This window comes from Mesocricetus auratus, unplaced genomic scaffold (assembly GCF_017639785.1).
Source record: "Mesocricetus auratus isolate SY011 unplaced genomic scaffold, BCM_Maur_2.0 Super-Scaffold_100053, whole genome shotgun sequence".
NCBI lineage: Eukaryota > Metazoa > Chordata > Mammalia > Rodentia > Cricetidae > Mesocricetus > Mesocricetus auratus.
In genome coordinates, this window is record NW_024429230.1 from 386,118 (window position 1) to 529,563 (window position 143,446).

The 143,446-nt window shown below is 49.8% G+C and overlaps 1 protein-coding gene, 2 long non-coding RNA genes and 1 pseudogene across 3 annotated transcripts; 1 reads left to right on the forward strand and 3 right to left on the reverse strand.

Moving 5' to 3' along the window:
• The first annotated feature begins 8,129 nt into the window (after nt 1-8,129).
• On the forward strand, nt 8,130-18,526 carry LOC110343439. Its single transcript, XR_005873291.1, has 4 exons — nt 8,130-8,179; nt 16,542-16,673; nt 18,005-18,132; nt 18,288-18,526. It is a non-coding gene; the product is annotated as an uncharacterized LOC110343439 (long non-coding RNA).
• Kcnk5 (potassium two pore domain channel subfamily K member 5) lies at nt 17,944-61,497 on the reverse strand. Its single transcript, XM_005083569.4, has 5 exons — nt 60,966-61,497; nt 24,979-25,090; nt 23,576-23,742; nt 23,247-23,415; nt 17,944-20,454 (listed from the first exon to the last, which is right to left on the reverse strand). The coding sequence occupies exons 1-5, from the start codon at nt 61,149-61,151 to the stop codon at nt 19,583-19,585; spliced, it is 1,506 nt and encodes a 501-aa protein (XP_005083626.1). The 5' UTR covers nt 61,152-61,497; the 3' UTR covers nt 17,944-19,582.
• Nucleotides 61,498-108,224: 46,727 nt separating this feature from the next.
• LOC121136165 lies at nt 108,225-110,353 on the reverse strand (annotated as a pseudogene).
• A 7,527-nt stretch (nt 110,354-117,880) lies between these two features.
• Nucleotides 117,881-122,397, reverse strand: LOC121136164. The gene is made up of 3 exons (XR_005873285.1): nt 122,311-122,397; nt 118,456-118,691; nt 117,881-118,016 (listed from the first exon to the last, which is right to left on the reverse strand). It is a non-coding gene; the product is annotated as an uncharacterized LOC121136164 (long non-coding RNA).
• Nucleotides 122,398-143,446: the final 21,049 nt, after the last annotated feature.

Sequence of the window (143,446 nt, forward strand, 5' to 3'; positions counted from 1 at the left end):
ACCTGGAGAGTATTTTACCAGCCAAGCGTATCCCCAGACCTTCAAGGTGACTTTCACCGTTTCCATTTATCTTCCTAATGTGGCACTAGTTTTTTCGTTTTGTAACTAAGGACCAGTGTATAGCTGATTGGTAGTTCTTGCCTAGCATGCACAAGCCCTGACCTCAATTCCCAGCTCCATCAAAACATAACAGTAAGTTACATAAATGGCTCATATATTGCCACAAAAAGCACTGACATACAGGAGGGGAAAGGATAATAAGTGTGCTACCTTTAAAAAACTTTTATGCAGCCAGCAATGATGGTGCACGCCTTTAATCCCAGCACTCGGGAGGCAGAGGCAGGCAGATCTCTGTGAGTTCGAGGCCAGCCTGGTCTACAGAGTGAGTTCCAGGACAGCCAGGGATACACAGAGAAACCCTGTTTTGAAAAAAAAACCTTTTATGCATAATTATGATTCTTTTAATTAAATAAGAAAATCATAGAATGAAAAGATGGAAAATTCTATTTTCAATCATGAAGACTGAGAAACAAAGTTTAAACTGGAGGAACCATCCAAGTGGCCCACTCAAAACACAGAGTTTAATAAACACAGAAAGGAGTGACAGGTGTATGATCTGAATGGAAAAATACGTTAATTGAAGCATGGCGAATAGAGAGACTTGGAAGTGCAGCACTATGAGGAACAAGACTCAGTGTCTCTGAACTTCACAGCTACGTCAGAGGCTGCAAAACAAAGGGAAAAGGTCTCAGAACTCTGAAAGAAAAAAAGTTTCCAATATAAGTAGATACCCAGCCAAACTAGCACAAAGATTTAGGGTAGAGAATTGGAGAGATGGATCAGTGGTTTAAAGGCCCTTGCTACTCTTTAAGAAAATCCAGATTCAGTTTCTAGCAACTACATCACCAGCAAAAGGGAATAAGATACTCTTTTCTGAATTTCAAGTCACACATACACAGACCTAGGAACACACACACACACACACACACACACACACACACACGAAAAATAAATCAGCTGGGGTGATGACACACACCTTTAATCTCAGCACTTGGGAGGCAGAAACAGGCAGATCTCTGTGAGTCTGAGGGCAGCCTGGTCTATGGAGTGTGTTCCAAGACAGTCAGGGCTACACAGAGAAACCCTGCCTTGAAAACTGAAAAAAAAATAAAACAGACAACAATAAAAAATAAGGGAAATAAATCTTGAGACTAGAGAGATGGATCAGTAGTTAAGAGCACATTACTGCTCTTCCAGAGCATCTGAGTTCCTTTGGCTCTCAGCACCTACCCACACCTGGTGGCTCACAACCACCTGTAACGCCCACACACACACACACACACACACACACTCACACTCACACACACTCACACACACTCATACACACACTCATACACACTCACACACACTCATACACACACTCACACACCACACACACACACACACACACACACACACACACAGTAATTAAAAGTTAATTTTACTCCCTACCTCATTGTTCAGAAAACTGTTTCAGGGAGTGCTCCATCAAACTAGGAAGAAAGAAAGACAGAAAGACAGAAAGACAGAAAGACAGAAAGAAAGGAAGGAAGGAAGGAAGGAAGAGAGAAAGGAAGGAAGGAAGGAAGGAAGACAAAAATATTGAGCTCTGAAAACAGGCTATAATGGAAGAAAGACAAAGGGAATTCCCGGTGAATGGTGAAGGGATGTTCTGGAGTGCTTTGGAACAAAACAGACACAGAGACCAACCATCCAGCTAAGAGCAGAAAGATCATAGAGGCTAGAAGAGATGTTTACATGGAAAAAATGAACAGGACTGATAGATAACCATTCTGAGAGCTTTACAACCAATTCCAGCAGGACTTGGGGAGTGAATGAGTAGTAGGAACATACAGATCCAAGCAGCTAGAAAAAACAGGGAGAAGAAAATGTCCTGGAAGAAGGAAGAGAGTGTAACTCCATGCTTTTTTATAATATGCATATTCATAATAATGTAAACACTGAATTATGATCTAACTATAAATCAACATCTGACTAAAGTTATGAGTGTATATATTGGGTATAGAATTGGGCTACTTCTTGGTTTTGTTCTGCTTTATTTTGTTTGTATTTTTTATTATACTGTAATTTATTTTATGTGCTGTGTGCTAGAGTAAGAGTGTATGCACACCAGTGTGTGTGTGTGTGTGTGTGTGTGTGTGTGTGTGTGTGTGTGCTTGTATAGATCACATGGCAGCTTGTAGCAGTCAGGTCTCTACTCCCTTCCTGTGGGTCCTGGCAATTGAATGAGCTTAGGTCATCAGACTTGTCAACAGAACCTTTACTTAGCCATGTCGCCAGCCCTCCTTGTGTTTCCTTCTGTTTAAACGTTTTAATTGCTCTTAAGAGTTGTGTACAATAAGCTTTGTTCATATTTACTCTCCTTCTGCCACCCCTTCCCAGATCCACCCCTTGACTTCTCACCTCACCCGTTTGTGTCTTTTCCTCCCATCAGTGTCAATATGTGCTAACCCAAATATCCTCGTACGTATGGAGCATGTACCAGTATGGTACTGGAGCATGGCCAGCTTACCAGGGGCTACACTCTTGGGAGAAAACTGATCCTTCCTTTCCCAGAAACTAAGCATTGCCAACAACTCCTTGTCGAAGGGTGAGATTTTGTGGCCAGTTCCCTTCTCCATGCTGGGGTCAGTCTTGAACTTGCACTGGCTTTGAGCACGCCATCACAACTGCTGTGCTTCCGGGTGCCTCTGTGCTATTGTCTCCAGAACAGTTTTCTTGTTGTCCACCGCCTCTGGCTCTTGCACCCCCCCCCCTTCTGCAGTGATCTCTGCGTCTGGAGGAGGGGATGCACACACGTTTTATTGGGGGCTGAGCATCCTGCAGGCTTTATGCTCTGCTCCTAGGGCCGTTGTGGCTCATTGTGTCAGTCACCATCTACTGCAAAGAGAAGCTTCTCAGATGAGAACTGAGAAATGCCTTAATCTATGGCTATAATGATGGGGCATTAGGAGTTGGCGTAGTATTATATTCATTTAGCAGAATGACCACAGTATGTTCAGGGTTAGCATTCAGACATTTACACCAACCTGCTCTAGGGGACCTAGCAGGCCATGTCAGCAGCAACAGCCAATCGCTCCCTTTCCTTCTGCCCTCAGAAGCTGCCTCCCAATACACCTCCTCCCCACAATAAACCTCCCATGTGAGCTCTTTTGCATGGTGTGGTTTTGTGATGCCCCTTAGCTCCAACCTGCCAAGGTTGCCTGCCAATGCCAAACTACTATTTGTCAGCTCTAGAATGGTGCTAGGTTGAATCTCATCTTGTTGAGTGGGCCTTAAATCCAGTTGGAAAGTGGTTGTGTTTCTAGTGTCGGGAAATGAACCCAGAGCTTCACAAACACTAGGTAAGCAGGTGCTCTACCACTGAGCTACAGCGGGTCTTGTTACAGGAAGAGAATCTACCAACTAGAGTAACAAGAGAAAACGGCAGGAAAGGCTGGAGAGAGGGCTCAGTCATCAAGAGCACTCACTGCTCTTGCAAAAGTCTGGGGTTCAGTTCCAAACACCCACATCACAACTGCCTGCAACTACAGTTCCAGGTGGACCTGATGTCCTCTTTGGGGCTCTATGGGTACCTGAAAGCACATAATGTACATACCTGCATTCGGGCACCCGTGTACACATTAAATAAATATTTTAGAAATGATCGTGGGAAATTGTTACAGAAGCTAGATGCTGCTTAGAAAAGGAAGAAGGGGGAACGAGGAAGAAGAAAGAAACCTTGAAAGCATAAAGGGGGGGCCCCTGGGACTGGCGTTTGGGAAAGGTGAGAAAAGCAATTGCTATTTCCCTTTGTGTCGAATAAATTGACTTTTTGAAAATGCTTATGTCTATCACTTTGCTAAAAATAAAAGTTGATTTAAAAAGATAAAAAAGAAAGTCCAGGCCACACAGGACAAGACTGGGAACCAGTGGTTATTCCAGTGACCACCCGTCAGCGGCCTGCGTCAGCTCCTCCGGCGGCGGCTAGAGGGAGCCTTGCTGGAGAAACGCCATCCGGCCTTCCCTCATGACTCACGGCTTCCATTGTTCGGCAGCCCTGCCACTCTCCCTCTGTGGGATGTGCGTGTGCCCAGGTGGAAAGGGGGCAGCAGGAACTGTCTGGTACCTTTGTTTGCTGTGCTGCTCCACAGCTGTCCCTAGGGGTACAGGCTTCCTTGCCAAGTGTCAGGCTTGGGGCACTGAGTGCCAAGAAGGAGCAAAACAATCTTAAAATACCCCCCTCCCCTCCCACTGTGGAAACTCGAGATCACGTGGTTGAGTGAGACCTTTGAGACCAACTTGTCAACATCTGCAATAGGTAAACATCCACTCTTAAGCTGAGCAATTTCAATGACAGAAGACTGAAACCTGCACCAGGGTTCTTTACGATGACAAATTTGCGGTATTCCCTGCCGGGCAAGACCTTTGGGTACATTAGGTCCTCTTGTGTGCGTGGCAAACACTTTACTGAACCACCTCCCTAAGCCCTTCCATGCTTTCTGCTCCCCTATAACTCAGTGGGTATTAAAACACTCCCCGGAGGTCTCCAGCTACTGGTCAGAGTCCCTCAAACCCACCCCCAAGCTTGTGCCCAGGCCATTGGTGACTGTCAGCAAGGGACTGAATGCACCAAGGGAGGGAGAAAAGCCCAGGCTTGGGACCCCCTTGGCGTCCTGCGCCTGGAAGACAGCACAGCAGCCAGGGCTATTTGCCTTCCTTCGTCTGCGCAGCATTCTAGGATGCTCCCGCGGGCTTGTGAGTTCAGCCTGCAATGCCTGCTATCAAACAGCGACATACCAGAGTCACTTCTGATTCATTCTGGTGTAGCCCCACCATGGCATCTGCTTCTTGGGAAATCAAAACTAAAACGGAGCCGGGTGTTGGTGGTGCACGCCTTTAATCCCAGCACTGGGGAGGCAGAGGCAGGAAGATCTCTGTAAGTTCGAGACCAGCCTGGACTACCAAGCGAGTTCCAGGACAGCCTCCAAAGCCACAGAGAAACCCTGTCTCAAAAAAAACAAAAACAAAAACAAAAACAAAAAAAACTACAACAGAGCACTTCCAATGAGTTATTAAAAACCCAAGAGTCTGCGGGCTGTCAGAAGGGCTTAGCAGATCCAGGCAACTTGCCGCCAAGCCTGATGACTTGAGTCATCCCGCTGTCCTCTGACCGCCATTCATCTGTGTGGCATTTGTGTTGCCTCCCACATACGCAAATAAACAAATGTAAAGACCTGGGGTGTCTAATGCTGTGAAGAGTCACCGTGACCACGGCAACTCTAAAAAGGAAAACAGTTAATTGGGTGACTTACACTTTCAGAGAATTATCATCATGGCAAAACAAGGCAGTGTGAAGGCAGACTTGGTGATGGCTACATCTTGATCAGAAGGCAACAGGGAGTGATCCGAGATTCTCGGTGTGGCTCAGGCTACCTGAGGCATTAAAGCCTGCCTCCACAGTGACATGCTTCTTCCAACAAGGCCACACCTCCTAAGAATGCCACTCCCTTTGGGGGCCACTTCCTCTCAACCCACCCCAGTCTGTAATTCCAATTTCTCTCCACCCCCACCTCCCACTATAGACACCGACAGGCAGACAGACAGATGTACACAGGTGTATTTGCATGCTCTGGTAAAGAAAGTAAAAGAGACCTTTTCCCCAGGCCTCTGGTTGTACTATGCCACTCTAGATTTATTTACGCATCCTCAATGGTTTTTGCACAAGAAAATTCTCTAAGAACCCAGTCTGGGCAGAGCTTTGCGTGTGACTCCGGATTCACAGGCATGGCAGGAGGGCGCGCACAGAATGCCGCTGCCACAGCTGGAGGTACTATCCTGGGTCAGGTGGGACGGACCTGGAGCGTTCAGGGTGGGGCTGACGAGCCTGGCCTTCTGCTGTAACCGTGTCTGCCTAGGGCCGTCAACACGTGTGGGATCCCCTGTCATACCACAGCCACGGGTACCAAGTGCTCCAAACAATGAAATCCTTTGTGATCCAGCTGTTGGATGCTAACCACAGCATCCTCCCTGGACTCATCAGGGAGCACAGGGATGTGGCCTGCCTTTTGTCTATCACAGCAGTAATTGAGCCTGATGAAGGAGAGGCAGCTGGGGCAGCTTAATTACATATTTGTATAATTCGACTTAGTTTTTTTTTTTTTTTGGTTTTACGAGACAGGGTTTCTCTGTATTGTTTTGGCTTGACTTAGTTTTTTGAGACAGGATCTTGATACATATAGACTAGGATGGTCTTGATTTTATCACACACACACACATAAACACACACACAAATATACACATACACACATATATTCACACACATATATACATACACAATATATACATACATACATATGTACACACATACATATATATTACATATATATATACATACACACATATACACACACACACACATGGGATATAACTTTCTCCCTCAGCTTCCCAATGCTGAGATGACTCCCCATGCTCATTTCTGGTAGTATTTTTTGTAATATGTTTCTGTGTGTGTGTAATGTGTGTTACACGCACGCACATGCAAGCACTAAGGTGTCATCCTTCACAGGCTAGCTACCTTGATATTTGAGACATGGTCTCTCACTGGCATGGAACTCATCCATTAGGCCGGGCTGAGTGGCCAGAGATCTCAGGAGTTTCCATTTTCCTGTCCTGGAACTATAAGAATGAGCCACCACACCTGGTTTTCTTTTCATGGGGATGCTAGGGATCAAGCTCTGATCCTACCGTCTGAGCTTCCTCTCAATCCTGCGGTGTAATTTTGTTTTGTTCCGCTGTCATTGTTTTCTTTAAGTGGTTAGTTTGACCGCTGGCTTGTAAAAGTCTGAAAAGCAAGCCACTTGGCTCCCATGAGCCAGCACAAGTTGACCCCAGCCCCCCATGCCCCCACGCCCCTCCCGCCCCGGAGCTAGAACCTTTCCCCAGAGTGAACTGTTGAGCACAGAGAACTGAGTGGCTAGAGAGACAGGCACTGTCCTTCCTCCTCAGTCACCAGCATCAGGTGTCCTAGGCAACCTCCCTGAGACCCAACAAACACAGTCATCTGCGATGCGGTGCGTGATGTCAACAATCCTGATGGAGCAGCTCAGCTGACCAGAGCTGCAGGTGAAGGAATCAGAGACTGGAGAGGTAAACACCATGTCAGTGCAGACCGGAAACAGGCAGGAGGGCTTGGCAGGGGTGTGGGAAACACCACAGCCCTGACCTCTGAGCTCTCCAGGCCCGTGTTCTCAGGCCTTGGGTATTTCTGAGCTTTTACTCATTGCTCCTGATCAAGACCTTTCTAAGTCAGAGCCCAGAAAACCCCTACGGTGATTGTGTGAGTGTGTGTGTGTGTGTGTGAGAGTGTGTGTATGTGAGAGTGTGTGAGTGAGTGTGTATGTGTGAGTGTGTGAGTGTGTGCACACGAGTTTGTGCACCCACTTGCCCACAGAGACCAGAAGTGTCAGATCCCCTTAGGGTTGGAGTTACAGCCAGGCAATCCTGAACCACTAAACATGGGTTCTGGGAACTGAACTTGGGTCCTCTGGAAGATCGGGAAGTGCTCTTAACAGCTGAGTCAAGTCTCCATTTTTTGAGAGGGGATCTCCTACTGAGCCTGGAGCTCATGAATTACAAAATTCCACCACAGGATTGAGGGGTGGCTGGCCATCAAGCCTGAGGGATCTTACCTGACTCTACCTGCCCAGTGCTGGGACAGACAGTGCACATTGCTGAGTCCAATGTCCCCGCCCCCTTTTTTGTTTTGTTTTTGAGACAGGGTTTTTCTGTATTGTTTTGGAGGCTGTTCTGGAACTTGCTCTGTAGACCAGGCTGGTCTTGAACTCACAGAGATCTGCCCGCCTCCGTCTCCTGAGTGCTGGGATTAAAGCACTGCCCCTCTTGAGCTGATGTTCTTACAAGTAAGGTTAAGGTCCTCGCTCCTACAGCCACCCATGATGCTTGAGCAGCCAGGGCTGTGCTGGGCTGGGTTGGGGAAGTCTTATGCTAATAAAGCACTGTCTGGCCAATAGGAATCTAGATAGGTGGGGCTAGGAATCCAGGAGGATTCTGGGTAGGAGAAACACAGGAGAGTCAACATGTGACGCCATGGGAGTAGGACACCGGGAACTATTCTCCGGTAAGAGACATACTTAGATTAACAATTATGGGGTAATTACTTAAGGCAGAGCTAGCCAGTAAGAGACGAACAAGGCCAACAGCTTCATAATTAATATAACCTCCTGTGTGTTTATTTGGGACTCATGCGGATCTAGAACCAGGCAGAGCCCAGGCGACTGGCGGGGGATATACCAAAGCAGCTAGCAAAGAAAAAGCTTCCTTTAACAGGGCTGGGCTGCCGGTTCCACGCCAGTGGTCTTGCGCACTATCTGGGGTGTGGTGACAGTCTCCGGCCACCCTTCTCGGGGTGGTGAGATGTGCCCCCAGCAGGCTTGGAGAGTAGCCCATACTACAAACTTGGCGTCCTCAAGTGCCTATCCCTTTGTGGCTTTCTGAGTCTCAGTTCTCAATTGAGGGTGGCAATGCCAGCCTTATACAGTGTGCTGGGTGATTAAAGGAGATCAGGTTCATAAACAGTCGTCAGTGCCTGGATGTAGTTGTTCCTACAGTTGTTGGAGTCAGAGCCTGGGCCTCGGCAGCTCTAACAACCGAGGCACAGCCTCTTACCCCCATTAGACCAGCTAAACAAAATAATAGTGAAAAGTAGAAGAAAAGAAAGGCAGTTTTATTCATTGGGAAGAAAAACAAGAAGATCTGGTGATGCCCATCTGCCCACCAAGCCTTTTTTTCCCATCCTGTCATGAAGTTTGGGTTTAAATAGGAGGCAGGAGTTAACTGCAGCATTGACTAGCTCTGACTTAGGTACAGTGCTATCCATTTTCGTTGTCCGTTCTCAGATCTCCCTGAACCATGGTTGTAAATCCCTTCCCTTGAGACAACTGTTTTGTCCAGTTAGCACCGATCTGTTCCTTCTTCTAGCATAAAATTCCCGATAAAATTTTAATTTCTTGGGGACTGTTGTTTCAATAGTCACTGGCAAGTATCACTTTGGAATGTCTTCATTGCTGCCAGCAAGGTAGCGTCACCGTGGGGTTTGAGTAAGAATGCCTCCCATAGGCTCCCATATTTGAATGGTTGATCATCAGGGAGTGACACTATTTGAAAGGGTTAGGAGGCTCATCCTTGTTGGAGGTGTGTCACTGGGGATAGGCTTAGAGGTTTCATAAGCCAAAGCCAGGTCCCACTGTTTGTCTTTTCCTGCCGCCTGAATGTAGAACTCTCAGCTACTTCTCCAGCGCCATATTTACCTGAGTGCCACCATGCTCCCTACCACGATAATATTGGACTACACCTCTGAAATTGTAAGCCAGTCCCAATGAAATGTTCTCCTAAGAGTTGCCATGGTCATGGTGTCTCTTCACAACAATAGAACACTGCCTAAGATAATTCATAAACGCAGTAGGGCATCTTTATACGTGTTAAAATGGCTATTAAGATCACCTGGCTGGCCAGGTGATGGTGGTGCAAACCTTTAATTCCAGCACTCACGAGTTTGGGAGGCAGAGGCAGGTGGATCTGAGATTGAAGCCAACCTGGTCTACAGAGCAAGTTCCAGGATAGTGGAGACAACACAGAGTCTCAAAAAGGAAGGAAGGAAGGAAGGAAGGAAGGAAGGAAGGAAGGAAGGAAGGAAAAGGATGAAAGAAAGAAAGAAAGAAAGAAAGAAAGAAAGAAAGAAAGAAAGAAAGACCACCTATCTGAATAGTCAGACTCCAGACCTTCCAACACATTTTACAGATAGCACGAGGTCTAGAGACCTGAAAACAGAGGGTCTTTAGCATCCTGAGGATAAGAAATTGGTTGCGAATGACATTTGTGTCCAAGGATAGAGTTTTCAAGTGTACCCAGAATCTGGCCCCAGAAGCTAGGTGTGTGTGTGTGTGTGTGTGTGTGTGTGTGTGTGTGTGTGTTTCCTGAGTTCATGTCACCATCTGTTTGAAGGAGCCCTTGAAGGCCAGAGAGGAAATCAGATCCCCTGGAACTGGAGTTGCAGGTGACTCTGAGCCATCCCGTGGATGCTGGGAACAGAACCTGGTCCTCTGCTACCCCCAGTATGCTCAGCCGCTGAGCCGTCCCAGCCATCTCTTCAGCCCCCAACCTCACCACTTCACATGTTCCTATAGCTGTGGGGTGTGTCTCGACATGTCTACCTCACAACTTTCCCCATAGCCCAGCAGACAGCCACTTGCTTGGGATAAGCCCAACAAGTGTTTCAGTTATTTCTTTCTGTGTAACAAGCCATCCCCCAAACTAACGACTACTCTACAGTTTGTCTGCCAAAGGTGAGCTGGAGGCTTGGTCCCTATTGTGACTATATTGACAGCGATAGATAGAACCTTTAAGAGATGGGATCTAGTGATGGTGACTAGATCTTTGGGGGCACCATCCTTGAAAGGAACGCGTGCCTATTTTGTGAGCATGGATTGGTTACCCTAAGGGCAGACTATTAAAGTCAAATTCAGGGTGTTGTAGAATATTTTTTTTTTGGTTTTTCGAGACAGGGTTTCTCTGTATTGTTTTGGGGGCTGTCCTGGAACTCACTTTGTAGACCAGGCTGGCCTCGAACTCACAGAGATCCGCCTGCCTCTGCCTCCCGAGTGCTGGGATTAAAGGTATGCACCACCAACGCCCGGCTTGTTGTAGAATATTAAACATAGGTTACATTTGTTTATTCTGTGGGACATTTATTTGTTTAATGATGCAAAGATGTGTTGCATTCTTTAATGTGGCATTTGTTTAACTCTGTGAAGCTGTGTTACTTTGGCTGTCTAAAACACCTGATTGGTCTAATAAAGGGCTGAATGGCCAATAGCTAGGCAGGAGAAAGGATAGGCGGGGCTGGCAGGCAGAGAGGATAATAGGAGGAGAGAAGGAGAAGATCAAGGAGTGAGAAGAGGAGAGGAGGACATCAGGGACCAGCCACCCAGCTACACAGCAAGCTGCAGAAGTAAAGAAGGATTTATAAAATAAAGATACAAGCCCAGAGGCAAGAGTAGACGGGGGAATTTAAGAAAAGCTGGCCAGAAGCAAGCCAAGCTAAGGCCAGCATTTGTTAGAAAGAATAAGACTCTGTGTGATTTGTTTGGGAGCTGGGTGGTGGGCCCCACAAAGGACAAAGAGTAAAAACAACTGCATCCGGATCTGGGGATGTAGTTCAGTTGGCAGAACCCACCTAACATGTGGGGTCCAATCCAGATGCCCTATAAACTGGCTGTGGTAGCTCATGGGAGGGAGGTAGAGGCAGGAGAATCAGTGGTTCAAGGTCACTCTTTGCTACATAGGGAATTCAAGGCCAGCCTTGGCTAGAGACCCTGTTCCAAAAACAATCGCCTTTCTTGCTCTCTCTCTCTCTCTCTCTCTCTCTCTCTCTCTCTCTCTCTCTCTCTCTCTCTGCTCCCTCCCTCTCTCTCACTGTCTGTCTGTCTCTCTCTCCTCTCTCTCTCCTTCCTCCCTCCCTCCCTCCCTCTCTCTCCCTCTCTCTCTCTCCCTCTCTCTCTCTGTCTCCCTCTCCCTCTCCACGCCCCCTCCTTCTAATCATGTGATGCTAGCCACCCTGAAGCCCATGTCATTACTATGCTCTGAGATTCCCAGCACTGTGGTGAATAAAGCTCTTTATTTTATAAAGTACTCTATCTCAGGTATTTTGTTATAGCAACACAAAACAAACTAAAACGCAGACCATCATTTATTGCTCATAATTCTGCAATTTATAGACTGGCTGGCTAGGTTCCTTGTGACATCACCTAGGGCTGGGATATTCAAGATGTTTTCTCAGCTTGGCCGGTCCTCTTGACACATCGTTAGAGTTGGTTTCTTCATTGCTTGGGTCTTAGGGTGCTTGGATTTCTTAAATTGTCATCACCTCCCCCTGCCCAAGCACAGATGTGTCATACCTTCCTAACATACGTCCAAAAGTGGCAGAAATCACCTGTCTTATAGACCAAAACAGCCCAGGTAGGCTGGAGATGGAGTTCAGTTTAAAGAGTTTCTCTTCCCAGAACTGCAAAAGAAACAAGCAAGTAAAAGTCAGCCACATCCAAGGGGGCTGCTTTTGTTGGGGAAGTAGCCGGTTCTTGCTGCTGAGGAGTTAGGAGGGGAAGATGCTTGTCTGAGGCTTCTGGCCAGTAAGCCTGCCCCCATCCTTCACTGAAAGTGGAAGAAAGAAGCCCTCATCCAGAGAGATCAGCCCGAGGGGTATGTCCTACTGCCCCTTCACAGAGGTGCCCCAGCAGGGTGGAGCTCTGGCCCCACCCGGTGTGACTGGTTCAAATGTGCATCTCCAGACTGGACAGGCTCAGCAGTTTAGAGCCCTTGGAGAGGTTCTGAGTTCTGTTTCTAGTACCACGCTGAGCAGTTCACAACCACCTGGGACTCCAGCTCCAGGGACTCCAACATCCTCCTCTGACCACCCACACATACCCCCCCCACACACCCACACTCCCCCCCCACACGGGGGGGGGGCACATACGTCAAACTTAAATTTTTTCTTTTGTTTCAGCTTTTTGCTGTTTGAGACACTGGAACTCACTCTTCTAGACCATGCTGACCTCGATCTCAGAGATCCACCTGCCTCTGCCTCTGCCTCCTGAGTGCTGGGATTAAAGGCATGGGCCAGCACTACTGAGCTGAAATATAATATATATTTTTAAAAGTATACCTCTATTGCCTCCATTATCACCCATCTCCATTTCTGTTACTTCTTCTTTTTTTTTTTTTCTTTTTTTTTTTGGTTTTTCGAGACAGGGTTTCTCTGTGGCTTTGGAGGCTGTCCTGGAACTTGCTCTTGTAGACCAGGCTGGTCTCACACTCACAGAGATCCACCTGCCTCTGCCTACCGAGTGCTGGGATTAAAGGCGTGCGCCACCAACACCCGGCATAATATATATTTTTAAAAGTATACCTCTGTTGCCTCCATTATCACCCCGTCTCCATTTCTGTTACTTCTGACCATCCCCCAGATCTTGCCTGAGGCCTCGCCCTCCTGGGCCCAAACCGAGGCACCAGGTTTCCTCCTGTGCAAAAGGCCCTTCAGTCAGGTGTGAAGCTATGCTCCTGTCTGCCTGGCTCCTTGAGCAATCCCACACTGGGATGGGTGTGAAAGGCTTTGTCAGCCAGGAGGCAGGACACGGTTGAGCATGGCTGGGGACACACTGGAACTGGGGGGCACGGGAACTCTGTTACCATCATCTGGAAACACCAGGAAGTGAAGATGCCAAGGGGAGGCTTGGAGCAGCCGTGCTCTCGGGTGGGGAGAAGTCAGGTATGCCCTGTCCCCGTCCCACCCTCTATTCAGGTGACTTGGCATGAGATGAGGTGACTCATCAGGCCACCTCAGCCTGCCCCGAGGTCCCTCAGGTTCATCCAGCTGGCTTTGTTGGGACTCGCCCTCGTGGAACAAGCTTTGGCCCTGCTTTGGCCTCTGCCCCATGATCAGAGCGACAGAGCTGCCGATGATAAGGGTGGAGCTTGGGGGACATTCACCCTGAATTTTCCAAACACCAGAAGGCAGTGCCCACCTCCACGTAGCCAGGCCCCGGTGGGAATGCGTACATGAGAAAACCCATTCCTTGCTGTCCAAAGTGAGTGCCTTCTGCCCGGGGAGAGGGCACGAGAGAAGGAGACCGGGAACTTGAAGAGGACTCAGCAGTTTGAGCAGAGGTGGTTCCCTGAGGGGACACAGCCGCAGCACAGGCAAAGACACCCAGCCCAGACCAGGGAGGGCTAACTAGTGGCTATGGGAAGTCTACAGTCGACAACCCCACGGAAGAAAAGGCGGGTGAAGAGGGGGGCCATGAATAACATGAACAGTCTGGAGATTCATAGACTAGCTAGACCTGGGTTTCAAAGTTGGGACTCTGGGGCCAGCAAGACAGCTCGGCACGTAAAGGCACTTGCTGTCAAGCCTGATTCCCTGAGTTTGATCCCCCAGAACACACATAATGAAAGATGTCTGTGTCCTGTACCTTGTTCTGTGACTCCTACAAGGACAATGGGGCTGCCTCCTCCCCAAATACCAAATAAATGTTTGCTATTCAAACACGGAGAGTGCTTGGGCAGGGTTGAGACCAAACCTTGGGGTCCCTCGAAGAGAGGTTGTCTTTGCCCGAGACTGGTCTTGGGGCAATCTTCCCGACTTGCCCACTGCCGCCCCAGACTCTGCCCTAGGTTTCAGAAATTCCCCCAAGCAATCCCTGCCCTTGGCAGGGTTTTTTCCAGGAGGAGGTGACACCTAAGCAGGCGTTTTCTCCTGCACCCTGGCACGATGACTCTTCTGGGGTCTCACAGGAAGGCAGAGAGACAGCTGGGACAGAGGTGCTGGTTTTGCCATTTCTGGCCTCCCCAGTCCCTCAGATTGCAGACTCCTTGAAGGTCAGAGCCAGCCACCTCCAACAGATTTTGAATGTCTGTCTTCCTTATCAGATTAGGAACTGCCAGAGGGTGGTGTAAGGGACAGGAATGCAAGCCTGGGCAGGTGTTTTCTGCCACCTCATAGCTATTTGAACTTGGGGAAAATTACTTTCTTCAGCTTCTTCATTTGTAAAATGAAGTTAATAATACGTTAGGCTTAAAAGGCGTAGATAAAAGCGGTCTTAAAGCTTTCTAACGCAGTGCGAAGACTCACAACCACTCAAGGGCAGGGAACAAGCGCCTGTGGGGTGCACAGCCACAAATGAGCATCTGTAGCTCCAACCCCACGGCTCAAGGAACATTGTGGAAGAGGGGGCAGAAAGATCTCAAGAGTCAGAGGTCAGAGAGAACTGGTTCAAACTGCTTTGTCGACACGACAGGACCACTGCATGCATGAACTCAGCAACGTGACTGCCCGCATAAGACCCACGCACGATCAACCCAGTCAACGGTCCAGCATGGGTGGGGGAGGGGCTCACCAGGCCCCACCCCTAACTGAGGAGCTATTGACAACTGCTGACTGCAGGGGAAGCAGAGTCAATGTGCTTGAGAAGTGTGGCCCTGGTAGGCCCACTGTGCTCCAGGGGGTGGCCCCCCACCCATGTGCACAGATTGCACTCAATAGGTTGTTGTTGTAAATGAGGATATGAAGTTGGGAGGGGATGAGAAATGAATCCAGACAAAGTTAGGGGTAGGAATAAGGTTATATTCCTGGAGTAAAATAGAGTAAATGTAAGCAAAATAATATGTTGGATGCATGCATGGGATTTTCAAAGTACACACACACACACACACACACACACACACACACACACACACACACGCAAGTTCAGGAGCTAGAGAGACGGCTCAGCAGTTAAGAACATGTACTGCTCTTCTGGAGGACCTGAGCTCAATTCCCAGCACCCACATCAGGCAACTCACAGCCGCATGCGACTGCAGCTCCAAGGGACATGATGCCCTCTTCTGGCCTCTTCAAAGGCTTGCACTCATATGCATATACGAACACAAGACACACACCTAATTTAAAGTTAGAAAATAAATCTAAGAGAGGGGGAAATAAAACCAACTAGGAACAACTAAAACGAACGAGTATCAATGCCTATCACACACTCTGAAAATTGGCCTGCACCACTGCCAACTCCCTGGATGCAGGGGGCCATTTGCCTGTCCACCTAGCAGCACCAGAAGTGCTTGTTCCTCACCCAGCACAGAGCAGGTGCCCAGTTAACAGTGGCTGCCGGGCACAGAGCAGGTGCCCAGTTAACAGTGGCTACCGAGCAGTAAGCGCAGCAATTCTGATGGAGAGAAGGGAGCTGTCTTACGCTAGGGCAGGAAAGCTTCTGGAGGCATCGGGGCCCTGCTGGGAGGGGCAGCCTGCTGGAGTAGGAGAGACCCCATGGATTTCCACCTCTCTGTTGATCTCACTCATCTGCAACACTGGCCCAGGCTATGGATAATCCAGTGGCTTCAAAGAGGGCAGTCCCTGCCAGAGTGTCCAGTGACTTCTGAGCCTCAGGCCAGCTCACTGTGGTGCCCCCGCCCCTAGCCCTCACCCCTGCAGTACACCCTTCCTCGGTCCATGACCACTCGGGAAGCTGGGCATCTCAGGGCTCTGTTGTAGCTGCTCTTCAGCCTTTCCTACTTGTTTAGAAAGCTCCAGGTTAAGTTTGGCCACAGTAAGACCACAGCCTGACCCTCTTCAGTTATGTTGATAACCTGCAGCGTGTCTGCTTCAGCTGTGGCCCTGAACGCCACTCCCTGAGTCCCCACTCTAGTGACTGGCGCTGCTGGGGCAGGGTGATGCTGTTTTAAGTGGCAACTGTCAGAGGAGTTTGTGAAGCAACCTTGTGCTAAATAAAGGCTGTTGGTGTTTATGATGCTGTTATCTTAAGGTCAAAGTCAAAGCAGAAAGCACTGGACCTACACATCTGAGGGCATGTGCGTGTGTGTGTGGGGATGGACAGGCAGACAGGAAGCATTCCCAATTCAACAGTACATGTTCCTTATAGAGATGGCAGTGGCTGGGAAGACGGCTCCATGGGTTAAAGTGCTGCAGTTTCTGCATCAGGGGACCACGTCCTGGTCAAAGATGTTCATTCCTGGATGCCCCTGCTTTGGCCTCAGGAGCACTGAGATTACAGGTAGGAGGCACCATACCAGGCACATTTTTTTTCTTGCTTGTTTGTTCAAGGTTTCTCTGTGAAGCCTTGGCTATTCTGCATCTCACTCTGTAGACCATGCTGGACTTGGAACTCAGAGGTCCGCCTGCCTCTGCCTCTGAGTGCTGGAGTTAAAACCTACTTCACCACTGTGCCTAGGAGCTTCTAGCCGACTCTCCATCGCACTCGAGGGATGCTGGGGCTGGGATTAGACTCGTCACCTCATTTTGCTTTTTAAGTGTACTCTGGGAATCAAAAACTGCTGTCAGGGCCACTTGGCAAGTGTTTCTACCTGTGAGTAATCTCTCCAGGTACACACACACACACACACACACACACACACACACACACACACACACAAAACCAGGGTGCCCATGCCCAGTACATGCTGTTTCCAGACTCCTCGAGTGGGGAAAAGTCCTGATTCACCCAGCTGGTGATGGAGGCTCTTCCAATGATGTCAGACCCACCACAAACCCACTAGCCATTTTCTCAACCCACCAGGATGGCTGTGGACGGCCAGGAACTGTGCTGCCTGGGTTCAAAGCCAACCTCCCCACTCTTACTAATGTTTGCACAAGTTTGTGCCTCAGACACCTGTCTGCTCCCTGCTCCACTCACTTCTAGGATAGAACCATTGCAAGGTGAGAGCTTTTCCTCTATGCTTTGCTAGGTGTAAAGTCTATAGAGAGGTATCTGGAAGCTAGTGAGGGGCAGACTTGGCCACCGCCATCCTACCTGTCCTGATTAGCCTTAAATGTCAACTTGACACTGTCTGAAAGGAGAACCTCCATTGAGGGGTTGCCTAGCTCAGGCTGTCCTGTGGGCACAGCTGTGGGAGACTGCCTTGACTATAATCCATGAAGGAGGGTTCAACCCACTGTGGGTAGAGCCATCCCTAGGTGGTCCTGGGCCGCTCAAGAAACCCAGCTAAGCATGCCTGTAATGAGGCATAAATCCCAGGCCAGCAAATGTTCTTTCATGGCTCCTGCCTCCAGGTTCTTGCCCTAGCTTCTCTTGACGGACTGCGGCCTGGAAGTGCGTAAGCCAATAACTTTTCCTCAGATTGCTCTGGGGCAGACTTTTGTGTGAGCATCAGATAAGTGAGAAGGACATCTTGTTTGCCGGCTCCTGAAGGCTCTTGTTGGAGTTCTCTTTCTTGATCTCAACAGCAATTCTGCCCCACCGACATCAGCCTGTCCCAGGTCCCCTTGCCCATCCCCGCCCCCAGCCCCACACACCACGCAGCAAGTGGGCTGGTTCTTGTGTTTTATTGTAAAAATGTTAAAATAAGTTACATCTGCTTTCACCAGCAGTACATGCACACAGTGTGGTCAGCGTAGCTCCAGGACATTCAGCTCGGGACACTTCTCACAGGAGACAGGCTGTTCCTCCACCCTGAGGCCCGCGTGGCCTCTACAACCGCTTAGAGGATGGTGAGGTATGGACACACACCTCTCACTGTCTCAATGTGTGTGTGTGTGTGTTGGGGGGGGGGGGCTCTGGCCCTATATGCCCCTTGGCAGAATGTACACAGCAAGGGAAGGAGCTGGGGAAGGTTATCAGCTGAACTGGGAACTCCCGTCTCCTACCCAGCACACCCAGTGATCTCTGCAGCGGCGTCCCCGCCCGGCTCCCCCCAGCTCTGCGTGAGGCCTCGGCTGACACTACCACAAAGGACAAGCTGAGTTGGGAGGACAGCAGAGCGCCCTCTACAGACATCCATTCCACTTGTAGAAACCCTGTTCTTTGTCGGCTCTGAAGCCAACGACAGATTCTGGGTATAAAAAGAATGATCCATTAAAAAATATTAATAATAAAAACCATTTAGGCCAGAGCGGGCTGGCTGGAGGTTGAGCATCAAGGACTTAATTGCAGCAGCTCGTTCCCAGACCTCACCAGGAACATCTGGTCCAGTAAGATTCACATTTTCTTTTCTCCCCAGCCCAAATGCACACACGCATGCCCACTGGCACCTGTACACATCACCACCAAACAGCGGCTGGCGGGGGGGGGGAGCTCAATTCACAGTTCTATAAGCCAAGAACAGCTTGGCCTCACCCCATAGGCCCTGCTAAGAGAGGCGGGAGGGGGAGGGGCAGTGAGGGATCCCCAGGGAATGAGATGGTGGGTTGCGAGTGTGGATGCCCAGGTTGGGGCTGGGACTTCCATCAGGCAGGGGCTAAGAGGCCTGTACCTCATGTTGAGCACCCTGACCATGCCAGAGTCCTGGTTCCCATAGCTACCCATCTTTCCCCTGAACTTCCAGGGAACAGAAAGCCTTGGGATACACAAAGGACTACCCCCCCACCCCCAGCTTCTCCAGCCCCTGCCCTGAGGTTTGCAGTAAAGGGCTTGCTGGGCAGAGTGATGAATGGATGGGCAGATGGGTCCTGAGGTGCCCCGAACCCCATCATACTTGTGCCTCCCCAGAACACTTGAGAACTCCTACACGACAACCCTGGGTCTCACAAGCTCCTTTTCCAAATGCCTAGCTCAGTTCCGGGCACACAGGAGGTGCCCATTAATACTGGTGAACTTGGCCGAAGCTCCTGGCCTCAGAAAACCGTGTGACAATCAACCGAACAATGGGGGAAGACTTAAGCAGCAGACACAGGCCCTCCAGGGTGAGTGGGTGCTGGGGCCTACATGCCTCGAGTCAGCAGACATACCTGCCAGGCAGGCCCAGGACAGCAGCCTCCCCATGGGGGCCTTAGCACGGAGGCCTGTCCTGGGTAGACTTCACATCCCATGGAAGCAACCGGCTGGAGAGGACAGAAGGAAAAGCAGGTCCCTGGCTCCCCATCTCACTTCCAGGGGTCTGGCCATCACAGGATAACCCCGGTGAGGGGCAGAAGCCTCTGGAGAGCAGGCGGGGAGCCAGGCCCTCCTCACGTGCCTCGGGGGCTGTTGGTCTTGTTGTACTCATTCATCAGCTGCTCATACGGCACCGAGAGCTCTGACTCGGTGCTGGTGAAGGTGGACTCATCTGAGGACGGGAATTCACCCGCGCTCAAGGGCGCCTCAGCCACAGGCCTCTGTTGAGGCTGCTCCTTGGAGGCTAAGTTGTCCTCCACGGAAGACTTGGAGGTCTCCTCATCCGAGAGGCCGGTTTCCTCATTTTCAAAGGGGATGTTGGCATTTTGCAAGATGAGCGGATGGTAGTCCAGGGCTTCCCACGGCTCGCCCTCCTCACTGATACGGTCCAGCTGGTTAACAAACACTTCGGAGGTTGGGTAGCCATCTTTGGGGGCCTGTGCCTCAGCTTCGGCACCAAGCGGCCTGGACACATGCCCCTTGCTCCTTAGAGTCTGAGATACCTCTTCCAGGCTGGGCACTCGAGTCTTGGAATAGACCACCAAAGGCACCAGGGATGCGGGGATGTTAGACAGTCCATCCCCTTGAGCACCCAGCCCATGCCCAGGTCCTGGGACCCTCTCCCCACCCCCACTTGTCTTCATTGCCTTCTTCCCAATCTGTTTGATGAGGTCATTGTAGGTCTCCTCCTTTTTGGACAGGAAGCTGAAGATGTTGACATCTTTGGAGGCTGCACCGCCAGTCATCTGCAGAGCCTTCCGGGAGTGTGGGGAGCTCTCGAAGGATTCCTTTCGCCGCCGCCGCCTCTTCTTAATGGCTTTGTGCACTTCTACAAACATGCTCACCTTCCAGTTGACAAAGAGGGACAGCCAGGCCAGCCCCAGGTAGATCCAGAGCTCCACAAAGTAGCGGTACAGGGCGTGGTAGTTGGCACTGGGGTTCACACCTGTGGAGACAGGACGCTCAGAGGTCAGCAGAGGCCGACACTGTGCTTTGCCTGAGCAAACCACGCAGAGCGCAGTGTCCAAGAAGGGACCCGGGGAGACAGCCCAGGAGGAGGCACCTCTAAGATGGAACCTGAGCTCCAGCATCGGAACCCACATAAGGGCTGCAGGGTTGGCTCCACAGCAGAGAGCGCTGGCTCTCACGCTCGATTCCCAGCATCAACAGGGCTGCTTACAACAGCTGTCACTCTAGTTTCAGGGGCTCTGTCACCCTTTCTGACCTCTGAAGGCATCAGACACACAGACATACATGCAGGCAAAAAAAAAACCCCTGCACATTAAAAACAACAACAACAACAAAAAAAAGCCGGGCGTTGGTGGCGCACACCTTTAATCCTAGCACTCGGGAGGCAGAGGCAGGCGGATCTCTGTGAGTTCAAGGCCAGCCTGGTCTACAAAGTGAGTTCTAGGACAGCCTCCAAAGCTACAAAGAAACCCTGTCTCGAAAAAACAAAACAAAACAAAACAAAACTGTTTACTTATTGTTTTAGAGAACCCACAGGCCAGGTATATGGAACACAGCTATAATCCCAGAGTTTAAGATAGCCGGGGCCCTGAGGCTTACTGGCCAATCAGCTAGTAAAATAGATGGGCTCTAGGTTAATGAGATTCTGTCTTAAAAACCCAAGGTTGGGTGGCTTCTTAGCAAATGACAGCGGAGGGTGACTCTACACATCTGTGAGACACATGAACCAAGCCCAGACCACCTCACCCATCTTCTTCCTGAAGGACTGCAGCTCCAGCCCAGCCCATCTCTGAGCCTCAGTTTCTCCAACTGCACAAAGTCAGAATCGAGGCCACTTACCGGTTGAGGGGCGTTAGTTAAAGGGGCTCCCGGAGTTAAATAACCATCCGTGAGTATGCACCCTCTGAGGGCGTTAGTTAAAGGGGCTCCCAGAGTTAAATAACCATCCGTGAGTATGCACCCTCCGAGGGGTGTTAGTTAAAGGGGCTCCCGGAGTTAAATAACCATCTCCTGAGTATGCACCCTCTGAGGGCGTTAGTTAAAGGGGCTCCCGGAGTTAAATAACCATCCGTGAGTATGCGCCCTCTGAGGGCGTTAGTTAAAGGGGCTCCCGGAGTTAAATAACCATCTCCTGAGTATGCGCCCTCCTGTTCATTCTTTGCTCCTCGAAGCCAGTGAGCGCGTCACAGCTCAGTTAAGACTGGAATGGAGACTGGACATGGGGGTGCTGCAGCCTCGGCACCGGGGAGGGACTAACTGATTTACTATGAACGATGCTGGTACTTGGGTCAGGGCGACCTAGGAAGCAGTGACCTGGCAAGAACCACTCTAAACTGTCTTTACCCTCCTCCAAGGCGGAGTCTGCCTCCCTGTCTCTGCCCTCTTCAGGGCAGCTCTTTGACTGGCCTGGATGGCTCCACCGTTCAGCACGCTCCTCTGTGACAATGGCTCTGCAAAGTCTTTCCCACCTTCAACTCACAGCTCTAGAGGTTCTCCTCCCTTCTAGAATAGTTACGATTCCCTCCATGATCAGGGACACAGCTCAGTGGGTAGCGGTGCTTGCCTAAGGACCTGAGTTTGGTCCCCAGGACACCATGGTAGAAGGGGAGAGAACCAGCCCATGGGAACTGTTCCTGACCTCCATACATACCGTACGCCTCCCTACACAGAAATAAATGAATGCAACTTTCACAGACAGGCTTCGTGACTTCGTATTCGCTACCTTGATCTTCACCCTGCCTTCCCAGCCTTCCCAGACGGGAGGTGACTCGAGGGAAGGGCCCGGAAGAGACAACCTCCATCCCTGACTAGGCCTGCTTCCCTGCCTGGGGTGGTGCCCGGCTCTGTAGTCAGGCTTGCACAGGGCTCCTGAGCACAAGCGGAGTTGGATAATGGTAACGATGAAGTCACGGCCTCACATAGGCGATTTCTACCCTGAGCACCCAGGAACTGAAGGGGATTCAACTGTGCAGCTAGCGTTACAGGCACCCAAGACGGGAGGACGGGTATGGAGTCTCATTGGACCCCAGAAGTATGGCTAAAGGGTACCCAGCAGGCTCTGGGCCTCTGGAACAAAACAATGGTAGGGTTGTGTCTCTAAATTGATGTCCAGACAGTAGGCAGGGCCCAGGAAGCCAGGTCAGGAGTGTTCACCGTAGAGAGAGCGTCCCGTTCCCTCTACCCACTCGGCTGCCCCCTCACAGCATTCCACACAAACAGGGGCAGAGGCGTGACCTCCACCTGCCCCTCTGGGCAACGCAGCTGGCGCAGTGACCTCTGGGAGCAGAGGTGGAGGTCAACAGGGAGGGCACAGACAGATACTGGTTCAAAAGGATTTCAAGAAAATTAGGAACCAGGAAACTGTGCAGGCCACAAGGCACAAGGCACTAAGCATGGGTGTCTGGGACAGGCGCAGTCCTCACACAAAGGGGACAAAGAACCTCTTCATTGCCTGTGCGGATTAAGCAGAGGAGGAGGAGTGTAGGGCTTGGGGGGAGGAAGTTGGGGGAGAAGGCCTCCCTTGTCTAGGAGCCACCCTGGCTCAGCTGTGTGTGTGTGTGTGTGTGTGTGTGTGTGTGTGTGTGTGTGTCTAGAGCTCTGGAAAATGCTCAAATTCCGCAGGTAAGAGGGTGAGTTTGGTGTGGGGTGGTGGCAGGAGAGAGATGGGGAGAATGATAAAAGACTAACAACCAAGAGGACACTCATCAGGCTCAGGTGCCCAAAGGTCAGGTGATGAGGCAGAGGTCAGGGGAAGGAGGCGGGACTCACCGGCCACAAAGTCCCCAAAGCCAATGGTGGAGATGGTGATGAAGGAATAGTAGAGGCCCTCGATGTAGTTCCATTCTTCCGTCACCATGAACACAAAGGGAGGGATCACCAGGTGGACCAGGACACCCCACACGATGAAGATGGCCGTGCATGTGATCTGAGCCTTCCGCTGGTGGAGTGGTGGGAAAGCGAGTTGGTCACCCGTGGGAAGGGACAGAGCCCCGGCAGGACAGAGCCCCAGCAGGACAAGGCACCATCAGTGCTAACATCTCTCCTCCCCTGAAGGCCCCTCCCACCCCTTATCTCTGTATCTAGGGTTTGGGACATACCAGGCTCACTCCTCTCCTGGTAAGAAACTGGCCCAGCCTCTTGGCACGTCCCCCGAAGAACTTGCCCAGGGCGCTGATCCACGTCAGGCACAGCGGTACCCCGAACAGACCATAGAAGACACAGAAGAGGCGCCCAGCTGGGGTCTTGGGGGCCACGTTGCCATAACCTGCAGGAAGACAAAGAATCAAGCAAGGGACGCCTCGTAGCCAAGATTATAGAGCCACAACACACACACACACACACACACACACACACACACACACACACACGTGTTCCCTTGGTCATGCTCTGGCCCTGCTCATTTATACAACCATTTCTACAGCAAGGGCTGACCTCTCCATTATATTGGGAGCTCCCTGTGGGCGGGCACTAGGTCCATCATGATTTGGCACTTCACTGGTCCACTTGGCATTGTTATGCAAATGAGACAGATGCCCTGCCCCCACTGAGTAGATACTCAGAAGCAGTATGAAGAATAGACTCCTACTTCCTCTGCCCCTATGCAAATGCTCGTGTCAAGGCGGGGTCTCTGAATTTGAGTGCCGGTACTTGGTTGGCCAGAGGGGCAGAAATGACACAGGCAGGTGAGGCTGGAAAAGCCCAGGGCCACTTCCTGCCTTCATGACTTGAGACTCTTCCTTCCCAGAGCCCAGCTGCAGAGCCACACGCAGAGGCCCTGTGCGGTCAGCCTCGGCCAGCTGTCAGCATCAAACCTCAAGCAGTAGGTGGGAGGAGCCGTCTGGACTCCAGGCCGGGGGGTGGGGGGTGGGGGTGGGGGGGTGTTAGGGTTAGAGGGGGCGCAGCCACTGTTTGGTTACCATGTGCTGGAGAGCCCACACGAGAACTGTCGGCTGAACCCAGCCAAGCCCCCAAAGGTAGAAGACACTAACTGCTTTAAGCCACCGACTTCCAGTAAGCAGTCTACCTAACCCGTGTGGTGCTAGCCATCAGCCCATGCCAATATTCCTGAGACCCGTTGGAATTCAGAATCTTGGAATCCGTGTAAAGGCTGGGTGGGTGTGGTGCCTGCTTCTCAAGCACAAGGATGGCAAAGACACGGGATCCCGGGAGCAAATGCACTAGCTGGACTAGCCAAAATGGTGAACTTCTGGTTTGGTAGAGACCATGCCTCGGTATATAAAGTAGAGAGCAAAGACACGGATTCAACATTGGACACCCCCCCATCCATGTGTGCCCACACAAATACAAACACCACACACACACACACACATGCAGAAATAATAAAACAGAGTCCAAATCAGGTCCTGATTGGAAGGCCATGGTAAAACTGTGTGTATGACTTGGTGGCCAACATGGATTCAGTCACCAAAGCCTGACTCCTACAGAGTTCTGAGGCATGAGGGCGTGGACGTGGGTATTCTGGAGGACTAAGGAGACTCACCGATGGTAGTGATGACCGTGGCTGCGAAAATCATCGCATTAGGCCAGTTCCAGTTGTTAAAAGTTTGGTTCCCTGTAATGGCCACACCCTGATCTGCAGCATCAGACACCACCTAGAAAGAGAAGCAGAGGGAAGGTCAGGGCTGAGACGGTCTCTGGGCAACAGAGACGTAGCTCAATGGCAATGGCCCCCTTGCATAGCATGCATGTGCAGTCTGAGCTCTGTTCCCAGCATGACATAAACCTAGCACCGTGGCACACTTTCAATGACAACACTGAAGAGGCGGCTTACGCCTCTAATCCCAGCACTCAGGAGGCAGAGGCAGGCGGGTCTCTGAGTTCAAGGCCAGCCTGGTCTACAGAGTGAGTTCCAGCACAGCCAGGGCTTCACAAAGAGACCCTGTCTTGAAAAACGAAAAGGGAATGATCAGGGTCAAGATCATCCTTTGAAGCCAGCCTGGGTATCTGAGACCCTGCCCCCAACCAACACCAACAGCAATGACACACCTCAGAGTATCTTCACTTAACCATTATAATATCAAGGTGACTAGCAGTGTCTTTATTATACAGCTGAAACATCTTAAAGAGAGAACCAGGGAAGCTGAACAAGCTATTCAGGTCCACATAGCTAGGGAGGAATAGGAACCAGGCACCTGGCTCCAAAATTTGACAGAACCGTGTTCCCAAATCACCCAGAGCTGAGAAAGCTTGCATCGCAGGTTGCTGGGGAGAAGGCTTTTCCAAAGGGTTCCCAGGTGGTGCTGGTCCAGGGACTGATTGTTCCACCTCGCTAAGGCTCAGACGCGATGCAGTTACCTCGGAAGTCCCCTACACCTAAGTCCTCTATGGCCTGGGAAGGAACCTCCAACCATATCCCCTGGTCACTGAGTTCGGCTCAGTATCTTCTTGAGGACAAGGATACGGGGGTGTCCTTGTCCTTGAGGATAGGTAAACCCCCTAAGCATCCTTTCCCACTCTGAGAACGCTCAGGTGCCCTCCTCTGGACAGACCCCCTTCTCTGGACCTTCTCCTCTCCCTGTCCTGGGCTAAGCAGCTGTTGGGGCAAGGACAGATAAGCAGGTGGTGAGTGCCCTTGAAGGTGATCAAAACTGTATAACCAGCCCCCAGTTTCCAACAGGTAGGAGGCCCCAGGGCAGGCATCATCTCCTCCAGGAAAAGCACCAGACCCTGTCCCACATACCTACCTCCCCCCAAACGTCAGCTCTGCCCACCACTCAGCTCACCAATCACCCGAGCTGTATCAGTAGCCGCATCCTGTACCAAAGAGCCCGTAAGAGGCTCTAACTCTGGGCAGGGGTGGTGGTGGTGGTTAAGTTCTGTCATTCAAGGTCAGCCCCAGGGTGACCCATCAGACTAAGAGGCCAGAAATTCAGCCAACTTTCCTATGAAATCCAAGCCAAGGACAGCGGGGAACAGAGCGAGGCATGGAAACAAAGGAGAGTTGGGGAGGCCATCATTTCTAAGCCGCCCGAAGCATGACTGAGGTTTGGAGGGAAGGAGGGAACGCATGGATGGTTCCGAAGGAATGCACAGCTTGCAGAAGCAGCAGAGGCTGTGTAAGTGGATCTGCGTGCTTGGCGAAGAATTTTCCATGATGACATGCCTGCCCGACACCCCATCCGACCACAGGCCGCTTGCTGCTCTACCTCCCACTGCCTCCCAAGACCAGGAGACGGGGAAAAACGGGGGTCTCGCCCTGACCTTCTCCAGGACACCCAGGTCTACGCAATCCACGACTCTTAGATGCTAACAGACCTGCAGGACCATCCAACAAACATCCAACAGGTTTGTTCTTCAATTCTGGGGGATCGAACCCAGGTCTCACACCTGCTAGGATAGCTCTGGTACCAAAACACGCTTCAGTACCCAATTTAGCCTTTAAAAATCTCTATCTGGAGCAAGAGAATGGATGAAGAAATTCTAGAGCCCTGTGTTGACATTAAACAGATGGGAGAAAAGGCAGAACCATCTCAGCCCCAACCTGTTATCTTAGGTGGCAATCTTAAACCGCACAGCTTGAAGTGAAGCAGACAGAGTGTGCAAGGAGCACGTGACTGACCAGAGTGCTCGCCTCGCACGTGTGAGACCCCGGGTGGCACGCTTGCCATCCGCACTCGGAGTTTAAAGTCAGCCTATGGTCGAGGCTCTGTCTCAAAAACAAATAAGCAAGGAGCAGGAGGGGTGGCTCAGGTTCGATTCCCAGCCTCCCACACCGGGCTGCTCACAACTGCCTGTGACACCACATTCAGGGAGATCAGTGTGTTTGGCTTCCATGGGCACCTTCATGCATTTCCACATACCCAAATGCACACATATACATGTAATTAAAACTCATAAAAATAAATTTAGATAAATAACAGGGGGGTGTAGTGGTCCATGGCTTCCATCCCAGCACTCAGGAGATAGAGGGAGATGGATCAGAGTTTGAGACCAGCCTGGTCTACATAGCAAGTTTCAGGCCAGTTAGAGTTATACAATGAGACCCTGTCTCAAACAAACAAAAAACCAAAACAAACAAATCAATAAATAGAGTGCCTTTGATTTGGATCTAAAATGACAATGAGTTACCACCTCTAATCATTCCCACTGAAATCCTGGGGAACAGATGTCAGAGCCAAGCTGCTGTGTGCTTACAAAAGGAAAAAGAGTAAACTCTAGACATTCTGTTTTAAAACCGTCTGTCTATGAAGCCCAGGCTGGTCTCAAACTCAATTTTCCTGCTTCAGGCTCCTGAGTTGTTGGGCTTACTGGCGTGTACCACCAACTCTTAACTCCTGAAACCTTCCGGGAGCCCCGAACATTTGGAATGAGCATTATTTCCTTCATTGAAGGGCTGCAGAGCCTCAATGTCATGTAGAAGGCACTCAACCCCAGAGCCAGCAAAGGGGGGCCTGCAGCCCCTTCAATAATGCAAACTGGAGATCGGCACAGTATCGGGTCCATTCAAGGCAGCGAGACATCCCTAAACGGCACTCTCTTTACCAGTGAGACAGAGGTCTCCACGGTCATGCCCAAGACCCCCACAATGGCTCCTTTCATTTCCTCAGTGGCACAGTTAGGTCATCAACAGCTCGCCACTCCCTTGGGCAGAAGACGCAAGAATGAGAACTGGTGCAGAAAGAGAGAACCGCGTTTGCCAAGACCTAAGTTCAGATTTCCAGCACCCGCACAAAAGCTCAGTGGGGGGGGGGGGTGTGTGCATCCATAACCACAGTGCAGGAAGCAGGACAAGGAGTCGGGTGCACCCACGGAGGTGGTAGGGAGGGCTCAATTCAGTCCAGCTGCAACAGCACCTGTCTCAAACAATGAGGCAGAGACAGAGGAGACACTCAGTGCAGGCCTCTGGCCTCTACATGTACATTCATATACCACACACACACACACACACACACACACACACACACGCACGCACGCACGCACGCACGCACTGAAAAGGAAAAAATGAAAAAGCTAGTATAGGACAAAGGGGGAGAGTCCTTGCTCTCAGCTGACCATAGATCAACAAACACAAGGGTGAAAAGTAAACCGGGTAGATTATCTACCCAGGGTTGGAGATACCAAGTCCATTGTGCCTCAGGGTCAGGACACACACACAGTTCCACTCTGTGTCAGACTATACACCACATGCTAATCAATGAGCCGAAGGCCGAGAAGAGCCACCAGGGAAGCTTCTGCAAATGACGGTCCGCAGCTCCTGGTTTGAGAAGCGGTTAGGTCATGGCGAGCATCACCCCTCAGGAGAGTATGGTACAAGTGTGTGTGTACCATATGGAGCCAGCTCTAGTTTCTGGAGGGTTGGGAGACGGTGTTCACAGGGAACACTGCATGTCAGGAGGGACACAGCTGTCAGCAGACAGAATCTGTCTTCTCACAGGAGATGCTGGCATGAAGTGGACAGCGGGCCAAAGGTGCTACATGCTGTAGAGCTCACAGGACAGCCCTACTCATGATGCCTCCCTGCTTAGCAAAGGCCAGTGATTTGGAAATCACTGAGGAAGGACTAAACGGCAACGTAAAACACAAGAGCTGTAGAATAGAGGATGGCATGGTAATGCTGGCCTTCCTGCCCTCGCCCGCTGGTGTCCACTGAGTACCAGCTCACAGCCTCAGCCGCTCCCTGGGTTAGCCGGAACCACGGCTCGCTCACCTGCTTCCCCGTGACTTGCGTGTGCTCTCCTGAGTCATCCACCAAGGACAGATAGGGAAGATAGGCCTTTCTGATTCAAAGAGCCTCTGACCCCATTAAACACCACGAAGCCCGGCAATGTTGGGGCACATCTCTCTAAAAAGGCAGCAGAGGAAGTACACGGGACATGGGGTAAACACTTGGCACATTTGTGCTTGGAGTCTGTGGCAACTCCTCGCTTCCCTTCCTCCACTGTTTTAACAACCCTGAGGCTCCCCGGTGCACCCCTCACCCCCACCCCCTGCTGTTGCTTCCCCTCCCCACCATCCCCAAATGTGGCTGGCTTTGGGATCTGCGTGGCTCCAAGTCAAAGCTGAAACAAGAATGGGGAGGGGGAGGGGAGGGCCACAGGCTGGGGCAGAGTGTTGGTGTGGAGAGACACCTCCTTGCCTGGACTCTGACACCTCCAGCACCTGCCTGACTCTCCCTGATTCTGCCAGATGTGACTTCGCACAGAGCTGAGTCTAGATGTGAACCTGATGAGGGCCAGCCATCCATCTTCTTTCTCCCTGCGTGGAGTCACGATTCTGGTGGAGATGCATGGCTGCCCATGGTTGGGATTCCACAGGGCGAGGAGGAGGCCTGAACCAGTCTCCCAGAACAGAAGGGCTGACCCGAGATGGAGGTCATCCCCGGGTCAGATGAGGGCCGTGGGGGAGTCAGGCAGACCCTATTAGACAAGGCGTCCTGTTCTCGGGGTTAGGGAAACAACTTTCTCGGGAGGAGGTGGCCCCTGCTCATTAGAAGTATTCTTTAACTTGGCTCCTAAATTCACAAGAGACAATATTTTCATTTTCCTTCTAAGCCTGGGGGGTGATGGAGAGGGAGCCGAGCGATCCAGGCCAGGCTCCTGTTTGGGGACGGGATCGAGTTCCCTGCTTGTCACCTTTATCATAAAGCCGGTGTGATTTATTGAGGTCTTACTAAGTGCCAAGCGTTGTGCTCAGCATTTCATGTGCCTTTTAGCCCATTTAATGAGGACAGAATTCTGCTGGGAAAGACACTATCATTTTTTCCACATTGCAAATGAGAATCTGAGGCTGAGACAGCAAGGAAGTAGCCAGAGGTCACGGCACGAAAAGCTACAAGGCTGGGACTAGAACCCAGGGCCATCTGGGTCCTAATCACGGTGATCCTGTCCCCTTCCCCAGCGGAGGCCACAGGAAGGAGGTCTATGCACACTTCCCACCAGCTGAAAAAACAGTGCCCTAAAACCAGTCCAACCACTCCCAGACAGCCTCCCAGTAAGCCGCCATCCATGCCCCGCTCTGAACTACAGACACCAGCCGTCCTCACCATCAGCCAGAGAGAAGAGCACGGGCCAAGGGACGCTGCAGCCAAGGCATGGGATTGCAGCTAACCAGCACCCATGCAGCTATCTGGCCTTGCCTGCAGCTCCTATGGCCACTAGTGCTGCCTCTGCAGAGCTATACAGTGTTCCAAGAGCTCAGAATCCTCGTGCTCTCGCCGGCTGCTTCTTTCTGGATCCCTTCAACACTGTGCGTTCACACAGGCCCCCGCTGGCCTGGAGAGCCACCTCACCTGCCCATAGCGCTTAAGACTGCAGACGTCTCTCAGAGGCTCTGCCAGACACCACCTCCTAACCGTGCAGTCGTTACGCTGATATTTCGGCACATATGGGGACAGATGCTGATCAAAGTACTTAAAACACGTCCCTCAGGGCATGGCTGGGCCCTGTAAAGCAGGGACCACTGCTGGTCTATTAATAAAGATGAGAGGGCAGGCTCCATCCAGTCCAAGGTCAGTGGTGGGGCTGGGGTGTGAACCCAGGCAGTGCCACAGAGCACAGAGAGAGAGGGCAGAGAGAGCATGTGTCAGACTGCTCGGTACAATGACGCCAGGCTTGTAACCCACTGCCCCAGGTAATCCCAGGAGAAATGCTGTGGCCAGCTCCAAGAAGGGAGGGATTTTGTATTCCTAGAGCTTAGGCCTCTGCCTAACATGGTATACCCTGCACAATTAATACCCGTTGAGCAAATCTGAATGAAGAATGGGGTACCCTGGCCTCCGTCCATTTGTCTTCTGATACCTACACACCACCCCAACATCTTCAAGCATAGTTCTGAAGTCGTTGTTTTTAAGACAGGGATTCATTGTGTGGCCCTGGCTGGCTTGGAACTTGCTAAATAGACCAGGCTGGCCCTAAACTTATACAGAGATCCACCTGTCCCTGCATCTCAGGGATTAAAGGCTTACACCATCATGCCTGGGTATAACTGGGTTCTAAACAAGTTTATCTGCAACAAAGGAGAGGCTTTTGTCCAGCAGAAAGGGAGGGAGGGGTGCAGACCCCAGAAACGGTGGGGTATCCAGGCTAAGGTTGAACACTGGGGTGGGAAAGACCTCCACCCAAGGGACAGCAGTCCATCCAGCTGAAGGGGAGGAAAGGAGCCAGGCTGGAGAGGGGACGAGTCAGGGGGAGACAGAAGGAGCCCAGGAAAGGCCACAAGACAGCAGAGCAAACGGTGGCTAAGCCAGGGGTAGGGGAATACCCACGGGTGACCAGATTGTCCTTCCTGTAGGAAGGACACCTGTCACCTCCGGAAACCCTCACAAAGGCAGTGGACATGGAAAGAACAGGAAAAGGGATATAGAAGTCAGTGCGGCCTGATGTATTTACTACCCGCTTGGCACCTCACTGGCTTGTCACCAACACCTCCTCTCCAAATACACTCTCCCAGTCACAGACGGTAGCGGCGACAGACTGAGTCACCTCAGGTACAGGCTGTCCTCGCCGAACCAGTTGGACCTACCCGGGACTGAGCTGGCTGGACAGGGTCTCCCAAGGCTAGCAGGTAAAGCACGTGGCTGCTCTCGGCCTGCATTTCCTGAACACACGAGGAGCATCCAGGACCCAGTGAGGACTGGCCAAGTGAGCCTGTCACGAGCTCGATAGCTCATCTGTCTGTCTCCGTCTAAATCAGGACCACAGACACTATAGGCACGTGAGATCCAAGTGAAGGCCGCTTGCCCACAAGGAGAGACGGGAGGGAGTGGGCAAATCCTCGACGGGGCTGGTTCTCTGCCTGTGCCTAGAAGGCAGGGCCAGCAAGGAGAGGTGACAACTGTCAACCCCTTTTCTTCCTGTATAAGCTCATCACTGGGCTTCCTCAGGCCACATGGAGAAATCACTGTGTCTCCTGAGTTAGGATGGGCAAGGGGAAACCGAGGCGCATATAAAGCACCCTGCCCACCCTTCAAAAGGGAACATTATGGTCTGTCTCCAGTTCTGAGCCATCCTCACCAGTTTGCCATTGAGCTAAACAAACAGCCGGGTCCCAGGAGGGATAGAAGGCAGCTTCTATGAACATTCCTAACTGGGCTCCTAACTGTCCCCAAGTCTGCCTGCCACTGGCCTCAGTCACTCACTGTCCTTGTCCACTTGGTCTCTACTATGACGCCCTCCAAGTGGGAAGCCAAGGGTAGAAGGAGGGGTTCTCTGCACAAAAGTCGACACTTAAGACACCTGTTGGGTAAATATCTGTGATTTACCGTTTGGGCCTATACTGAGTACAGCAACTGTCACTTTTGTTTTTTAAGCTACAGCCAGGCACAGGTCAAAGGCAGGAGACCCCAAGGCATCCCCTAAAGCAGTTTGGGAGTTAGGGTGAAGTGAAGGGCCAACGGGGGGGGGGGTCTCGTGCCCATCTTGACCAGCTGGCCCCACTCAATCTGATAATCCCCACTGAGACTTGGGGACATTAGCAAAAATATCTTGGAAAGGCTAGAGATACCACTGCCTTTCCTGGGATTAAAGGCATGAGCTACCACGGCCCGACCCGTTCACAGATTTTTTAAAATTTCTCCCAAAAACTGCACTTTAATCCCAGCATTTGGAGGAGGCAGAGGCAGACGGACCTCTGTGAGTTCAAGGCCAGCCTGGTTTACCGAATGAGTTCTGGGACAGCCAGGGCTACACAGCAAAACCCTGTCTTGGGGGAGGGGGTGTCCCCCGGAAATGAGGCATGGTGATGCACGCCTGAAATCGTGATACTCTAGGAGAGGCAAGAAGAGAGTCACAAGTTCAAGGTAAGCCTGAACTATCAAAAACAAAAACACACCAAACCAACAAGAAAGCAGTATCTTTCAAAGCAAAATACAATAAAAACAAAGCAAACAAAAACCAATCCAGCAGCTGCCTTTAGTGCAGGGAGTGGGAGTCCAGAACTCAGACCTTCTATCTTTCTTTCTGTCTGAGCAGACATAGGGTAGGGAGAAGGAATTCCTGGTATTTTCTTCACTGCCTTCTCCCGAGTCCCGGGGTGTGTCTCCGAAGGCAGCCATAGTTCAGAGCAAGGTATAGGCAAGAGTCCAAGGGCACCACCTCCCTCCTTGTGCCAGCAGGAGGCCCAGCTCCCAGGTCTCGCCTTGCCCACGAAAAGGCTGGTCTCCGCTGGGGCAGACGGTGGGTGGTCTGGGGAAGCTACACCACGCTGCTACACTGTTGCAGGTCACAGCATCCCTCTGCCAAGCCCTGGAGCCGTCCAGGGAACTTTAGCCTCTCCGCCTACCTCTTCTCTACAAAAGACCTGACCATAACCTGAGACCCCAGGTCTGCACAGCCCCCCCCCCATGTTCAGAGTCCACATGGCTTTCCGCATCCAATGTCGCTCCCCTGTCAGCAGCCCCACATCTGCCTGTCTTCCCCATCCCTCTCAGGCTGGAGAGGAGGACCTCCCCGTCACACTCATGTTTCATTCTTGAAGGAACATGTCCAGTGCCCATCCAGCCCGCTGTCCCTTCACCCACTGAAGAAAGCAACCAGCCAGAGAACACCTCACCGAGTGCAGGTGGACGGACGGACGGACTGACGGACGGACGGACGCACGCACGCACCATGGTGGCCTTATAGAGAAACTCAACACCCAGATTTAAAAAGTCTGAGCCCCAGAAACCAAGGCAACCCATCAGGCAGGATAGAAAATGGCGCACTCATTCTCCACATGCTGTAGGGGGTCACTATAGAATTGTCCCACTTACCCACTTTCTAAGACAACATAGTAGATGCCAGAAAACGGAGCCATGTGTTACCTGGGCCGATGGGACCACAGCACTACGGTGACGAGGTGAGTGACGGGCAGGTAGCGGACACAGCGTGGAGAAAGGGTGATTCATGTCCCAAGCATGAAGCAGCAAAGGGCATGAAATGTCACCATGTGACTCAGAACAGTGGGTTAGTGAGTTCATGAATTACTTCTGGAATTTTCTGTTGAATACTTTTGGACCGCAACTGACCATAAGTAATCATAAATTATAGAAAGTGAAACCACAGAGGAAGATTACTGCACTGTGGCTTTTTGACCTGGACAATACCTTAACAGGGGAGGGGAAGCCATTAGCTAGGTCTTACCCCAGAGAAACCGTCAGGGCTTGACTACTGGAAAATGATACTTAAGAGCTGTTCAAGTTTTCACGAGCATGTGGGGGAGGGGGAGGAGTGTGTGTGTCTTGTATGTATGTGTCTGTGTGAACATACATATGTGCAAGTGTATGTGCACACAGAGGCCACAGATCTTCCTCTGGCATCGCCCTCACCTCCTCTCCGCCTTTAGGTTTTTAGGCAAGGTCTCTCACTGAACCTGGAACTCAGATTCAGTTAGGCTGGCCGGCCAGTGAGCTCCAGGAACCCACCTGTCTCCGCCTCCCCAGGACTGGGATTACAGATACATTTCTGCACCTGGATTTTCACATGGGCATTGGCTGTGAATCCAGGTTCTCACGATTACATGGCAAGCATTTTTCTGAACGAATCATCCTCCCCATCCCCTCAACCAGTTTTCAAAAACAGATGCCCTGAACCCAAAGAGATTACGGTCTGCTCTCCACCCCCACCCCAAGAGTCAGCACTCTGGGGATGTCCTCCCATGCAACTTTGGGATTCCCCTGCCGCACCCTCACAGCACTCTCTCAGCAGCCTCTGTGGGCCGCAGGGGCACCACCCACAATGTCTCACGCTCTCTCGAACTCCTGAACTCCCGGGAACACACCAGTGCCAAAGGGAGCGGCAGGACTTCAGCAGTTACTTCTGGGTTTCCGACTTTCACAGGCCTGGGAACCCTGTCCTCACTTGGAAGGGACAAAGAAAACAAGGCAGGTGGCCTTGTCCCCATTGTTCTCAGCCTGTGAAGGTCCCCTGCCCTGGTCCTGGCAGCCAGCACAGAGTCTGGCAGGGACTGGCTGAGCCAGGAGTACCGGGAATGGCCAGAGGGGTCTGAGCTCAGGATGGAATGTCAGCAGGGACACCGAGGCACCTGGAGGTTGGAAGTGGCTGTGCATGGATGCAGTCACAGAGCACAGCTGCTTGCTCAAGAACTGGCCCTGGGGAACAGGAAGGGCCCTTCCGTCCCAAGCATGCACACCAGCTGGCCCCCTGGAGCCGGCTCTTAGGCTTTCTCTACAGCCCACAAGACAAGAGGGGCATCTTTCATGTCCCTGAAGCATCTCTGAACCCCCCATTCACCGGCACCGCCCTCCCGCAAGTGGCCCAAGTCCCTGCTCTGGGATAATGTGTGCCCTGCCTGAGACGCTGGCCTGGAACTTGTGACTTCATCCCTTTCTACCACAGAATCTGGACCCTAAGGTGTCTGGCATCTCTCTGCTCTGACCAATGCCAAGAGGGTACCCTCGTTGTGTGAGAGGGGGCAGGGAACGGCTTCACAGGTTTGCCAGGCTGAGGATGTGGCTTAGGGCTCGGAGAAGAGGCCCTGTGGTGAATTTATCCATTCCAGACAAGCAGGCAGACCTCTGCTCCCTGTCCCGGCTCAAAAGGTGGGAGCCTGCCATCCCCTTGTAGTCTACACAGCGGGCTCCAGCACCCCAAGGCCTTAAACCTCGCCTACATCCTTCTCTGACTTAGAGTTAGTCGGGATATCCCTGGATACCCCTCTTACCACTTATTTATCCATGAGGAATCTGCCAAGGGGCTCAGTGACATGGCTGGAAACACACAGCAAGCTGGTGGTAGAGCCATAAGTCACAACTCTGGGCTGAGGGTCTCTTTCCACAGAAAAACCCGACGATTCGGTGTCAGCCCTGGGACTGTGCTAGGGAATGCCACTTGGGACAGAGCCAGACGGTACAGGGACACTGAACAGCGGAACGCCAACAAGTGCCATCCCTGGGCGTGGCGTGGCGTGGCGTGGCTGTGGCACCCAGGAGCTTACAGTAGCTATGGCTGTTTGTACGAGATCAAGTCAGTCAATAATTCTAGCATGGATCAAGGAGGAACTCGTGAGGGTCCATCCGCCCCCAGCTGAGGAGCTACCAGCACCTAATGCCTTCGAGGGAAGGGGCGTTCGTTTTCTTAGGGACTGCGGTTCCTGTTAGGTTACTCATAGGCAGCACTAATTAGGAGGGCATGAGGGGCACAAGTTGGGGGTGATCATGGGAGAGCTGTGGCAGCTATGATCAAGAGCGTTGCATACACGTATGGAACTGTAAAGACTCCGGGGGACTTACTTAGCATGGTAGGAGCTATGCTCACACCCTGATCTAAGTCTGACCACATCTTTAGGGTGTGTGCACACTTAGGCTCTGTACTTCAACACTTGACCTTGAGGAGAGACGGAAGGAGTAGCCACAGGAAACCATGCTCTCAAGGTTTCTAAAAACAGTACCGTGAGTAGGCTACAAAGGAGGACACCATGGAAACCGCTGACTGGCCATGTCTCCATCCATGGCAGACAACCTGGGGAAGAGCTGGTTCGCCTGCATCGAAGCTGCCCTGTCTCGTGACTTCCTGGCCTCTGCAACAGGTCTGCACTGAACACACATGTCCAGATGGTCAAGCTCACGTCAAAGCCCCAAGTATCCAGTTTGGGATTCCCCTCCTTTGGGAGCAACTCTAGGGCAAAGATCCTGGCTTTGGAGCAGACGTACCCAGGCTCTAACCCCACAAGAGCATGCAAGCGGGTAGAGCCATACCCTGATGCCATCCAGGCTTAATTATCCCTATCTGTAAAACAGGAGGACCACGGTTCCGTTTAGGCGAGGGTGGGAACCATGGTTCTAGACACACGCCATGTTCGACAAGTGGATACTGGGAAAAGTAGATGTGGCCATGCTGCTTTACAAGGGTCTGTGACTGCTGTGTGTGACACTACCTTTAGACACCCAAAGACCAGAGACTGGCCCAGTGGCTCGGGTCAGTGTGTTTCCACTCGCTGCCCACGGCTCATGATCCTCCTTCAATCAGGCTCCGTCTCCACCGTCTCCTTCTCCAGGAGGCCCATCTTCCAGTGCATCACCACAAGTCATCGTGCTGTCAGCCATCTGTTTATCTGACTCATTACGTATACTGCCTAAATGGGTCAGAGCTCAGAAGGCAGACTGCGCTCACGCCATTAAACCCAAGGCAGAACCTCCGCCGGAGAGCACTCCACATTAACCAGTGAAATGACGGGGGTCTCTACGACAGCTACCTGCTGGGGCGCCAACTCGAGTGTCCCATGGCTGAGGTGGGTGAGGGACACCACTAGTGCTGTGGTGGTAACTGCTTCCAGGCCCCGGTGGCTTTCCCCTTCCCCAGAGGTTCTGGCCTGTTGAGTCAACTCTTGTGGACTTTGGAACCAAATTCCAGAGGAAGGAGACTGGGTGGGGAGGGGAGGGTGGAGCTGGGAGAGGGATGTCCAAGGTGGCTGAAGGTCCACGGGTCTTTCAGTGCAGGCCATTACCTCAGGCTCTCCTGGAGAGAAGGAAGCCTTTCAGATCTGTGCAGCAACCCTGTTCCGGTGGCTGCCGGTTCTGCCCCACCGAGCATAGGTGCCTAAGTGCTGCGTCTCCCAGCTCCTGCCTCCCCAGGATGTCTGCTCCTAACCCCTGTCAGGCTACTTCCAGGTTATACCTGTACCCTTAGGAGTGTGGTTGGCTCTGTCCCACTGTGTCCTTCAAGATGTCACAGACAAGGCAGCGAGCTTCCCCACCCACCTGCCCTCCCTTTCTTCTACCTGTGGCCGGCAGCCTCGACACTGTGTAACTAACTACCCATCCTTGCAGGCTGGAGTTCTGATAAGGGGTGATTATAAACCTCTTCACTAATTAAAAATTAAAAGCCTACGGGGCGGTGGGTGGTGGTATTAACTCTAGGAAACAGTATCCCGACAGCTCGTCCCCCTCTCACCCAAATCTGGCCTCCAGGACCTGTCTGAGGGGCTGTCATCCGACCACGCTCAAAAGGTGGCCTTGCCCCATCTTCTCCACAAGGCTCCCTGCCCGCCCCTTCCGAAAGTCAACCACCTGTCACGAAACCCTTTCCTTATTGCCTGACTCTAACCTAAGCCCCCACCCCCACCCCACCCCCCGGCTGCGGTCCAAGCCCATTTCCTCTACTTTAGTCACTGGCTGGAGACAGACAACAGCTGGCCTCCATCCTCTCTGGAATAAATTGTACAAGAAACTGCCAGGAACCGGGCATAGCATCTTGGCATAGACAGTTCTCTGTGGGTCAGGGGAAGGAGGGGCAGTGCAGGAACACTTTCTCTGCCTCAATGGCTTCTGAGGCCCTGCCTCGACCCACTAGGAGAAGACTGGGTCACAACTGAGACTATGACACCCCACAACCCCAAAGTCACTGGGCAACATACAAGGAGGGCTACAACCCTCCCAAATCTCACACTGGGGGTTCTGTCCATAGGATGCCCCCCCTCATTTAGTCACCCCAAGGAGGACATATAGAGGAACACCAAACAGTGAGGGAAAGTGGCCCTGACCACTCACGCACGGGAAAACACAGGGGCCACCCAGAACGGCTGGCCCAGCTTTTCTACTCTTCGTGAATGGCCGTCGTCACCGCAACCCACACTCCTATCATCATAGGCCAAACACAGTGTGGGATGTGACCAGGTTAAGAGTCACAGGCCATTTTGCACTGAGGTGATGGAAAACCACAGCTGGGGCTCTTCCAAGACAGAGGGCTGAGGTGAGGGTCGTGGTGGGAGCAGAAGAAGCCTCCCTCTCTCACTAACCTGGGGCCCGGGACCAGGGACGAGCTAGGCGACAGGAAATGGAAACTCTCCTGCTGTCACAGCACAAGAATCTTACCAGAGGCAATGGCCCACTGCCAAACCTAGGGGCCCGAAGTAAGCAGGACCCGGCCCTGCTCACACACCTGCCCACCCCCAAGGTCATGGGTAGTTTTGTTATGTTTAAACAGGGTCTCACTAGATAGCCCAGACTGGCCTCGAATTCTGTGATCTTTTGTCTCAGCCTCCGATGTGCATGCTGCCTACTTAAACAAGGCATGTGTCAACATCACAGCACTCAGGAGACTGAGGCAAGGGGACCCCAAGTTCAAGGCCAGACCAGGCTACACCCTAAGGCCTTCTTCTCCAAACAACTACCATAAGCGAAAAACCCTTACATTGTTCAAATCCCCTCCATCAGGTTTCCTACTGGGTGGTGAAGATTCAACTGACAAGTCTGCCCGGCGCCAACTTACTGCCTGGTGCCCTGAATCAGGGCCTCAGTTTCTTCACTTACAAACTACAAATACTAGCACCTCCCCACCAGCTCCCAGGACATAGCCCTCAGCATTACGGCAAAAGGGTCCACAGTAAGCATGAAGCCAGGCAGAGGCCCCCAGTCCCCAGCTTGCAGACTACAGACATGAGGGACTATGGGGAAAGGCGGGCTGGGTGTGGCCATGCGAGACTGACTGAAGGGAAGGATTAATAAATGTTGCTGTGTCCCACGTCACTGAGGCTCAAGATTTCCCCCAACAGCAGCAGGAAGGACTGTCTTGGAATTGCCAGGGGGTCATCCATCCTCACATCTGCTGAGGCACAAGTCCTTGAGCTGAGTCAGTGGTCACTTAAACACTAACCTAGAAGCTGGAGAGATGGCTCAGCAGTTAAGAGCATTTGCTGTTCTTCCAGAAGACCCGGCTTCGATTCCCAGCACCCATGTGGCAGCTCACAACCATCTGTTAACCCCCATTCCAGGAGATCGAATCCCCTCTTCTGTTTTCTGGGGGACTAAGCATACAGGTGGCACATATGCAGGCAAAACACCAAACACATAAAATAATAACATCAGACACACCCTGACCTCTTCATGACCCTGGGTCCACCCCACGCTTACATGAGGCTTCTGGTCAATCCCAAGAACAGGACGAGGCCAAAGGTCCAGATGGGAGAACAAGGAGGTTTCTTTTCACATTCAATCTCCCCAGGGGCCTCTGAGCCGTTCCTCTCTATGGGGGGGACAAACGGGCAGCTGCGTCTGGCTGTGCAGCCAAGGCCAGCACCCCACCCATGCGCAGGGCAGTCACTCAGTCCATTTAACCCAGTGGAGGTGGGACTGGAGCCTCGGGTGGACGTTCTGTGTCCCATGCAGCCTGGAACAGAGCCAACTGATTCATCTAAGTCTCAGCTGAGGCCCAGCCGTGTGCCCAGAAAGGGCACAGCAAAGGCAGAGCAAGCCACTGCCTGCCCGGAGGGCCAGTAGCCTGGGCAGAGGTCAAGCTGGTGGACGGAAGAGCTGTGCAAAAGGAGAGGACAGAGAGCAAGCGGACAGGGGGGCCGCGACAGTCCCTGGGCCCACGGTGGCCCCTTCACGAAAAAAAGAAGGCGCAAAGACAGCAAAGGCAACTAGACACGGTGATACATTCCCGTTCCCAACCCTGGAGGTTCACAAGGACGAAGCTAGCCTGAGCTACGTGGCAAAATCTTGTCTCAAAAATAAAACAAAGCAGACAGGGATAAGCTGGGACTAAAGCAATCACTTAAGGCATATAGTTCATCCGCTTTAAAAACACCCATCAAGCTGGGCGTTGGTGGCGCACGCCTTTAATCCCAGCACTCGGGAGGCAGAGGCAGGCGGATCTCTGTAAGTTCGAGACCAGCCTGGACTACCAAGTGAGCTCCAGGACAGCCTCCAAAGCCACAGAGAAACCCTGTCTCGAAAATCCAAAAAAAAAAAACAAACAAACAAAAAAAAAACACCCATCATGCCTTCCTTTCTCCCTCCCCATGTTTAGGGGCTTCCAGTCTTGGATGTGCTGCCAGTCCTCCGAGGAGCAGGAAGGCAAGATGACTAGGCAGACAGGCATGTGAGATTGCCAGCATCTTCATGCTGTACTCCTGTGACTTAGATATGATGTGAGTGCCCGCCAGGCCAAGGGTTCGTGGAATGAAATTTAATCCCCATGGTGAGACGTTAAGAGGGTGGAAATTTAATCCAATTTGGTGTTCTGAACTGCCTTAGGGAGGGGATCAGGATTGGATAAAGTCATCAGGGTGGGGCCCCTATGACCAAGTCCTAGTAGCTTTATAAAAGAGTAGGCACACACACACACACACACACCCCACAGTCTTCTACTGTAATACTTGCTTTTCAACACACACTGTGTGTATCGACGACTTCAGGATGCTGCCAGGAAGAAGCCCATGGACAGACACAGGCCCTTGATGGTGGGCCAAAATAAACCTCTTTTCTTCACGGCTTGTGAAGTCATCTGTGGTATTGCATTATCAGCAACAGAAAACAGAGCAGCCTGCAGCCCAGCAGAACTCTGCGCTATGAGATATACTCAGATGCAGTCTCGTGTGGCTATTGAGCACTTGAAACTCGGCCAATGACTGAGCAATGTGATCTGAACTCTCTTCATTTATTTATTTAAACAGCAATGAGCAATGACATATTAAGAAATAAGCACACCCCGGCATATCCCACTCGTAGACTCTCTATCGAGCATACCTGCATCTCCCCAGGGTGTGCGTCTTCTCTGGACGTCTACTTCATTTCTTGCCTGAGCTCCTGCTTTCTGTTAATCTCAAACTCAGGGTGAGATTTCCTGGGCCACTGGAAGGTGACAGGGCTGGAGACATATGGGGTCAGGACCTCACTTGTTCATAGACCCCCCAAAAAGTGCCTGGGAGTGGCCCCCATCCCCACCTATGCAAGACACCAACCAATCCTGGGAACAACAGCCAGCTGTCAGTACAATGGAACTACATGCCTTTCTTGACCCATGTCAGGCTAGGTGACCAGTCTTGCAGTGTGTGTGTGTGTGTGTGTGTGTGTGTGTGTGTGTGTGTGTGTGTGTGTGTGTGTGTGTACACATGAGTTGATTTTGGGTGTCTTCCTCAATCCCTTTCCCTTTATTTTTTTTTCCCAATAGTGTTTCTCAATAAACCTAGAGCTCACTGATTAACTAGTAGGACTGGCCAACAAGCCCTACAAATTAAATTCTCTTGACCACTTCCTTGGCCTTAGAATTAGAGGCACACACAGTTATGGCTGGCTTTTGATATGGGTGTGGAAATCTTAACTCAGGTAAGACAATGGAGCCAACTCTGCGGCCTGATCTCAAACCCCCACCCATTTCCTCCAGCCCTGGGCACTATTACTCAGCGGGGTACACAGTTCTAGAAAGTTCTTGTCACGCTGAGCACTGGCTTCCCAGCAGGTTACACTCTAGTAACTAAACTGAAAGACCATACTTTCACTGTGCAATGACTACTGAGGGGTAGGCTTTCAGAGGACATTCTGTTAAACTGAAAGACCATACTTTCACTGTGCAATGACTACTGAGGGGCACTGGCTTTCAGAGGACATTCTGTTAAAATGAGCCTTGTGTTCCCCACACATTAAGAACCACCAGTGTGCAGTGGGTGAACGGTACATGCATGCATTTCATGCCACAAAAAAAGCAAGTTCTTTGTTATAAACACAATACGACTGCATTACAGAAAATGCGCACGGCAGGAAGAAAAAATAAAGCCATCAATAATCCAGTCTCCAAAGCTTGGCCCTGCCTGGCTTCTGTTTTTAAATTGAGTTTCTGTGACTCAGTGCTAAACTTAACATCCCCTGGCTCGTGTTTGTAAATCTGAAGTGTGGCTTGAACCTCAAACCTGCTTTTAAAATCACTCAATGGAAACCACTGTGCCCCAAGCAGCTCAGGAATCAGGGTTTCCATACCATCAGGGTAGGGGCCACCCACCATAGGCCGAAGAACACCAATGTGACCACTAAAGGTGGGTGAAACAGTAAGAGCAGAGCCATGAGGCAGAGTGCCGGGCAGTTATAAGGTCAGATAAGAAACTGGCTTCAGGAAGCTTGGTGTCTGGGGAAGGCTAGGGGGCAGTGCTCGCTTTGCATATGCAGAACAAATAAACCCAAAGATACATAAGAAGCCCTCGCAGAACAAGCAGAACTGAAAACATGAAGTTCCGTGCCAGTCATTCTAAAGACAAGACTGTCAAAAACACGCCTGTCAATCTCTAAAGACAAGACTGTCAAAAACACGCCTGTCAATCTCTAAAGACAAGACTGTCAAAAACACGCCTCTGTCAATCTCTAAAGACAAGACTGTCAAAAACACGCCTCTGTCAATCTCTAAAGACAAGACTGTCAAAAACACGCCTCTGTCAATCTCCAGGCTACTGGGTAGCAAGAAGAACCTTCCAGAACAGTACCCAAAAGTGCCCTCCATGATGGGTGGGGGTGGGAGGCACTGCCAGGCAAACTCTTAGGGAGGTTCTCCTGCACTGTCACCAGCAACTATGGATGACCTCTGCAACTAAGTGCCCTGGCCAAGAGAGTGCTGCCTGTCAGCCCCCAGGGTGCTTGCTGGGTGGGGAGCGCCTGCCTAGACCATCTTCCCGATTGGGGGCGGGCACACTGAAATTTGCCGAGGGAGGCCTGGAGGCTGCTGGCAGGCAGAGGCAGAGGGGACCCAATTGGCTTGGCTCTAGCCATTCACTAAGGGTTGGTTGGTTGTTCATGAACGATCACTCTCCTTCAGGGTCCTCGGTTTTGGATGCAACAGGGCATAAGTCGAGAGTCCTGTGGAGAGCAGTGGGAAAGACGGTGGACATGACAAACCCTGGAGCAGCGTACTGAGAGGTGGTGCTCAAAGAAAGCCAACCCCCAGCCCCAGCACCAGAACACCCCAGCCTGTGCTCAGACCCAGCCCCAGGGCACAGCACCATACCACCCCAGTCAGGGCATAGCACCATGACACCCCAGCCTGCGCTCATTGTTAGCGAGAGGACCTATGGTAGCAGTGTGCTGTGCTTGTACCTACTCTGAGCACTGTACAGTACCCCAAATACACACTAAGCCCCACCTACTTCAAAGGAAGGCACACGGCATCTAGCATTTCTCCTCATTCCCATAGCCCTTAAACCAGTACCAAGCCTACGATTGGAATTCCTTGTTCAACTGGCCTTAGTGAACAAACCTTAGCATCAGAGAGGTGCAATGGCCGCTCTAAATCCTCTAAATCCTCTGAGGGTCCCCAAACATGGGTTAGCGGGTCCCAGTCATTCCAATGGATATGTGGCTGGGACCAAAGTCTAGGCAGGGGGAGGGGTGTGCGGAAAGGCTGTTAATCAGGACACTCTCCCTCTTTCGGCTACCTAACTTGGGGGTGCTGACAAGACACTCCCACAGCAGCCTGCCCCACTTAGCCTGCTCAGCACTTACGCCCTTGGCAGCTCTGGAGGGGGCAGGGATGCTGGGAGGGGAAGGGCACCCTTCCAAAGCCAACAGTGGCAGGATGCATTCCACAGCCCAGGGGACATGAGTTTTATTTGAACAGCAGTGCTAGGGAGGAATGGGCTATTCCAGGGTCATCCGTGGACAGGTACCTACCTGCATCCTGCATGGGGGTTGGGCACAAGAGCAGCAAGAACCCCACCGTAGACCAAGGCCACCCTGGCCCAGATGAATCTCCACAAAGCCTCTTCCCCCGCCTAGCCCTCAGCACACTACAGGCAACCTAGCTGTCCCTGGCAGGGATGTGTCTGGATGGCGTGTGAGCCACCGGAGGAAAGAAAGACTAAAGATTCCCTCCCAAGTGCTGAGCAGGGTCCTGTGAGGGGCGGGGATCACCAACCCTGGGGAGGCAAAGTAGAGGTGCCCGTCACAAGCGTGGCTCTAGCCTACACGTCACACCCGCGAGGCCTTACACCTCCCCTCCAGCGCCTTAACCCTGCCTTGTAGGCTCCTTTTTGAGGTCTTGCCCAAGGATAGGAGGCTGAGGCGGTGCATGGAGGCCAAGGGCTCCTTAGGGGTGTTGAAATAGGGGTGGGGGCAGGCTGGAGGCACTGCTGACAGCTCTGGCCTAACCCAGGTTTCCCTGATTTACAAGTTTTTATGCCTAAAGTGGTAAACAGATCTACATATATGGTCTGTTTGGTGATGACAAGACGGCACCTGGGATATGGAACCCCAGAGGCTACAAAGAACAATGTTCAGGGCAACTGCTGAAACTTGGAGCAACCAGGAAGTGTGGAGAAGACAAGGTCTGAAGAGGGCTGGGGGTGCGGCCCAGTAGCGTGTACGGAGTCTTGGGCTCCATGACCAGCACCAAATGAAAACGGGTGGTGCGTGTGCCCACAGTTCCAGCACTCTGCGGGCAGAGGCTCCAGGTCACCAGCAGTTAAAGCCATCCTGGGCCACCCGAGAGGGGGGAAGGGAGTGACTGTGGCCTAGCAAGTCTCTAAAATAAAGGCCCACTTTGCCGCGCTCTGGCTCCGGACTCACGCCTGTGTGCAAGTGGATGGTTAGCTGAGTGATCCTGGCTCAATTATTCAGCTTGTGTGCAAGAACCCTTACCTCAGACCATTCATTGCTGTGAGCCTCTCTCTTTGCCACCCTCCCCCAAGTCATCTGTTAGCAGTGGATCTCAAGGTCACCTAACACGGTGGCGCACGCCCTTAATTCCAGCACTCCCGAGGCAGAGGCAGAAGGATCGCAGTGAATTCCAGGCCAGCCAGGGCTACATAGTTGAGACCTTGTCTTAAAAAGAAATAACAAGATAAACCTCAAAGGTCTTGGTCAAGTTGGGAGACACATGCCACAGACATGCAGGCCTGCCTGCAGAACACCCCTTCTGGCACAGAAGGTTGACCTGAAATCCCCTATCTGCCTGAATCAACAGAAAGAATCCTGAAATCTTAAAATCAACAGTCCACCTCCCCACCCCACCCCAGGCCCAGGTTATTGTGAGGGAGGAGTGGCCCGAGGCTTTTCCAGATTGGGGGCCAAAATCCTAGGCTGCTGGGGCGGTTAGCAGGAGAGCCATTGGCAGGTGTGGTAATCACCTTTGACTGACTGACCTGCCCTCTGAGGCCACTGTTCCCAAGAAGCCCTTCCTTAATTGCCTGCCCCCCAGCTTCTAATTGCTCTTCATTGTACTTCCCCACCCCTGGTAGGTAAGCAGTTGTCTTAGACAAAGTTGTGTAACTTTCCCTAAAGGGCTGGGCCCCGGCTCCAGGAGGCTGGTTAAAGTACTACTAAGCTCCTTCCAGTCTTACATTTTCAAGCTACGCAGCCAGGAGAGGTGCCCTCCATGTCAATCACCTCCTGCAGCCTCCACGATGGGCAGGAGACGCCAGCCAACAGTCCAGTACTGGAGAGAGTCCCCAGGAGGGTGGGGTGGAGGCTGGAGTGGGTCTCAGTCAGATCCCTTCTGCCCCCGGCTCTAGACTGGCCCAGAAAAACACCCTCCCTTCTGCACCATACTGGGAGCTTCCCACACCAGCAACATTTACCATCAGTGTCCACTGGCAGGGAAGCCCCCCCAGACCTCAGGGAAGGGTGTGCTGGGCAGGTTAGGACAAGAAATGAAGCAGGCTCTGCACCCCCAAACACAATCAATACCTTTAAAAGCAATGCTACAAGGATGTATCATCCAATCATCCAGTGTAAGGACCTCAGTTCGGAGTCCCAGAAACCAAGTCACAAGTGACAATGCCACCCTCATCTCGGCACCCTCTGCAGCCAAGTGGGAGGCACAGGCAGAATTGCCACGGTCCAGCTACCCTGCTGTGCAAGCAGGGAACGGAGACTTGTGTTTCAGATAAGGGGACCCTCTACACGCAACATTGCACACGAGCGCACTCATTAACACACACCCACATACACAGGTGCGTGCGTGTGTGTGTGTGTGTGTGTGTGTGTGTGTGTGTGTGTGTGTGTGTGTGTGTGTGTGTGTGTGTAGAATTGGGCTAAGTATTACCTCTAAGAAGGCCCAAAGGCAGACCTACAATCCGTTCTGCTCCATGAACCTGATCTTGCCTCTGTACCCGAAAAGTCCAACCTGCAGCCCACAGACCCCATGCATCCCTGGATAGCTGCGAATATGGCCAATGCATTTGCAAGTCATAATGTCATGGAATGTGAACAGGTTAGGGTAGATGGTTCTGCCGCCAGCTTCGTCATTCCTTACCAGGGCCCTGGTTTCCAGTCAACAAATGGGATGATGGCACATATCTGGCTATGGGGGAGAGGTCCCCTCGCAGTGTGCGGCCCATGGAGGAAGCAGAAGTGTCAAGAGAATGGTTCTGCAGACCCTTGGAAAAGGCAAGGTGGTGGGTGGGGTGGCCAGCATCAGCAAGCTTTGTTGAAGCCTGGGTGAGGTCACCCGGGCGCTATAGGAAACACCCTGCAAACACTTCTGCTCCCTCCCTGGGTTTCCACAGCCCAATGCGGCTGTGGTCTAGCCTGGCACACCACAGACTATCAGCTAGAGAGCCGCCTCCTCTCATGCAAACAGTCCTGGCCTTCTCAGAGCTCCTCCTTGCTAGGCTCTGAAGATTAAACAAGGCAGGGGCACGCGCACACACACAGGTGGCCCACCCCAGCCCAGCCCAGCCCAGCCCACATTTCCCCACAACACAGCCTAAAGCATTCCCTAAATTGCAGGAAGGGCCAGGGCTAGGTACAACGTCCTCAGAGAGATCTAGTCACACATGCCATGTGTGCTCACACTCAGTAGGTCTGCACTCAGTACTGCTGCAGGACGGCCAACATGTGTGTATAATCTCCAGTTCCTTGAAAGTAGAAACCACAGCTTCTCCCTGCTGCCCCAGCACCCAGCAGAACACTGAAGACCAGGGCTTGGCAACCACAGCCTGGGCCTCCAGAAACCCAGGAAGAGTTTGGGGAAGGTTTATAAAACAAAGGATGGCAGGGATGGGGCAGGATGGAGCTGGGGGGTGGGGGTGTTCCTCTGCAGATAAACAGACCCAGACTGGGAAGCTCATTACTGGGACACTCCCATCAAAGGCGATGGCTGCAGCAGAAGGGCCCGCTGCTGAGTGACAGCTGAGTGACTGTTGATAGACTCCCACGGTTCTCCCCAGCCCCCAAAGACAGGGTAACTAGGTGCTTACTATCTGACTAATCTGTAGACAGAGGAGGCAGATTAAACCCATGGGGTAACGAAGTGAGGGCAGGAAGATGAGTTCAAGAACAATCTCAGACTCATAGCTAAGTTAAAGCTAGCCCGAACTATATGAAAATCCTGCTTCAAATACCAAATTCATCCATCCAAGGAAGGACTCAAATGCCAGCTTTTGACAAGCACAAACACAAGCTCTCACATGTATGGAAGACTAAAAAAAATGGCCTCTCTAAAAAGAGAGCAACTACATTTTGGTGGCATGTGCCTACAACTCCAACACTTAAGAAACTAAGGCAGGAGGGTCTGCAAGCTCAAGGCCAGATGGGACTACACAGTGACATCTTGTCTTGGGGCTGAAGAGAGGGCTCACAGGCTCAGAGCTCACACTGCTCTTGCACAGGACTTGTCTTGGGGCTGAAGAGCGGGCTTACAGGCTCAGAGCTCACACTGCTCTTGCACAGGACTTGTCTTGGGGCTGAAGAGCGGGCTCACAGGCTCAGAGCTCACACTGCTCTTGCACAGGACTTGTCTTGGGGCTGAAGAGCGGGCTCACAGGCTCAGAGCTCACACTGCTCTTGCACAGGACGCGAGTTTGGTTCCCAGCACTCCTGCTTGGCAGCTCACAACTGCCTGGAAGTCTAGCTCCAGAAGGAGCGTCTCTGCAGACACTGCACACTCTCCCATAGACCCACACTCCACACACACACAATCTAAAACAAAAACCAAATAACCAGTAGGCTAGCGGTCTAGGATGCATGGTCCATGTGTCACTAGGATTTGAGTTTATTGCCGAAGGTTCCAAACAGGAAGAAACGGTACGGGTACGGAAGCACTGTTAACCTCCTTTGGCTATCACACATCATACACACTAAGATGTCACACCTACTGTATGCACATGCATATGCAAGTTTAAAAAAATGTGAGTCTGTCCTTACCCGATACCCCCAGACGTAGTTTGAGGCGGCAGGGTGGGGTGGGGTTGGGAACTGTCTTTGTTAGGGTTTATACTGCTGTGATCAAACACCATAATCAAAAGCAATTTGGGGAGGAAAGGCTGTTTGGCTTATACTTCTGTATCACTGGCCACCATTGAAGGGGGTCAGGGCAGGAACCTGGAGGCAGGAGCTGATGCAGAGGACATGGAGAAGGGCGGCTTACTGGCCTGTTACCAGGCTTGCCCAGCCTGCTTTCTTACAGAACACAACACAGGCCCACCAGCCCAGGGGCTGGCAACACCCACAGTGAGCCTGACCCTCGCTATCAACCATCATTAAGACAATGCACACAAAAGGCTTGACGCCTGGGTCAGTCAGGGCGGACAGTTTTTCAGTTAAGGTTCCCCTCCCAAATGACTCCAGCTTACATCAAATTAACATAAAACTATCCAACACAGAAATAAACTCTTTATTGCAGTTGAAATTTTTTATTGTGTATGGGTGTGTTCAAGTTATGACACACATGCAGAGGTCAGAGGACAGCCTTTATCCGATGGGCCGGCTCAATATCCATAAACACTGATCACTTTTTTCAAAGCCTGTGAGAGACCAAGGCCAGTGAGTGCAGCTTTACCTGGCTGAAGCCACCTGCCTTTGATCTTCAAGAGGCCTGGCCTTCTTATCAGAGTTCCATGAGGTATGTGCCAATGGGCACCCGGGCATGACAAAACATGAAGCAAGACTTACCTTCATGCAGGACATCTTGAGAACTGGGTCTGGTCACGCAACTCTGGGGACAGAGAGCTGCCCCATGTTGGACCCTTATGGTCTAATTTAAGGCACTTCAATCCTTCAATAAATGGATGAATAGATATGGAGTGGTAAAATATGGCCAGGGTCACATAGCACAAACCAGTATATAGTTAAGATTGTGACTCCGGGCCGGGAGTTGGTGGTGCACGCCTTTAATCCCAGCACTCTGGAGGCAGAGGCAGGTGGCTCTCTGTGAGTTTGAGGTCAGCCTGTCTACAGAGTGAGTTCCAGGACAGCCTCCAAAGCCACAGAGAAACCCTGTCTCGGAAAAAAAAAAAGATTGGGACTCTGGTGATGACCAGCTTTTGTCTTCATAACAGCCCAAAGGTTTCCTTCCCCCAGCCCCAAGTACAGGTTGACTCAGACGAGTGGAGGAGCCTTGAGGTGTACAGTCCTCCAGAAGAAGCCGGTAAGATCCTGGTGGTCTGGCCTACAGGACCAACCTCCAAGATATGTGATGGAGGCTAGCTAGTGCTGCCGCCAGCTACCCTGCACAGGTTCTCCTAGACTTTGGACAAGAATCCCCCTTGCAGGAAGGAGTTGGTTAAACAGCTGCAGTCAGATTACAGTAGGGCATGAGGGAGCGGGTGACAACAGCCAGGGAAGTACACAGTCCTTCCTAAATATTTCAGCAGGAAGCCTAAATATTTAGATGGATGAGAGGAGCAAGAATGCATATTGCAAAGCCAATCAAAGAGCCCTGGCCACCAAGAGAGCCCCAGGATGTTGGTGCTGTCTAGCCTCTAGGGAGGGCTCAGTGTTGCCTCCAACCCTACATGGCCACCTAGGAAAAACCGTCATGAGGCCAGCTGGTCCCAGGATTCTCCAGGAGGAAAGACTTAACCAACGCTTGAGCCTGGAAGGGAGAAGTCATATTTTCAAGCGTTGATTATACCCACCGTGCAGGGAATCGTGGGTTCATTTGGAAGGAATGGAAGATTGGTGGTTGACCCAAAAAGGATGGACCTGATGGGTTTCATCACCCTCCTTGCCACCAACCTCCAGATTAATGCATGATGAGGCCTGTGGGGAAGGGGTGGGGGCAGAGAAAGGGGGCAGGGTGAGCAGCTGGCATGTAGGTCACCTGTTGTATGGTTTAAGCACCCTGACACAGCGGCTGAGCATGAGGACAATTGAGTACTACTGTCCCATCTCAAGGAGGAGACAACTTGCTCACAATCACACCCATCAATTGCCTGGATGCTTAGCCCCAAAAGTTCTGAAGACCCAGGCATATGTTGCCTTTTCCCATCTCAGCCTTCCTCCTTGTTTCTTCCACTACAGACACAACAGAATGTACAGACAAACGGTTCCACGTCTGAGGGCTGGGTGTCAGTCTTCCTCGTCCTCCCAATTGCCAGGCCTCAGACACACTACAGCCTCTGTGGTTGTCTTGGTTACTCTTCTTGTTGTTGTCATCAAATACCTGACATCTTCTTAAGGAAGAAGGTTATATTCTGGCTCTCACGGGTCAAGAGCATGTAGTTCATCATGGCAGGGGAAGGCATGGGCATTCTGGCCTGCCACACTCTACCAGGGTGGCCCATCAATGCTGCTTCAGAAAGCATGCTGTGACACCCCCATGTGCACCAGTTCCAAAGACCTTCAGATCATGTGGTCAGGCTTATCACAGAAACTACCCCAGTTCCTGTACCGATTTACCTTTCTCACTGCTTGACCAACAAAACAACTTTAAAAAAGAAGGACCAGGCCAGGGGCAATGGCTCAGTGGCTAAGAGCACCTGTTGCTTTCGCAGAGGACCTGCTTCAGTTCCAAGCACCGACGCGGTGGCTCAGTCATCCATGACTACAGTGCTAGAGGCCCTGGAAGCTGTCTTCTGACTTCTGTGGGCACCAGGCAGTCATGTGGCACACATTCTGTACACACAGAGCACGCACACATATAAAATATTGAGCCCACATACAAACAGAAGTAATTTCTAAAGGGCCCCACTTTAGCTCAGTTTGAGGGTACAGCAGGGAAGATATGGCAGCTGATTTGTCCTCTGTCGGAACCAGAGATGAACGCTGGGGTCCAGCTCACTTTTTCATCAGTCTGGGCCCCAGGGTGATGATGCTGACTTTAGGCCTTTCTAGAAACACTCTCTCAGACATACATTCCCAGAGGTACATTTCCATGGTGGTTCTAAAACCAGGCGAGGTGACAACGGAGACCATCTCAGTGATCTACTCTGCTGAAGAAAGCCACAGGCCAAAGACTCAATGAGACTCTGCCAGCCAGTGATTCTCCAGCTCAGAGCCAAGGAAATTCTTAGTAACCGTCTCCTCCCTGCCCCACCTGTGCTCCACCATGCGTGGCAAGACCAAGGCTTAGTGGACAAGAGAGAGAACCACAGCCCTTGACTGTGCTGCGTCCATTCGGGCAAAGGAAACAGCAGTGACTCCTGCCTGGCACAGACGTAGAAGCTCACAGAACACTCAAAGGCCTGTTAGCCATGCTCACTCAGCGCTCTTCCCTCCTTGAGTCGGAGAATAAAAACCCATGTGTCCATGGTGCTCTACCAGATACTCCAGGTCACTCACCAACACCAACCTCCTAGCGGTTCCTTGTTCTTCCTGCAGTCCAGGCTTTCCCTGAGGACAGAGGCTGGGGTTCCTCCACAGGCTTCTGGACATGGGAACTGGAAACTCCAAGGCCCGCAAGCCTGTCCTCCCCTCCACCCTCCACCATCTGCTACCCATCACTCAGCACTTCCGCGGCAATTCCCCTCACTTCGCCACCCCAGTCCAACCTCCTCTCCCCAGCAAGACTGAGCTCAAGGCTCAAAGACCCTCCAGTGAGGTTCCCTGCACAGAAATGCTGACCAGCAAGAGAAGGCCCCCTCTCTGTCCCATAGGGTCTCTGATGGCCTGGGCTTAAGCCTCATAAAAGCCTACAGGCTAAGAAGCCATGCAGAGCTAAGTATTCCAACCTCTTCCACCACTGAGGAACGTCAAACTGGAGTGGAGTGTCTGGGTAGACTACCCCAGACCTGGACCTCCACGGGGACAGGGCCACGGCAGGGAAAGAGGCGCCACAGTCAGAGTCTGGGGTGAAGACGGGGGCTGAAGTGTGGCCTTCTGGGAAAAGCCACACTCCATTTCACCAGAAGTGGAGAGGAAGGAGGAGGCGTCCTTATCAGAGCACTTGTGAGGTGCATGGCTCAGTCTACGGAAATTTAATTTCGGTCAGAATATTCCACTGTTTGCAAGTTGTAAATGGCTGTGAGGGAGAGAACTCTCTGTAACGTTATCCACTCCCCTCCTTGAAAACAGCAAACATTTGATGGAGTTCAAATTCCTTGGCTAAACTCACAAGGCTCTGTCATCTGACCCTCACCTCCCTGGCCTGTGGCTGCAGCCCAAGCACCGTCATGCAAAATGACACCTCTCTGGGGGCTGCGGAAGGGGAGGACCCACTGCCCCTCTCCCACTGCCTCTCATCCAGCTCTTTAAGAGACTCAGTTGAGGGGCTGGAGAGACGGCTCATCAGTTGAGAGCACTGACTGCTCTCCCCAAAGACCAGGATTCAGTTCCCAGCAGCCAGACGCATCTCACAACGATCTGTTAACTCCAGTTCCCAGGGATCCAAGGCCCTCTTCCGGCTTCCTCATTCACCATTCTCACACATGATGCGCAGATATACATGCAGTTAAAACACCTGTACACACACACACTCTCTCTCACACACGCAACAATAAAATGAGACCTTCAGTTGACAGTTGGGATGTGGCTCGGTGACGGTGCATTTGCGTAGCGTATGCCAGGGCACATTATACGGCAGGGCTATTTTTAACTGTTTAAAGAACTTCCACACTGTTTTCTAATGGCTGTGCCATGTTACACACCAAAAGACAAACACCACACACATAATTCAACCTACCCAACATCTTTGAGGGCAGCAAATTCATAGAAACAGAAAGCATAATGGTGGCTACCAGTGGCTGGTTGGAAAGGTGAAGAGATACATTTTTGATAAATAGGAAGTTTCAGTTCTACAAAAAGAAAGGCTATGAACACAGATCTGAATCGCAACAGCATGAAGCTAGTTATTATCATTGAAGGATACATAAAAAGTGGTGACAATATTATGTCTGACGTTTGGATTTTTTAAATATTTACTGTTAGTATTTTTAATGGGGGGGTTGCATGAATGTGAGTGCAGGTACCCTTGGACGCTAGAAGAAATCACCAGATTCTCTGCAACTGGAGTTACAGGTGGTTGTGAGCTCCATGCCAGTGCTGGGAACTGAACTCAGGTCCTCTAGAAGAACAGTACTTGCTCTTAACAGCTGAGTCATCTATCTCTCCAGAACCTATATTTGTTTTTTATAATTAAAAAATAAATTCAGGACTGAGAAAGCTGCTAAGTGGCATGTCGTGTGTGCCTAGTGCAAGAGGCCCTCCCTGTGTGCTAGCTAGCCCCAGCATCAAGTGTTCTAGGAAGTCTTGGGCCAGTGAGATGGATGGCATCTCCTGAGGGCCTGGCAACCTGAGTTTGACCCCTGGGACCCACAAGGTAGACAAATAGGACCAACTTGTCCTCTGACCTCAGTTACATGGCCATAGCGTGTGCGTGTGTGCGTGCATGCGTGTGTGTGTGTGTGTGCGCGCGCGCGTGTGTGTGTGTGTGTGTGTGTGTGTGTGTGTGTGTGTGTGCGTGCGTGCACAAGTCTTTTTGACGCTTTACAACACCATTTAGAAGTCACTGTGTCTGTGCATGGAACCCTCCATGGCAGAACTTCTGGGAGTTAGAGTCCTGAGTAGGCTGGCTAACCTCTCTCTGAAAATCTGAATTTAAAACTTTTTGAGTACTAGAAGTGATGTCACAAGCGGGAAATTCTATACCCGACCTCATAGGTTGAATCAAAACACAGGTGCACTACAGTCCATAAAATCACTCTCGGGCTGTGTGTACAGGTTGCACATAAAACAAAAGGGTTTTGTGTTTTGACTTGGGCCCTGTCCTCAAGCTGGTCATGTTGCTGCAGACACTTCAAATCTGTGAAAACCAAATCACTTCTGATCCCAAGCACCCCGGGTGGAGCACTGACATCTGTGATCGAGGTCAGCTCTGAGCAAAAAAGTACTATGGGCAGCTCTAACGTGGGCAGGCTCTGATGTGGGCAGGCTCTGATGTGGGCAGGCTCTGATGTGGCGTCAGAGGCCACTGGACGCCTCGGTCACACTGCTCGTGGTAATCCAGAGGGAGGCCTCTGATGGCCTACCTACCTCCTCCACCTGACTCTAGGTGCCAGGGAGCAGGCAGGGCAGGAGCAGAGATGGTCAGACGAACCCAGGGGACCGGACTCAGAACAATCACAACAATGCAAAGACAGCTCTATCTGCATGCTTCCTGGTGGTCACCTACCTCACTTCTTACACACGCCTGGCTCCTCTGCTCCCCAAAACTTTGCACGTCCCTTCATTCCTAAAACAAAACCTTACACAAAGTTCAGAGCTGAGCCCAATTTGACAGCAAACAGCCAAGTTCACTATGAAAGCCTTTGGCCCCAGGTCAGGGCTAGCCAAGCGCAGCGTTTCTCTTAAACACCAGCCTATAAATAGAGCAAAGCCCCAGGAAAATACTAAGAAGGACAATCACCGCCTCCTCCAGGCCGCGTCCCGGGACCCTCCACCACCCACTTTCAGCCCTTCAAAGCCTGTCCATCTCTACTTGGGAGTGCTTCTCCAAAGGCTCCACACAACTCAACACAGCTTAATAAAATTTATTTTAACTGCTAAAACTCTAGCCAGTACAGTTAACTCAAGCAGACTTATGGAATTGGGGTACTGGTCTTTTGTTTGTTTGCTTTTTCCAGTCTTCAACTTGTGTAACTTGAGAAAACAAGCCATTAGAAAGGGTTGCCTTGCCAGGCATGAGTTCCAGGACAACCAGGGCTACAAGAAGAAACTTGTCTCAAAGGAAGGAAGGAAGGAAGGAAGGGAGGGAGGGAGGGAGGGAGGGAGGGAGGGAGGGTTGTCTTTCTTCTTCCTCTCAAAAACTCAATTTAAACTGGGTATGCTGGCACACGCCTTTAACCCCAGCATTCAGGCACTTGGGAGGCAGAGGCAGTTGAATCTCTGTGAGTTCAAAGCCAGCCTTGTCTACAGAGTTCCAGGGCTATACAGAGAAACCCACTTTCCGCCTCTGCAGCCCTTGACTGAGAATTCACGCTGAGCTGGAGACACGGAAGTCTCCAAACTCAAGACTCAAACGCAAGGCAGGCGAAGGGAGCTGTAAGGCTCGGTGTGCCCCGTGGCTTGAGACAAAGTGGGTATTCATATATTAACCCTCTGCTCCCCTGAGCTCAGAGAACCTTTTCTCCAAGCCTTCCAATGCCTCACTGTAAACAAAAGTCATGATGACAGAGTCCAGAGGTTTTTTTTTTTATAATTTGGGGGAGGACAGGTATTAGTAATGGTTCACAATTCCGAGACTGGGATGTGTATTACTCCTGTTGAACGTGTGGAGGATTTAAGAGCTTAGAAATTAAAGGAGGTATACATGGAAACCACTAGAATATGATGAAGCTTAAAGGGACTGGAGATGTAGTTCAGCCTAGCATGAGGGAGGCCTTTTGGTCCATCTCAAATGCCATAACAAGCAAAAACCAAAAAGCAAATTTTGGAGTCCAGGTGGGAAAGTGGTCATCCGGATCCAGGACTTTTCACAGTGGGTCAGTTATGCCAGCTGCCCAGGGAAACCCAGGGCTCAGTCTGGAGTACCAGAGCAGAAAAAGGCCAACTGTCATCCTATCCCAGTCCCAGGGGACATGCGATTCCCACCAAGAAGCCTGGCGACTCTTCTGTGCTAGGAGAGGGGGACATCCCAAAGTTAGGGCTCTTTCTTCACTCCGGCCTAAGTTCACTTCCTGAGACCCCTCCCTGACCAGCCTGGATTCCATGTTAAGATGCCTTTGAGAGCTCCTCTGTAGGGATGCGGAACAGTTTGTTTCACGGGCTGTCAGTCTGCCACACTTCAACTCGGTCCTCTACTTTGGGGGAGGGAGAAGGAAGAGGGGCTTCCAAAATACAGCCGTGCGAAGGAGTGAATGGCGAACCAGAGCATAATTTCAGTGACGCAGACAGTGCCGGGTCAGCCAGGCAGCCACACCGGAGAAGCCTGCGTGCCAATGCCTGTTCCAGAGGAAACAAAAAATAGAATTTCCCAGCTGTCCAAAGTCAAGCTGAACCAATTAACTCAGCTCACTTAGAGAAAGCAACACTCCTGTGGTGGGCTGGCAAAGGTGGATACGGCCTGGAGACAGGCTGAAGTTCTTGTCCTTGTGGCCAAGGGTGTCAGCCGCCTTATCTTTCTTAATGTACCCGAAGCAAGCAGGTAAAGTCCTTGGCAGGGTGCCTTCCTCGGGGAGTGCTCCATAAAACTCAATAAATGTTAGCAGCGGTGGCAAGAGCCTGCCCGCTTCTATTGACGCCTCCTTCCCGGACTCTCACCAAACTGCTCATTTTGCACATGAGGAAATCGAGGCTCAGGTAAGTTAACTGTTTGATGAGGAATGGCCACGCCAGGAGGCAATCAATATCATCTTATGTGTTCCCGTAGAATGAGGATAACTTTAACCACAGTGTTCCACACAGTAGGATGCACTACCAATGCTAGTGTCCCTTGCTGAGTAAAAAAGAAAGAAGGGAAAAGAAATATACTTGACAACAGCGAGGAAAGCCAGCCACCAAAAATCTGGCGATGCCAAACATGAAGGCATATGCTTATAATCTCAGCCTCCGCAGGGGATCGGGCAGAATGATTATGCATTCAAGGGCAACTTGGACTACATACCATGACTATCTCAAAAACTAGCTGGGCCGCGACGGCCCATGCCTTTAGTCCCAGCACTCATAAGGCAGGTAAGGCAGAGGCGGGAGGATCTGTGAGTTCAAGGCCAGCCTTGTCTACAGAGTGACTTCAAGAACAGCCAGGGCTACACAGAGAAACCTTATCTCTAAAAACAAAAACCCAAAAGTAAAAAATAAAAAATTAAATAAAATCAGATGAGCATACTGGCACACAATAATCCTAGCACTTGTGAGGCAGAGGCAAACGGATCTCTGAGTTCAAGGCCAACCTGGTCTACATAATGAACAAGACAGAGCTACACAGTAAGACCCTGTCTCAATCAGTCAACCAATCAATCAAGCAATCAACCAATCAATAAATAAGTAAGATTTGTTTAAAAAAAAACTAAAATCAGAGCCCAAGATGTACTGGAGTGCGGCGAAGAATGCTTGTCTGGGTACAAAAACGTCCTGGGCTCTCCCCCAGCGCCTACATTCACAGCAGGAGGTATAGCACCAGTGACGGCAGGAGGCCTGGTCAAGGTCATCCTCAGCTACACAGCGAGTTCTAGGCCAGTCTGAGAGCCTGCCTTAAAAAAAACTGCAACAGTAATGAGGAGCAGTTATCACTTGAGAATTCAGAAAGGAGGAAGGTAAGGAGGGCAGTCATGGTCCCAGGCTGGTGTGCTGGCACAGTATGAGCGAGCGGGGGGCCTGACAGCGTCTCCCTAGACTTCCCCCTGTCTTTCTGTGCCTTCCCCTAGGTAGCCCAGTCTGCAGCAGTAAACCCCACCCCACCCAAGCACGGCTACCTCCCGCTCCCACCCCAGGAATTTTCAACTAAGGGGCTGCTTTGTGACGACCAGGGCAGCTCAGACCGGCTAAAACCTAGTACCTCAGGTGGAAAATACCCAAGCTGCCATAGGCGGCCAGATGGGAAGATTTTTGAGTTTTCAGTTTTTTCCTTAAACCAATTTCCTGAGGCCTGAGGCAGCGCCCCAAGTCACAGATCAGAAAGCCGAGAGAGGCAGATTTTTGCAGATTAAGCTGAGGCTGGCAAATGCTTTCATTTGTCCTTTTTCATTTCTTGGGTTTTTCCTTTGAAAGGAGGGAATTTGCCCAGCTCGGGTTGGCAAGGCTTTTTTTTGGGGGGGGGGAGGATGACAGGGCTGTCCTTGTTCATTCAAGCAAAGTATCTAGAATTTCCTCCAAATCACACTGGTCTGATGTTGCTCAAATCCTTTTTTCTGACCTTTTACCTGTCCACTTTGGGGGTGGAGGTACCACTGACAGACAAGCAACCTCAAAATAAAGGCGTTTTGTTTTCTCAAAACCCTACGGAAGCCGCCTAGCTTGTAAAGCTACCACCACCAGATGCACTCGGCTGCGTAACCCCTGCCCGCCCCCACCCCCTTTCCCTCTTGTGTTTTGAAGTTTATTTTCCCACATTTAGCCTTGAATTCTTTCCTTGCTTCCCCTGCCACGGCAGAGGAGCAGCAGGGAGAGGGACACTTAGCACCACCATCCTCCCCTGGCCCCCCCAAACGAAGCCCTGGGGCGAACCGCAAGAACTCCCCTCCAGAGATATTGTTTCCTCCAGGGAAACCATCAACTGACCACCTTCCTTCAGCACACCCAGACACAGCAGGCACCTAGCAGGGGGTACTGGGATCTTTCCAGAACCCCTTGGAAGAGGAGCTAGACCAACCGTGCACCTTTAGAAACTCCCAGAAACTGCACAGGGGACGGGTGACTCTACTCTACCCCACCTGGTAGTGTATTCCGTCTGGAAGACTTCCTGAGGACAATTCTCTACATAGCCCGTGGTCCCTTAGGCACCTAAATTACACGTCTTATCTCAGTGAATGTCCATCTGCAAACTGGAGACAACATAGGAGGTGAGTGCCACTAAGATATGTTCAGGTTTTCTCAAAAGTTTACCATTACAGCAGGAGCAGTCCAGGGTAGGTAGGACAAGATGAAGATGGTTTGTTCCCATTTGAAAAAACAGGAAAATGACCCCAGAGAGTGAGAGATTCGTGGAAAGAACGGAGGAGGCGATGTCCATTAACCGTACCAGATCAGATCTATAATAGCTCGGCCAATCTATCCCAGCTCCAATCTAATCCTGCTATTATTGATAGGAGGCCATCGGCACAGGGATAGATGGTTGGGGCTGAGCCCTCAAAGAAACAGGTACCGGGGGACCTCTCACCCCAAGTTGGCACAAGGTTCCAGTTGAGATGATCCGTCAAGTTTACCACGGTGAGGTCAATGCCGTGCAGTGGGCGTGTGCATTCTCAGATAAGAGACTCCACAAGCCAACACCGAGGAAACTTCCCTTCACCCACACTCTCCTCCCTCCCCGAAAAGGGACTACCTGGTTTGGGGTGTTCGTTTGTGCAACCTGCTACTTTGGCAAAGTCTTAACTCCGAGTCTGAGGGATGTCTCAGCCTGATAAGACTTCCCGGAAGCCCGGGAGCGTTCCCAGCATTCCAACCTCAGACCTTCCTCCGGGGGCACTCGGGACCCTTCCAAGCCCCCTGCCCCACTCTTGACAGCAGCGACCCGCGGAGCCCTGGGGGGCTCTCAAGAAAAACTACTACTATATTCAAGTTCTTAAGAAAGGTCGAGCAGGCGCGGCAACGGCCCAGAAGCAGGAGGAGGAGACGCGAGGGGTGGCACCCGGCTCCGCTCCCGTACTCCGGGAGCGTCTCCAAGGAAAGATAAACGCCTTTATCCGCCCCACAATCTCCCTCCAAAGAGGGAGGCACCCGCACACCCACACTGCGCCACCGCGGGGCCCAGTTCGCCCTGGAGTCAACCCCCAATGTTCTCGGAACGAACTGGGTTGTGACCGAGTCTGCGCGCGTGGGGAACCCCCTTGTCTTTGGACGAGAGAGAGAGATCGTTCCAACCTGACACCTGATGAGGAACTTCCTCCCCAACACCCTGGGACCTCTGGTTGGCTTGGAGGGGTGTCATCGGGCGTTGTAGGAGGGAGGGGTCTCCCCTAAAACATCGCCGTAGCCCCAACACCTCAGGTGCACGCGAGGGACTCGGGCGACCCCCGGCTCACCTGTAGGATCTTGTCCAGGCCCTCCTGGCTCAGGCACGGGAACTCCTTGAGCAGATGCAGTTTCTGTGTATAGTAGTTTTTCTTGGCCTCCTTCCAGTGCGGCTCCTCCAGCACTTCGAAGATCGCCGCCCCGATGGCCAGGTAGAAAATGATGGCCGAGGTGAGTAAGGGACCCCGGTCCACCATGGCTCTTCAGTGGCCACCTCCCGGAGAAAGCGTCCCCTAGATCCAGCGGCTCTGGGTCCACCGGTACTGCAGACCTGGGCACAGCTGTTTGAATTTGGAGCTCCGCATGCGCAGTGCCCGGTACCCCCCGCGCGCCGCTCCCGGGACAGTTGCTTGGCCAAGTTGGCTCCGGGAGCGGAGGGAACTGCGTGGGTCACGCTCACGCAGGCCAGGGTGAGCGCACACCAAAAGGGGTCCGGGGCCACCCCCAGTCTCTCGACCCTGGAGGGTAGGGTGGAACTCAGGAGCCACACCGGGAGACACGTGTGCTGCCCTGCGCGCGCGACACTACGCCGGGCGCGCCACCGCACCGCTCTTTAAGCAGCGCTCAGCCCGCCCGCGCCAGACTCTGAAGTGGGTGTGGTCCAGAGCAGGACCCGCCCCTGACCCCGCCCATCGCGCGCCTGAAGTCCCTGCCTCAGGCACCTCCAGGCTCCAGGCGCCTGCCTGTGTCCAGGGCTAGGCTGAGTAGTGGCTCGTCCAGGCCTCCGCGCCCCAGCACTGCCGCGGGATTTGCGGTCTACAGGACTCCAGTTGTGTATTAGCAATTGACGTAATTAGCTAAAACGGCCGTGCACCTTACTGCTGAGGTCAGAAACACATTGCTCCTGTTACTCTCATGTCCAGATGTTTCTTCCCAGAGAGCTTAGGTTCCTCGCCTATTCCTGGGTCTCACACAATTACCTACCAGCCCGGAGTAAGGGAATTCGATTTGAGTTAGGATTAACTCTAAACCCAACTACAAACGGGCGAAGAACCCATCCAGGTCGTCTGTGTTCTCTCGGCGTCAGACAGAGGCAGCCGGCAGCCACACCCACGCCGCAAGGTCCTCTTCCTTATTCCCAAACCTACTTAAAATTATAACACCACTTCCCGGACTCCCGACCACAGCAGGACTATCAACTGGAGAGGCTGGAAATGCTTTCTGCTCAATGATGCGTCTCTCCAAAAATCTGTCACTAGTAGGAAACACTAGGGCCAGGTGTGGAGGTGGTGCGTACCTTTTAGTCCCGACTAAAGCTACATAGTGAGACCCTGGCTCAAAAATAAACAAGGCCAGTCATGGTGGCGCTCAATTTTTTATTATTTACTTATTTATTTATTTTTGGTTTTTTGAGACAGGGTTTCTCTGTGGCTTTGGAGACTGTCCTGGAACTCGCTCTTGTAGGCCAGGCTGGTCTCGAACTCACAAAAACCCACCTGCCTCTGCCTCCTGAGTGCTGGGATTAAAGGCGTGCGCCACCAACGCCCAGCGGCTCTCAGCTTTAATTCCAGCACTCAGGAGGCAGAGCCAGGCAGATCTTTATGAGTTCTTGGCCAGCCTGGTCTACATAGAGTTCCAGACCACTCAGGGCTACACAGTGAAACCTTGTCTCAGGAATAAACACATGACTACGGAAGGTGTGAGTACATAGGTCAAAAAACGCGTCTGGCCGGGCGTTGGTGGCCCACGCCTTTAATCCCAGCACTCGGGAGGCAGAGGCAGGCGGATCTCTGTGAGTTCAAGGCCAGGCTGGACCGACAGCCTCCAAAACAATACAGAGAAACCCTGTCTCGTAAAACCAAAAAAAAAAAAAAAAAAACACGTCCGGGTTATTTGTCACTTGCTTGCTTTTCTGAGCCAGCAAACCCTGGGCAGACTGCGTGTTTTTGTATGTCATACTCAGGGTCTGCCCCTAGATTCACTTCCCGGGAAAGACGAGGAGGCCCTTGAAGAAATTTGTGAAGGCTGCACTAGGGCAAGTCACAGGTTGGAGGTACTGGAACCACAGACTGTCCCCCACCTCAGGCTCTGTGGAGGCAGGTACAACAGAGGCCAAACTCCCTAGCATCTCCCCAGGGCCTTTTCTTTCTGTGGGAGACAGGTGATTAATCTTCACAGGCAAGAATTTTAAGAAGGTTATCTGTGGATCTCCAAACCTTGCTGGAGCTGAAGGACCAGCCCTGAATCAACACTGCAGATCAATCGTTGACTTTTGTTTTCTTGAAGACAGGGTCACATTATGTAGCTCTGGCTGTCCTGGGACTCACTATGTAGACCAAGTTAGACTTGGACTCACAAAGATCCACCAGACCCTGCCTCCCAAGTGCTGGCATGAAAGATGTGGCCACCTTCCTGGCCTTGAATCATTGTTTGTAGATCTTGTTTGTAGATTCTGAGCATGCCCTGCAGGGAGAAGACTAAGCAGGAAACAGAGAAAACCCAGGTTTCCGGGGCAGGAGAGGTGAGCTAACAGTTAAGAGACTTACTTCTATTGCAGAGGATCCAGGCTCTGTTTCCAGCACATGAACTGCCACTCACAGCGCTAACAGCCCTGTCACTCCAGTTCCAAGAGATCCAATGTTTTCTTCTGACTTCTGTGGGCTCTCTCTCTCTCTCTCTCTCTCTCTCTCTCTCTCTCTCTCTCTCTCTCTCTCTCTCTCTCTCTCTCTCTCTCTCTCTCTCACACACACACACCACATCAAATAAATTAAATAAATCAATCCAAAGAAAACCCAGACTTCATAATTTTGGATCCCAGAGACCTACAGTCCTGTTCCCTCGGGGTACTTCCAGCCAAGGCTAACCCTGGACCATGTCTTAGGGTGACCCTTCTTCAGAGGACACACGCCTCAGCAGCACCCGTGCCCTGTCCTACCCTAAGCAGGTTTCTCTTCTCTATCCTTTTCTAACACTTATCCCTTCAACATGGCTGGTGTAGTCTGACCCCCAATCTCACGGGCTCACTCTCCAACCCTCAAGTGAATATGGAGATCAGATATCTGTCCCGAGTGTGCCCAGACTCCCCATGGCTGGGGCTCACCCTCTTTGTGATAAAGTCAGGGGCTGCATAGGGCGTGAGCACTTCAACCAGCTTGTGGTAAGCATAGGTGGAGAAGTCACCTGACCCTCCAGAAAATTCTCTACAATTTCTATCTGCCGAGGCAGTTGTACTCTCTTCCTGGGAAGGAAAGGGGGCCTCTCTCTCCTTATTTCCGCTTCACTGCCTCACAAAAACACTGCAGCATATACCGAGTCGATCTTTATTCAACTCTCTCTCTCTCTCTCTCTCTCTCTCTCTCTCTCTCTCTCTCTCTCTCTCTCTCTGTCCCCATCCCCCTCAGAGGGCCCATACATGCTTGGAGGTCAGAGGTCAGCCTCAAGTGTCACTCCTTAGGTACTCTCCAGCTTTTTATATTATTTACGTATATGTCATTGTGGGCTTTTGTGAATTTATGTGCACCATGTGCATGCAGGAGCCCCCAGAGACCACAAAAGGCACTGGACCCCCTGGAGCACTCCGTGTGGGTGCCAGGGACTGAGCTCGGGCCTTCTGGAAGAGCAGCAGGCACTCTGGACTCTGAGCCGCCTCTCCAACCCCCAGTTTCCCTTTTGGAGATAGTCTCCCACGGACCTGAAGCTGGCCTAGAGCCCCCGAGAGCGCCCCTCTCGACTTCCCAGCACGGGCTTTTCAAGCACACGACCACCCTCTGCTTCTCCTTTAGACACGGGTCCTGGGGGTTGAAGCTGGGGCCTCATGCTTGCCCAGCAAGCGCCTCTCCAACCCAGAACTATTTCTCCAGCTCCATTATTCAAAACGTTTTCATTTTTAGTTTCTCTTTGCCTCCTCCCTGTGTCTCCATCTCCTGTTACTTTCTTCTTTCTGTCTTTCCCTGTGTCCAGGGTGCTGTCTGTCCATCCTCCTCTGTGGCTCCGGCCCTCACCTGTCTGTGTCTCCCCACGCCCCTTTTCTTAGCTCTCTCTTCCGTGCCTCTCACACTGTCTCCTTTCCGTGTGAATGTATTCTTTCTCTCTCTCCCCTCTGTCTGGTCTCGGGTTTGGATCATGCTTTCTCCAGGAGACCAGGAGTAGACACAGCTGCATGGACACTGCTAGTATGAGCTGTGCCTATTCTCTAAACAGCGGGGCACCCAGTAGGGGCTTTTGTCAATACCAACATGTCTAAATAAAATGAGTCAAGGATGGAAAAGAGAAAAGTCTGTACTAGGAGGTAGATACATATTTTTACATGTTTATTTAAGTTTCATTACATTTTATTTACTTATATATATTTGTATGTATCCATGCAATCATGTGTATACTCCCATACTTGTTACAGAGTTCATCACCCCCAGGAAAGGACCTCCATATTCAATTAGATTATAATTAGCCAATTTTATTAAAACTGCCAGCATGAGTACAGACTCTAAGCCAGATGAGGAGTCAGGGAAGGGTTTCTGCAGGCAAAAAACACAAGGAGACCTTGATCTGCATAAGCGGGTTACAAAAGCCAAAATCAGTAGTTAGTCATATCATAACAAGCAGATGGTCACAGCTCTACATTTCTGGGTGGTTGTCAAGGAATCAGAGTTGCAGGAACTTATCTTTTAGAAACGTGACTCAGAGTTAAACAGCTATTAGGTACCAAGATGGATGACTCACACAAAATGGAGTTTCTTTCTCCATCATGAACTTATGAAGAGTTCAAAAGACAGCTTGTGGGAGTTGGTTCTGTCTTCTACCATGTGGATCCCAGAAACGGATCTCAGATGCTCAGGCTTGGCAGCAAGCACCTTTATCCACTGAGCCCTCTTGCTGGCCCTATTGTACTAATCATTAGGAGTACTACCTCCTAAAAGGCAAGTGGGGTTTGAGGATGGAGTTTGGCTGACAGCAATTCTGACCACAGGATATGCCTGAGTCCCTCTTGGAGAAATTGGCAGAGTGAACAGTTGTGCAGCCTAAGGTCATGGCAGGCTCTGGCCGCAGAAGTATTCACACCCAGTTTTTTTTTTTTTTTTTTTGGTTTTTTTTTGAGACAGGGTTTCTCTGTGGCTTTGGAGGTTGTCCTGGAACTCGCTTGGTAGTCCAGGCTGGTCTCGAACTCACAGAGATCCGCCTGCCTCTGCCTCCCGAGTGCTGGGATTAAAGGCGTGCGCCACCAACGCCCGGCACACACCCAGTTTTGTTTCTTCTTCATTGCAATTAGGCAACTAGATTATCCTCTTAATAAAACAAACACTTGATAATCTTTGTTTGTTTTTGTTGTTTTGTTTTTTGAGACAGGGTTTCTCTGTATTCTTTTGGAATCTGTCCTGGAACTCGCTCTGTAGACCAGGCTGGTCTTGAACTCACAGAGATCCGCCTGCCTCTGCCTCCCGAGTGCTGGGATTAAAGGTATGTGCCACCAAGGCCCGGCCCTTGATAATCCTTTTATTACTGTTCTTCAGATTCCCCTTCACTTACCACAGCCACTGCGGGGAGCCCACTATGGCCTGAAGACATCTAAGAGTGCATTTACAGCCCCTAGCCTGCAGAGTACCAGAATACAGTGGGATGTGTCTGTGGTTTCCCACAGGGACTCAGTGTTGATAGAGAGCCGTGCAAGTCAGGACAGGGGAAAGGACCGTAGACCTAAATTGGAAATATAGATTCTACTAAACACTTGCTGCTTCTATGCTGTCGTCAAGTGAAAGAACCAGCAGGTCTGACCACCTATTTCTATTTAAGAATATTGCTGTGTCTACTAACTTCCCTCTGAAGAGCAAGTCACCAAAAGAGATATAGAAAAAGCCCTGAAAATCATAAAGCGGTTCAGTAACACGCTTACTTTTTTTTAAGGTCACCAGAACCTCATCTCCTAAAATAACAAACAGAACACAGAAGGACGGCCCAGCAGATGAATGTAGCTGCTGCGGAGGCTGACAACTTAAATTCAATCCCCAGGCCCCACATGGTGAGAAGAGCAGACCATGGCACACAAACCCACACTCCACAACAAATAAAATGTAAGAAACAACAATTGCTCCTTCAAAAAGAAAAAAATCCACCCTGTGATGGTATAGTCTGTTCACTAGTTTATTTGTTTTTTTGTCAACTTGAAGCAAACTAGATTAATCTGGGAAGAGGAACCTCTACAGAGAAAACGCCTCCATCAGACTGGCCTGATGTAGGACCCAGACTACTAATGTATGATATCACCCCTGGGCAAGTGGTCCAGGGCTATATAAGAAAGCAGGCTGAGGCCAGGAAAGTGATGTCACACACCTTTAATCCCAGCACTCAGGAGGCAGAGGTCCGGTTTGGGGCCAGCCTGGTCTACAGATCGAGTTCCAGGACAGCCAGGGCTACACAAAGAAACCCTGTCTCGAAAAAACCAGGACAGTGAAAAATAAAAAGAAAGCAGGCTGGGCAAGCCATGAGAAGCAAACCGGTGAGCAGTGCAAACCGGTGAGCAGTGCAAACCGGTGAGCAGTGCAAACCGGTGAGCAGTGCAAACCGGTGAGCAGTGCAAACCAGTAAGCAGTGCCCCTCCACGGCTCTGCGTCAGTCCTGCCCCAGGTCCTTGCCCGGACTTCCCTTCGTGATGGACTATTCGCTTTAAGATGGAATAAACCCTTTCCTCCCCTGGGTGGTTTTGGTCAGTGGTTTATCACAGAAAGCAAAAACAGCCGCGCGGTGGTGGCAAACACCTCTAATCCCAGCACTCAGGAGGCAGAGGCAGGCGGATCTCTGTGAGTTCGAGGCCGGGCTGGACTGACAGCCTCCAAAACAATACAGAGAAACCCTGTCTCATAAAAACCAAAAAAAAAAAAAAAAAAAAGAAAAGAAAAGAAAAAGAAAGAAAAGAAAAGAAAAAGAAAGAAAGCAAAAGCAAAAGCAAACTAGAAAAGATGCTCAGCTGAAGTAGGAGAGTTGTAGAGTTTAAGCTAGCCTGGGCTACATAGAGAGTTCAGGCCAGCTGGGCCAGAAAGAGACCACACCTCAAACAGACAAGGAGAACCACAGCCCTGTTGCTCTGGATTCTACTTTCATTCTTGCTGTAGTGGGGCCATGTCAATGCCATGTGAAACCACTTACATTGTAAATTATCACTGATGAACTTGCTCTATTTCTCATGGATATTTAAAGCCCTTGGGGGGGAGGAGCTAAATATTCAAGTCCCCAAACCCTCCCCCTTTGTTGAGTAGACAGTTTTTTTTCCCGTTCAGTTTTAGTTTACCAGAAGGAAACTCACGAATAGCTATAAAGCTGTGGTGTAGCTGCTGTTGTCTGTAAAAAAAGAGAAGACGAGGACAGAGAGGCAGGCACACAAGAAGCAGACGCAGAGCACAGGCTGAGGTCACCTGCGTCTGGGGGAGGAGTTCCCACATGACCTGAGCCACCAAGACCCTGCCTCAAAGACAAACAAAGCAAAATAGCACCCGCACGAGGGATGCGCTCCTATAACGTCACCACTGGGAATGCTGAGGCAGGAGGATGGCAAGTTTGACTCCACAGGGAAATCTTGTCTCCAACAGCAACATCAACAAACAACATAAGTAGCAACAAAATGCTACGCACAAATAATGGAATATTCCGCAGCTTTTCAAGAAAAGGCGATTCTGGCATTTGAACCCTGATAGCTCTATATCAAATGAAATAAGACGGTCCAAAAACAAATCTGCACAATTCCATTCAGATCAAGTTTGTTGTTGTTGTTGTTTAGGGGTTGTTTTTTGTTTTGTTTTGTTTTGTTGTAATCGAGCTGAATAGTAGTTGCCTGGGGCTGGGAAGAAAGAAAGCAGAAACTGTCACGTGATGAATGAGTGAGAATAAAGTTCCTTTACAATATGGTAAAATTCTAAAGATCTAAAGCTCTTGTGCATCACAAAACACAGACAAGCTTTTCTGGTGTGTGTGTGTGTTGTATGCTTGTGTTCATGTTCATGAATATACACATGTGTTTACATGGAGGCCAGAGGTCAACACGTAGTGTCTTTCTCTTTCTCTGCCTCAGTTTCTGAGACGAGGGTCTCCCATTGCACTTCACCATGTCGGTCAGACTAGTAGGTCAGCGGGCTCCTGAGGCTCCTCCCACACCCTGTCCTACCCTGCGCCATGATAACAGTCACATGCCAGCATGCCCAGGGCTTTATAGAGAGCCTGGTGATGTGAACTGGGGTCTTGTTTGGACAGCAGGCTCTGTAGCCACTAAGCCATCTCCCCAGCCCATGTGTGTGCTATGGAATCCGAAGACCTTCACAGAAGAACTTGGGGCTAGAGAGATGGCTCTGTAGTGAAGAGCATTGATTGCTCTTCCAATGGACCTGGGTTTGAATCCTGGCACCTATATGATGGCTCACAACCATCTGAAACTCCAGTTCTAAGGGACCCAATGCCCTCTTCCAACCTTTGAGGACACTAAATGCACATGTTGCATAGACATATATCTATGCAACCACAAAACATCCACACACATAAAATTAAAAAAATGTTTGAACAACTAACACCAATATTCCTCAAACTATTTCATAATATAGAAAAGGAAGGAGGGAGCCGGGCATTGGTGGCGCACGCCTTTAATCCCAGCACTCTGGAGGCAGAGGCAGGCGGATCTCTGTGAGTTCGAGGCCAGCCTGGTCTACAAGAGCTAGTTCCAGGACAGCCTCCAAAGCTACAGAGAAACCCTGTCTCAAAAAAAAAAAAAAAAAAAGAAAGAAAGAAAGAAAGAAAGAAAAGAAAAGGAAGGAGGACTTCAAAAATCTTTTTATGAAGCCAGTATTATCCTGATACCAAAACTAGACAAAGATCCAACCAAAGAAAGAAGGAAGGAAGGAAGGAAGATAGATTATTGGCCAGTCTCACTATGAAGCAAATGTTCTGAATACAGTGCTTGCAAACTGATTCAAGAGCACGTTAAAAAGACTGTCTATTATGATCAATCTGGCTTCATCAGAGAGCTACAGAGATGATTTAATGTATGTAAATCAGTAAATGTAATTCACCACACAAACATACTCAAAGACAGGAACCACATGATACTTTCACGAGATGCGGAAAAGGCCTTCGACAAGATCTGACATCCATTCACGATAAAGTCCTGAAGAATCTAGGGAGACACATGTCAACAGGAAAAAGGCAATATGAAACAAGCCCACAGCCAGCATCATGCTGAAAGGAGGAAACCTCAAATGGATAAAATCAGCAACAAGACAAGGGTGTCCACCTTCTACATTCCTGCTTAATAACCGCAGTTTTTCAAGTCCGGGAGTAATAGACATTTCTAATTCTATGTAAGGCATTAGAAGTTGCAAGAATCAGTCGGGCATTGAGGAGAACAATGTGGCTAAGGGGCAGTGATTAAATGAAGTAAGCATTGCCTTGGCGGGGTTTCAGCTGCTCTTAACAGCAAAGCTACATGCCCTTTGCTCTGAGAGGCAGTCACGCTATTACAGGCTAAAAGAGACCCAAGCACCAGCCCGGAATCATGTTTGAAGACTTCACCGAGGTCTCCACTGTCATTTTAAAGCCCCCCTCCCCCTGTGACTCTTTTTCATGTGTGTGTATTGTGGTGTGCATGTCTATACAGGAGCACTTTCACACACGTGCGGGCACATGCGGGCACACGTGTGTGTGTGTGTGCGGGCACACATGCGGGCACACGTGTATGCGTGTGGGTGTGGAGGTCAGGGATGGACACTGGTTTCTTCCTCAGTTGTTTATTGAAGCTAGGTCTCTTGCTGAACCCAGAGCTTGCCAGTTTGGTGAGTCCAGCTGGCTAGCCAGTTTAGCCCCAGAATCCCATCTCTGCCCACCAAGAGCTGTGATCACAGGTTGACTACTGTGCCCACTGCCACTTTTGTGGGGGTTCTAGGGGTTTGAACCCTGATCCTCAACCTTACACATCAGTCACTTTATCCATTGAACTATCTTCCGGTCCCTTAAAGTCTTTCCCTTAAAACAAAAAATAGCAGAATTTCACCTACTGTTTCCATTGACAGGAAAAAGCAGCTCAGTTATGAGATTGGCCCCTCCAGTCTGACAGTTCAAAGGAACATGAAGCTGTTCCTGTACCATCATCACAGGGCGTGACTGGAGCCCCCAACCCAAAGCCTTTCTCCCCAGGGGCCACTGATTCCTGAATCCCACCATTTGGGTGTCATTTCTTTGCATTAAGCTCTGCCTTCCCCCTAAGACCTCTTTTCAAACCCGGAAAAGGACACAACAAGACATGACAAGTTTTATGTCTGTGCTTTGTTTGCTTAGATGAGTTTTTATGAACCTGTGGCTACTTCTCTGGCCAGGAAAATGTACCTGGGAGCACACTCGTGAGAACTCTGCATGGTTTCCGAAGTCCACACGACTCCTCTTTTCCCTGAGTCCTCACAAGGCTCCTCTTTTCCCTGAGTCCTCACAAGACTGACTAATGGAAGAATCTGTAGAGACCTTTGGCAGGGACAGGGGTGGGACACCCTCCTCCAGTATGGAAGAAGAGGACAATGGAGAGAAGGGTGAATACCAGGGTAAATTTGAATGAACACAAACTCATCCGTTCCTATTATAAGGTTTATTTTTTAATTAAGGTTTATTTTATCTTTTATTTTTATGTACATGTGTGGGGACATCAGACCTTGAACAGAAACCCACTTCCCCTTTGGCCTGGGAGCAGGCAACTGCGAGATAATGTTTACTGAAAACAATTCAGTGCTATAAAGCTCTTGATAGGGCTCAGATAAGGGCTCCTCACTGAAACACCATGACTTTGATCCCCCCTAAGGCTAGATGCTTCTTCCTGCTCCCTGCGGTTTCTCCCTCCCCGATTCTGGGATTCTGGGGCCGGAGATTAAACCACCAGCCAGGAGGGTGAGAAGTCTGGGAAGAATTGTATGTAGATGGATGGCAGAAGTCCTTAAAAAGGGAAGCGTTTTTTTCTTGGGAGTCTCCTCCTAAGCTGACTTGGGAAGCATAAAGTTTTCTTAAAGCAGCCTACCGGTCTCTGTGTCATCTATCCCAACCACCTTGCTACATTCGTGGATGCAGGCTGCTCAGCAGGTACGACATACATGTTTGTATATACATGCCACACAAGCATGGGTGCCCTTGGAGGCTGGAAGGAAGAGGACACCAGATCCCTTGGAGTTAGAGTTAAGGGCAGTTGTGAGCTGCCTTAGCGCTAGCAACCAAACTCCAGCCCTCAAGAGGGTTCCTAACCACTGAACCACCTCTCCAGCGCCAATAAGTTACTTTTAAGAGGTTCGCTCTAGCTAGATATTTAGTAAATATGACACAAGATGAGACATTAAACATTTTGTTCACTACTAATAGCATCTCATTTAATGGAGACACTGATACCACGAGGGACTGTGAGTCTCTTTTACCAATTAAGAAACTAGGATTTAGAAAGAGAAAACTCAAGATGTCTGTGGTGAGCACGAAGTCCTTGGCTCTTTCTCATGCCAAGGATTGCCCACCGTCCCTACTGCCCTTTCCTGTGGCCTCTCTACTCCCTGAAGGCCTCCTGTCCTGTGTCCCTTAACATGGCCCCCGCCCCCCCCGCCCCGCCCTCCCCCCGTACTCCCCCCCACGTTCAGTGTGAGGCAGGACCGCAGCTCTCGGGAATATCTCCCTTGGCTTCCTGCCCTGTTGTGAGCAGCTTCTTCTGTAACGCGGACCATCCCTTTCGAAGATGGCCTGTTCCTGCCGGTCCCTCCGTCTCTTTGCTGGCAGCCACCTATGAGGACAGGGGTGCTGAGGACAGGGATATGACCTGTAGGAACAACTGGTCTTTAGAGCAACCGTGTATAGTGCATCATATATTTCAATTTTTAAACTTTATTTTGCATGTATGTGATGCACACATACCATAGGGCAAGTGTGGCAGTCAGAGAAATACGTTTTTATTTTTATTGTATTGAGACAGGCTCTCACGTATAGACCAGGCTGCCCTCAGACTCACAAAGATCGGCACTCCACTGCTGGGATTAAAACCATGTAGAACCACACCCAGTAGAGGACAACTTTTCAGAAGCAGTTTTCACATTGCACCTTGCTGAGGCTGGTTTTATCTTGTCTCCTTTAAGACCTCAGACATAAAATATGTAGGAGAATGTCTTGTGTTGTCAGTGCTCGTCTTTTAAGCCCACACTTTGCCTGTGCTAGACAAGTGCTTTACCAACGGAACCTTACTTAAACTCTTAAAAATTTTGAGCCAGGGTTTCATGTATCCCAGGCTAGCCTCACTATGTAGCTGGGGATAACCCTAAACTTGCAACTCTGCAGCCTCCACTTGAGTTCTGGGATTATGGGCGTGCACCAAGAGGTTTGCCTGGTTTATGCAATGTTGGGAATCAAACCCAGCGAGTGCTTCCTGCACACTGGGCAAGCACTCTACCAACTGAGCTACATTCCTCCGTGCAGACTGGAAACTCTTGATCGTTAGTTATACCTTGACGTGATCGGTGGCCTTTCTAATACCAGTGTATTTTATTTTATGTCTTTAAAACCATGCTGCCAGGGGAAATCTGTAGGTCTCACCAGGCTGCCAGGTGGGGAGCACATAGGAAAACTAACTTAAACCGGAAGGAAGGCATGAGACAAGGGCCGATTAGAGGCTGCTGGGAAGACTGTAGTTTTCCCTGCTTTGGGGCCTTCGTGTTCTCTGTGAGCCCTGGCTTCGTGCTGTGGTTCAGAACCTTCTGGAGGTTAGCGACAATGGTCAAGTGCCTCTCCCGCTCTGCAGAACTCTCTGTTCATACCTGGACCTCTCCCTCAGCCTGCCTCTCCTGCCCTGCTGGTCCCTGGCTATACCAGCACCCGGCAAGCTTCATTGAGTTCCACTTTCACAGCCCGTGGCAGTCTCCTCTGACCCTAGGGCATCCCCCCCCCCACCTCCGGGATATGAAGATCCCAGAGACAATCGGCCACTTGTCTACCAAATGGGCAAAGGCCCCAGAACTGGTTGAGAAGAGGGTGGGGTAGGGAGGAGAATGAAGGGGTGCCAAGAGGAAGGAGGAATTGAGATTTCTGGAATTTCTGCCTCCTTTGCCAATATCCATGAAGAAGCCGGGCAATAAACAGAACTTGGCATGCACAGGACTTTGGCCTTGGAGTCCTAGGACACGTGAAAGCCTCCAAGCAGAAGCAGCTTTTTTTGCCAGCGCTTACAAGGGAGGCTCCCAGCTAGAGGAGAAAATGATCAGCCTTGAGGATCACAACAAAGGACCTGGGGCCACCAAGGCCCTTATAAGACCAGCAGGTTCCCCAGGGATGAGTAGTGAAGCCAGTGTCTCTCAACCCTACTTGAGCTTTGACCTCTCTTCTCCTCCTAGGACCAGAAGGCCATGTAGCCCGATGTCCCTGAGGTGGCAGTGAGTGGTTTCTGGAAGAGGGACAAGTAGACTTTACATGTACCCAAGAGAAATATCCAACACCACTCCAAAGGAAATTTTCCAATACTAGAACTTGAATCTGATCAAATCTCTAAATCCAGCAATGGATGGAGTCCCAAGAGATACAGAGAAGCCAGTCAAACTGTACCTCAGGGTACAGTCTTTACACAAATGCAAGCAAAGCAATCCAGCTTGCTTCTTTCTTCCTTCCCCCTCCCTTCCCCCTCCTTTCCCCCCTCCCTCCTTCCCTTCCTTCCTCCCTCCCTCCCTTCCTCCTTTCCTCTGTGCACACACATGTGTGATGGCTAAAGAAACTCCATTTTATACCAGGCATCCATCTTGGTACCCACTAGCGGTTTGACTCTGACTCCAGTCTCTGGAAGATAAGTTCCCAGTAACCCTGACTCAGTGATCCACACCCAAAAATGTTCAGCTGTGACTATCTACTTGTTACACTATGACTAACTGCTTTTTGGCTTCTGTCACCGGCTTATACAGACAGTCAAGGATTACTTTGAGGTCACCTTAACTACCTAATCTAAGCAAAGCTAGGGTTTCTTGTGGGTTTTGTCTTTAAAAATCCTTCCCTTAGCTGGTCGCTGGTGACACATGCCACCAGCGTGTCCTGGATTAAAGACATGAGCCTTATTTTTCGAGTCAGGTTCTCGTATTGACCGTGGAGTTCAGTTTAATTAGATTGGCTGATCAGCAAGCCCAAAAGACATTGAAATTCTGACCCCCTTGTTTCCACATCCCCAGGCCTGGGATTACAGGGCAGGTGCTCCCCAAACCTGATTCAAGCTTGACTTGTTGAACAGGGTCTCACTATGAGGACCAGGCTGGCTTTGAACCCATCTCCCTGCGGGTTTAGCATCCTGAGTGCTGAATTGGCCGTGGTGCACGCCCTCACCCTTGGCAGTACCGTGGTTGGATTTAAAAGACTCTAAGGATGATAAAATGTGTTCATTCTGTCTCCCAGACCTAAATTCAGCCTGTGACCTCAAGGCCAGTCCTTTACATGACTCCCACTCCCTCAGTCTCTGTCAGTCCCCCCAGCGCCATGTACCTCCACATCAGAGCCGCGGCTTTAAAAAATTTTTATTTTACTTAGTGTGTTTGTGCGTGCGTGTGTGCGTGCTGCAGAGCTCAGAAGACAGCTCCATAGAATTTGTTCTCTCCTTCCACCCTTACGTAGGTTCTAGGGAAGGAACCTCAGGTCATCAGGCTTGTGTGGCAAGTGGCTTCACTCCCTGAGCCGTCTTCGCCACTTGGCACTCATGTGCCTGCGCACATGCGTGCGAGCGCGCGCGTACGCGCGCGCACACACACACACACACACACACACACACACATTCGATAGGCCCCACATATTTTCATCTGAACTAGTCCCTTCTACATTAAGGACATTTGTAAAAAATATGTTAGCATGAATGTCCCCATAACGAAATAAACTTTTGGTCTCCTTAGATGCTTGAGCTATTTCACCTCCCTAGCTAAAATGATTCCAGCTAAAAGCCTGGACTCGGGAACTGCCTCCATCGGTAAACTGCCATGCAAGGTTTAGGATGTGAGTTTAATTCCAGAATCCACACACACACACAAAAGCTAAGCAGACACGTGATGTGGCCTTGTAGTCCCAGTGCTAAGGAGACAGGAGGCAGGTGAATCCCCTGGGGTCAACGACCAGCAAGCCTAGTCTCAGGCCATCGAGAGACCTTGTCTAGAAAACAACAAGGCACCTGAGGGATGACCCCTGAGGTTGACGTCTGTGTAGAGACCAAAGGCCACATTGCTGAAGTTGAGGAAGGCTGAGTGGAAGCTGGTCTGTTGTATTATAGATAGCATCTCTGAGGAGTGAGCACTGTCAGGTGAATGTATAAGAATCCAACAGATGAGTTTTTGATATCACAGGACACAACTCTACCCTCGGGTCTTGCTAAAGCTGCCATTGTGTAGTCAATGCTCAGCAGGAAACCAGGAAGTCTTTCCGCACAGGTCCAAACAGCAGGTGCCTTCCCTCCCTTATCTCCCACACTTCTAACCACTGCTTTTCATGCGGTAAGTGTCCCCAGCCCCAACACCGGGAAGATAGAGTCCAGTCTGGGGCTCCCCTCCCCTCTTATGAACAGTGTATGAGCTCTCCTTCCCCACACTGCTGGCTTTAGGGTCAGCTTGATGGGTGGAGATGAACAGGAGTGCCGTTCAGTAAGAAGATCCACACTAGAGTCGTGTACACTGATGCATTGTCCGCACTAGAGTCGTGCACACTGACGCATTGTCCACACTAGAGTCGTGTACACTGACACATTGTCCGCACTAGAGTCGTGCACACTGACGCATTGTCCGCACTAGAGTCGTGCACACTGACGCATTGTCCGCACTAGAGTCGTGCACACTGACGCATTGTCCGCACTAGAGTCGTGCACACTGACGCATTGTCCGCACTAGAGTCGTGCACACTGACGCATTGTCCGCACTAGAGTCGTGCACACTGACGCATTGTCCGCACTAGAGTCGTGCACACTGACGCATTGTCCGCACTAGAGTCGTGCACACTGACGCATTGTCCGCACTAGAGTCGTGCACACTGCAGCATTGTCCGCACTAGAGTCGTGTACACTGACGCATTGTCCGCACTAGAGTCGTGCACACTGACGCATTGTCCGCACTAGAGTCGTGTACACTGCAGCATTGTCCGCACTAGAGTCGTGCACACTGACGCATTGTCCGCACTAGAGTCGTGCACACTGACGCATTGTCCGCACTAGAGTCGTGCACACTGACGCATTGTCCGCACTAGAGTCGTGTACACTGCAGCATTGTCCGCACTAGAGTCGTGCACACTGACGCATTGTCCGCACTAGAGTCGTGCACACTGACGCATTGTCCGCACTAGAGTCGTGCACACTGCAGCATTGTCCGCACTAGAGTCGTGCACACTGACGCATTGTCCGCACTAGAGTCGTGCACACTGACGCATTGTCCGCACTAGAGTCGTGCACACTGACGCATTGTCCGCACTAGAGTCGTGCACACTGACGCATTGTCCGCACTAGAGTCGTGCACACTGCACGCATTGTCCGCACTAGAGTCGTGCACACTGACGCATTGTCCGCACTAGAGTCGTGTACACTGACGCATTGTCCGCACTAGAGTCGTGTACACTGACGCATTGTCCGCACTAGAGTCGTGTACACTGCAGCATTGTCCACACTAGAGTCGTGTACACTGACGCATTGTCCACACTAGAGTCGTGTACACTGACGCATTGTCCGCACTAGAGTCGTGTACACTGACGCATTGTCCGCACTAGAGTCGTGTACACTGACGCATTGTCCGCACTAGAGTCGTGTACACTGACGCATTGTCCGCACTAGAGTCGTGTACACTGACGTATTGTCCGCACTAGAGTCGTGTACACTGACGCATTGTCCGCACTAGAGTCGTGTACACTGACGTATTGTCCACACTAGAGTCGTGCACACTGACGCATTGTCCGCACCAGAACTATATACAAGTTCACACTGAAGCATTATCCTCTACCTAAAGGTCCCTTTTCTCCTTGAACATAGTACATCACTTTCACAGGCTGCTTTCAAAGGTGGACTCCGGACACATGACTAAGAGAGTCAGCTCTGCCCCCCAAGTTCAATTTCTGTCTCCACAATGCCTCCCCAGTTCCCCTTATCTTGATAAATCATGCATGCCCAGGGAGAAGTCTTTCTCAGACTCCCCCCTGTCCTGTAGCCCAACATGTGCACCTATGGACCTCCACAGCTGACTCTTCCTCTCTCTTCACCATCAGACTGTGCTCTGTTTGTCTGTCTGTCTATCTGTCTGTCTGAGACAGGTTCTCACTGTAGCTCTGCCTGTCTTAGAACTGACTATGTAGACCAGGCTGGCCTCAAGCTCACAGAGCTCCTCCTGCCTCTGCCTCTCAAGCGTTGGCATTAAGGTACGCACCACCACACCTGGTTTATGGCTGTGCTCTTTGTATCCTTCTAATCCTCTGTATCGTTCATATCCTTCAAATCCAGCCCAGTGCTTGGTGCATGGTGGTGCTTAGCAACGTATATCATGTTGGAGCTAGGAATGTAGTTCAACGGTAGAGCTCTTGCTTGGCATGGACCAGGCCCTGGATTTGATCTATAGCACCCCAAATAAGCAAACCAAATCTATCTATCTATCATCTACTTATCATCCATCTATGATAACTATAATTAACAACACTATGTTACACCCTTGAAGATTTCTAAAAGAACCCAGGATGGTGATGCATACTGTAACCCTAGCACTTGAGAGACAGAGGCAGGAAGATCAAAAGCTCAGGAGCTCCAAAGGGCTGGGGAGATTGCTCTGTGGATAAAAATACATAATCCCAACACTCACATCAGGCAGTTTACAACTGTTGGTCTAGCTTCAGGAGATCTAATGCCCTCTTCTGGCCTCTTCAGGTACCTGCACATGGGTGGACACACACATGTACTCATGCACACATGTACATGTTTGTGTACATGCACACATTGTTAAAAATAAAAATAAATATTTAAAAAGGTTCAAGATGTAGCCAGGCAATCCTGGGCTACACACTCACTACACACACACACACACACACACACACACACACACCATATGCATGGATGAAAATAGCATAATAAGCCAGGTGGTGGTAGCGCACCCCTTTAATCCCAGCACTTGGGAGGCAGAGGTAGGTGGATCTCTGTGAGTTCGAGACCAGCCTGGTCTATAAGAGCTAGTGTTGGGGAAGTCCTTTGTCAATAAAGCACTGCTGGGCAATAGGAATCTAGATAGGTGGGACTAGGAGTCCAGGAGGATTCTGGGAAGGAGAAACACAAGAGAGTCAACATGTAACGCGCCATGGGGTAGGAGCCTGGAACTATTCTCCGGTAAGAGACATACTTAGATTAACAATTATGGGGTAATTACTTAAAGCAGAGCTAGCCAGTAAGAGACAAGCAAGGCCAACAGCTTCATAATTAATACAGCGTCTTGTGTGTTTATTTGGGGACTACAATGCAGCAGAGCCCAGGCGGCTGGCGGGTGATAAACCAAAGCGGCTAGCAAAGAAAAAGCTTCTCTTAACAAGCTAGTTCCAGGACAGCCTCCAAAGTCACAGAGCCCTGTCTTGAAAAACCAAAAAAAAAAAAAAAAAAAGAAAAAAGAAAAAGAAAATAGCACAATAAAAGCCATTATTTTGTACAACTGATAGAAATAATAAAATCTAAATTATAAAAATTTAAATTATAAATTTCTTAAATTATAATAAGTAATACAGTAATAAAAATGTCTAACTTTTAAAAAGGTTTGGAAGCAAACAGGTTTCAAGTCTTCTTAGCATGTTAAGCAAGTACATGTTAATTGGCTGGATTTGGCCATTCCACAATGCATATACATATACATATTTAAAAAAACAGCACATTGGACACTATAAATGTGCCTGCTTTTGTCAATTAAAATATAAAAAACAAACCAGGTGGTGGTGGCCCATACCTTTAAATCCCAGCATTCAGGAGGCAGAGACAGGTGGATCTCTGTGAGTTCAAGGCCAGCCTGGTCTACAGAGTGAGTTTGAGGGCAGCCTCTAAAGCCACAGAAAAACTCAGTCTTGAAAAACCATTGAGAGAGAGAGAGAGACAGAGACAGAGACAGAGACAGAGAGACTGAGAGGAAAATATCTACAAAAAAAAAAACACTGAAACCCAAAACATTTAGAGGTAGGTCGACCAGGGACGCAGGGAGTGGGAAAAAAGGTGAGCATGGGTGACTTTGATTTCAAGAAGTAATTCATGCCCTGTGTATAGTACTCACGTTTTAGCGTGCTCTCAATGACCAGCTGTGGTCTGGGAATGTGACTGAGTTAGTGAATGCTTGTCTGCCATGCACAAAGCCCTGCTCAGATTAGGTATGGTGGTGCATACCCATAATCCCAGCATTTGGGAGGTGGAGGCAGGAGGATTAGGGATTTAAGGTCATCCTCCCTTAATCTGGAACAAGTCTGAGCTCAGAAGGCTTGATGGGAAAAGAGAAACAAAGGACAGGAGCAGGGTTGAAGACACGGCTCAGACGAGGGCTTTGCCTGTATGCGCCCAGCCCCTCCACCTCCCCCCCCCCGTTCCATTCTCAGCACTCCAAGGAGGAAAACGGGGCTGGAAGATGGTGCAGCAGCTAGGAGCTCTTGCTGACCTTACAGGAGTCCAGTTAGGTTCTCAGCTCCCACGAGGCATCATACAGGGTTAGCTCCCAGGGGCTCGGACACATTTTCTCTCCCTGGGCACTGGCATTCACTCGCATATATACGTATAACTAAAAGTAAAATAAATCACAAGGCTGGAGCGATGTCTCTGTGGGTAAAAAGCACTGGCTGCTCTTCCAAAGGACCAGGGTTCAGTTCTCAGTAACTACATGGCATCTCACAAACATCTGCAACTCCGGTTCCAGGGAATCTGAGGTCCACTTCTGGCCTCTGTGGGCACCAGACATACGTGTGGTACACTGACATACACGCAGGCTAAACACTCACACACATAAAATGATACAAGTAAATTTTAAAATAATGAACATGGAAATTTTAAAACGATAACATTCATGTATTTTTAGAAAGATTTCAGAAATTGAGAAGACTCAGCCAAGGAGCACTCCTTTAGACAGATGTTGAAGGGAAGACTCTATTCACAGGGAGCTCTTCGAGGTGCTCAATGAATATTCATTGCTTGGTGACCGGTGACCCCGGGGCTTGGGCTGGAGCTGGGGACTACAGGAAGCAGACATGGACGTCTTGTCTGGGTGAAAGCTGGGGTGTGGGGCCTTGTTCTAGTTAGGTTTCTATTGCTGAGGTAAACACCAGGGCCAAAAGCAACTCCGGGAAAGAGGGTTTATTTCAGCTCAGTAGTTGTAATTCATCCTGACGGAGAGTCAAAGCAGGAACTCCAGGCAGGGACTAAAGCAGAGACACGGAAGCGTGCTGCTTACTGGCCTGCTCTCGGGGCTCACTCAGTCCGCTCCCTTATACACCCCAGGGCCACGCGCCCAGGGATGGCACCGCCCACAGCGGGCTGGGCTCCCAGGGATGGCACTGCCACAGCGGGCTGGGCTGTTCCACACCAGTCAGCGACCCAAAAACAAATGTCTCATAGCTTGCCTACAGGCCAATTGGATAGGGGCATTTATTTTTACAACTGAGGTTCCTCCTTCTCAGCTGACCCTAGCTTGTGTCAAGTTGACAAAAAGCTAGTCAACACAGACCTTCCCTGTCTGCAGAAGGTGAGTGTTAGGGTCCTTTTGGAGTTAGGATAGTGTGGAAAGAGACAGGATTCATGTTTGATGGATAAGTAGGCAGGTTGCAAATTAGGAAATAACATGTAACTGGTGCGCAGTACTTAAGTACTAGTGTCCTTTCAATGAGTAGCTATGACTTACACATCAGAAAAAGACTTAAAGAACCAGGGAGATGGATCAGGGAGTAAGTGCACTCTGTGTCAAATTGGAGGACCTGTGTGTGACCCCTGGGACCATCATGGTGGAAGGAATAGGCTGGCTCCTAAAAATTTTCCCTGGCCTCCCAACATATGCCATGTGTGTGTACGTGTTTGTGTACACACAGATAAACTAATAGAACAGCATTTTTTTCGTTTTTGAGACAGAGTTTCTCTGTGACCCCTGCTGTCCTGGAACTTGTTCTATAGACCAGGCTGGCCTCCCAGAGATTTGCCTGCCTCCACCTTCCAAATACTGAGATTAAAGGCATGCACTACCACCACCCACAGCAATAATTTTTCAAAAAAATTTTTGAGACAGGGCTTCTCTGTAGTTTTGGAGCTGTTCTTGAACTCACAGAGATCAGCCTGCCTTTAAAGGTGTGCACCACCATCCAGCAATTTTTCAAAGTATTTAAAGCAGGGCTGGTGGAGACTGCAGTTGTAGCTCAGTTATAGAGAGGCTGCCTAAGGAGCCTAAAACCCTGGGCTTGATCCCATTAGTGCTGGGAACAGAGCTCAGGTCCTGTGCAAAAGCAGTAAGAATTCGTAACTGCTGAGCCATCTCCCCAGTTCAAGCTGATGGTTTTTTTGTTTTGTTTTGCTTTTTTTAAGTGTGACTGGCTCTTGGCTCACCTGGGAGGAACAAACCAAGAAAGCAGAAATTCAGGAATCTAAAAAGGCAGGTTCTGGGGTGGGGTGGAGAGTCAGGCACTGGTGGGAATTGTCTCCCAAGGGAATCACCTTGCCCTTGCTCCTGACAGTCTAGAAACAAAATCAAGATGTTAGGGGATTTTTCTCCAAAGCTCCTGGAGAGGATGAAGCAGTTCCCCCAAGAGAAGGATGCAAACAGACCCAGGGGTGAGACGGGGGAAGGCAGGACTGAGCTCTCTGGATGGAGGCCTGGCAACAGCCGTCAATTACACGCAATGAGTCACAGCCCACGCTGAAGTTTAAGAAAACAAACAGGAACACACCGAGAGGCTGAACAGCCTGCAACAGGACATTTTGGTGAGGCAAGAGTCACTGGGTTGAACTAATTGAGTTGTCTTTCAACTCAGGCGGAGGTTAGACCCGCTTCTCATTCTGGGCATGTCCTTGCTCCATAGTGGGCATGTGAGTTACTGGAAAAGAGGATTTGATTTACAGGGACTGGGTTGGACTGCAGCTGGGACCACAGAGCAGGGTGTGCCCGAAGACAAGCCTTACACGTGGAGCAGCTGGGGTTCACCCCTGCTGCAGATCACTGTACCCCACATCTTGATATTCAGGGATGTGCCTCTGGGTGAGCACACAGTCATGACCAAGGGTCCTATTTCAAAATGCCCCTTCCATTGTAGTCCGTCCACTGGCTTGCAGCAAGCTTTTCTGTGTCGTTTTATCTCGGAGGTTAGGTGGAAACTCCTGAGACAAAGGGGCTCCATGGGGAGCACACTGGACTGTAATTTGAGACCTGATGGGAGAGGAGTTGCGCCAATTCTTTTTCCCCCTTCTCTCCCTTCTTTCCTTTTCCTCCCTCCCCTTTTCTCTCTTCCTCCCTCCCTCTGTCCCTTCCTCACTCCCTTTCTTCATTTCTTCCTACAGGGTTCATATAACCCAGGTTGCCCTCAAACTCACAGTGTAGCAGAGGATAACCTTGAGCTTTCTAATATTCCTGTACAATGTCTGTTACCTTGTCTGGTTTGTGTGATGCTGGGTATCAAGCCCTAGGCCTCTTGCATGCTATCAAAGCACCCCCATTCTCCATTAGCATACAAAAAGCCTGAGAGATGACTTAAGGTACTGCGGATCTTACAGAGGAGGCGCCAGGTCCTGTTCCCAGCACCCACACAGTCACTCACAACCATCTGCAACTCCGGTTCTGCTCCAGAGGAGCTGATGTCTTCTCCTGACCTGCACAGTTACTGCATTCACACTGGTACACAGACACATACACGGGCGACACGCCCACACAGATAACAGTCCTTTTAAATTAGCATGCAGAATCATGGGTTTCATCATGATGCTTTTCTTTTTTTTTTTCCAAGACAGGGTTTCTCTGTGGCTTTGGAGGCTGTCCTGGAACTCGCTCTGTAGACCAGGCTGGCCTCGAACTCACAGAGATCCGCCTGCCTCTGCCTCCCGAGTGCTGGGATTAAAGGTGTGCACCACCAACGCCCGGCCATCATGATGCTTTTCATACTTGCATGTCATTATATTTGTTATAAGTTGTACTCCTTCATTGCTCCCATTTAGGGTTTATCTTGAAAGTCATGGGTGTAAAGAGAAGCCTTCCCGCCAGCCTGGTTCCAGAGCCACATCAGTCCCAAATAAACACACAAGACGCTGTATTAATTATAAAGCTGTTGGCCTTGCTTGTTTCTTACTGGCTAGCTCTGACTTAAGTATTTATCCCATAATTGTTAATCTAAGTATGTCTCTTACTGGAGCAATGTTCCGGACATCTTATTTCTCTGGTGGGCTACATCGTGACTCCCTGTGTTTCTCCTTCCCAACATACTCCTCGATTTCTAGTCCCACATATCTTGCTTTCCTATTGGCCAACAGTGCTTTAATGACATATACACAGGACTTCCCTATCACATGGGCATGGAGCGGGGATGGGATACACCATACAAAGGGGAGCTGTCCTAATCCAAATGTGTGCAGAGTTTCAGATTCAGAGACAGAACCCTGCTAATGAGATTCTTCTAGAAACTCACATCCTCCTTCATCCTGAGTGCTTCTGGGACTGTCCCAGGGTAGCCCCGTATGCTCAGTAATTCCCCAACTCCTCCCCCACACACAGTCTATTCTTAGCCAGAGCCTTTCTTTTCACTTCTGTGTCTTTTAGATCTTTTGGTACAACTCAGACATACACTTCACTGAGATAATTCACACCCATTGTCAGCTCAGAGAGGAAGAGCCCGGCAAAGTGCAGTTGTTTGTAAACAGTTGTACAGAGCTCACTCTTTTGGAGACTCAAAGTTCAAAATCACATAGCATTGGTACTGGGTCTCCAACATGGTGGAGCGTGTGTGTGTGTGTGTGTGTGTGTGTGTGTGTGTGTGTGTGTGTGTGTGTGTGTGTGTCTGCGTTTGGGGGGACGATGGGTATCATGTGTTGAGGCAGGAAGCTAGAGGGGTTGGGGCGGGCTGGTTTTTCTGTAGAAACCCTTTCTCATGAGCACCAACTCCCTGTGTAATACAGGAGACTCCCTTGCAAACTGTGGCAGTTTTAACCATCAACTTGACATAATCTAGAATCAATCACCTGAGAAGAGGGTCTTTCTGAGAAATTATCCAGATCAGATTGGCCTGTGGGTGTGTCTGAGGGAAGATTGCCTAGATGCTTCATTGACATGAGAGGACCCAGCCCATGGTGGGTAGCCCCATTCCCTAGGCAGGGGCTCCTGAACATTATAAGAGGAAAGAAATCTAGCTAAGAGAAAGAAAGGAAGGACACAATCAAGAATCCACATGTGTGTTCTCTTTCTACTCTTTTTTTTGTTTTGTTTTGTTTTTTGTTTTTCGAGACAGGGTTTCCCTGTGGCTTTGGAGGCTGTCCTAGAACTCGCTCTGTAGACCAGGCTGGTCTCGAACTCACAGTGATCCGCCTGCCTCTGCCTCCCGAGTGCTGGGATTAAAGGCGTGCGCCACCAACGCCCGGCTCTTTCTACTATTGATGTAACTTTATGTATCATTTTAAGTTCCTGCCAGGACATCCCCACAGTAATGGTTCCTCACCAGGAACTGTGAACCAAACAATTTCTTGCCTAAGCTGCTTTGTGTCAGGGCATTTTATCACAGCAACAGAAATGAAGCTATAACCCGAGGGGAGGGCAGCCCTGCAATGACCTACCTACCTCCCACTAGACCCTGCCTCTTAAAGGTCCCATCAGCTGTCATATCACCATGCTGACAACTGAGCTTCTAATACATGAAGTTTTGGGGAACAAAATCACTTTGGAACCCAGCGCCTATCTTGTAACAGGCATAGCAACCAACTTCAACAGCTTTTACAAGCAATAATAGCATCCGCAAACCTCAAAGAGCTCTGCAGACAGCTGTGGTCTTTGCAAGTGCCTACAGGCTCTGCAAACGGCTGCATATTTCAAACAATCCTCATTTTAAAATGTAAGCTCAAAATTTTGACGAAATTATAAAGGTGAAGCTCAGCAAACAGGGATAGCTTCTGCAAATGACAGTGGAGTTTGAAAGGCCGTAGACTTTGACCCCCAAAAAAGTGACAGGCCCCAAAGTACCTCCAGTCTGCCAGCAACCGTGGGTGCTGCAATAGCCGAACCATAGAAACATAATGCCGTAGGGGGCTGGGGAAAAGGCTCAGCTGGTAAGGTGGTCGTTGCACGTGAGGACCTGAGTTCAGATTCCCAGCACTGCCCTAAAAGATGGATGTTGCCGCAAGGGCAGCAGGCACTCAGACAGACTGACCTCTCAAGCTTGCTGGCTAGGCATCCTAGACAACTGTGAGCTCCTGGGTTAATGAGCTCCAGGTTTGAGATCCTGTCTCAAAACATCAGGTGGGGGCGTTGAAGAGGACACCTGACGGTGACCACATGCTCATATAAACCTGTGTATACACATCAGCATGCACATGTGCATACAACACGCATGGGTGTACACACACACACACACACACACACACACACACACACACACACACACGAATAATCAGAACAGGAATACAATTAAATGCTCCAATCCCAAAAGACTGCTAGGGTTTTTGAAGCTCTTCATGATTTACTCTTTCCACAAGGAAATCTCTTAGGGTAAAGACGGGAAGGAGGGTTAGACAGACAAGCACACTTGGGCAAGCTTCAGCTGGGGCTATAGCTCAGGAGCAGTGCACGTCCCTAACATGCACAAGGCTTCCGGGTCTGCACGCCGGAAAGCAAGTTAGAGGCTCTGCTCATGTTGGAAGGAGGTCATCTAAATAATCAAACACAGAGGGAGCTGTTTTACATTAGCATGGTGCCAGGAACAGTGGGATAGGTAAAAAACCATGCCCCCCTGTTGTTTGTGGAAATTCAAACGGCCCTGAGCCTTTTCTGCCAACTGTTCTGAATACCTGCACAAATCTCAGATTGATTCCTCTGAGTCATGGTTACTGTGTACCTGACTAATGCCCCTGGTTAGCTGTGGCAATAAAATCCATTATAAACTACCTGAGTACCATATCTAAAGGTGACTGACACTTCTGCTGAAGGTTGCTGGCATCAGGCCTGGGAACACCTTCTCTGTACAAACAGAGCAATTTAAGTGTGGATCCAGACTCAGGGTAGGACGGCATGCATCGCACTGCCCTGACCCATGATCCTCAAGGGCTCCTGAGGATCTTTGTGTGTCTGTGAGGACGAGAGTGAGGCCAGGTCACTGCTTCATCACAGAAGAAGAACAGGACCAACAGCAACGAAATTGATGATAGATATGATGGGTAGACCAATCAATAGATAGATGATACACACATACACACAGACAGACAGACAGACATACACACATACACACACATACATACAGACATACAGACAGACATACATACACACATACATACAGACATACAGACATACACACACGATAACAGCAATAGTGCAAGAATGATAATGATGGTGAAGAAAATGGTGATAATGAAGATTGAATTCCTTTTTCACAAATGTCATGACAAACACAGAAAACTCTGTAGAAAGTCATTATCTCTCACCATTGAAGACCTGTTGTGGAATAATCTTTTTGTATACTATGAGGATGTGTCACTCTGATTGGTTTAATAAAAAGCTGAATGGCCAGTGGCTAGGCAGGATTTCCAGGCAGAGAGGATGCTGGGAAGAAGAAGAGAGGGGTCATCAACTAGATGTGAGGGAGCAGAATGGAGATGAGGTAATGAGTATGTAGAAGAACATAGATTAAAAGATATGGGTTAATTAAGGCTATAATAATTAACTAGGAACAAGCCTAAGCCAAGACTGAGCATTCATAATTAATAGGAAGTCTCTGTGTGGCCGGGCGTTGGTGGCGCACGCCTTTAATCCCAGCACTCGGGAGGCAGAGACGGGTGGATCTCTGTGAGTTCGAGGCCAGCCTGGTCTACAAAGCGAGTTCCAGGACAGGCTCCAAAACAATACAGAGAAACGCTGTCTCAAAAAACCAAAAAAAAAAAAAAAAAAAAAAAAAAGAAGTCTCTGTGTGATTATTTGGGAGCTGGCAGCCTGGACGGAGAAAGATTGGTTACAAATGGTGACCACCGTGAGAACACTTAAAAGTTCCAAAGGCACAAACACAGAGCCAGATGAAGCTTCCCAGCCCCACAGTCTCACTGGTAGGTCCCACTGTAGAGACAGGTCTCCTAGCCACTGCCTGCTGGTTTGAGCCACCAGCATACCATGAGCTAAACTGCATGGTGGGTTTAAGGTTTGACTCATGTGGTCAGAGAACACTGCAAGTGCCCAGTAAAGCAAGGCTAAGACAGGAAAAGAAGGAAAAATATAGACAGTTGTAGGAAAAAATAGTTTAAATGAATAAAGTCTTTAAAGAGAAAGTAAAGTAATATAAAAAATAAGCCATGTAACACAAAGAGATTGGATCTTGTATAGTGCTTTGTTAACTTTTAATTTTTTAAATGCTAATATACAGAGCCCAACAGCTGTTAAGAGACAGTGGGTTGTGTTGGGGAAGTCCTGTGTATATGTCAATAAATTACTGCTGGCCAATAGGAATCTAGATAGGTGGGGCTAGGAGTCCAGGAGGATTCTGGGAAGGAGAAAGACAAGAGAGTCAACATGTAACCGCCATGGGGGTAGGAGCCCAGAACTATTCTCCAGTAAGAGACATACTTAGATTAACAATTATGGGGTAATTATTTAAAGCAGAGCGAGCCAGTAAGAGACAAGCAAGGCCAACAGCTTCATAATGAATATAGCCTCTTGTGTGTTTATTTGGGACTCATGCGGATCTAGAACCAGGCTGGCGCGGCAGAGCCCAGGCGACTGGCGGGGGATAAACCAAAGCAGCTAGCAAGATAAAGCTTCTCGTAACAGGTTTGTGGAAGGAACTGCTGAATTAAACCAGCTTATATACTTTAGAGACGTCTTGGCTTCAGAATGGAAATTCAGAATGAAAAATATATTGCTTTGGGGAAGAGGTTATGCTTTTGTTTCCACAGAAAATAAAGGTTGTGGATTTGTTCAAGGTTAAGGAGAATCAGGTTTGATCGGAGAAGACCCCCTGAAAATCTTGGCTACAGGCATAAAAGAAATAAGCCTAGAAAAACTACAAGACAGGTGACATATATTTTACCTGCTCAAATGTAAAAGAAAAAAGCATCTTTGGCTGGCTTGTGTACAATGCACAGTCCCTACTTGTGTTAATACAGATATGTTTGTTACCTTTGAAAGTTAAGTCTTTTCAGAACAAGGGGACCAGACACCAATGAAAATGGGTGGTCCAGGAGATCCAGCCTCTCAGAATGCCTGTTGCAATTTCTGCATCCAGAACAGCTTCGAGGCTGCTGGCTGAGAATGTCCAGTCTCACAGACTATTCCAGCCAGGACTTGACTGTCATGGTCCTATAAAGATGCCATCACCCCCAGATAACAAGAAGCAGTCTAGAGAACACAACTCCCACATTCCCAAAGGGTTGAGTGGGTGGTTTTTGCTCGTTTGATCGGTTATGAATGTTTGTCATTACTTGAGGTGTTGGTTACAAATTGTTGCTGGTCATGGTCAAGTGGAAAGACTAAACATAGGAGATGAGATTCAGGGATTTCTTTCTGAAGGGAAAGGGCGGGGAGGGGGGAAATAGTTGAGTCTGGTTTTAAACAACCACTAGTCTCAAATATTTTACACTGGTATGGATTTTTGTATAGTGATACAAATTTAAGGCTATTTTTGCTATACCGCATATATGTTTCTACTCGTGTTTAAGGTACTATACCTATATACTTATTTTAAAAGGTTATGCAAAGTTTTAGTCTTTAAAAACTGTTTAGGATATTAAAGTGCGGGTTAGCAGTTAGTCACCTATAACAATCAAACTTGTAGTCGTGTTAAGTATGTTTTCAAGGTCATACAGAGATACATTTTAGATAGGTGATCTTCAAACACTTCAAAGACCTACAGAATATGGCATTTCAAATATTTTAATAGCATAAGGCTTTTCATGACAGTGAGACACGTCTGCCGCTCCTGGCAGCACCAACCTACTTCATAAAGGGATAGTGGGCATCAAAGAAACTCCATATGGAATTTGTTTCTTTGTGGCAAAAGCTAGCCACTGGAAAGGAAACTGCCCTTGCCTCAGCTGCTGACAGAATGCTGTCCAAACTGGACCAGCAGGACACAAAGCAAAGCAACTGCTGAACTCTGCCAAGAGAAGGCAGTGTATCCCTTCAAAATCCATGCTCCGTAGAAAAGTCTGTCAGATATTGTAGGCCTGTAAGCTGAAGATGGTTGCCCCAACATTGCAGAGGAACCTTGAGTGACTGTTCAGGCAGCCAGATGTTTCTGTCATTTCTATAGTTTTGGAAGTTGTTTGTTCTGCACTTCATATTTACTCAAGTAACATTTTATACGTCTTAGGTCTCTGATGAAGATTGAAGACTAGATAGTTACAGTCTTACAGTTTTCTTTGTTACCAAATTCAGAAAAAAAAACTTACATGGGAGATGTAAAGGTTGAGAGACATAAAATCTTAAATTGCTTATCTAATAAGGGTTTTGAAAGCCGGACGTTGGTGGCACACACCTTTAATCCCAACACTCGGGAAGTAGAGGTGGGCGGATCTCTGTGAGTTCGAGGCCAGCCTGGTCTACAGAGTGAGTTCCAGGACAGCCTCCAAAGCTACAGAGAAACCCTGTCTCGAAAAACCAAAAAAAGAAAAAAAAGTGTTTTGAAAGCCAGGCGTTCGTGGCACACACCTTTAATCCCAGCACTCGGGAGGCAGAGGTGGGCGGATCTCTGTGAGTTGGAGGCCATCCTGGTCTACAGAGTGAGTTCCAGAACAGCCTCCAAAACTATACAGAGAAACCGTGTCTCGAAAAACCAAAAACCAACCAAACAAACCAAAAAAAAAAAAAAGTGTTTTGAGGTCTAAAAAGGTAGTTTTAAGATGGTAATACAGGTTATAATAGAAAATAATTTAGGTATAAAACATTAAATTCATCAAGATAAGATAGATAATAGAGTATTTTCTCTGAATATGCCAAATGCAAATGGACTGGACATTGTGAATATAATTCTTACTTGGTAATTATCCTTATTGTATATGGTTTCATTTGTTAATATCTTTCCTTTTATACAATACCTGATAGTTGTTTTTATTGTATATAGCTTTATTATGTTAGAGTTAGAAAACCTTTCCTTTATATTTGACAAAAAGGGGGAAATGTTGTAAAATAATCTTTTTCTACACTGTGAAGATGTGTCACTGATTGGTTTAATAAAAAGCTGAATGGCCAATGGCTAGGCAGGATTTCCAGGCAGAAAGGATGCTGGGAAGAAGAAGGGGAGTCATAGCTAGATGTGGAGGAAACAGGATGGGCTAAATGGAGATGAGGCAATGTGTGGGGACACCAGACCCTGAGCAGAGACCCACTTCCCCATCGGCCTGGGAGTAGGCAGCTGTAAGACAAAACATGTTTACTAAAAGCAGTACAATGCCCGGGGCAATAAGTTCCTGAAAAGGGCTGGCCCACTGAACCACCCTTACCTCGACCTTGTCCAAAGACTAACCTCAGACCCATCCACCTCCACCTCTGGTATCAGGGTATATAATAACCAGCCAGAATAGGAATAAAAGAGAGCCTTCTTGAGGAGCCTGTGTTGTCAATCCCTGACACCCTCCACATGTTCTCGGACACAGGCTGCGCAGCGGGCGCGGCAGCAATAAGCATGTGGGAGAACATAAATTAAAAGATATGGGTAATTTAAGTTATAATAATTCGTTAAGAACAAACCTTAGCTAAGGCCGAGAATTCACAATTAATAAGAAGCCTCTGTGTGGGTATTGGGAGCTGGCAAGCGGAATAGAGAAAGAGTTTTTACAAAGACCAGAGTCTAGGTGTCGGCAAGGTTGGTCCCTTCCGGGAGCTGTGAGGGAGACTATGCGCATGCCTCTCTCTTGCTCCTGGCAATCTCTGGCATTCTTTGGCTTGTAGACGAATCACTGACCTCTGCTTTTATGTTTACTTGTCTTTCTCAGCATCTAAATTTCTCCTTTTAAGTAAAGACAGCAGGCATGTTGGATTGAGGCTCATACCTGTAACCTCACCACAACTTAACTATCCATAAGGATTTTCTTTCCAAGGTCGTATTCTGAGGTACCAAGAGTTAGGATTTTAACATCTTTTGAGGAGACATGACTCAGGGCAAAACAGTGATGGTGATGGTACTAGTTATGGTACTAGTTAGTGGTGGTGACGGTGACAAGTGCTGATGGAGCTAGTGTGGGGGTGGCACTGGTGATGGCGGCGATGATGATGATGATGACTGTAACAGTGTTAGTGGTGGTGATGATGATGATGATGACTGTAACAGTGTTAGTGATGGTGAAGATGATGACTGTAACAGTGTTAGTGGAGGTGATGGTGATGGTGATGACTGTAACAGTATTAGTGATGGTGAAGATGATGACTGTAACAGTGTTAGTGGAGGTGATGGTGATGGTGATGACTGTAACAGTATTAGTGATGGTGATGGTGATGGTGATGACTGTAACTATTAGTGATGGTGATGGTGATGACTGTAACTATTAGTGATGGTGATGGTGATGACTGTAACAGTGTTAGTGATGGTGATGATGATGACTGTAACAGTGTTAGTGGAGGTGATGGTGATGACTGTAACAGTGTTAGTGGTGGTGATGGTGATGATGATGACTGTAACAGTGTTAGTGGAGGTGATGATGATGACTGTAACAGTGTTAGTGATGGTGATGGTGATGACTGTAACAGTGTTAGTGGAGGTGATGGTGATGACTGTAACAGTGTTAGTGGTGGTGATGGTGATGATGATGACTGTAACAGTGTTAGTGGAGGTGATGATGATGACTGTAACAGTGTTAGTGATGGTGATGGTGATGACTGTAACAGTGTTAGTGATGGTGATGGTGATGACTGTAACAGTGTTAGTGGAGGTGATGGTGATGACTGTAACAGTGTTAGTGGAGGTGATGATGATGACTGTAACAGTGTTAGTGGAGGTGATGGTGATGACTGTAACAGTGTTAGTGATGGTGATGATGATGACTGTAACAGTGTTAGTGATGGTGATGACTGTAACAGTGTTAGTGATGGTGATGACTGTAACAGTGTTAGTGGAGGTGGTGGTGATGACTGTAACAATGTTAGTGGAGGTGATGATGATGACTGTAACAGTGTTAGTGGAGGTGATGGTGATGACTGTAACAGTGTTAGTGATGGTGATGGTGATGACTGTAACAGTGTTAGTGGTGGTGATGGTGATGACTGTAACAGTGTTAGTGATGGTGATTGTCACGTCTGCTGCGCGGCCTGTGTCCGAGAACGTGCGGAGGGTGTCGGATATTGAAAACACAGAGACTCGTTCAATGATATAAAGAGAACTTTAAACAGGCTCCAAAAAGGTTCAAGAAAACCTCCTAAGAAAAGCTCCCACCAGAGAAGCTTCTGCTCTCTCCTCTACCCTCGCTGGTTCTGCTCTGACACCAGAGGTGGATGTGTGTGGGTTTTTGAAGGTGCGGTTAGTCTTTTGACAAGGTCGAGGTCAGGGTGGTTTCCGTGGGAAGGCCTTTCCCAGGAACTTATTGTATCGTTTTTAGTAAACATGTTTTTACTAAACATTGTCTTACAGCTGCCTACTCCCAGGCAGAAGGGGAAGTGGGTCTCTGCTCAAGGTCTGGTGTTCCCACAATTCACCCCTTTTTATTTTCAAATGAGGCACTCCTGGCTTAGGTCAAGTAGGGTCACCCTCCCTTTCCCGTCTTTGGGGGACCTTGAACCCCTGTTTTAGGTGGGAGGGGTCTTCCCCACAGGTTGCCCGTCATCGGAGATACCCCAACCTTAAATCATCTGTAACCAACCTTCATGGCTATCGGGATTGCCATGGGCTAAGCTAAACAATACTTGGTTACGGATCTCTTGTCTCTGGAACAAGGCACGTTTGAGCTCGGCATAAAGCCAGAATGCCTACTGCCACTGCCACCATTTCCAGGACCCCCATTGACATAGCGCCTCTCCATCACCATACCCATCACCAGATCTGGGCCATAACATTCTACCAGCCTTCATCTGTTACAAGGGTAACATGCACGTGATTTACATTCTGTTACAATTTGATAAAGTTTACAATCGTTTCAAGATCTGCTCAGGAAAGCATTTAGAAAGTGCACTTGCACAGATACATTGGGCACAATCATTGATGTTACACATGTAGCATTATGAAAAATATGAACAATAGTTGTCGCATTAGGACAAGTTGCATTTCTCCAGAAAAATACACTGGCCTAGTCGTGATTCTAGAAACAGGAACCATCAAGTCTGATATTTCAAGTGACCATGTCCTGTTCAAATACTGAAAAGAGGCTTTTGCCACTCATCATAGTCCATACCAATGTCCAAATGCTTTAAATGGGTCCTTTTTTCTCTGTTGGCTTCATGATGAAAACTCATGGGTCCGGAAGGTTGATGCAGCAGGTCTGTTGAGAAACTGGAAATCTCGAACCGACTGTTTTCTTTCTTTCTTGGGCTGTAGATTCGATGACATCAAGGATCAGGAACATTGATTTAGGAGATCTCACTCAAACTGGCTTAGGTAGGCTCCCATGGTCTCAGGTCCAGTTTTTCTCTGCTCCATGCATCTCACTAAATGGTCTGACAGTTGCCGAAGCTTTATTCTTTTCCTGCAAGAAAACACAAACATGCCCTCGACCCCAAATTAGGGTCTTCTCCACTGTCTAGTGTATGGATGTCTCCATTTGACCTGAGCAATGGTTGCTCAAGTTCCATCATGCCAGAATCTGTCTGAAGCTCACTGGCATTCACATTATAACATTTTTAAATGAGGAGTGTATTATTTGATGAGTCATGTGGGGACTGGGAACATTATTCCCCCTTTTTTATTTTCTAAAAAAAAGTTTTTTTTGAACTGTTGAAGCTGGACCATAACAGTAGAAGGATTTGTTTACCCTCTTTGGTTGACTATCTAGGTAAATTGGGGTCCCTATGTTTGGACTTGGGTGTCTGGGTGGTGAGGACCACTCCCATTTTTTGCATGAGGTCCCGTCCCCAGAGGTTAATAGGGAGGCCAGGCAAAACATATGGCTGGAAAAGCCCTGTGTGGCCTTCAGAGTCTTGCCACTTTAAGATTCTGAGGCTTTTTTTGGGGCACAGCCTGTCCTATTCCCTGGAGGGTCACTGTCCCTTCCTCTTTCGGCCAGGTGGGGGGCCAGAATTTATCTGAGAGGACAGGGAAATCTGCCCCAGAATCTAAGACGCCCCTAAAGGACTTGCCTTCTATCTTTAATGTAAGCTGGGGGCGGTTCTCCATAGTGGCTACCCAAAATGCTGCCGGGCCGGTACTTCCAAAACCTTGGTTGCCCCTTTTCTCTTTAATTTTTCTAGCCTCACAAGGAGCTGTAGGGAGAAGGAGTATCTGAGCAATCCGTTCTCCTGCAGGGATGGCAACAACCCCACTGCCCACTGATGTCATTATTTTAATCTCCCCCTCACTATCCTGGTCTATAACACTGGGGTGTACCTGGATGCCTCGAAGAATAGTACTGGACCGTCCCAAGAGTAGTCCGACCGTGCCTGGGGGCAATGGCCCATGCACCCCAGTAGGGAGGGCCTGGATCCCCATTTCCGGTGTTAGGATTGCCCGGGCAGAGGGAGCGAGGTCCAATCCTGCACTCCCCGAGGTGGCTCTAAGGAGGTCTGAGATATGAAGGGGTTGCTCTGGGGGAGAAAATGAGTCCTGCCACTGCCCAGAGCAGGGGTCATTGCCCCGTACACATTGGTTTTGGGGCCCTGGGGCGGGGCCCTCCTCCCGTTTCCCTGATTATTATTAGCAGAAAGGAAATTTCCCTCCCTGTCAGTTTTAGAGTAGCAGTTATTGGCCCAATGATATCCCCTTCGACAACGGGGGCATAAACCAGGTCTCTTGAGACCCGTAGTACTATTTTGAGGGCACTCTCTATGGAAGTGTCCCTCCCTACCGCAGCTAAAACATGTTTTTCTCCCTCCCAGAGTAGGTCTTTCTTTCCCCACTTGGGGCCGAATAGCAGCAGCTAACACTTGGCCCTGGATGAAGTTCCCATCAATGTCCCTACAGATCCGGATATAGTCATTTAGACTTTTATTGCGATAGGGGCGAAGGGCTTCCTTACAATATTTATTTGCATTTTCAAATGCCATCTGCTTTATGACTGGCATCGCAGGCCCAATGCCCCCAAATATTCTTTCTGCTACCTGACTGAGACAGTCTACGAAGTCTTGAAAAGGTTCAGAAGGTCCTTGAAGGACTTTGGACAGATGATCCTCTCCTTCCTTGGAAGGCAATGCTTTCCAAGCCCCTTGGGCCGCTGCTGCCACTTGGGCATAGACTGCGATGTCATATTGCATTTGCTGCTGAATGGTGGCATATTGACCACTTCCTGTAAGCATCTCCACATTTCTCTGGGGCTGTCCGGCCTGTGCATTCCTTTGGGCTGTCTGGCTGCATCTTTCCTGAAACTCACCTCTCCAAATCAAATAATCTCCCCCCGACAGAGCTGCTCTGCAAAGCTGCTGCCAATCGCCAGGTGTCAAATTAAGAGACGCAAAAGATTCCATTAAGGAAAGTGTAAAGGGAGCCTGTGCTCCATAATTTAAAGTTGCCTCTTTCAGTTGTTTTATATCTTTGAAACTTAAAGGGTCATGGCGCCGAATGACCTGTCGAGAATTGTTTGGGTCTGGAACTTCCATTACCGGGGCCACCACCGGGCAGCATTGGACCCCTCCTCTGGGTCTTCCCTCCAGGTCCAAGAAGGACTGGGTTATCTCATAGGAGGAGTCCCTTTTTTCAGAGTATGGGGAAGGGTTTCTCTCCCTGTCCTGTCTTTCCTTAATTAGAATCTTTTTTAGTTCTTTTTTAAGGGCTGCGATCTCAGCAAGTAACCGTTCCTTTTCAGACTGTGACGAGTCTGAGTCTGAGCTACTTCCATTTTCTAGGTCTGATAGAGAAGGATATAACCGATTCTGACCGGAGTCCTTCTTTTTGGGTCACGCCCGGAGATGTCTACCCGTTTTTTTGTTGTTACTAAGAGACTCCTCCTCATCCTCACTAACAATGGAGCCTCTAGTTTCAATCACGGTCTCTTCATCATCACTCTCTGCCCCTGAACTCAAGGAGGCTTGAGTCTCAGTCTCTTGTAACTCTAAAAAGGCCTCTTTTGTGTCCTGAACTACCTGGTGGTGACGAACCTTATCTGTCAAAAGTGCTCCCCTCACTAATCTCCATAAGGAGAATGTCGTAGGGGGCAAGGACTCAGATCCCTCTTTTCATAAAAGTCTATGAAGATCACGGCGAACCTCCTCCCAATCTGGAATATTTAAGCTTCCCCCAGTAATGAACCATGGACTGGCTCGTTCGATCGATTTTAGAAAGCCTTCTAGGGTTTTAGACTTGACTGCAGTCCCATGTTCTTTAAGTAACTTTTTTAGTTGATACTGTAATGATTCTAGCTTCCCGGAACTATTCCCCATAGTTTCTTAACCCCGTCCACTTACCTCACTTTCACGATCTCAGTGGGACCTCCAATTGTCACGTCTGCTGCGCGGCCTGTGTCCGAGAACGTGCGGAGGGTGTCGGATATTGAAAACACAGAGACTCGTTCAATGATATAAAGAGAACTTTAAACAGGCTCCAAAAAGGTTCAAGAAAACCTCCTAAGAAAAGCTCCCACCAGAGAAGCTTCTGCTCTCTCCTCTACCCTCGCTGGTTCTGCTCTGACACCAGAGGTGGATGTGTGTGGGTTTTTGAAGGTGCGGTTAGTCTTTTGACAAGGTCGAGGTCAGGGTGGTTTCCGTGGGAAGGCCTTTCCCAGGAACTTATTGTATCGTTTTTAGTAAACATGTTTTTACTAAACATTGTCTTACAGCTGCCTACTCCCAGGCAGAAGGGGAAGTGGGTCTCTGCTCAAGGTCTGGTGTTCCCACAGGTGATGACTGTAACAGTGTTAGTGATGGTGATGACTGTAACAGTGTTAGTGGTGGTGATGATGATGATGATGATGACTGTAACAGTGTTAGTGGAGGTGGTGGTGATGACTGTAACAATGTTAGTGGAGGTGATGATGATGACTGTAACAGTGTTAGTGGAGGTGATGATGATGACTGTAACAGTGTTAGTGGAGGTGATGGTGATGACTGTAACAGTGTTAGTGGAGGTGATGGTGATGGTTGTGGTGGTGATAATGGTAGCGGTGGTGTTAGGTGCTGGCAGTGTGTGGTGATGGCAGTCATGGTGGTTGTGATGATTACGATGGGGTGTGGTTATGGGGAGTGACAGTGAGGGTTGTGAAGTGGCGATGGCGATGGGCGCTGGTGGTAACGTAGAGACTGTGGCGGGGTGGTGGCAGCACAGTGATGGTAGTGATGGAGTTGGCAGTGGGCAGCGGCAGTGACAGTGGTGCTGTGATTTGGTCAATGGAGCTGCTGGAGAAGATGCTAATGACGCAGAGGAAGAGAAGAACAGTCTTCAAGTTGGAAGTCGGGGCCTCACATCAAGTCAGTCTTCACACTTCCAAAGTAGCAGGGACCTCAGGAACCCTCTGTCTGGAATGCTCTGACCAGCACTCCCAGTTTTCCCACTTTGTTATGTTTCTTCCACCAGGCTGAGCTTCAGTATCGAATCTGTAAGAGGCTGCCCTGTGCCCTGTCTGTGGTAGCTTCCTCCCTTCTGCTTACACGGGGTTGCTGGTTACAGGCTCCATGCTGTGTTCTCCAGTAGATGCTAAAATGGGGGCAAAGTTCATGTCTAGTTTTCCTTAGGTTGCTTATTAAAGTTTATTTTATTGTTTAATGTATCATTTTTAGTGCATGCATATGTGTGTAGGTATTCATATGTGTGCAGTTGTTTATGTGGTGTGTGTGTGTGTATACACATGCACATGTGTGTATGCACATGTGGAGGCCTGATGACAACCAGTAGACCTGTCCACTTATTTTGTGTATTTGGCCTGGAGCTCACCGGCTACATAGACTAGGCTGACTGGCCAGCAAACCCCAGGACCTGTCTCTATCTCAGCTCTGGGATTTTAAGCAAACTCACCATGCTCAGTGCTTTTGTATGGGCTCTGGTGACCAGCACAGGGCCTTATGCTTGAGTGGCCATTACTCCAGCACCCAGTTGTCATCATTTCTGAGATAAGACCTTCCTATGTAACCCAGGCTGGCCCCAAACTAACAATTCTCCTTTCCCAATCTTCCCAGCACGAGGGTCACAGGCAGCACCCCCTGGCCTGGCTTTAGCGTCTTGTCTGCCTTGCTCTGTAAGTATACCCAGCCATTGACACTGTGGCTAGCATAGAGTCGAGGCTTAGTAAACACTTATTACATTTTTAAAAATGAGGGAGGCCTGGGTGTGGTGGCATGTGCCTGTAATCTAAGCCCTTGAGAGGAGAAGGGGGGAGTATCAGGAGTTCCAGGTCAGTCTTGCCTACATATGAAATTCAAAGCTTACCTGGGCTATGTGAGACCCTATCTCTGCTGAGGGACACTCCCTGGAGAAGACTGCTCAGACATGGGTTTAAGCCAAAAGAAAGTCATTATTAGCTTGAACACTAGGTGTTCAAGATCCATTGTAGCTCCAAGCCTCTCTCAGGGTGAGCTTTCTTTTAACACAAAAACAATGTTCTAGTCCGACATACTTCAGTTAACAAGAACAGTTAGTCAGAAACAGAGCTACAGAAACCAAAAAGCAAGGTAAGTACATTTAGACTTTCCCAGAACTATGGACTTTGATGGATTAGGTCTTTGTTTTCATTTTTAGCAGGTGGTACTGTCTACATGCTAAGTTTTACAGCCTGAATGGCACTTCCAACATGGAGTCAGTTGTGCTAAAGTCTGGGGCCCTGTTACAGTCTCAGGAAACCAAAACCAAAACAAATGAAAGAGTTCATAAGAAAACAGGGATGCCAAGTTTCTTGTGAGTGGACAGCGCCACATCCCTCCCTTTCCTTATGTCTCTATCTGATGGAAGGTTCCAGACACAGTTCAGCTGAAAGACTGCCTGTTCAGACCTTGCCCATCTTAGGCCCATAATAAATACCTAGGTCACTGAATTGAAGTGGGCCCCACACTGGCCATGACTCAGTGACTTGAGGATCATGGTTTCCAATCCTGTGTTCTTGGTCCCCGTTTCCAAACTGAAAACAGAGGCCCACCAGGTGATGGGAATATTCATCTAGGAAGGCAGGAAGGGAGTTACTGCAGCCAGAAGCCCTGTATGGACAATTCCCAGGATCTGAGCTAGCAGGGCTCAAGGGCCTGTTGTTCGATAGGTCTCTGAATAAACAGACAGAGGGGTGGTGCTTTGGTAACTGTCACAGAAGATAAGGCACAAGAGTCATAAAACCTCCTGGCTGGCCTTCATTCCAGCTGAGACTGCGTCTGGTGTTTGCTCAGGTGTGGCCCCTCCCTGGCTGCAGCACAGATTTCAGCAGTTGTTGCCCTGGGGAAGAAGGGGTTAATGTGGGGGTTGGTCAGCAAATAAGCATGTGTGCCTTGGTGACAGGGCCACCCCTACGCAAGCTCCCAGTCTGGAGCCGGCCATGGCTTCACTACTGGGGTCCCAACTTCAGGACCCCGCAAAGCACTTGGCTGCATTTCATTCACTCATTCATCGTCTGCTCGTCCATTTACTGTTTACTTTTGAGACAGGGTCTCATGGCCATCCTGTCTGAGTCTCTATATTTGTATTTTATTATCGTGTGTGTGTGTGTGTGTGTGTGTGTGTGTGTGTGTGTGTGTGTGTGTGTGTGTGTAGGTCAGAGGACAACTTCCAGGAGTCAATTCTCTTGATCCATCCTGGGGATAGAACTCGGGGCAATAGTCTTGGCCAGCACCTCCACCTGATGAAAACATTTTTCTGATTTACTTATGCTTATGAATGTTTTGCCTCAATATATGTGTGTGCACCACAGGCACGCAATGCCAGTGGAGTCCACTACATTCGTGCTGGGAATCAAACCTGGGTCCTCTGCAGGAGCAGCCAGTGGTCTAACTGCCCAGCCATCTTGAATTAGCAAATACCAAATCACACTTCTAGGAGAAACACAAGAGGTCCTTGTGAGTCAGTGGTCACAATATTTTTTTCAGCTAATGGACAAATAACCTCATCATGCATCTATTTAGCATGTCTTTCTGATACACCTTGAACTTGTGGTTGGATCCATGAGTAAAGCTGGTGATTTGTCTCCAAAGCCACAAAGAAACCCTGTCTCGAAAAACCAAAAGAAAAAAAAAAAAAAGCTGGTGATTGGTTCTCCCGCTGGTACATCCCAGTCTCCTGTGCTCAGAAATGACTGACAGTTCCCCTGCTCTGTGTTGGAGGTCTATGTTAAGCTTCAGAATGACCAACCCAAAATATCAACACACACACACACATGCACGCGTGCGCACACAATGTGTCACCAACTGAATCTTAAGAAAGTTCCTTGTTGACAACCTGAGGCCTGAAATAAGAAGGCAGACTGTCGACTGCCTCACCTCAGCTGGGAGAAACTGTTCTGGGCAACTCAGCTTTTTCACTGCTTGTACATTTCCAGACATGGCTGCTAAAGAGACAGGAGCATTGAGTTGGCGGTGAAGAGGAAATTCTAACCAGTATAGACAGATTCTTAAGTACAGAATTACAGAATCTGCCAGTAAGGAGAATAGTGTGTGTGTGTGTGTGTGCATGTGTGTGTGTGTGTGTGTGTGTGTGTGTATGTGACCTATGCAAAACACTCCATACACATCCTAGCTATTTTAATGCATATCTGTACGACCGAAACTGAATTCATACCAGCACTAACCTCACGCTCCTTTCCAGCCCTTCCCTTCCCGCTACCCCTGTGAGCCAGTGTTCTCTAACGGTGAAGGCCTCAGCGCTGTGTCACTACTGCTTTTGTTGCGTACTCCCGAGTCAAGGCGTCCCTCCTCGGTTGACCCCAAGTTGGAGTGGGCGAGAGGAAAGCCCAGGAGCACCTGTGTATCTCAGTCTGCCCTCAGATGGTCATGGTATCTCTTTTCTATCAACTTTGACACCCGAGTCTCAAAACAGAGACATCTTCTTCAACAGTGCAATCCAGCCAGTGCTCTTAACTGCCCAGCCACCTCTGCACCCACCGGACTCCAAACCCTACCCAGACTTGAGAGAGGGCTCTCCAGGGAGGGATGCTGGGCTGGGTTCATTAAAAGCACGGGGGTGGGGGGGTGAGCATGGTGTTGAGGGTCTTTAATCCCAGCACTGGGGAGACAGCGACAGGTGGATCTCTGTGAGTTTGAGGCCAGCATGGTCTACAGAGCGAGTTCCAGAACAGCCAGAGCTACACAGAGAAACCCTGTCTCAAAAAACGAAAACAAAACAAAACAAAACAAAACAAAAACATATTGGGACATAATTGGGAAGCCAGGGCTAAGAACCACTGCTTCAAGTACAGGAGGGAAAACCAGATTTCTCCACTGAGCCTCCTCTCTAAGTTTCTGTCATGACTGTGATAATTTGCTTTCCTGCCTCAAGCACGTGTTATCACTTGCCCTTTTTTTTTTTGTAAATATTGTTTTTACTGGAACCGAGGCCTTGTTGTTAGTGGTGGTAGTGGTGGTATTTTTGAGACAGGGTTTTGCTGTGTTGCCCAAGTTGGTCTAGAATTTGAAATTCTTCTGCCTCACCTTCCAGAGGGCTGAGGTGACAAACACGTATCAATTACCATGCCTGGTTCCTGTGATTTTTGGCCTGAGTTTCTTCAATTACTGTTATGCCTCAAAAAGCTGGAAGAAAGGATGCAGAAAGTTTTACCGTGAAGATAGGATGCATGATTAGTGCCGGGGTATGGTTCACCGGTAGAGTGCAGGCTTAGTATGTGTGCGTTACCATGTACCAGTACCAAAAAGCAAAGCCCCATGAAGTCTACTCTGTGTTGTCCATATATTCTTGGATATGTGACCTTTGCTAGAGTGTAGCCAACCCACCAGGAGCCATACCCTTAAAGAAAACTGGCCTCTCCTAACAGTTATCAGTTGCCAATGGCTCCTCCTCTGGCCCACCTCCCCACTCCACGCTAGCATCTTATCTGGCTTGAGCATATGCAGGTGTTGTGCGTGCCGTCACAGCTGCTGGGAATTCACATGTGCAACCGCCCTGCTGTATCCTGAAAATACTCTTTTCTTGTAGTCATCCACCGCCTCTGGCTCTTACGCTCTCTCCACCCACTCTTATGCAATGGTTCCCCCAGCCTTGGGAGGAGGGGGTGTGATGGAGATGTCCCATTTAGAGCTGAGCATCCCGTGGTCTCTTATTCCCTACATCTCAACAGATTGTGGGTCACTGTTGCTGTAGTTTCTTGTCCCGCCAGGTCCTACCGCCACTTCAGCTCCAAATGAACACATATGGACGCTGTATTAGTTATAAAACTGTTGGCTGATGGCTAGGGCTTCTTATTGGTTAGCTCTGTCTTCATTATTAACCCATTTCTATAAGTCTTGGCTTACCAGAGAAGGGTCTGGCCCTTCCTCTGCTACATGTCATCTCCCCAACCCCATCTCTCTGCCTGCCTTTCCCAAAATTCTCCTCATCTCCTAGTCCCGCCTATCTTCCTGCCTCCATTGGCCAAACAGTGTTTCATTCATAAGCCAATAAGAGAAACATATATACAGAAGGACATCCCTCATCAGGTCACCGTGTTACTCGTCCAGCTAATGGAGGCCTCTCAGATGAGGGTAGAGAGATGCACCCGTCTATGGTGTGACAATACATCATCTGTAGTATAAGGTCTATTTAGCAGAGTGACAGCAGTACATTTTCCCCTAGGACCTACCTCCTCTATCCGTAGGTTCTTGACTCTAACAATGAGAGGAATAAAGAAAAAAGAGGCTAGACAGTGATGGTACGTGCTGTTAATCCCAGTGCTTGGAAGGCAGAGGCAGGTGGATCTTTGTGAATTCAAGGCCAGCCTGGTCTACAGAGTGAGTTCCAGGATAGCGAGGGCTATGCAGAGAAACCCTATCTCAAAAAAAAAAAAAAAAAAAAAAGACAGAGGACATAATTGGGTGGATTGGGAAGGAGGATGAATCTGGGAAGAGTAGGGAAAATAATTAAAATACATTGTATGACATTCGCAAAGAACTAATAAAAATGAGGGGAAAAATCCCCAAACAAAAACATTATTTAACATTTTAATATACATCTATGAAAATATCACATGGTATTCCACTATTATTTACGATTTTATGCACTAATCAACAATCAGCTCTAAGTCAGACATGGAAGCATTGGCCCTTTTGATCCTAGCACTCTAGAGGCGGGTGGATCTCTGGGAATTTGAGCCTAGCTTGGTCTACATAGCAGGTTCCAGGCCAGTGAGACCTCATCTCAGATACAGAGACAGAGAGAGTGGCACAGAGAGCGAGATCACAGGTAGACTAGTTCTCAAGTGAAGGAAAAGTGGGTTTATCCTAGCCTTCCCCACAGCTGGAGAAGAAGCCTCCAGCGGAGTTGTACATTTCATGTCACCGAGGAATAGACTTGGCTGCTTAAGCTTTTTCCAGGACAGGAAAGAGCTTTTCCTTGTGTACTTTACACACATTCAAAATGTGCTCTTGCTTGAGTCTCCCCAGGGTGATCTCATCATGCTAGTGTATTACAACAAAGGTGTATGGAGGTTCAATCACAGCCTGGACCAACCCCTCAGGTCCTTCATCATGGTGGTCACTAGCTGTGATGCCTCATCTTCACCAACTTAATTAGACTTGGAATCACTATGGTAACGCACTTCTAGGGGTGCGTGCGTGTCTGTGTGTGTGTGTGTGTGTGTGTGTGTGTGCGTTGGTTTGAAAGAAAATGGCCCCCAAAGGCAGTGGTACTATTAGGAGGTGTGGTCTTGTTGGGGAAAGTGTATCACTGTTGGGGTGGGCTTTGAGGTCTCTTTTGTTCAAACTTCCCTCAGTGTGACAGTCAGTCGACGTCCTGTCCCCTGCAAGCCAACACGTAGCCAGCACAGGTACCTGCACGCCGGCATGCTCCCTGCCATGATGATAATGGACTGAGCTGTAAGTGAGCCACCCCAGTGGAATGTCGCCATGCTCATGGTGGACTCCTCAAAGCAAAGAAGACCCTAACTCAGACAGAAGTGGGGACCACGGTCTGGAGCGTTGCTGTGACAGGCCTGGCCACGGTTTTGTTTGGAGGAATGTGGACTTTGGGACTGTGGATTAGAAAAACAGTTAAAAGTTTTAAGTGCAGCTTAATGAGCGTGGAGGACAGTGGTGCTGAGTGCGGTTTCATGAACTGTCAGGGCTACCTCAAGAGGTTTCAGGGGAGAAGAATTTTAGAATGTTGCCTAGAGTTGTTCTTGTGACATTTTGGTGAAGCAAGAGGCTCTTGATTGTCGGAAGAGTCTGCCGAGGCTAAAGTGGAAAGTTTTAGATTAATTCCATTGGCAGAGGAAATCTCAACAGCCCAGGATAGACAGTTGTGTGGTTACTAGTGTTAACTCTGATGAAGACACATAATGAAAAGGAGCAGGCTGAGCAAGAGGAGAAAGGGGGCACCAGAAAGTGGAATGGAGCTAAACCCTGTGTTCAAGGCGATAAACACATTAAGAACTGGAATAAAGGGAGTGGTGACCTCAGGGCAAAACCCCACCCATCTGAATTTCCAATTTGTGAAAAGGAATTAGAGAAAAATTTAGAGTCGGGTGTGGTGGTGCGCGTCCTTAATCCCAGCATTGGGAAGGCAGAGGTTGGTGGATCCCTGAGTCCCAGGTCAGCCTGGTCAACAGAGTGAGTTTCAGTAAAAGACAGAAAGCTGGTGAAGACATAATCGAACGAGGGGGCATGTTCCAGCCCCAGTTAGCAGCAGAGCTTGGCAGCCTTGGCCACATGGTTCTGGCTTTAGAGTTAAGGACAGAAGAAAGGAGTTATGGAATAAAGCCACTGAGGCCAGGCTTGTGTGTGTGTGTGTGTGTGTCCCTGCACTGAGGCCTAGCAGAGAGGCCGCTGCATGAGGCTGTGAAGTTGAAGCCTGGGTTGCCTTGAAGAACCCAAGATGTTAGCGATGCCAGAGTTGTGAGATGCCTGCTGGCAGAGAAGGGAGTGTGAGGCGGAGTTTGGAGTTTGCCCAGGTGGTTTTCAGTCTTGCTTTTGTCCAGTATTTCCTCACTGTGCTCCCTTCCTTGCAGTTTGGAATGATAATGCATATCCGGTGCCATTATATGTTGGGGCATATGCGATCTGCTTTTTGATTTTGATTTTTACAGGTGATTACAGTTAAGAGACTGCATGAATCTCAGAAGAGACTTTGGACTTTGAAACAAGTTTGAGACTGCTACAGACTCTGGGGACTTTTGAAGTTAGACTGAACGTTGGTTTTTTGTTTTTGTTTTTGTTTTGCATATGATATGGCTATAAGTCTTTAGGGGTCAGGGAGTGGAATGTGGTAGTTTGAAAGAAAATGGTCCCCAGAGTGAGTGGCACCATTAGGAGGTGTGGCTTTGTTGGAGGAAGCATGTCCCTGGTGGAGTGGGCTTTAAGGTCTCCTTTGCTAAGCTTCCCTCAGTGTGGCAGTTGATTTCCTGTTGCTGGCAAGATGTAGACTCTCAGCTACTCCAACACCATCTGCCGGCACGCTGCCATACTCCCCATCATGATGATAAAGGACTGAACCTCTCCACAGCGATAAAAACCAAACTAAGACTCCCTCCCTCCCTCCCTCCCCCTCCCTCCTCCCTCCCTCCCCCTCCCCCCTCCCTCCCTCCCTCCACTTCTCTTTGTTTCTTGCCCGAGGATGCGATGTGACTACCTCACACTCATGCAACCAGCCACGCTTCTCCATCGTGATGCACTGTATCCACCCCACCCCCACCCATTGTGAGCTGAAATAGACCCTTCTTCCCTGAAGCTGCTCTCATTAGGTACATTGGTCACTGCAATGAAAAAGTGACTAGGAGACTGGCCTAAGCCGGTTTGTAAGATGCTTTCTGCTTCTATCTACTCCTCACTTGCATTTTGTTTGTATTTTGCCTGACTCTTGAGCCAGTCTCAATGTCATCGTTCCATAATATACATATATATTAAAATAGCAGTCTTAGCCTATGAATAGATGCAATTATTTATCAATACAAAGCAAAATACGGGTGGGGGAAACAGTTCAGTTGTGGGAACACCAGACCTTGAGCAGAGACCCACTTCCCCTTCTGCCTGGGAGTAGGCAGCTGTAAGACAATGTTTACTAAAAACATGTTTACTAAAAACAATACAATGCCCGGGGCAATAAGGTCCTGGAAAAGGCTTGCCCACAGAAACCACCCTGACCTCGACCTTGTCCAAAGACTAACCACCTCTTCTGCCACGCCCAGATCAGTTTCTGGAGTCAGAGCAGAACCAGCCAGGGGAGAGGAGAGAGCAGAAGCTTCTCTGGTGGAAGCCTTTCTTAGGAAGTTTTCTTGAACCTTTTTGGGGCCTGCTTAAAGTTTTCTTTACATCGTTGAACAAGTCTCTGTGTTGTCAATCCCCGACACCCTCCGCACGTTCTCGGACACAGGCCGCGCAGCAGACGCAACATTCAGTGGTTGAGAGCATTGGCTGCCCTCCCAGAGGACCAGAGTTTGATTCCCAGCACCCACATCAGGAGGATCATAACTGCCTGTAACTCTACCTCCAGGGCATTCAATGCCCCCTTTCGGCTTCTTCTTCCCCTTCTCCTTCTCCTCCTCCTCCTTTTTTTTAGTTTGCATTTCATGACACTTTATTAAGAAGAAACCTATGCCAGTACTTCTATGTCAACAATGATGACAAAGAACCAAGGGAAACACATCAGGGATCATATGCAGGCAGTAACTTACATTATTACCCTTTATATAACCAACGTGTAAGATTTACATTACCCTTTGTATAACCAATTATCCTTTATATAAACAACATGTAAGATTTAAGCAGAACTCAATTCTCTTTAAGGAACATATGCAGATAGTAACTTTTTTGTGGGGGAGGGGTTTTGAGACAGGGTTTCTCTGTGGCTTTGGAGGCTGTCCTGGAACTCGCTCTGTAGACCAGGCTGGTCTCGAACTCACAGAGATCCGCCTGCCTCTGCCTCCCGAGTGCTGGGATTAAAGGCGTGCGCCACCACCGCCCGGCATGCAGATAGTAACTTACATTATCCTTTATATAATCAATGTGGAAGATTTAAGCAGAATTCAATTCTCTTTAAACAAACACCGCCTTCTCTTTACCTTTCTGTGCCTTCATCATTTGTTTGACTTTAAGCAATTCTGCCTGGATAGCTTTATTTCCTGCGCCTTCTTAAGGTCAGCTGATGCCTGATCATATTCTTTTAACCCTAGCCATCCTTGCGCTTTGCGGTATAGTGTTTGGTATTTGATGTGTCCGTTTCAGGAGCCTCCAAACAACTGTCAATTGCTCCTGCTGATTCGACATCTTCAATTTACAAGCACCAATATTCAGTACACAGCTTAAGGCTACAGGCTACAATCTAGATTTATCTGCTTTCTCAATAACAGCCTTTGAATAAAACCTTTGCATGTTTTTAATAGCCATCTCCCAGTTCTGAGATTTGAAAAAAGTATTTCCAGTGTTTTTTTTTCCAGTGTTTTTTAATTCTTCAGTTATTAATAAAAGTGTGGGGATCACAGACCCTGGCCGGAAACCCACCCCTCCATCAGCCTGGGAGCCGGCAGCTGCGAGATAATGTTTACTGAAAACAATTCAGTGCTATAAAGCTCTTGATAGGGCTCAGATAAGGGCTCCTCACTGAAACACCATGACTTTGATACCCCCTAAGGCTAGATGCTTCTTCCTGCTCCCTGCGGTTTCTCCCTCCCCGATTCTGGGGCCGGAGATTAAACCACCAGCCAGGAGGGTGAGAAGTCTGGGAGAGCTGTGAGATGTGTGTGAGAGCTCGGTTGGAGAATTGTGTGTAGATGGATGGCAGAAGTCCTTAAAAAGGGAAGTGTTTTTTCTTGGGGAGTTCTCCTAAGCCGACTTGGGGAGATAAAGTTTTCTTAAAGCAACCAACCGGTCTCTGTGTCATCTATCCCGACCACCTCGCTACATTCTCAGATGCAGACTGCTCATCAGGTGCGACAAAAGGTTTGTCTACACCTTTTAAATCTGTATCAGCATCCTCAGGGAAATCTGGATGCCTGTCACCAGCCGTCTCTGGGGAGTTTTCCCCAGCCACCCCTTCTTTCAGCTCTCCACACTCTGCAATAACACACAGTTTGGCAGGTTTTTCAGCATTCGACATCTTCAGGCCTCCTTGCTACACCTAGTCCTCTAATTACTTGACCAAATACCACATGTTTCCATCCAAATGAGGGGTTGGAACAGTTGTGACAAAGAACCGAGAACCGTTTGTATTGGGGCCGGCATTTGCCATCTCAGCAAACCCTCCCGATAATGAAATTTTTCATCTTCAAATTTTCCACCATAAATTGTTTCTCCACCTGTCCCATTCCCATTTGAGAGGTCTCCACCCTGAATCATACATTTCTTAATATGTCGGTGAGAAGGACGCCCTTTAAAATGCAGTTTTCCCAATTATGAGTCCAGTGCCTTTTTCTCCCGTACACAACGCACGAAATTTTTCTGCAGTTTTGGGAACAATGCCTGCAAACAATTCTAAAACAATTCTGCCAACTCGCTCCCCGCCAATGTCCACGTCAAAGAAGACCCGTGTGTTCTTGGGGTTGGAGGGCTTGGCTGACGGGGACGGGCGACATCTTCAGTGCAGGCGCTGAGAAGGAGGACTCAGGCACCACGTGCGAGGCCGAGAGGGGGACAAACTCTACCCTGCCTCTCCCCTTTGGGCTTCTTTAGACACTCATGTGGCATGTCCTCACACAGACACAGAACAGTAAACCAGAATGAAGAAAGCAGAGTACACATCACACGTTCTGTGAGCTGTATATACCATCTTGAGGAAAGCCCTAATACAGGGACTCGGTTTACCCACCTGTAAAATACAGTAAGCTGTGCCCACCCTAAATGTTTAGTTTTGTGCTTGGATTATTTATTTTTTATTTCTCCGAGACAGTTTCATGTCATTCAGGCTGGATTCAAATTTGTTGTGTAGTCAAGGATGACTCTGGCCTCCTGATCCTCCTGCCTCAGCCTCTTGGGTGCTAGTATTACAGGTGTGTGCCACCGTACTGACGCCAGAGGTGATTTTATATCATGAACATCCCTGACCCTCAGGCCCCTTTTTACCTCTCTCTACCCTATCCTCAAGATGACTCTCCTCACCCTCTGCTGATCCAAGAGAGGCCACCATGCTCATCCCTGAGGATCCTTCTGGCCACCACAGCTTCCACCATGTCTGTCTTGTCTCTCAGAATCACATTTACCCAAACTTTTCAAATGTCTCTTCCTCCAAAAGGCCTTCCTAAATGGGCTGAACCTTTATTTCCTTCTTCAGGGTCACAGTGTGTGTGTGTGTGTGTGTGTGTGTGTGTGTCTGAGCTACATTATTTCCTTCTTCAGGGTCACAGTGTGTGCGCGTGTGTGTGTCTGAGCTACACTCCTCACCTGAGTCATAGCTGTCATCTCTTCTGTGTGTAGAGGGTAGGTACGCGAGTGTCTGTGTTCATGTACGTGCATGTGTATACAGGTGCATGCACAAATGTGTGCATGTAAACTCGGAAGCCAGAGGTCAACACCAGGTTGTTCTTTATTGCTAACTTCTCCAGGATCCAACGTCCTCCTAACTTCATGTCCTCTTATTACTGTTATTATTAATCATTTTTATAAATCCACTGATTTCAGTCTGTGCTGCCCAAATATTTAGGGGTGCGGTACCTTCCAATGACCAGTGACTAAACTCTTAACAAAATTGACTCTCCCCCCCCTCCAGAAGCCATCAGCTGTAATCAGCTCCTCAGCTAGGGGTGGGAGTATCATCACACTCACTGACACACACACAGACACACACACACGCGCGCGCACACACACAGACACACACACACGCGCGCGCGCACACACACACACACACGCACACACACACACACACAGAGTCCTGTACCCTTTGTGGGGAGAGGTGATAGAAGTGTCCTGTGTGCAGCTCGTTTTCTTGATTTCCGAGCATGCTTGAGTCAACGCCACCCACCCATCACCGGGATGTGTTTCCAAAGCTTTTCATCCCCCTACACAGAAACTTAGCCATGATGCAACTATCCACACCTTCCTCCGTAACCTCTAATCTGCTTTCTGTTTCTGTGTTCCTGGTAAGGCCGGATGTTTCTTCTGAGTGGAGTCACACTGCGTTTGTCATGCCGTTTGGTTCCCGTCACCAAACACGGTGTCTGCAAGGTTCAGCCACGTGTGTCAAGGATCAGAAAGCGCTTCCTTTCCGAGGCTGAGTGTCATTCTATCGCACGGCTCACGCCGGTTTGTTCCTCTATTCCTCTGTCAACGGGCACTCAAGTTACTTCCCTTTATCCCTGTAAATAGTACTGCTGTGGATGGGTGTGTCTGAATCTCTGCTTTACGTCAGGTTTTAAAGTGTGTGTGTGTGTGTGTGTGTGTGTGCATGTGTGTGCAGGTATGTGTACAGGCGTGTGTGGAAATTCTGCCCATGGGAAGGACTGGGAGTGGGAAAGACCCATGCTTTGGAGGCTTACCTGTTTTAGTGTGCGTTTCTCAAGCTCCTTATTCTCCTGATCAAAAGTTAGTAAGTCCCCCCCACCCCCACACACTTCTTTTCCCTTTTCTTCATGCCTTGGTTCCCAATTAACATTACTTTTTGTGGGTGTGTTTTGTTTTTTATTGTTGTGAGATAGGATCTCACTATGCAGCTCAGGCTGGCCTCCAATTCACAGGGGTCCTCCTGTTTCAGCCTGTCTCTGAGCAAAACAGCTGTCCTCTTCAACAGATCAGCTGTGTCTGTTTGGGAGAAGCCATCACACTGGGTCTGTTAGCATTCTCTCACAGGAGAGGGTGGGGAGTATAGATGCGAGAGGCTTACTGTCAGGGCGTCTGTCTATGCGGCTATGGGGAAGCCATCATTCCTACTGGCCTCCCCATACTACTACTGCTTGTACCACCTGTCAATCATCCCTCGCCCACTGCTTATGCCACCTGTCAATCATCCTTTGCCCAATACATTTACTGGTTCCCAGGAGTGAACTCTGGTGGAATTGTGCTTTTTTTGTCACTTGGGCCTTGTAAGAATGCAACTGATGCTCTTCACCTCTCCCTAGGGAAGGGATACTCCCGAGTCACCATGCCTAGCTCTATCTGCAACCTGAAGGTGGTTCTGTCAGTACATAAAGATTTCTCCATATTGTAGTTTGCCTCTGCACTGCTGTGATCAACACCATGACCAAAAGCTACTCAGGGAGGGACAGGTTTATTGCATCTTACAGCTAACTGTCCTTCTTGAAGGGAAGTCAGGACGGGAACTCAGGGAGGAACCGGGGTCTAGAAACCAAAGCAGAAGCCATGGAGGAGTGCTGCCTGCTGGCTTGTGCCCCATGGCTTGCTCAGCCTGCTCATGTCTTATCATCAAGAATCACTTGTCTAGGGAAGGCAACACCTACATGTGGTAGGGCCTTTCCATATCAATGATTAATCAAGAAAATCCCCTGCAGACTTGCCTACAGGCCGGTCCTACAGAGGCATTTCTCAGTAAAGACTCTGTCTTTCCAGATGTGTCTAGGTTTGTGTCAAGTTGAGAAAAACAATCAGCACAACACCCCAGCACTGCCTGTCCAGGGATGGCACTGTCCACGGCAGGCTGGGTCCTCCCCAATCATCAGCTAAGAAAGCGCCCCACAGATGTGCCGACAGTCTGATGGAGGCCGTCCCTCGGCTGACAGTCTCTCTTCCTACAGGGCCCTGGCTTGTGTCAAGTTGACAAAAACAAGCAAACAAAAAACCCCTAACAAACAGCGCCCATTCTTTTCCACAGCTGGGTAGGGTTCTGCTGTTTAGATACACAACCATTTTGAACCAGTGCCCCATGGATGGGATTCGTAGGTTGTCTCCAACTGTTGTCTCCTATTTACAAGACTTCTGTGAACAGCCTACGCGTGCCATTTTGCATGTCTAGGATTTGTAGAATGAATTCATCTCTGGACACTGAGGGAGGTGTGAGCCTTGGACATTGGTCCTGTTTGTGTGTTTGCTTCGGGTAGAGCTGACTCACTGTTTTCCGTGTGTCTGGGATATTCTTGGCCTTTATGGTTCAGTGGTTCTTAAGAAGAGACCATGGGGTGGCTTGGGAAAGCAGGGGCCCTTAGAGGAGCTTCTGACAGGAAATGACAAAGCGCTGGGTTACAAGCGGGTTGGTCGTTGGTCAGACAGCCGCACGCCCAGAAGGCTGATGGCCACAAGGCCAAGTCCTAGGCCTGACTCAAACAACCTGAATTCGGATGAGGGCTGGGGAGGGTGGGGCTCCTCTCTTGGGACGTCTCACTTTTACATTGCCTAGAATGACTCAAAGCAGGACACTGGACTGGACTTTGCCAACCTGGCCTGGGCAGCTCTTCCTGGCACTTGTGGAGCAGGACAGAGCAGTGGGGAGACCACCCACTTTTCAGTTTAGAGAGTCTACACTTGCTTTTCTGTTTGTTTGGTTATTTTATTCTTGTAGCTTTGGAGCCTGTCCTGGAACTCTCTCTCACAGAGATCTGCCTGCCTCTGCCTCCCAAGAGCTACCACGCAGCTACACTTCCTTTTCAATGTGTGTGCTGTATTGGGGGGGGGGACGTGTCTGTGTGTGCACTTTGTAGGCATGCACATGCCCAGGAACACACAGAGGTCAGAGGACAACCTTGAGGGCTAGTCCTCATCTTCCGCACAATGCATTCTCATTATAGTTTTTCCTCTCCCAATTCCTCCCAGTTCCTTCCCACCTCCCCTTCCATCCAGATCCCCCCTTTTCTGTCTCTCCTTAGAAAACAAACAGGCAGCTGGGCATGGTGGCACATGTCTTTAATGGCAACACTCGGGAGGCGAAGGCTGGTGGGTACCTAGAGCCTTCACCCCATAGTGTCCTTGGAACTAGAAGGCACTCTGCATGCTACCAAAGGAGAGGAGTCCACAGCTACAAATGCTTTGACCCACAGTGGTGTCCTGCCTGCAAGATACGATTGCGCAAATCTGATTTGACTTAAGGATCATTCTCCTAGATGGAACCCATACCTGATGCTTCTTGAACGACCAAGAACCTGGGAGTAGAGAGTGGTTAGCCCAGGGACCTAGGGTAAAACCATACAACTCTTCTAAAAAGAAAAAAAAAAGCAATAAAACAACTTAACACAACTCCTAATGGCATTCTGCTATGCTCCTTGTTGATTTTCACTTTGGAAGATTTATTTTTGTTTTCATTTTATGTGGGTCAGTGTTCTGGCCACATGTACACACACCTCCCGCCTGTGTGTAGGACAGCAGGGATTGCAGGTGCTCGGCTGCATACAGCTCTCACACGGGTGCTGGGGTCTGAACACTTGGCAACACTTTACCCACTGGGTCGTCTCCCGGTCCCTATGTCTGTGCTTCCTGCGCTGGCACACCGTGTTCCCTGCCTCTCAGCTGCACAGTAAATGCTCTCCACTGCCATTCCAGTCTTAATCATTTACTAGAGCCGGTCAGGTGGGGATGCAGGAACTGATGACTGCGAGATTCGTGTGGTCCAAGGAGCAGAAGTCAACAGAGACCTCTGGGCCCTCTGCCCCCACCTCCGCAGCCTCCTGCCTAGGCGCCCTCCCAGGCTCCACCCACCCTAGCTTCTGGGGACACTCCCCCCACCCCGGCCCCATTTTGAGATTACTCTGGGATTTGCTAAGTAACTCAGGCTACTCCTGAGCTCTGATCCTCTGCCTCTTCTTCTCAAGTGCTGAGATTACAGGCATGCATCACCGACTACATGTGGCATCTGAGCCTCTTCGACTACAGAGGCCCCACATTTGTCTTCAGGACACAAAGAAAATGATCGATAATCCCAGTACTCAGGAGGCAGGGGCAGGCAGAATTCAAGGTCACCCTGGTCTACCTAGGGAATGGATGGGGAAGTGGAGGGGAGGCCAGGAGTTGCTAACCAGACAGGTCATAGGGAACCGCAACCTGAGTGTGGCTTTATGGGTGTGGCATAAGCCTCTGGAACTCAGTGTTCTTATCTGTAAAGTGGGAATAACTAGATGATAGACAGACAGATGCTGAAAGTTTTCAAGACTCAAATGAGAGTTCAAGTGTTCGTAAATTTACTTATGAAAGGAAACAGAGACTACATCCGTAAGAGATCTCCTCACAGCATCCTTCAGGAGCTCCTCTTTGTCAGTGTTTAGGCAGCTCCGGCAGCTAAGGGTCTGCATTTCTGGCTCTTTCGTCAGAACAGCAGTTTCCCGTTGGTAGAGTGCTTGCCTAGCATGCACAAAACCTAGGTTCAGTCCCAACCGCTACATCAGTTGGTCTTGGTGGTGCAAGCCTACATTCCCAGCACTCAGGACGTTGCCCCAGAAGGAACAGAATTCAAGGACACCCTTGGCTACATTGTGAGTTTGAGGCCAGCCTGAGTTGCATGAGACCCTGTCCTGAACGAACGAAAGAATGAATGAATGAGAATGAATGAATGAATGAACGAGCGAGCGAGCGAGCAAACGGGGAGGAAGTGGCATGCCTGAGTAGCCATTCTCACGAGACCCTGTCCTGAACGAACGAATGAATGAATGAACGAACGAATGAATGAATGAATGAATGAACGAGCGAGCGAGCGAGCAAACAGGGAGGAAGTGGCATGCCTGAGTAGCCATTCTCACCGGGAGGCAGCAATAGTCTGCGCTTGCTGCTGTCCACACCCACAGACTTGTGGTTGAGGGAGGCAGAGCGTCCAGCGGTCACCCCAGGGCCTCTGCCACTTCCTGTCCGTTCCAGTTGGAGAAACAGGTACCCCAGGTCGTGGAGCGGGCCAGGGCTGGGGACCCAGGGCCAGGTGAGGGAGAATTAGCCAGTATTCTTACCGTGAAGTGTGTGTAATGGGGATGGGGCAGGAAGGTGGAATGTTCTGGAAAAGAAGGAGAAAGGGAGCAGCACCCACAGACGGAGGGTCCTCACCACCGCCTCCTACTCTTCCCCATCCTCTCGCCTTGCCAGGCTTCCCAGCCAGCAGGTCTTTCCAGATCGACAGCTGAGCCTGGGCCACACCTCAGCTCCGCAGCCCTTGGGATTTATGGATGTGATTAGCTACTGTGTTTCCTCTTCGCCTCCCCTGTTTTGTTACTCTCCTCTCCCCGAAGCTGGGCTCGCCTGGAAGAAGCTCTGTTCCCTGATGGCTGTCACTTCCTCAGACAGCAGTGGGGGGGGGGGGAGCAGAGGGTTTGAGCTTTAGGCTTCAGGGGCAGTCAGGAGACGGTCTTGGAGGGTTTAATAGACGCAGGGAGGGCAGGAGCACCTACAGAGATGCCTCCCCATTCTTCTGAAAAAACAACAGCACTACTTCAAAATTCCTCCTTTCCGGGGCTGGAGCCATGGCTTGCTGCTCTTGCACAGGACTTGAGTTTGGATCCCAGCACCCAAGTTGGGCAGCTCTCCACCACCTGTGTATAATTCCAGCTCCAGAGTATCTGACGCCCTCTTCTGGCGCCTTCAGGCACCGGCACCCACTTACGTGCGTGCACACACACACATAATTAAAAACAAAAAAAAATAAAGTCTTTAAGATGCTTCCATTCTGAAGGTGGAGATTGTTAAGATTTCTGTCTCCCCCTTGACCAGCTCCTCACCCAACACTGTTACCAGTCTTCTCTCCATGTGTGCACAGGGGAGTATACATGTTAATAAAGACACGTGGCGTGGACTGGCAAGATGGCTCAGTAGGCAGAGGGGCTTGCTGCCAAGCCTGAGCTTTTGTCTTGGATTACCAGGACCCGTGTGGTGGAAGGGAGAGCATCAACTCCAGAAAGTTGTCCTCTGAACGCACATGTGGTACAACATACCCACAGAATAATGATTAATTAATTAATCAAATGGAACTTTAAAAAAGGTGTGCAGCCACTTGGGAAAGCCTCTAGAAACGTTTCTGAGGGTGAGCACTTGCATGCTGGAGGACATGGTGACTCCTAAGCTGCTTTCTTTCATGGCTGCTGACAATGAGACCATTCACAGCTCACGAGAGCCCAGATTCGGGAGGGAGGCCCTGGAAAGACCCTGATGAGAATGGAGAAGTAGTCTTGTTATACAGCGATGGGAAGAAAGGCAGCCAAGCCGTGATGACACACGCCCATGTAGGGATACATCGTGATGCTCCATGTTTGGTCTGCAATGCTCTCGGAGTTTCCCAAAGAGTCACAGATAAGAAGCAGGTCCCGGGCCTCTCTCCCCTGGCCTGCCGCTGGAGCATGCTGGGAAGGTACAGGCAGTCAGCTGCATGATTGGGTGCAGGTTCAGAAAGGAAGGCAATCATCTCAAGACCTGGGATCTTCATCAGACAAGGCTTTGCGTCTTGAACCAAGGGGATGGAGAGCTTGGGAAGGGGACTTTCCAGAAAAACCCAAGACTGTGGTTCTCTGAAGTCCCAGCCCGTGGAAAAGAGAGGGCAAGGAGCCTCTCAAGCTCAGGGTTTAAAAACCTCGGTCTTGTTCCAAATCATCACACTGGACTTTTTTTTCAGACAGGGTCCTACTATGTACTTGTGGCTGCTTTGGATTCCCTAGTCTTTTTTGTTTATAACAGTATAAGAGTCTTGTTTCCTACATCTGTAAGCCCGACTCTTGGAAAGCTGGGGTTGGGAGGATCATGAGTTCTAGGCTAGCCTGCGCTACACAGTGAAGGCCCGTCTCTAAAACAAATTACTACCCCCACTGCACACAAACCAAAAACAAAATGAAAAGAATGATTATTATGTGCAATAATTAGGAAGACACTCAAAACCGTGTTGAATTAAAGAAACCGCATTCCATCAGAGACATACTTGTGACTCGGCTTATATCAAGTTCACACACGGCAGGGATTAATCTCCATCCAGCCTCTGTATTCGGGTGGTTACTGTTAACAGAAAGGGTAATGATCAGGTAAGCAAGGAGAGCTATGTGCCACACGCTGTTGGTCCCTGCTCAAGCTCAGGACCCTGAAGGGCAGGGTGCTTTGAACCTGTCCAGGACTTAGAGTGTGCCAGTGTTTACGACCAGGAAAACGGGGGCGGGCTGTGAGACTCATGGCAGGCAGGGAGCCTCGACTCTGAGAAACAGAAAGGACTCAGTGGGCCCAGGGCGGCTTGACGGTCAGCAATTCACTTGACCTAAGTTGAGCCAGGCTGAATGAAAGGCTGGTAAGGACTCGAAGGCACTTGCTTAGTGTCACAGTCACCAAAGCAGCCCTTCTGTCCAGACTCAGGCAGCGCTCCCTTGGGGATCTGAGATTTGTGGAGTTTTGCCATCTGTGGGAGACAGACACTTTGGGTGATTAACAGAAGCACGGTCCCTACCTGAGTCATCACAGAAGCCCAGAGAAGGAAGCAGGCATGTGGTATGAGCTGGGCACCACCCTGGAAAGGCAGGAACCAGGAGAGCGGCCCAGGTGTTGCCAGTGGGCGGCATGGCATCTTCCAAGGCGCAGGGGGCAGGGAAGAGCTGGACACCTTGGGGAGATTGCTTTGGTTTTATCTGGAACTCTGGTTCGTGCGGTGGGGTTGGAGGAAGAACTCAGTGGCAGGGCACTTGCCTGTCGCGTGTCCCGTCCCCAGCATGGAAAACAAAACAAGGGAATGATTGCTGCCATCTGGAGGGATAAATGGGGGTGCTCCAGCATGGCGAAGCATTGGATTGGGGAAGGAGAGCCCCGGGGACACTGGGCAAAGAGCCATCCGAATGCTATCACCCCCTTTATCCCAATGGGTGCCTGTAGTTCACAGAGGACCAGCCTGTGGCCCCCGTCCGCGACTCTCAGTCCCCAGCTTCCATCAGCCTGCACTGTCCACAGGCTCCTCCCAACCCTGGTCCTTGGTGCCTGGGTTTTCTTCATCATCGCATTGTTTCTCCCTATCGAAGTCTCTGTGTCTGTGTGTTTTTCTCTCTGTCTCTGTTTCTCTCTGTCTCTGTTTCTCTCTGTCTCTCTGTCTCTCTGTCTCTCTCTCTCTCTCTCTCTCTCTCTCTCTCTCTCTCTCTTTCCTGTCTTGTTCTCAGAGAAGCAGATTTTTTTCCCTTCCTGGCCGGGAGCCCAGTCACCCAGCCCAAGATTGTACCATCCCATCTCAGTCTCTCACCCAGCTCGGGTCGTGTGTAATCGCCCCAGCAGATGCCACTAGGCCACCAGACCCGGTTTTCCTTTCTTGACTCTGGGGTATGTGCCTGCCAAGGTGCCAAAGCCCTCACCCATGCCTTGTGTCTTGTGCTAGGGATGGAACCCAGGACCGTTAGGCAGCCACCCTACCACAGCATCCGCCTGCAGTTTCTTTGAACCACCCCCAGCGAGCTCAGGAGCCCCTCAGTGGTGTGCCCCCTACTCCGTGAGGACACACAGCGCTCTGGGCTGATGGACACAGGCCACTCACGGCCCTTGCCCAGACGCTACAGTTCATCAAAGGGGACAGACCCTGGACCTGATCTCTCCCTGGTCCCCTCCTCAGAATTCAGCAGATCTGGGGACAAGGCAAGCTTCTTGGTTATCCACAGAAAAACAGGTCTGGGGGACTGGAGAGACGGCTCAGAGGTTAAGAGCACTGACTGCTCTTCCAGAGGACCTGGATTCAATTCCTAGAACCTACATGGTGGCTCACAGCTGTCTGCAACTCCAGTTCCAGGGGATCTGACACCTTTACACCAATGCACATAAAATGAAGTTAAATAAATTATTAAAAACAGAAAGAAAAAGCTGGGCGTTGTTGGCGCACGCCTTTAATCCCAGCACTTGGGAGGCAGAGGCAGGCGGATCTCTGTAAGTTTGAGACCAGCCTGGACTACCAAGCGAGTTCCAGGACAGTCTCCAAAACAATACAGAGAAACCCTGTCTCGAAAAACCAAAAAAAAAAAAAGAAAGAAAGAAAGAAAGAAAAACAGACCCGAGCAAACATCCATCTTATTTGCATATGTAACTCCTTCAGAAAAGGAACAAGCTGGCAAACTTGGGTGGGTGGGCATGGGGGGGAGTGTAGGCATCTTGAGAGCCTCAGAGTAGGACAGGGTGAGGAGATTGAGTGTTCCCAGGTCATAGAATATAACTAAGGCTGTGAGCCTGCCTCCTGAGTGCTGGGACTAAAGGTGGGCACCACCACTGCCAAGCTGCGGAGGTGGCTTTTGTGGTAATGGCAGGACAGCCCTGAATGGGTTGGTGCGGACAGAAGCTGTGCATCCGGGGTCCTTTTGAGACTACTGTTCAAGCTGAAGACTCTGCTTCTGAGCCCAAAGGCAGCTGCACAGAGAGAGGCCAGGGAGATGGGATGCAGCAAGCAGAGGACCCACAGTTCCAAGGGAGATGATGGGAGGGAGCACGTAGAGGACCCACAGTTCCAAGGGAGATGATGGGAGGGAGCACGTAGAGGATCCACAGTTCCCAGGGAGACAGGAGGGAGCACGCAGAGGATCCACAGTTCCCAGGGAGACGGGAGGGAGCACGCAGAGGATCCACAGTTCCCAGGGAGACGGGAGGGAGCACGCAGAGGATCCACAGTTCCCAGTGCTAAGTTAGTCCTGAGCAGAGCCCCATGGTGTACCTGGAACCTGGGGGCCGCCTGACCTCTAGAATTGGGAGTGTGTGGACCGGGCTCCTAGGTAACTTATGTAATTAAGTTGGAAGGATGAAATGCATGCAAACGAACTTGAGACTGGACCTGCCTCGGCCCCCAGCCCTGTTTTTCTCTGGGCGCCCAGGGTGTGTCACAGCAATGTGATTGGTGCTCATGCCTATGGTCTCAGCTCTTGGAAGGCCAAGATGGGGAAACTGAGACTTTCTCAAAAGAAAACAGAAGGAGGGAGGGAGAGAGGGAAGGACGGGAGGGAGGGAGGGAGCATTCAGAAGGACACTCATCAAAGTGTTAGCTGTAGTTCACTCAGGGAATAAAATAACACCCATCTGAGTGTCTCTTCTGAATAGTTTGTTGGTTTGTTTTCTCTGGCTTCAAGCCCTTGGCTCCATGTTACAGGTGGATGGAGGAGCAAGTAGGTGACGTCAACAAAAATGAATGAAAACAAAAAGACACAAGTTTAGTTACCTTGGGGATGAGGCCCGGACACTTTCACAGAGCAGGAGTTACAGAGAGAAGATAGAGATTACTACTCGTTTATGGCATCTGAAAAACCTGAGATGTTCATTGAAGCTCCTCAGCTGTCTTTTTTTCTTTCTTTCTTTCTTTCTTTCTTTCTTTTTTTTTTTTTTTTTCTGAGACAGGGTTCCTCTGTGGCTTTGGAGGCTGTCCTGGAACTCGCTCTGTAGACCAGGCTGGCCTCAGACTCACAGAGATCCGCCTCTGCCTCCTGAGTGCTGGGATTAAAGGCGTGTGCCCCCAATGCCTAGCTATTATTTTTATTCTTGTGTGTTTGTGAGTGTGTGTGTGTGTGTGTACATACTCACCTGTGTGTGCATTGCCTGCATGTTGAAGTCAGAAAACAACCCCGAGTCATTTTGCACCTGTGTTTTGAGTCAAGGTATCTCACGGGCTTGGAGCTTGCTGATTGGGAGGACCAGCCAGGGAGTCCCAGGGATCTGCTGTCTCTGCCTCCTCAGTGCTGGGATTATAGGTGTGCACTTCCGTGGTCAGTGAATGAAAAACAGAAAGGAAAGGACTAGGCATGCTGTAGGAAAGGCTTATTGTAGATGTGTGGGCCAGCACAGCCAGAGGCAGGGACATCTGGGAGAGTCCAGAGTGGACATGATTCGGAGCGGAGCCACGTGAGGAGAGGGGCAGAGAGGACGGAGAGAAGGGAACCCGGTACAGCAGCCAGGCGGCCCAAAAGGTAATCAAAATGTCTGGATTTTATAGGGAAGGGCTGTGGGAAGGGCAGCCCAGCCCCGGGCTGGAGAAGTTTAGGGTAGGAGAAGGGCGGGGTATGCCAGCCATACCCTGTAACAGGTAGGGACTGAGATACTGGGAGAACCTGGTGCCGGTCTGCTTTGATATGTTAAAAAGGAAGCTCGGCCATTAGTCTAAGGTTTGGGACTTGACACTCAGCTTTTCTATGTGGGTTCTGGGGACTGAACCCAGGTCCTCAAGCTTTCAAGGCCGCCATCTGTCCCCAGCACAATTCAAAGAAGCCTTCCTGGGAGGGGGCGGCAGCCTCTGCAGTAGCCCCAGGCCGGGCTCCTCACCCCAGGGAGGAGAGATGGTCTAATGATGCTTTCAGCTGACCGTTTACCATTCACTCGGTTCTCCACCTGCTTTCCGAGTGTCTTGTCCCTCCGTGGGTGGGAGTTGTCCTTCTGTGTGTGTTTCTCCTGTTGGTTAATGAATAAAACACTGTTCGTCCAATGAGGCAGGAAGGTAGGCGGGTCTAGGAGACAAGGAGAATTCTGGGAAAGGCAGGCAGAGTGGGCGGGTCTCACAGAGTCACAATGCCGTGGGAGGAGTAATATCATGCCAGCGGTAAGCCACAGCCTCGTGGCAATGCTTAGATTGGGAGGAACGGGTTAATAAGACACAGCTAGCCAATAAGAAGCCCAAGCTTCTTATTTGGGGCGAAACAGCTGCGGGAACCTCACGTTACCCCAGCTCCTGGTTCCAAACTTTGTACTTCCCCAATTATCCCTTCTCGACCCCCAACCTCCCCTTCCATTTCTACATTTCTGTTACTGATGTGGGATAGCCTTCTGTTTGCTGCAAGTATGCATTGTTTTTTATTGGTTGATGAATAAAGTTGTTTCAGCCAATGACTAAGCATAGTAAAGCCAGGCTGGAAACCCAAGAGAGACAGACACAGAGAGGCAGAGAGGCAGAGAGGCAGAGAGGCAGAGAGAGAGAGAGAGAGAGAGAGAGAGGGAGGGAGGGAGGGAGGGAGGGAGGGAGGGAGGGAGGGAGGGAGGGAGGGAGGGAGGGAGAGGGAGAGGGGGAGAGAGGGAGAGAGGGAGAGAGGGAGAGAGGGAGAGAGAGAGGAGGGAGAGAGGAGAGAGGAGAGAGGAGACAGGGAGAGATGTCATGTAACTGCCAGGGAGACAAGATACCAGGGCATCACTGGTAAGATGCAGCCACGTGGTGATACACAGATTAAATGCATTAATTTACAAAAGAGAGAGAGCTAGTCAGTAATAAGCCTAAGCCACTGGCCAAACAATATAAATATACATTAAGTCTCTGATGGTTATCTTATAAGAGACCGTGGGGACCCAGTGGGCAGAGAGAGACAGTCAAGTGGGACTGTGGTAGACAGAGAAAAGTCTTCTTTACAGCTCACTGCTCCGTTCCTTGTTGAGCTTTCCCTAAGCGTGCTGACCACTAGTTCAGACACCCAGCATGCATTAACATTCACAAACAAAATACCGAGAAATGCAGGTTAGCAATGCTTTTAGCAACTCATCTTCTTGGTGCTTTAGCTTGGATCTGACACATTCTTCAAATATCCAAGTGTTAAAGGCTTGGTCCCCAGCCAGAGTGCTACTGAGTAGCAGAAAGTTTAAGTTTCCTCTGGCAGCTTTTCTGCCGCGAAGCGCTGTGCTGACACAAGCCCCAAAAACAGCAGGCAAGTAATGATGGAGTGAACCCTCTGGGGCTGCGAACCAGACCAAACCTTTCTTCTTTGTAAGCTGCACTACACCAAGTGTTTCGTTACAGACATACATACTAATGTGCTTGGGAGGTCAGTGGGAAGGAGGCAGGATCGTGTTAAAATCCTAAGATCAGGCTCCGGTCTTGAATTTTAAATCCTTGGCTGACTGTGAATGAGTCTCACTTCTTCCTTCGTTGGGATGGTCTGAGAATGCTCAGCCTCCATGTGATGTGTGCTTCATCAAGGTAGCTAGGCCACATTGGCCAGTATCATTAGGCAACCCAGTAAAGGATGTTAGTGTCTTCATGGGTGCCCCTAAGGGCGCATTGGGTAGGTCACACCCAAGGGAGCCTTGGTTACCCCCAGTAAAGCTATTCCTGTAATCGCCAAGATACCAGTATCCTTATTTTGCAAGTAGCTAGCCCAGGCTGGCACCCAGTAGATGTGTTTCTTGCCCAGTGTTAGCTCCTGTCCCTAACCTACAAGGTGACCAGGTAGGGCAGAAATTTCTGCTATGGTCAAGCGAAGGGTCCCGTCCCAGGCCCCTGGCACTTGCAGCCACTATAATTTCTCTGAAGGGTGTGGCTCCTGTGCCCAGTGTCTACGCATCCTTCTCCCCGGGGGCTGAGGAGTGCAGCAGCTGGGTCCTTAGCAGTGAAAAGCAAGGATTGGGAGCAAAATAGTCTCAGCTCTATCAGGTGCTGACTGTGACACCTGGGCTGGTCATTGTCGTTCTCAGGCCCCAATGTCTGAATTGCCTTTAAAACAATGGCAATAATATTAAGCCACCTCACTGAGTTGCTGGGTACTTAATGACCATCTAGATAACCTGCAATATGATTTGTTTGATCACCTATGAATACTATCACAGGTGGGGACAGTAGGGACATCTGGGTGGACCCTCCACTCATGCCTGGATGCCAGCTCCAAGAAAGCCCAAGGCTGCCTCCGTGGGAGAGAGGTAGCATGGGCCCTTTTCATCCTGCTGGCCGGGACAGAGTATCCTGGAGACTTATCTAAGGGTAGCATGGGCCCTTTTCATCCTGCTGGCCGGGACAGAGTATCCTGGAGACTTATCTAAGGGTAGCATGGGCCCTTTTCATCCTGCTGGCCGGGACAAGTATCCTGGAGACTTATCTAAGGGCAGGATGGGGCCCTTTTCATCCTGCTGGCCGGGACAGAGTATCCTGGAGACTTATCTAAGGGCAAGATGGGGCCCTTTTCATCCTGCTGGCCGGGACAAGTATCCTGGAGACTTATCTAAGGGCAGGATGGGGCCCTTTTCATCCTGCTGGCCGGGACAGAGTATCCTGGAGACTTATCTAAGGGCAGGATGGGGCCCTTTTCATCCTGCTGGCCGGGACAGAGTATCCTGGAGACTTATCTAAGGGCAGGATGGGGATCTTTTCATCCTGCTGGCCAGGACGAGTATCCTGGAGACTTATCTAAGGGTAGCATGGGCCCTTTTCATCCTGCTGGCCGGGACAGAGTATCCTGGAGACTTATCTAAGGGCAGGATGGGGCCCTTTTCATCCTGCTGGCCGGGACGAGTATCCTGGAGACTTATCTAAGGGCAGGATGGGGATCTTTTCATCCTGCTGGCCGGGACAGAGTATCCTGGAGACTTATCTAAGAGCAGGATGGGGATCTTTTCATCCTGCTGGCCAGGGCAGAGTATCCTGGAGACTTATCTAAGGGTAGCATGGGCCCTTTTCATCCTGCTGGCCAGGACAGAGTATCCTGGAGACTTATCTAAGGGTAGCATGGGCCCTTTTCATCCTGCTGGCCGGGACAAGTATCCTGGAGACTTATCTAAGGGCAGGATGGGGCCCTTTTCATCCTGCTGGCCGGGACAAGTATCCTGGAGACTTATCTAAGGGCAGGATGGGCCCTTTTCATCCTGCTGGCCAGGACAGAGTATCCTGGAGACTTATCTAAGGGCAGGATGGGGCCCTTTTCATCCTGCTGGCCGGGACAGAGTATCCTGGAGACTTATCTAAGGGTAGTATGGGCCCTTTTCATCCTGCTGGCCGGGACAAGTATCCTGGAGACTTATCTAAGGGTAGCATGGGCCCTTTTCATCCTGCTGGCCGGGACAAGTATCCTGGAGACTTATCTAAGGGCAGGATGGGGCCCTTTTCATCCTGCTGGCCGGGACAGAGTATCCTGGAGACTTATCTAAGGGCAGGATGGGGCCCTTTTCATCCTGCTGGCCAGGGCAGAGTATCCTGGAGACTTATCTAAGGGCAGGATGGGGCCCTTTTCATCCTGCTGGCCGGGACAGAGTATCCTGGAGACTTATCTAAGGGTAGCATGGGCCCTTTTCATCCTGCTGGCCGGGACAGAGTATCCTGGAGACTTATCTAAGGGCAGGATGGGGATCTTTTCATCCTGCTGGCCAGGACGAGTATCCTGGAGACTTATCTAAGGGTAGCATGGGCCCTTTTCATCCTGCTGGCCGGGACAGAGTATCCTGGAGACTTATCTAAGGGCAGGATGGGGCCCTTTTCATCCTGCTGGCCGGGACAAGTATCCTGGAGACTTATCTAAGGGTAGCATGGGCCCTTTTCATCCTGCTGGCCAGGACAGAGTATCCTGGAGACTTATCTAAGGGCAGGATGGAGCCCTTTTCATCCTGCTGGCCAGGACAGAGTATCCTGGAGACTTATCTAAGGGCAGGATGGGGATCTTTTCATCCTGCTGGCCAGGACAAGTATCCTGGAGACTTATCTAAGGGCAGGATGGGGCCCTTTTCATCCTGCTGGCCGGGACAGAGTATCCTGGAGACTTATCTAAGGGCAGGATGGGGATCTTTTCATCCTGCTGGCCGGGACAGAGTATCCTGGAGACTTATCTAAGGGCAGGATGGGGATCTTTTCATCCTGCTGGCCAGGACAAGTATCCTGGAGACTTATCTAAGGGCAGGATGGGGCCCTTTTCATCCTGCTGGCCAGGAGGAGTATCCTGGAGACTTATCTAAGGGCAGGATGGGGATCTTTTCATCCTGCTGGCCAGGGCAGAGTATCCTGGAGACTTATCTAAGGGCAGGATGGGGCCCTTTTCATCCTGCTGGCCGGGACAAGTATCCTGGAGACTTATCTAAGGATGGGGATCTCATCCAAGGTTTGCACAAAACACCTTCTCCTGGCCTGCAGCGGCTGCCAGTCCTGGCCAGGCCTCCTGGTGATGAGGTGTTCCCACCTTGGACAGAGCCTGTTAGCCACCACCACGGGCACTCTGCCCCGACCCGCCCCACGCTGCCCCACTAGAGAAGCTCAGAACAGCATGTCTCCTCAAGGGTTTCAACCTGGCCCAGGGTTCAGGCACCAGTGTGAGGGTCAACCAAGGGCCAGGGGACTGGGGCGGCACCCAGTCCTGTTCCTGACCTGAGATGCCCTCCCCTGCCCAGAGCTGTGTCTCCAGGTGGGTCCAAAGGTCCCATCTTAGAGCAGTGTCTTCTTCTCTCGCTCCTGGGGAAAGCACGGCTGTAGAGACCCCCATAGGTTGCCCCCCACTTTCTGCTAAGGAAATCGGAAGTTGTGGACTCTGTTTTTCTCTCTTCCGTCCTCTCGTCCCTATTGCCTGCTTGAGGGTCTCCTGTATCCAGGAAGGCTACATCAACAGTGGTCTTAAACACGGCATCCTCCTGCCCTCCCTCCCCACTTCCGGGCTCACAGGTATTTAATGCCGTGTCCGGTTTATGAGTCCTGCTGGGGATCCAACCCATGGTCCCATGCATGTTAGGCAAACACTCTGCCAGTTGAGGCACACCCCAAGCCCCCTCCTGTTTTCTCCAGAGCCAGGTCCGGTCTGCTCTGGGCAACACCTTTTCTTGAGGCTTCAGGGTTCAAGTGAGAACTTAACACACCCACAAATATCCCAACTCAGACGAGAGAGGGTCAGGTGTGGCTCGCCAGAGCAAAACCTGGAACTGAGAGGGGCCTTGCACACGTCTCCCTGCGTGTGCTGCCACAGGCTTGACCAGCAGCCGGCCCGCCAGGCCACATGGCTGGACTCTTGTGTTTGTGCGGAGGTCCGGCCTGAATCTAGAGCCAGCCCTGCAGCGGGGCCTCTTGTGGACTGGGTGTCCTGTAGTCACAGCTCACCTCACTGCTCTGGCAGTGGTCCCAGTGGCTGTGGTGAGCGGTAGAACAAGGTCCAGCAGCCTCCCAGACTGTGTCAATAGATCCTCACTCATTAACTGTCCCTTTCGGTTTGCCTCTGGGGCTCACTGCAGAGCTGTGATTTTCCTACGCTGAGTCACCGACAGAAAGACGGTGAAGTGGGTGACTGAAAAGCGCTTGGGTCCCTGGGACTGCCCACCTCTGTTTACAGGAATCCGGAGCAAAGCTCCTGGGGTGAGTGAGACAGGGAGCCTCTGCAGAGCCCCCCGGAGACCATTACCTCAGGGTAGGGGGTCCCGAGTGCCCGGAGGGGCCACCCTGACCTGATAGTGCTCCCTGAACACAGGCTGCATCTCCCTCACACTGGGGCCCCTGAGAACAAGCTGTGTCTCCCCCACGCGGAACTTGCTGAGGAAGGAGTCGGGGCCTCCTTTTCTGCCCCAAGCCCGCTGTAGTGGAGGGCTGCTGGTGCCCCTGCAGCGCTACGGGACCTGACTGGAGCAGGACGCCTCCAGCCCTCACCCCCATCCCCCGTGTGCTCCTCCTAACCTAGAACCACTCACTGACAGGGCAAAGGTCAAAGGTGGTAGATTTAGGCACCGTAGGGAAAGGCAGAGCCAAAACAGACCGGTCAGGACAAGGTCCGGCCACCCCCTTCCATGTCCTCTCCTGCTGACCGCTGACCCAAGTCCACGGGGCTAGCCCATTGGGAATGGAGGGCGATAGCATTGCTCTGAACAGCCAGAGGCAGCGGTAACAGCAAGGGTTCTGGAAGACTCTTCTGGAGCAGTTACTCTGGCTGGCATCTGCAGTCGCTATACCTGAAGCACAGAGAGGGGGCTTGTGTGTGTAGGATGTGTGTGTGTGTGTGTGTGTGTGTGTAGGGCGTGTGTGTGTGTGTGTAGGACGTGTGTGTGTGTGTGTAGGACGTGTGTGTGTGTGTGTAGGGCGTGTGTGTGTGTGTGTAGGACGTGTGTGTGTGTGTAGGACGTGTGTGTGTGTGTGTGTAGGGTGTGTGTGTGTGTGTAGGACGTGTGTGTGTGTGTGTAGGACATGTGTGTGTAGGACTTGTGTGTAGGACGTGTGTGTTGTGTGTGTATGAGTGTAGGACGTGTGTGTGTAGGACGTGTGTGCATGTATGACGTGTGTGTGTAGGACTTGTGTGTGTGTATGACGTGTGAGTGTAGGATGTGTGTGTATAGGACGTGTGTGCATGTATGACGTGTGTAGGATGTGTGTGTGTATAGGACGTGTGTGTGTGCGTGTATGACGTGTGAGTGTAGGACGTGTGTGTAGGATGTGTGTGTAGGACGTGTGAGTGTAGGATGTGTGTGTATAGGACGTGTGTGCATGTATGACGTGTGTGTGTAGGACGTGTGAGTGTAGGACGTGTGTGTGTAGGACGTGTGTGCATGTATGACGTGTGTGTGTAAGACGTGTGTGTGTGTAGCCTGCAGTTCTATTGACAACAGCCATGTGCGGGGTCACCCGGGGACTGCATGTGTTCAGGAATTCTGTGGTGTTTCTCCAACTTTCCTACCAACGTCAAAGAGACCAGACCGCATTCCAGAAAGGGCTTGACTCTACACAACCAAGTCCCTAGGAGAGTGGTCTCAAGTCCTGGTTCTCTGAAAGCCCACAGATCACCTTTGCATTCTAGTACGTCACATGCTTATGTATCTTATTAAAATTGTAAATTTTTCATTTATTTTTAGTTATGTGTGTGGTGTTGTTTTTATTGTAATCTTTACTATTATTATTATTATTTGAGACAGGGTCTCTCATTTATCTCAGGCTGGACTTAAACTTCTGATCCTCCTGCCTCTACCTCCCCAGCCACTGTTAAATCTACCTGGTTATGTGCCATGAGGAAGTCTCTTATGGGTTCCAAAGGTTTTAATAATTCACCACATAAATGGGTCACTGATCAATCATGGCTGCAGGACAAGGATTCGGGAGCCTTGTTTCTCCTGACAGCCCTGAGCAGGGCAGAAGCTGGTTTATAAGCACAAAAATCACAAACATTTGTTGCCAAGTTCGGTTACAATTTTCACCAATCAGGGTTTAGAGATTAGGGCCTTCCTTGTGTGTTGCATCATCGTCAACAAATATACAGTGGAAGCCTGTCAGTCCAACCAATCAGATTCATTTGCTCTTTCTGTTGTTGGGAACAGCCATAATGTCTCTAAAGAACTGTTTCTGTGGTATAAGGAGGAGGTGGGGCAGCCATTGGAAGGTCCCCAGCTCCCCTAGGGCTTGGAAACCTGGCGTGAAAAACGGCAGCCCTAGGACAAGGTGCTTTGGCCTGCTCCCTTCACCACCATACCCAGTTTACGCAGTGCTGAGGATGGAACCCAGGCTTCATGCATTCTAGGCAAGTCCTCAACCAACGGAGCTACATCCCTAACCCCAAACAGCATTAGTATAAAATAATACATCCCTAACATTCTTTGAGTCAAATAGCTGCTCAACGTGGGTCATCTTTTCTCTTGCATTTTCTTTCCCTTTTTGAGACAAAAGTGTCATAGTCCAGGCTGGCCTCCAGTTAATTATGTGGCCCCGCATATAGTCCAGGCTGGCCTCCAGTTAATTATGTGGCCCCGCATGAACTGACCCGTCTGCCCTGATCTCCTGAGTACCGGGGCTACAGTCCTGCACCACAGCTTCAACCCTCACTCAGTAGGGCTTATCTATCCTGTGTCCTTGTTGCCTGGGCACAACGGTGTCAGCTGAGATACACAGATCAAGGGGCCCGAGCTGGATCTAGAGTGGTCTCTGTGTCCTCTGGAAAGCCCCAGCTTCCCTCCTCTTCCCTGTATTTCTGCTGAAGGATTTAAAGGCAGACTGAGTCAGGCTCTCGGGGACAGCAGAGGCGGAGGGCTGCGGTGAAGGACTGGGGTGTCTCCTGTCTTGGTGACTGCCTCTTCTTCACTCCCTCCCCAGCCGATTGGGTCTCTGGCCCCATGCTTCATGGCCAAGAAGCCCCTTTGTTGAAGGCTGTTTGGCTTTATCACCAGGAAGTTTGTTCATGGCTTGGACTCACAATAAGGCCATCGACAGTTTAGGGGACATTTCATTTATTTGAATGTTTGGGTTGGGTTTTTGTTTGTTTATTTGTTTTTGAGGTGGGGTCTGGCTGTGTCTCTGGTTGTCCTGGAACTTACTATGTGGACCAAGCTGGCCTTTGCCTGTCTCTTCCTCCCAAGTGCTGGGATTCTAATGTAGCGTACCATTACACTGTTTACAAACTTAGGAGATACTGACAAGACTGTGGGTGTACGTGTGGGTGTGTGATGACTCCTAGCAGTGACGTGCAGAGATCCCCCTGGCCAAAGTATAGATAACCCTCAACGCCCAGAGCCAAGATAGCTGCCCCCAACTTCCTGCTGTCCCATTGTCACTGATACCCATGGCTTTTGTCCCCCAAATGCTTCTCACAACTGTTTCACTTAGCACAAAGTCATCTTTGTATGGAGGAAAATCTTACTTTCTTCTCTTGCTTTGGCTCCTTCCAAGACTTGCCACAGACTCCATGTGAAGCCCAGCGGATGCCTGCCTCTCCCTCTTCCCCTCTGTGAGTCTCTTCCGTGGCCTGAGCACGCTGTGCCTTCTCAACCCTACACTTCTGCCTCTCCCATTTTGATTCTTGCTCCTGCTGGGTTCTCCTTCCTCCTCGTCAAGGCTTCTCCGTTTCTCAGACCAGCATGACTCCCAGAGGGTTCAGCTTCTGCCTGAGCAACTGTGGGATGTTGATCCCTCTCGGATACCATCAGACAGCAAGCAAAAAGGCTCCTACCTGGCTGACCTAAAATCCCCAGGCCTTTAGAGAGATGGCAGGATAAGGCCACCCACCCATGAGAGACACACTGGAAAATAAAGAGGTACACAGGATATTTTATTTTAAATGACCGGTTACCTTTTCTTCACCCTACACTTTTCTAGAACCTTCCACCTAAAGATGGCTGTTTCCTCACCCCACTGGAGTTGGCTGGGCCAGGTGGAGAGGATAAGAAGGTGTCGCTGAATGGCCCCAGCCTTGGTTATAACAAGACTTTTTCTCAATACTCACCCTTGAGTAACAGCTGCTGTATTGAGAGGAGCCCCCAGGCACAGGAGGAAGCCACACAGACACGTGCTAAGTCCTCAGTCAACAGCCACCACCAAAACAAAAAAAAAACAGAGTGGGTGCTCAGATGATCCTAAGCTGAATTTTCCCACAACCCTGTTGACGTCAAGAGACACAAGCATGACCCCACTGATGCCCGACTGAAGCTCAAATTCCTGGGCAAGATAAAAAGGGTGTTTCACTCACTAAATTTTGTAGTATTTTGCAACATGATTGCACTAATCACTTACCTCATTGTGGTAACAGACATCCGACAGACGCCACTTAAGGAAGGAAAGATTCATTTGGTTCATAGTTCTAAGGAACACGGTCCACCATGGAGGGAAGACACGGTAGCAGGACGTGGCTGGTCACATTGTGTGCAGTCAGGAAGCAGAGAGAGGCGAATGCTGGTGCTCAGCTCACTTCCTCCTTTTTACTCAGTCACGGTCGACAGCCCAGAGGATGGTGCCCCCCACATGAAGGATGGGCCCTTCCCATCTCAATTATCCCAATCCAGGAGCTTCCTTAGAGACATGCCCAGAGATTTGTCTTCATAATGTCTCAGTCAGAATTTTCATTGCTGTGAAGAGACACCATGACCTCAGCAGCTCTCACAAAGAAAACATTTAATTGGGGCCAGCTTACAGTTTCAGAGGTTCACTCCACTATCGTCATGGTGGGACATTTGTGCAGGCAGATGCGGTGCTGGAACTGAGAGTGCCACATCTTGCAAGCAGCAGGAAGTAGACTGTCACACTGAGGGAAGCTTGAGCAAAAGAGACCCCAAAGCCCACCCCTACAATGACACACCTCCTAATAGTGCCACTCCCTTTGGGGGCCGTTTTTCTTTCAAACTACCACACATAGGGATTCCAAATCCCATGGAGTTGACCATCAGATCAACCGTCACAGTGAACGCATTCCTTTCTCCTCCTATGCAAATCAATTGCTTGCCTTGAAAACTACTTTTTCTGGGCTAGAAGAAAAAGAGACTAAAAGCATTCCTAGTTGTTGCCTCTGGGATGGGTCCGTTTTCCCTTCTAGAACTGGGGGACTGCTAACAGCACAAAGCACGAGTGATGGAGATTTTTACTCTTGGACAAGTTGAGTGAGAGGAGGTACACTCACGAGTTAAGCTCTCTACCACTGCAGTTCAGGAGACTCCAGATCGAGGGCAGAAAAAGATGAAAGAAGAGAGGCTAGAGGGATGGCACTAGGTGCTTTCAGAGGGCTTTGCTTTGCTTCCCAGAAGCTGCATGGTGGCTCATAGCCACCTGTAACTCTAGTTCCAGGGCATCCAGTGCCCTCTCCTGGTCTCCACAAGAACTGCACCACCCACATGGTGCACATACAGATATGCAAACACCCATACACACAACATAAAAGTAACTTTTTTTTAATGAGGGAAGGGTTAAACTAATAAAAAGGATGAATATTTACATATTTTCTGAGAACGGGAGGTTTTTCAGGGTTATGACCACCACCTCTTTTCACACCTTTTTATGGCTGTTTTTAGATGTTGCTGTGGCAACCGTCAAGTGTCACGGCACTGAAGAATGTGCCATTCCGCACAGAGATGGAATTGTAAGGAAGTCAGAGGCTGTCTGGGGTAAGCCCAGCAGCCATCTTATATCCAACTAATTTCATCCAACCCCGCTCAGGAGGAGCTACGGGTCTACGGGCATTCCAAAATAAACAAGGTTAGGGTGGGGTAGGAATTCAGCTGGGTCGCCTAGGTAGGGCTCGGACTGACAAAGACGGGAAGAAGAGGTGATGATCTATTCTCTTTCCACGTCATTTGAGGCAGCACACCAAGTAAGGCTTACATTATAAAGACATAAAGACTATTCTAGAACGTGGTCTGGAATGCAGATGGGAACTTTGCCTTCCACACACAAAACTGGGGTTGCATGTGTGGCATGTGTCAGTTACTTGTCTCATCAGAGTGACCAGAACTTGAGGAAGGAGAGATTCCTTTTTGGGTCAGTCCGCATGAGTAACAGCCCATGGTGGTGACTGGCATGACTTGTGTGGTAGCACACAGATCTGTGGCGTGGCCTGCTCACCTCGTGGTAGTTTCTCTCAGGCAAGAGTGGAGTGGGGTTATGCTCCTCAGGGCTATTGTGTGCTTAATTTCTTCTAAGTTAAAACATTCCTTCTTTTTTATAATTATCTTTTTTTTATTTAGGTTAGAAACAATCTTGTTTCACATGTCAATCCCAGCTCCCTCTCCCTCCCTCCTCTCCCGCTCTCCGCACCAGGCTCCCCAGTCCCCCGCCCAGTCTCCACTCTGATCCCCAAAAACATTCCTTCTTGAGAGAAACTTTTTTTGTTGTTTTTTTGTTTGTTTGTTTGTTTTGGTTTTTCGAGACAGGGTTTCTCTGTGTAGCTGTGGAGCCTGTCCTGGAACTCTCTCTGTAGACCAGGCTAGCCTCAGACTAACAGAGATCTACCTGCCTCTGCTGGGATTAAAGACATGATCCACCATCACCCAGCTAGAGAGAAACTTTTTAAGACTCTGGAAATTCTAAAGGGAAGCTTGCGAAGATTGAAGAAGTAAATGACTCACACATCTTGGGAAGTTCCTGAAACTGAAAATACACAAGGTCCATTCTTCCCCAGAGCTAAATGAGCAGCAAGGACTTCTGAGAGCTGATCTCAAATCATTGGAGCTATTGGAACAGGCTGAGATTGGGCAAGCTGTCTAGAAGACATACCCTGGCCTGTCAGGCTCTGGACAAGTCATGCAGAGAGGTTCAGTGTCCCATCTTGAGCTGACACCCCGTGCTGGGCTGGGCTTCACTGTCTTGGAATCATCTCTGCTCCTGTAAATAACAAAGTCACGTCACCCATACTCCTGTGAGGAACCCCAATAAAGCCCACTGGTTTACCACACTCCTGTGAGGAACTCCAATAAAGCCCACTGGTTTACCATACTCCTGTGAGGAACCCCAATAGAACCCACTGGTTTACCAAGTTGGACTTTGGCGATTTCCTTACTTTGCTTTCAGATTGGCTTGTCCACACCCCAGGGATAGTGTCACACTACAAAGGTGCTCCCCAAGTGGTCTACATCAGCTAGGTCCTGTGTCTGAAAGGTTCCATGGTGTCCTGTAACAGTGCCACCAGCCAAGAATGGAGTTCAAACAGGGAGCCTTCAGGGGACATTTACATCCAAACTACAGCAATATGTTTGTCTCCTTGAAACACATCTTGTGTCTAAGCCGGCTGTGCCTATCATACGCACAGGCCTCCATGACCCCTTAGACACAAACCAGGCCTGTTATAGAGAGAAACTCAATATATCTGCGGTAGGGAGAAGACCAATGAGTGCAAGTGAGGGTGGTCTCAGGTCCTTCCACAGTGACTCCTCACAGAATTCTTGGCCATGAAGTAAGAACACACCTACGTAGAGGGTTCTGGGAAAGGAGATGGGTGGCAGACAGATAAGTTATTGCTATGAGAGTCCCCACTGTCCAGGAGGCTGCCAGCTGAGCAGTCCCTTCCCTTTAGGGGTCAGTGGGGACAACTCGGGGGGACCATGGGCTGGGCCTAGGACTAGAAGGAGTTGACAGCCTTCAGAATAGAGACTGGCATTCTGCATGCTCACTCTTTCGTAAATACCTACTGAGTTCAGTTGAGAGGAAATCCACATGTTAAGCATGTAATCCTGGACTCAGCAGGTATTTACAGAAGAGTGAGCATCTTGAAGGGTTGGGAGATGTGGAGGCGTTGTGAGGATCCCCTGAGGAGGTGGCTGGGACCCACACATAGGGTGAAGGATTTGAGAGACAGGAGCCGGGGCCTTTAGACCTCTAGGTATGGAGACAAGTGCTTGTCTGTGGTGACAGGGAAGCCTTTACAGGACACTAGCCCAAGAGAGATATGCAGGGTGGGACAGAGGTGGAGAAGACAGATGGCTTTGAAGGATTGCCAGGGTCAGGAGACCACAAGGCCATCTTTTGGGTTTTGCTCATGTGTAAGAAATCACTGAGGTGATTGGCAGAGGCATGAAAGATCCAATCTGTCATCTCCTCTGTGTGCACATGCATGTGTGTGTTCATAGGGTGTGGAAACCATGTGTGTGTTCAAAGGGGTGTGGAAACCATGCGTGTGTTCATAGGGGTGTGGAAACCATGCGTGTGTTCATAGGGGTGTGGGAGTCACACGTGTGTTCATAGGGGTGTGGGAGTCACACGTGTGTTCATAGGGGTGTGGGAGTCACACGCCTGTTCATAGGGGTGTGGGAGTCACACGCCTGTTCATAGGGGTGTGGGAGTCATGCGTGTGTTCATAGGGGTGTGGGAGTCACACGTGTGTTCATAGGGGTGTGGGAGTCATGCGTGTGTTCATAGGGGTGTGGGAGTCACACGTGTGTTCATAGGCGTGTGGGAGTCACACGCCTGTTCATAGGGGTGTGGGAGTCATGCGTGTGTTCATAGGGGTGTGGGAGTCATGCGTGTGTTCATAGGGGTGTGGGAGTCATGCGTGTGTTCATAGGGGTGTGGAAACCATGCGTGTGTTCATAGGGGTGTGGGAGTCATGCGTGTGTTCATAGGGGTGTGGGAGTCATGCGTGTGTTCATAGGGGTGTGGAAACCATGCGTGTGTTCATAAGGGTGTGGGAGTCACACGTGTGTTCATAGGGGTGTGGGAGTCACACGCCTGTTCATAGGGGTGTGGGAGTCATGCGTGTGTTCATAGGGGTGTGGGAGTCACACGCCTGTTCATAGGGGTGTGGGAGTCATGCGTGTGTTCATAGGGGTGTGGGAGTCATGCGTGTGTTCATAGGGGTGTGGGAGTCATGCGTGTGTTCATAGGGGTGTGGGAGACAGAGGACAACCTCAGCTTTTATTCTTCAGAAGTTTGCCACCTGTTTATTTGTTTGTTTGCTTTTGAGACAGATGTCTCTCGCTGGCCTAAAACTTGACAAGTAGGCTAGAAATACCGCAGTAAGTCCTGGGGATCAACCTATTTCCACCTCCTCAGCATAAGGATTTCAAACACAAGCCCTGGCACCCAGATTTTCACACACATTCTGGGGATTGAACTCGGGTCCTCATGCTTACACAGCAAGCCCTTTATCTGCTGAGCTGTCTTCTCAGGCCTGCCCATTCCCAGGCTCCTGGGTAGGGAAAGGACAGTAAGAGTAGCAAGGGACATCAGGTGTCCTGAGGTGGAAAGGCAGAGTGTTATTTGGCCCAGCGTGTGACAGTGGAGCTGGGAAGAGGTCGCAGTTAGAAAGTCAGAACTAGCAATGAATTGGCTACAGTGAGAGCAAAGAGGAAGAGGCCAAGCATGAGTTCAAAGAGGCTGCCGCGTGTGTTCCAGGGACTGTGAGGAGCGGATAGAGGCAGGGTGTTCATTCAGTCTTCTAGAATGTCCTCAGGATAGTTCTGAGATATAATTCATGTACCACACAATCAGTCATTGTAAGGGTACCGTCTAATGGCCTTTAGTCTATTCCTGGAAAAGTGTGACATCACCATAATCCAGAATCTAGAATATTCTCATCGCCTCCAAAGAATATTCTCATCGCCTCCAGAGAATATTCTCATCACCTCCAGAGAATATTCTCATCACCTCCAAAGCACCAAGTCCTTGAGCCTTTACATCTTACCCCCATCCCAAGCAACAACTGAACTACTTTCTCTGTGTGTGTGACAGAGGGACTGTTCTTGGTTGTCAACTTGATTACATCTGCCCTGACAGAAAGATTTTCTAAGTTAAGTCATTTGAAATGGGAAGAGCCACTTTTAATCCGTATCTTCGGAGGTGGGCAGACTCACCTTTAATCTGGGCCACCCCTTCTGGGGGCCACCCACATGGAGGACGTGAGAGAACTGCTCTTTCCTGCTTGCTCTCACTGCCGATGGCAAGTCCGCCCGTTCCTTCACTAGCCTCACAGTCTACTTCTTCTGGATTTGGGTACACACTGAAGACCACCTGAGACATCCAGCCTCGTGGACTGAACAATTCCTGGATTCTTCAACTCTTCACTGACAGACAGCAATTGTGGGACTTGCTAGGCCACAGCTTGTAAGCCATTCTAATATATATACGGGATTTTATATTGTATGGGTTCATTCTATAAGTTCTGTTCCTCTAACACAGTGGGGGTGCACAGATGTGTCTGTGCATGTTTGTACATGCGGACAGCCTCAAGTGTCATTCTTCAGGAGCTGTCTCCCTTGTCTGTGTACTGTTTAAAGATTTTTTAAAGATTTTTCACACTTATGAGTACCTGCATGTGTGTATGTGCACCTTGTGTATGCAGTGCCAGCACAGTCCAGAAGAGGGCATTGGATCCCCTGGAACTGGAGTTCTGTACAGTTGTGAGCTGTCATGTGGGTGTTGTGAATTAAACCTAGGTCCTCTGCAAGAGATGCCAGTGCTCTTAAACACTGAGCCATCTCTCCAGCATCCTCCTTGGGTTTGGGGCCAGGATCTCTTACTAGTTCCAGGAACCTGCCTGTCTCCTCTTCCCAGCACGGCGATTGCAAACATTTGTCACCACACAAGCTTTTCATATGGGCTCTTTATACTTTCATAACAAGCACCCAGACACTGAGAAATCTCCCCAGCCCCAGCTTATCTACCGTTTATCTGTGTGTGTCCAACTCTGGACTTCCACAGGGGCAGGACCCCAGTCTGTGAGGTAATGTCCGGCTTCTTTGTGAAACATTTGTTCAGGACCCATTAACATCATACACCAATTTGTGTACCTCTGTCCCCTCTCCCCACTTTGAGACAAGGTCTTATGTAGCCCATGCTACTCTCTAACTATGTGGCTGAGGATGACTTTGAACTTGTAATCCTCGTGCCTTCACCTCCTGAGTGCTAATATTGCAGGCATGCACCACCACCCTGGTTTATGTGATATTGGGAATGAAACCCAGAACTTTGTACAAGCTGGTTAAGCATTCTACCAACCCCATTCTTTTTGTTTGTTTGTTTGTTTTTGTTTTTTTGTTTTACGAGACAGGGTTTGGCTGTCGGTCTAGCCTGGCCTCAAACTCACAGAGATCCACCTGCCTTTGCCTCCCAAGTGCTGGGATTAAAGGCGTGCGCCACCACCGCCCGGCACCAACCCCATTCTTGGCCCTTTAAATGGAGCTGTCCGGGCAACCTGTACTGGGTCTGTTGATGTTTCTGGACATTGTAGTACAAACTTCTAATATTTTCCAAGTCTTTCACTTGTCAACCTTTAAAACTGGTTACTTTGTCAAGTAGCTAGAAGACCAGGTTTCCCAGTTCCTCTTGCAGTGAAACATTCCAGTGTGATTTTGTTCTATTGCTGAAATATAAGACATCTAAAAGAACTGTGGAGTATGTGGCATACTCTTTTCTTCTTTTCTAGAGTGCAGACAAATTGGCTGGAACTCAAGCAGCCATCATGAGCCAGGAGAGGAGACAGAAGGGAATAATCCCATCAGTTTAGGTGGGGGAACTCAGAGGAGGAGCATGGCTCAGAAATGAAAAGTGGGGAGCATCAGATTCAGCTGGCTGTCAGAACGCTGGCAGATAATGACCAAAGCGAGCCTCTTTCCTTGGAGACCTTTTATCCATAGCTGTCAGGATTCGTGGAAGTTTACCCAATCCCAAGGCTAAGTGTAAGCACTGGACCAGGGGTCTGGAACCTCCTAATCCAATCACCTGCACCTCACCTCAGGGCAAGGGGGGCCACTAACTAATCTTTAGGGATTCAGGCAAAAAGTCCAGCCCTCTCCAAGCTCAGAACAATATCTGCCATGGTGTCCCAAGTGGAAGTAATTAGATTTCTCCAGCCATGGTCCTAAGTTCCACAGAGAAGACATGCTCTCAAGGAAGAATGGAGGGAAGAAGGAAGGAAGGAAGGAAGGAAGGAAGGAAGGAAGGAAGGAAGGAAGGAAGGAAGGAAAGAGAAAAAGATTAGCCTAAAGTGTTCTCATGGTTGTGGCCAAGGAGAGGATGGAGTTCTGTGGGGCACACCTTTATTTTATTTATTTGTTTGTTTTTTGAGACAGGGTTTCTCTGTGTGACAGCCACACAGTCCTGGAACTTGCTCTGTAGACCAGGCTGGCCTCAAACTCACAGAGATCCCCCTGCCTCTGCCTCCCAAGTGTTGGGATTAAGGGTGTGTGCTGCCACCACCCAGTTGAGCACACCATTATTAATCCCAGCATTCAAAAGGCAGAGGCTGGAGGATCTCTGTGAGTTTAAGGCCAGCCTCCTCTACACAAGTTCCCAGCCACCAGGGGGCTACATAGTGAGATTTTTGTCTCAGAAAACAAAAGCAAAACAAAAAGTGGGGGCTGGGTATATGGCTCAGAGGTTAAGAGCACTGACTGCTCTTTCAGAGGTCCTGAGTTCAATTCCCAGCAACCACATAGTGGCTCACAACCATCTACAATTAAATCTGGTACCCTCTTCTGGCATGTAGGCAGAACACTGTATATGTGATAAATAAATAAATCTTAAAAAAAAAAAAGCCGGGTGGTGGCAGCGCACGCCTTTAATCCCAGCACTCGGGAGGCAGAGGCAAACGGATCTCTGTGAGTTCGAGACCAAGCCTGGTCTACAGAGTGAGTTCCAGGACAGGCTCCAAAACAATACCGAGAAATCCTGTCTCGAAAAACCAAAAAAAAAGAAACTTTAAAAAAAGGGAAAGGGCCGGGCGTTGGTGGCGCACGCCTTTAATCCCAGCACTTGGGAGGCAGAGGCAGGAGGATCTCTGTGAGTTCGAGACCAGCCTGGTCTACAAGAGCTAGTTCCAGGACAGCCTCCAAAGCCACAGAGAAACCCTGTCTCAAAAAACCAAAAAAAAAAAAAAAAAAAAAAAAAAAGGGAAAGACTGGTTGATTGATGATTGATTCAATTGATTGATTGATTGATTGCAAATTGTCCAGGCTGTCTCAAGCCATCCTTGACTTCCCCTTTCCCAAGATGCCATTGGCCTAGAACTTCCCAGGGCTAAGCCTGTCCAGTGAGCCTGGGAAGGCTGTTCTTGGCAATGTAAGAATGTAAGCCACAACACCTGGCTTGACCCACTTTCTTAATGTAGACCTTGGATCTGACCCAAGATCGCTGTTGAAACACCAACCATCACATCCACATTCTAACAAGGTTGGAAAAACAAAAGCCCAAAAAGGGGGTGTGGCTCTCCCTTTAAGGACAATTTTCAGGGATTGTTCACACACTTCTACCTAAACTGGTGAACACTGTTTCCCTCCCTTCTCACACAGCGTGTGAGCTGTCCCTGTGACAAAAGAAATGCTGCTGGAATCAAACTAAGGCAGGAAGGCTTATCTACACCCGGGGCTCAGTGGGACCACACTTGGGTTCCTCTGCCCCAGGCCCATGGGAAGAACAGCATGGGTGGGAGGGTGGTGGGGAGGCCATTCCTGCCTTGGCAGACAGGAAGCAGAGGCAGGGGAATACAGGAAGGGACATAGGCAAGACATATCACAAGAATATGACCAGAGTGACCTACTTCCTCCAAGTAACTTCATGTGACTTCATCAAGGAATGGGCCTTTCCCCAGACTCGAGCCCTCACGGTCTAATTGTTTCTGGGAATGCCCACAATCACCCCAAGGGGCATACTTGATTCACCCCCAAGTTATTGCTTTGTTAAATGAGTTGCCTTTCATTCTTAAGTATGAATAAGTTTGTGGAGTATTCCTCTACGTTGTGTGAATATGTGTCCCGGCGATTGCTTTAATAAAGGAGCTGACTGGTCAATAGCTGAGCAGGGCAAAGCTAGGAGGGAGAGCCAGACTTAGAACGGTGGGAAGAAGAAGGACAGGGAGAGGCGTCGCCAGCCAGATGGAGAGGAAGCAAGACTCACCAGAGAGGTAAATGCCACGAGTCTCGTGGCAGCACATCAATTAATAGAACTGGGTTTGTTTAAGTTGTAAGAGCTAGTTAATAATAAGCCTGAGCTATCGACCAAGCAATTATAATTAATATTAAGTTTCTGTGTCCGTTATCTGGAAACTGGTTGGCGGGAAAGGAAAGTCTGACAACATAAGTTTGTGTCTCTGTGGATATGTGTACATGTGAGTGCCATGCCTTTAGAATCCAGAATAGGGTGTCAAGTCCCCCTGAAGCTGCAGTTACAGGCAGTTGTGAACTGCCCAACATGAGTGCTAGGAACAGAAACTGGGTCCCCTTAACCACTGAGTCATATCTTCAGCCCACTGGGTATTTCTTAATCCAATGAGGCTGACTACTAAAATGAACCATTTAACACAGTGATGACATTTATACTTGGCCAGCTTTTTCTGTTTGTCTTCTTTCTTTGAGACAGGGTCTGTGGTATCCCAGGCTATCCTCAAACTCACTCTGTAGCCAAGGCTAGTCTTGAAGTCCTTATCCTCCTGCCTCAACCTCCTGAGTGCAGTTAGTACAAGTGTGTGCCACCATACCTCATTTATGTGGTGCTGGGAATCAGATCCAGGGCAATGTGTAAAACTAGTCCATTTCTTTACCAACTGGTCTGTGTTCCCAAGCCTACTCTGGACCACTCTTTCAGTGCTATGAGTCAGCCACTGTTTCACACGAGAGGTTGTCCTTCTGTATATGTTTATTTTATTGGTTGATGAATAAAGCACTGTTGGCCAATAGAGCATCAAGATAGGTGGGACTAGGAGATGAGAATTCTGGGAGGTGTAGGCAGAGGCAGTCGAGATGTACCATGCAGCGGAGTAACAGGTTTCCAAACCTTTCTCTGGCAACATAAGACCATGTGGAAATACTTAGATTAATAGTTGTGGGCTAATAATTAAGACAGAGCTAGCCAATAAGAAGCCCAAGCCAATGGCCAACAGTTTCATAATTAATGTAAGTCTTGTGTGTTCATTTGGGGACTCTGAGGCAGCTGCGGAACCAGGTGGGAATTCTGTAACAGAAGTGGGATATCTGTGATACTGAAAGTCACAAACATCTGGGTCCCATGCATGCATGCAAGGGTGTGTGTGTGTGAGTGTGAATGTGTGTGTGTGAGTGTGTGTTCAAGCACACATGGGCCTGGTCTGGAGGAGGAAAGGCCAAGCCAGAGTCACTGTTCTCCTCCTGGGCCCTGCTCTGAAATGAGCTTACATATCAGACTGTGGTTCCCTGGGAAAATAACACAATCCTATGAGCAGTCAAAACAACAATATTTGTGTGGCTTGGTGTTAACCTCCCTCCGGGCTAGCTAGCTGTACCCGGCCTAGGGCTGGCTCCTCACCCACCCCAAGGCCTTCTGCAGTCAATGCTCTGGCTCCTGGCCTATAACTGCCACCTGTGAAGCCTCCGTGGCCTCTGCTCTGGGTGGAACACAGCACTCCCCAGACCTCTGTAACCCCTAGGCCAGCAGAAGCCCTGGCTCTCCGTCAGCTCTAGATGGAGGATGGAGGTATTTTTTCATTCTCTCCCATGCTAGGGTTGGAAGACCTTGTTTTTGCTGGGCAAGCTCTCAACCTCTAGGTCAAACCTCCTGCCCTCCTCCTCCCTCCCTTCCTTTCATCACTCAATTTTTGTTTTTTGTCTTAGCTTTTTGAGACAGGGTTCCTCTGTGTAGCTTTGGAGGC

What these genes read in the sequence shown, in the direction of transcription:
- Kcnk5 (XM_005083569.4), bottom strand. Translation starts at nt 61,151, where the DNA reads ATGGTGGACCGGGGTCCCTTACTCACCTCGGCCATCATTTTCTACCTG. An exon ending in CCAGGAGAGGAGTGAGCCTG is followed by an intron (nt 23,416 to 23,575) that starts GTATGTCCCAAA and finishes CCACTCCACCAG; the next exon opens with CGGAAGGCTCAGATCACATG. An exon ending in CTTTGGGGACTTTGTGGCCG is followed by an intron (nt 20,455 to 23,246) that starts GTGAGTCCCGCC and finishes CTGTCTCCACAG; the next exon opens with GTGTGAACCCCAGTGCCAAC.